The sequence below is a fragment of the Natrix helvetica genome, assembly GCF_964273705.1.
Source record: "Natrix helvetica genome assembly, chromosome: 4".
NCBI classification, from domain to species: domain Eukaryota; kingdom Metazoa; phylum Chordata; class Lepidosauria; order Squamata; family Natricidae; genus Natrix; species Natrix helvetica.
The window spans coordinates 1255416-1397741 of record NC_138550.1 but is presented as its reverse complement, the minus strand read 5'-3'; the positions used below and the strand labels follow the sequence as shown (position 1 = coordinate 1397741).

Here is a 142326-nt window from a genome sequence, read left to right as displayed (position 1 = left end):
TATCCATTTATCACTTCATTTTTAACATAATGCTCTAATTTTATCTATTTAGCTAGTATTTTGTTAATAGTTTTCATGTCTCAACCTGTGTCCAGTAGTAGTACAGTCTTCTTTCTTTTGCCTTATGTGGGATTAATTTTCTGGTTATTTCCTTAATCAATTTTGTGTGGACTTCTTTTTGCACCTTGTTGCTTGTTGCATGTCTTATAAATTCTCGAAACCCTCCATCAGCTTCTTTAATCAGCTTATCTTTGGTTATCAGTAGTGCTTTTGTCAAAGTTCCTCTCCTTAAATCCATCAATTCTTCTCTTTTTTCTCCTTCTATATCTTGAAATCTGGGGTAGGGCTCCTTTCCATCTCTCTTCCCTTTCCATGTTCCATTCTTTCCATTTCCAACCATGCACAGATCACTGTCAATATTCACAGTTACCTTGCCTCTTTGTTCATTCTTCCCTTGGGTTTTTGAGACTCTAACCTCCACTTTTTCTATTAGCTGGCTATCTTCAATTTCATCAAATTTTGCTATATTACCATCTATATTTTCCAATTTTTTTCTCAATTCTCTTTGATGTTTCTAATAATTTTTGAATTTGTTTGAATTATTTGAACATAATCTGTTGTGATGTTATGGTTTCTTCTTGGTATTGTGTCATTGTCCAATTTATAAACACTGCCACTCTAGTTGGAAAACAAAGCTTTCTTTTTCACTTCTCTCTCGCTGCCAAAGAGGCATCCAAAGGGCACCTGCATATTTATTATTTATTTATTTATTTGCACTTCTAGACCGCCCCCTCTCCCAAAAGGGACTCGGGGCGGTAACAATTGGGATCCTGTGAGCTCTTTCCCAGTGCTTCAAGATGGGTGCATGTATTAAAGAAAAGTTGGGTGCTTTTGCATAAACAACCCATCTTATCTCTTTGCAAGCTAAAACCTTTGAAGTGCTAGGTCAAAATGATCAAAGAAAAGAGAGAGAAAAATATTTCCAGAACTCAGCCTCCAACCTCCAAGTGGCAGTGTAACTTCTTTTCCCTCTGATGTTACTGCTCTCTTTATATTCCTTTTATATCCTCTTTATATTCCAAGCTTAAAAGAAACAAGGCTCTAAAATAGAACAAAAGAAAAAGAAAAAAACCCCATCCAAGCCAGTATTGTGAAAATTAAAAAAAAAAAGATTTAATCCATAGGTTAAAAAAAAAGTAGAAGAAAAGCCAATACTTTCACTTTAAAAAGTAGGAAGTGTTTGCAAACTTCCATCCATAGAAGACAATTTTTAAAAAAAGATAACACACTGTCCAAAATAGCTTAAATTCACCACTTATTTTCTTTACAAGTTTGATTTGGCTTTAATCTTTTTTGGGCAGTCTCTTTTGTAAAAATAAAATTTCCTCATCAGATGGACACACTTTCTCTTTCCGCTTTCCTCCGGTTGCAAAGCTGTCCCAACTTCAGTAGCTTGGGGCTGTGCTTCTATCGCCGGCTAGAAGAGATTCTCTTGGATCAATCAGGGACTTTGCGATGTCCCTGAGATCAGCAAGACGTACTCTTCCCTGTCTCCATCTCTTCGGGACAGTTTAGGTCCAGATGGACCACTCAGTGGTAAAAGTATTGGCTGCGATCTCGGAGCTCCGAGATCGCATGTCCGTATTGTCGCAACATCAGCTCCTTTCATGTGTCCTGTTTTTCAATTTCTCAGAACATCTGTGCTGATTCAGCGTTGGTCCACCTTCTGGAGGCTGGGGGCTTTGAGGGAGTCCACTGGTCTGCTAATCCACTCCTGCATGCTGGGAATTGAAGTCCCTGCATCTTTTGCAAAAGGCTCACCTATCTTTTTTTACTCCTTTCCTTCTTTGCTCTTAAAATCTTACACCAGGGATCTCCAAACTTGGCAACTTTAAGACTTGTGGCCTTCAACTCCCAGAATTCTGGCTGGATTTTTCTGGGAGTTGAAGTCCACAAGTCTTAAAGTGGCCAAGTTTGAAGACCTCTGGCTTAGAGACACAAGATTTATCCTCACGCTTAGACCTGTTTGCTTATTTTTCCTTTAATCATATTTCAAATTTTCCCCCTTAGAGCAGAGGTCACTGCTTGCTTGATTCCTCGGTAACAATTGGGATCCTGTGGGCTCTTTCCCAGTGCTTCAAGATGGGTGCATGTATTAAAGAAAAGTTTGGTGCTTTTGTAAAAAAAAATTCATACGGAAGTTCTCTAAGACCTTTTAGCTGGTTAGCCTCTGTCCTGACCCATGGATTTGTCTGGTTTTTCCTTTTTTGTCTTTGGTGATCTTGGTTTAGCATTTTTGCCTCTGTTGGGGTCAATTTGTCTGACATTTCTTCCCATAACAAGCCAGCTCAAGCACAGGACATGTCTTAACGTCTTAGCAGTGAATTCCTCTTAGTCACGCAGAAGAACAAACCTGGCATCTGATCTGTTGGTTGCTAAAACAGGGTGTAAACCCTTCCTCGTCCATGAAACTGAGCGGCGTCAATGCGCAAAACAGAAAGAAGTACAACGATTCGAACATGTGAGGACCTTCATCTCTGGTTGTTTTCTTGCAGATGTTTCATGATCCAACTAGGTAACATCATCGGTGCTAGAAGGCAGGGGGACCAGGGGTGAAATCCAGCAGGTTCTGACACGTTCTGGAGAACCAGTAGCAGAAATTTTGAGTAGTTCAGAGAACCGGCAAATGCCACCTTTGGCTGGCCCCAGGAGTGGGGAGGGAAGGGGGATTTTGCAGGATCCTTCCTCTGCCAAGCCCACCAAACCGTGCCCACCAAGCCACACTCACAATTTTTTTTAAAAAAAATTGAATTTCACCACTGAGTGGGACTTATGGAGAGGAGGAGAGGGGGGAGGACTATGGGCCCCTTAGTGCTCTCTGAGTTTGGTGGCTTCCTTGCAGACATTTCATGACCCAACTAGGGAACAACATCAGTGCTAGAAGGGAGGAGGAGCAGGAGCAGGAGGACTGTGGGCCGCTTAGTGCTCTCCCTGGGTTTGGTGGCTTCCTTGCAGACATTTCATGACCTAAGTGAGGAATATCATCTAGTGCTAGAAGAGAACTGAGATTACTCTGTTTATATATAAATTTGTTGCCCTGAAGTGTTGGTGGAAGTGTAGTTTTCTCCTTGCTAGCTGCTTGATTGGGTATTGTTTTCTGCTAAATTGTCTTGTGTCAATCCCTGCTTATCTGGGTGTTTTGTACGGGTACTGATGATGTTGCCCTAGCTGGATCATGGGTCCTGAAATGTCTAATAGAAAAGAAAAGACAGAGAGCACCAAGGACGCCACTGTCCTCCCCACTATAACATTTCAGACAAACGGCTGTCCAGTCTCTTCTTAAAAACCCCCAGTGATGGATCATCCACAACTTCTGGTGGCAAGCAGTTCCACTGGCTAATTGTCCTGACTGTCAGGAAATTTCTCTTTAGTTCTCGGTTGCTTCTCTCCTTGATGAGTTTCCATCCGTTGTTTCTTGTCCTGCCTTCAGGGGCTTTGGAGAATAGCTTGACTCCCTCTTCTTTGGAGCAGCCCCTCAAATACTGGAAGGCTGCTATCATGTCACCCCTAGTCCTTCTTTTCATTAGACTTACTGGAGATACCCAATTCCAACAACCGTCCTTCGTATGTCCTAGTCTCCAGGCCTTTGATCTACGAAGATTCTCAACCGTCATGGTTGTCTCAAAGATGCTTTTTTCCAAAAGGCAAATAAACTTTCTTGATTTCTACTGATTCTCTCTCGCTCTGTGTCTCTATCTCTGAGAGAGAGAAAGAGAGAGAGAGTTTTTTGCAGTGTTTCCTCTTCCTTTTCTTTGAAGAATTTGGTCGGGGAATTTGCAAGGGGAGGGAAGGCCTGCCTTCGATGATCCCATAGATAGATAGATAGATAGATAGATAGATAGATAGATAGATAGATAGATAGATAGATAGATAGATAGATAGATATATATAGATAGATGATAGATAGATAAATAGATAGATAGATGGATTAATTAATACACACACACACACACACACACACACACATACATGCACCTCCATCTTTCTTTTCAACAAATCTGTCTGTTTGAAGAGATCACGATGTGATGCTCGGATCAGGGGACAAATGACCGTCCGGTTAAGTAAATCAAAACTAATGCGGAGTGCCCTAATCCGAAAGGCTAAACGGCCTCTCAAACAAGGCCCAGCCACTGTGAACCTCCCAAAATAAGTAAAGAGACAGACAAGCAAACAGAAAAAGAAACAAACCAACAAATAGCCCAGCCAAATACAGGCGGTTATTTTGCATCTCTCTAAGGGATTTGGGGGAAATAAATGCCTTATCTGGAAGGAGGCTACATCTGGAGGGAGTCACCAGTTTAAGGCTATTAAAAGAGCCTTAAATGGCCATTTAAATTCCAGGCTGCCTCTGGGAGGGTGTCAGCATTGCGAGAGCGTTGCGGTGTGCAAACCCACAAGTTGCAGAGCGTTGCTCGCCTCCTCCTCCTCCTCCTCCAGAGTTGTGGGGTGTTGCAGCTGTTCAAACCAGCGAGGAAAAGGAAGGTTTTTGGGAACCCATCAAAATAGAAAAAGGGGAGAATACCTGCAGCCGGAGCCTCAGAAAACTCCCTGTTCATTATTGTCCCTAGGTGAAATGAAAATAAAAATATAAAATATGATGATTTGGGGGGGGGGGAAACCCGCAACATCTGCCACATCTCTTCTCATTGCTCCTGTCGAGAGGGAAGCTGTGATATCCCCCCCTCCCCGTTTGTCAAATGATGAAGTTGGCACTGGGACATTTTTGCATGTTTTTTTTCCTCCCCCTGGCACGGGGCAAACCAATCTCCTAGCAGATGGTTGGCATTTAAATAGCCACATTTTGCAGGGTGATCTTTGATATCTAAACTGCAGAAGACGTCTCAGGCGGCAGCCTGGATTTTTATTCCATTTCACCAGGTGTTTTAATTTTGCTGAATTGTTAGATGGAAGTCCCGTCTTTTATTCGGGAGCTCTGCGGATGGGTGGTCCTCGGTTTATGACCAGGATTTCTGTGGCTATGTTGTTAAGTGGATCGGGCCTGATTTTAGGACTTGGTTTGCCATGGTTGTTAAGTGAATCACTTGTAGTTGTTAAGCGAACCGTCGTTGAGCAAATCTGGCTCCCCTCATTAACTTTGCTTGTCAGAAATTGTGATCACATGATCCCAGGATACTACAATAGTTGTAAATGCAGGTAGTCCTTGACTTATGGCAGTTCATTTAGTGACTGTTCGAAGTTCCAAAACACTGTAAAAAAAGCAAAATTTCCATTTTTCACATTTACGACTATTGTAGCGTCCTCAGGGTCATATGATCAAAATTCATATGTTTGGCAACTGACTCATAGTTACGACGGTCGCACATCCCGGGGGTCACGTGATCCCATTTTGCAAACTTCTGGCAAGCAAAGTCAACGGGGAAGGGCAGATTCACTTAACAACCATTTTACTATCCTAACACTCTCAGTGATTCACTTAACAACTGTGGCAAGAAAAGTGGTAAAATTGGGCAAAGCTCACTTAACAAAGGTTTCGCTTAGCAACATCAATTCTGGGCTCAGTTGTGGTCATATACATTGGGGACTAGCCATAGCTTGCCCTGCCGCCTATACATAGATAAGCAGGGATTAACACCAGACAAAAAACAAAGCAGAAAACTAAGGAAGGAATGACTAAAGGGGAAATTAAGGAACGCCAACGTCCTTCTCTTCTAGCACTGATGTTCTCACCTAGTTGGGTAATGAAATGTCTGCAAGAAAACCACCAAGCTCAGAGAGCACTGAGGACCCACAATCTTTCTCCTCCTCCAACTCCACTCCCTTCTAGCACTGATGATGTTACCTAGTTGGGTAGTTAAACGTCTGCAAGAAAACAATGACGGTGATCAGATGATCTTGAGGTACAGCAACAGTCATAAATACGAGTCAGTTGCCAAGCATCTGAATTTTGATGTAAGGACTAAGGACCCATAGTCGTTGTCGTCCTCCTCCTCCAACTTCACTCCCTTCTAGCATTGATGATGTTCCCCAGCTGGGCTTCGAAACGTCTCCAGGAAAACAACCGCCCCTCTCGGGGAGCACCAAGGACCCATCAATGCAGGAAATCCAGGCTGCAGAATGTCACTTTTTCCAATGCTGCTGTCATTTCGGATGGTCACTAAATGTTGCCACTCAAGGGAGAGCGGGACGTGGGATTTTGTTGCTGTAACTGCAAGCGGCAGCCCTTCAGATGTTTCCCAGCCTCTGCCTCCCTTCCCCTTTTGCGCTTAATTAACACTTCAGGGACTTTTCTGGGAGATGAGAAGGGATGTCGGTTTGCCAACCCTCTTGGGGAGTCTCTAACGATGCAACAATCCCCAAGGCATTTGGAGAAGAAGCCAGAATAGAAATGTAAGCTGGGATGGCAACTAAACATGGTTGATGGGGCTGAAGGGTGGGAAGGCTACACCCCACGTGAGTCCCCTCCCACCGTCCGGGGAGTAGCTCTCTTAGCCTTGGAGTGGCCCATTGTTGCTCTAGACCAGCATCTTCCCACCTTTGGCAACTGGAAGGTGCGTGGACTTCAACTCCCAGAATTTCCCAGCTGGCTGGGGAATTCTGGGAGTTGAAGTCCACGCACCTTCCAGATGCCAAATGTGGGGAAATGCTGGTTTAGGCTGTGAATGGAGCTGCTGGACATGTGTTGACCACTCTTCCCAGAAGCTAAGGAATCAGGAGAAGAGGACCACCAAGAGGCCCAACTTGGTGGAGACAACGATGACCATGCCAGGAATCTGGTGTGATTTTTTTTTCTTCGTCTTCCTGTTTTCCCCTTCTTCCATCTTCAGCTTCTCCATGGTCCAGGATGTCTTCCATGGGACAAATAACCTTAGGCTAAGGCTGGTTCCTTTCTGAGCTATACCATCTCAAGATCTTTGCCTTAAGGATGGTGTCCATGCCAGAGAGGTGTGATGTGAGTTTATTTTTGCTGTTTTCCTCTTCTTTCTTCCTCAACTGCTCTATGGCACAAGATGTGATCCATAAAATGGGTCAAATAATCCTTGGGGAAGGTTGGATCCTAGCTTTTAGAGGTAGACCATCTGAAGAAGATTCTTCAGGCATGCCACCAGAACTGAAGAAGTTTCTTGGATGAGAAGCTAAACATCTTCAAACAAAACAAGAAAATCCAGTTGCTTTGTGAAAGAAAGCACCTTTGGGACAACCATCTCAAGATCTTTGCCTTAAGGATGGTGTCCATGCCAGAGAGGTCTGATGTGAGTTTATTCTTGGTGTTTTCCCCTCCTTCCATCCTCAGCTGCTCCAAGGCACAAGGTGTGATCCTTAAGAGTTATGGGGAATCATTGGGGAAGGTTGGATCCATTCTTTTGGAGGGGCACCATCTCAAGAACTTTGGGTTGAAGATGGGGGCCATAATACAGAGGTCTGGTGTGAATTTATTCTTCCTTCCTTCCTCAGAAGTTCCATAACCCAGGATGTGATCCATAAAATGGGCCAAATCATGACTGGGGAAGGTTGAATCCAACCTTTTGGAGATCCACCATCTCAAGATCTTCAAAGGGACAAAGCACGGAGACCTCATAGCAACAGAAACATGCCCAATGGTCCCCTCCACCTCTCTCTTTTCTGTGTCATCACATTTAAGCGCCGAATTTTTCTCAGCGACTGTTCCCAGGTGTCTCCACAATCCCTTTTTTTCCATGTGGGAGAAAAACGCAACGGAGAGGCAGGTTTGAATAGCTTGTGTGGAATTACCTTGGAGACAGATTGGGACCTTTGTCCTTTCCATGCACAATCAGCCATTATCTGGCGTTCTGAAAGGCGGTTTGAACCCCAACTCCTACGAGTAGCAGATATACGCAAACTACAATCTGCCGTTTGCGATGCTCGTTGGGAAAGCAAAATTCACCGCCAGGACGATGCCCCTTCGAGCTTTTTCTCCCTGTCACAGGCAGTCCTCCACTTACGACCGCAACGGGGAACAGAATTTCTGTGGCTAAGCGAGATGGTTGTTAAGTGAGCCGTTGCCAAATTTCACCACATGAATCACTGCAGTTGTTAAGCAAATTGCATGGTTGTGTCTCAAGGTCATGTGATTGTCATTGTTTTCTTGCAGATGTTTCATGACCCAACTAGGTAATATCATCAGTGCTAGAAGGGAGGGTGGATTGCATAAAGGCAGAGGAGGAGGATTGTGGGGTCCCTGGTGCTCTCCGAGCCTGGTTGTTTTCTTCCAGATGTTTAATTACCCAACTAGGGAACATCATCAGTGGTAGAAGGGAGTGGGGTTGGAGGAGGACGAGGAGGAGAGCCTGCTGGTTTTCTTGCAGATGTTTCATTACCCAAACTAGGCAACACCATTAGCACTGATGATGTTACCTAGTTTGGTAATGAAACATCTGCAAGAAAACAGGCAAACTCAGGGAGCACCAAGGACCCCTCATTTCAACCCCAAGCTTCAAATATTCTCCTTTATTGGAATCTGACAACAGAACAAAGAGTGCCCTCCTCCCCACTTTTGCTGGAAAACGGAGGCTGAAGAGATACCTGTCAGTCAAGCTTTGATTTGACACCCTGTTGCAGTAACGGGTTGGGCTAGATGGCCTCAAGTAGTCGTTCTCACTCCAGAGCTCCTGCATTCTACTGATCGCTTTCGTGCCATTTCAGCATGTGTGTGTGCGTGTGCTTTTTTCCCCTCCTTTCAAGTTGTGAACAGTGTGGGCGGCAGCTTGTCAATGGTTACACAATTGTGTGTGAATGGGGGGAGAAGAGGCAGGGGGGAGACGGGAAGGGAGGAAGTAGGGACAGGGCTGGGATAGCATCCTTGGAAAGAAGAAAACGGAGGTTTAGTCCATCTTTATTCCAGAAAATGGGACACACCGAATCCTAAAGGGAAGCTGCAGGATGAATGAAAAAGCAGACGGGTGTGTCATTAAGGAGGGAGGGAGGGAGGGAGGGGTCTCTCAGCCCTGCAAGGGGGGAGGGGTGGAGATATGGAAAGCAAAGCCTACTTTTATCCTACTGCCGAAAAAGAGTCTTGCATGTCCGAAGGTGCGTTTCCCCCTCCTTCTCTTTACCTTTGCATGAATTTGACACTCAGAAATGTTTTCCTTGGGTTCAAGGCCAGGGCTCATACGCCTTCCTTCTATTTCCCCTATAACAACAACCCAGCGAGGTGGGTTGGACTGAGAGGCCCTAGGTCACTAAACTAGCTTTCAGGCCTAAGGCGGGACTAGAAATCCCCGTCTCCTGATGACTGGTCCAAAGTCACCCAATTGTCTCTCATGCCTAAGGCAGAACTAGAACTCACCATCCTTGGGATTGGCGCAAAGTCACCCAGTGAGCTTTCATGCCTAAAATGGGACTAGAACTCACTGTCTCCTGGTTTCTACACCAGCACTTTAACCAGTACATCGAACTGTCTCTTCAGTTTGTTAGCAAACGTCCATCCTCCTCCTCTCCCTCCCACCCAGGTCTCCAACCGCCAATTGGGCTTGTGAATGCAGACAGGGGAAAGCTTCCTGCCCCAAGCCTTCGGTTTTATTATTTATTTAACCTTAATTTTTATTATTTATTGCGCGCTGCATCGGGCGGGACTATCGATTCTCCCAGAAGATGGATAGTCCTGTCAGAAAATAATCCATATATCCGAGCTGAGCAATACCTTGTGCCAAACATTAGCCTGCGTGACTGGAAGAGCTTGTCTATATATTTATTTATTTGTTTGTGATTTTGTTTTTCAGGTAACACCGATTTTCGATCCCTGCCATTTGTGGTCTCGCCAAACGACTGACTTTTTTAGGGGTCTTGTAGAATAATCCAGACATAAAATATCCCATAAAACCCAGCCTTCCCTTGCTAAGTTCAGCATTCTTCGAGCATTAAACGCTGATCTGATAATACAAGCTGACGAAACAGCTTTGCCTTCAGAAGTTGTGGGAGCTTCATCCCTGGAGGCTTTCAAGAAGAGACTGGACTGCCCTCGGTCAGGAATGGTGTACGATCTCCTGCTGGGGGGGGTTGGACTAGATGACCTACAAGGTTCCCTTCCAACTTTGTTAATCTGGTAACAAGGAGAGATTCAACTTAGAAAGAAGGAGGCATTTTCTGACAGTGAGAACGATCAACCAAAGGAACAGAAGTTGCCTTCAGAAATTGTGGGAGCTTCATCATTGGAGACTTTCAAGAAGAGACTGGACTGCCCTCGGTCAGGAATGGTGTAGGGTCTCTTGCTTGTCCGGGGGGTTAGCCTAGATGACCTACAAGGTCCCTTCCAACTCTATACTGATTGATTGATTCAACCAAGAAATAAGGATGCATTTTCTGACAGTGAGAACAATCAACCAATGGAACAGAAGTTGCCTTCAGAAGTTGTGGGAGCTTCATCCCTGGAAGCTTTCAAGAAGAGACTGGACGGCCATCTATCAGAAATATTGTAGGGTCTCCAGCTTGGCCGGGGGTTGGACTAGATGACCTGAAAGATCCCTTCCAACTTTGCTCATCTGTAATCTGTAAAAAAATGATAAAGACCCATTTGATTCTTGTCTAAAAAAATAAGGAGGGATTTCCTGACAGTGAGAACAACCCATGGAACAGAAGTTGCCTTCAGAAGTTGCCTTCAGAAGTTGTGGGAGCTTCATCACTGGAGGTTTTCAAGAAGAGACTGGACAGCCGTCTGTCAGAAATGGTGTAGGGTCTTCTGTTTGAGCAGGGGGTTGGACTAGAAGACCTCCAAGTCCCTTCCATCTCTGCTATTCTGTTCTCACAGGTGGTGTTAGTGAGATTTGTATTTCTGGGGTTTTACTTCTGTGAGCCGCGTTGAGTCACTGTGAGTTTGGCAGCCGTATAAATGTTCTTAGTAAGTAAAAATTTCTCTAATCCCTGTTGAAAGGCATCTGAGATATCAGCCGTCTCCACTGCCACATCATGAGAAGGTAAGGACCAGATTTCACCATCCATTTCTTCCCTATTCTGGTGCTAATTTAGGGTTCCAGAGTTGAAATCCAGGAAATTTGGAGGACATCAAGAAAAATATCTTGGAATCTTGTACCTGTGCATTTTCATGAAAAGAAGGACTATGGGGACATGACAGTGGTCTTCCAATACTTGAGGGGCTACCCAAAGAAGAAGAAGAAGGGGTCAAATTATTTTCCAAAGCACCAGAAGGCAGGACAAGAAGCAACGGATGGAAAATGATCAAGGAGAGAAGCAACCTGGGATAAATTTCCTGACTGTGAGGACAATTAACCAGTGGAACAGATCGCCACTGCTACATCACTGGAGGTTTTCAAGAAGAGACTGAACAGCCGTCTGTCAGAAATGGTGTAGGTAGGGTCTTCTGCTTGAGCAGGGGGCTGGACTAGAAGACCTCCAAGGTCCCTTCCATCCCTCTTGTGCTATTTCCTAAGACCCCCATTAATTGTTAATTGCTCGGCCAGGAAGGAAGCAACGACCGAGCCATCCTTCTTGGTCAACCTGGCCCGTGTGTTAAGACTGGACCCCAAAATAAAGCCCTGGTAGAGACCGACACCCACCAAGGCCATCATCCCACTAAGGCCTTGTGTTTATCACGGGCTGGATCCGGTCCTTGAACCTTCACCAGCTGCCCATCAGGAAGGAATCCCCCTCTTCCCCTTCATTTCTTCATTTCAATGGCTTGGAGGTCTTTAATTTTCTCAAACGTTTTATTGCCTTTGATCTCCTTTCATGCCCCAATTTCTTTGGAAAGTTCCAGCCGAGATGGCGGCAGCACCCGCCCCCCCCCCCCCCACACACACACCCCCCACACACACCCCACCACCCCCGGCCAAACGCAAGGCTGTGATTTTATTTTTCTCCCTATCCAAGGGGAAATCTTGCGAGCAATTAGTGTTGAAAGTTACACTGGGGCGAATTGATTGGTCTGAGGATCAATGCAGGCAGAGTCTGGCGCAGGGCAAGGCACTTATTTAATTTGGCAATTAGAGGCAGGAGAAAATGAGAGGGGCGGCATTTGCATTAGGGGCTTTCTCTGGAGAATCCGAGCTCGTCTCTGCAGCCTGACTGGGCCCGGGAAAATGTACTTAACCACGTTATGGAATTAACCTTTTTTTTGGGGGGGGATGCACGCATGGAGTCATCAATTCATCAAAGCCACAAGTGGCCTTTGTCCCAACCCACAATCACAAAACACATTTTTATTTTATTTGATTACATTTTTATTGTATCTCCCCAATACAAGGTGACTCTAACACATGACAATCTGCAAAAAAAAACCAAAAGCCAGTCATATGATGATTAAACAACTGGAAGTCAATAGAGTAGAGTAGAGTAGAGTAGAGTAGAGTAGAATAGAATAGAATAGAACAGAACAGAACAAAGTAGAACAGAATAGAATAGAATAGAATAGAATAGAATAGAATAGAATAGAATAGAATAGAATAGAATAGAATAGAATAGAATAGAATAGAATAGCAGAGTTGGAAGGGACCTTGGAGGTCTTCTAGGCCAACCCACTGCCTAGGCAGGAAACCCTACACCACTTCAGACAAATGGTTATCCAACATGTTCTTAAAAACTTCCATTCACAACTTCTGGTGGCAAGTTGTTCCACTGGTTAATTGTCCTCACAGTCAGGAAGTTTCTCCTTATTTCTAGGCTGCTTCTCTCCATGATAAGTTTTCTTACTGACCATTAGCAACTGATTTAGCAACTGTTACAATGGCAGTGATCCTTAATGATGTACAAAAGGACACAGAAAAGTGACGTAAAAAGGATTTCCACATTTAATAACTGCCTTGCTTAGCAGCAGAAATCCCGCTCCCAATTGGGATTGTAAATCAGGAGTCTCCTCAAGGCTGTTGTACTGAGGGAGGGCTGGATCAGGTGGGATTTGGGGCTAATAATGCTGTCCAGATGTTTTGCATTTCCCCAGGTTTGGGAACCAAAAAATCTCCTTTCATCCTGGGCATGTTGCCATTCTGTAGGTTGAATTGAGGTTTTTGCACCTGTTTGGAAGGGTGGATAAATTACGGCCGAGATAATAAAAATTCATTTAGTTTTGCAATGAAATCTACTTGTCAATCAATAGAAAGGTTCTTATTCAAAATTCGTAATTCTCCAGGATTTATGTCATGCAATTCGCAGATTATGGATAGATCTGCAAAAATGTATGACAAATGAACCACAAATTCCTTTTGGGGAAACTTCTTTGCAAACATCATGTTGGGTTAATTGATCGTCTTCCAAAGGGTCCATTCAGAAGTACAAAGTTAGACCAGTGTTTTTTCAACCCTGGGAACTTTAAGAGGTGTGGATTTCAACTCCCAGAATTCCCCAGCCACCTGGCTGGGGAATTCTGGGAGTTGAAGTCCACACCTCTTAAAGTTCCCACGGTTGAGAAATATTGCGTTAGACGAAATCCAAGATTCCCGTGCTTGGAGACGGTCGCATCGGCACGCATGAAAATATTAACTCCTGCTTTATAAATTGTTCTCGGGTTCCAGGAATTGGACAGATTCCCAAAACGAAGGAATTGGAAGAGGCTGGAACTTGGTAACCGTCCGCATCTCTAACGCATGCTGGAAAGTTCTCTGCCAAGAGGGGTCTCTGGGCCACCAGTTAATTGCATCTCCCAGCCATAAATCTCTTGGACCGACCACTTGCCAAGAACGTGACACGGCCAGTCATGCTGGAGAGATCCCACCAGCAAATTCTGTGATGAATTGAAAAGTTCTTTGTCCTGCATCTCAGGTCCCAGTAACCCTGCATAAATATGCTTAACCTCTTCTCTCTCTCCCTCTCCCTCTCTCTCTTTCTCTCTTTCTCCCCTTTTCTTTCTCATTCACTCTCTCTATTTCCCTGTCTCTTTCACACTTTCTCTTTCTTTTTCTCTTCCTCTCTCTTTCTCTTTCTCCTCCTTAGTTCTCTTTCTCATTCACTCCCCTTTCTATTTCTCCCTCTCTCTTTCACTCTCAGTCTCTTTCTCTGTCTTTCTCTCCCTCTTCCTTTCTCTTTCTCTCCTTCTTTGTCACTCACTCCACTTTATGTCTCTCTTTTTCACTCTCTCTCTTTCACCCCTTTTCTCACTCACTCCACTCTCTCTATTTCCCTGCCTCTCTCCTTCACACTCTTTCTCTGTCTTTCTTTTTCTCTTCCTCTTCCTTTCTCTTTCTCCTCATTTTTCTTTCTCACTTACCCCCTATTTCCCCCTCTCTTTCACTCTCACTGTCTCTTTCTCTCTCTTCCTCTTCCACTCTTTCTATTTCTCCCCTTTTCTTTCTCACTCATTCCTGTTCTTTATTTCCCCGTCTCTCTCTCTTTCATTCTCTCTCTCTCTTTCTTCTTCTCTTCTTCTCTCTTGGGTCATGAAACATCTACAAGAAAACAGCCAAGTTCAGAGAGCACCAAGGAGCCACAATCCTTCTCCTCTTTCTCCTCCTCCTCTCCACAACCCCACTTCCTCCTAGCACTGATAATGTTCCCAAGTTGGGTCATGAAATGTCTGCAAAAAAACCAGCCACCTCAGAGAGCCCCAAGGAACTGACAGTTCAACCCTGAGTTCCAGAGATTGTTTTCTACGGAATAAAAAGACTCGCTGGCCCTTTTCTCTGTTTCCTTCTCACCTGCAGTGTGTCAACCCAACTGCTGCATCCAAGCTGAAGGGTGGGAGATGGTTGGGACCCCAAATCTTTTCTTTCTCGCCTCCTTCTGCTCGTGGGCTGGAAAGTCTCAGTCAGGGGTCTCCAAACGTGGCCACTTTAAAACTGGTGGACTTCAGCTCCCAGAATTCCCTGCCCACGGGCAATTCTGGGGGTTGAGGTGGCTGGCTGGGGAATTCTGGGGGTTGAAGTTCACCAATCTTAAAGTGCCCAAGTTCAGAGACCCCTCCTGGTCTAGGTCCAACCCAACTGGATCCACTGAAATGGCTCGGGTGCCAGGCCTGCAGCCGTCTTTCCTTTTGGGATCTGTGTCCTGCCACACTTTCTATTCTTCTACCATGCATTTTCTATGGTGGGAAAATGGGAGGGGGTTAGATGATATGTAGCCATAACAATATTCTTTCTAGAAAGCCAAGGTCATCCTTTGTCTTTGCACCTGACCGGAACTGGATGGGTGGAAGCTGCCAGTGTGGCAGTGGGAGATGGGACCATGGGATGGACTTGTGGGTGAGGTGGGGGCAAGGTCTTGAAATTTCAACTGGGTGGGGAAAACTGGGAAGCTTTCAGATTCGGGTTTCCCCAGCTGTGCCAACATGGCTCTCTTCATAAATTGGAACTTTGAGGAATCCTTTGCCTCGGACTCTGATTTAATTTTGGATGCTATCTGGGACCCTGACATTGCTAGCCAGTCTAAGAATATCCTCACAACATGGATGAGGTTTTTTTGCTTCCTGTCTGTTGGGGAAGCAAGGAGAATTAGATGAACAGGCACGAGCTTTGCCAGTTAATTAGCAGAAGGCACTTTGTGGCTCCGGATTGCAAGTGACCTCTGGAAGCCTTTTGTACTTGTGGCCTAATTACGTGGCAGGGGATGAATCAGCCACGTGGCCAAGCACGGTCTCCTTCTTTCCGAGAAGACGATGATTCCACCACTCCCCCACAAAGAAGCAGGCCAGCCTGGGACCGTGATTCAGGCGAAATTCACATGGCGGTGACACAGCCCCACAAATTAGCACTGAGGAGAAGACGGGGGTGTCTGCTACAGATCAGAAAGTCCTTCGGGAAGGACTCAGATCGTTCCTCCGCCTTGTGGGCCCAAACTGTTTGCCTAAGCAGGCTGGGGGATTTTGGGAGATGTAGTCTTTCCTCTTAAATTGGCCACGCTTCAAAAACACTAGAGAGTATTTTCCCTCGGTCTACACAACTACAACTCCCAGAATTCTCCAGCCAGCATCATTTGGGGATTACAGCTCCCAGAATTCGCCAGCTAGTATTGTTTTGGGGGACTACAGCTCCCATAATTCCCGAAATAGCATGGTTTAGGGACTGCAACTCCCAGAATTCCTGAGACAGCATCATTTTGGGAGTACAACTCCCAGAATCCCCTAACTAGCATTTTGGGGGGGACTACAGCTCCCAGAATTCCCAAGGCAGCATTGTTTTGAGACATTTGTTCCTAGAATTCCTGAGACAGGAATTCTCATTTGTTTGGGGATTACAACTTCCAGAATTTGCTAGCCAGCATCATTTTGGGTTCTTCAGCTCCCAGAATTCCTCAGGTGGCATGATTCGGCCTCATTGCCTTGGCTTGCGTATTGGCTTAAGCTCTTCCTTTCTGGAAGCTATGCAGATAACGGAATCACAGAGTTGGAAGGGACCTTGGAGGTCTTCTAGTCCAACCCCCTGTTCAGGCAGGAGACCCTAGGCCATTTCAGACAACATAATTGTCAAATGTTCTTAAAAACTTCCAGTGTTGGAGCATTCACAACTTCTGGTGGCAAGCTGTTCCACTGGTAAATTGTTCTCACTGTTAGGAAATTTCTCCTTAGTTCTAGGTTGCTTCTCTCCTTGATGAGTTTTAGTCTGTGTCTTCTTGTTTATTCTATTCTCTATTCAACTTTCTATCCTATCCCATCCTATCCTATCTTATTTTCTCCTTCTTCTCTTCTATTTTCTCCTTCTTCTCTCCTTTTCTATTTTCTCCTCCTTCTCTTCTCCTCCATCATCCTTTCTCCTTCGTCCCTAAGAGAATGAAGGTCTCCCAACCTCAGTTAAAAGCTGGGGTGCCTTTTGGGACATGATTCCTTGAAACAGATTGACTCTTTTCCCCATTTAGTGGGTCATAAGCCCACTTATGAAGAGACATTCTGTGTGCAAGAGAGGAAAAAGAACAAGCCCTTTAACGCAAACATTATTGCTTTTATTTTTTAAGAAAAAAAAACTTCATTTGGCACCATTCTGGCCCCAGAGCACTTTTTCTTACATATTTTTAAGGCCCGTTAAGCAAAAGATTTAATTAAAAATCTCTTTTTAGAAAGATGTGTGAATTAGAAAGAGGCTTGGAAAATTAGGCTGATTAGCGCCCTCTAGAGGCTGTCTCTGAAACTGCAGGTCAGAAAATGGCTGAGATGCCAATCACTCGGTTGATTGAAAGATCAGTTTCCCAGAAATCCGTGCCTTTCAGCTTTCCCCCCTCGCGCCTATCAAGATAGGTTGGACTACTGCTCCCATGGTGCCCAGCCAGCTTAGGCCACTGTTCTTCCACCATGATGTGAGCTATAGATATGATGTGAGCGGTTAGTCCTCTACTTATGACCATAATTGGACCAAGAATTTCCATTGCTAAGTAGAAGGGTTGTTGAGGTGCATCTAATTTTATGACCTTTTCTGCCACAGTTGTTAAGCGAAACACTGCGCTGTTAAGTGACTCATCAGGTCGTTAAGCAAATCCTGCTTCCCCCATTGACTTTGCTTGTCCGAAGCCACCGGGGAAGGTCGGAAATGGTGATCACATGACACGGGATGCTGTAACCATTGTACATAGCTGCCAGTTGCCAAGTGCCTAACTTCTGATCATGTAAACTGTGGGGATGCTGGGATGGTCATAAGTATGAGGACTGGTCATAAGTGAAAAAAAATTTGAAGCTTCAAACAGTCACTAAACAAATGGTTGTAAGTTGAAGACTGTCTGTGGTTTGGGGGAGGGGTCTCTAGGCCTGTCAAAAAAAAATCAAGAGATCAGATTTGAGTTGTAACGAAAGTCCTTTTCTCTATGGTTAAACAGGGAATCAAACGGGACCAGAGCTGCCATCCTGACTTTTTTGACCCACGTGGACTCACATCCTCCAAATTCTCACCCCATTCTTTAAGTTGAATGGGAAGAGGTGAAATGGATGCTACAGAACGGCCTGAAATGGCCTCTTTCTAGTTTATTCCTGCAATTGCTCCTTTGTTCCTCTTTTTTTGGGGGAAACCCCTCTTAAGGTTGTCAGTAGAGATTCTCTGTCACTCAGGTGCAGAGTTGTCCCAAAGGTGCTTTTTTTTCCCCAAGAGGCAACTGGATTTTCTTGCTTTTTTCTTTTGAAGATGTTTCGCTTCTCCTCCAAGGAGCATCTTCAGTTCTGAATGATGGGGAAGGGAAGGATTGATTCTCCTTGCAGACAACTGGTCATTTGCATCCTTCTAGAGGGTCCTTGAGGCCACCTGGAGGTTTTATCTGTGTCCTCAGGGTCCCCTGAATGGTGCAAAAGGTTCCTGTAGTCTGCAATTTTTCCTCTGGAAATCCAATTCTACTCCTTCAAAACAAAAAAGTCCAGTTGCCTCCTGAAAAAAGCACCTTTGGGACAACCTGGAGGTTGGAGAATCTCTACAGAATCTCTATAGAATTTGGGGTGAAGACCCTTGGAATGGGGTGGGAGCAGAAATTGATTTCCAGAGGGAAAATTGCAGACTTCAGGAACCATTTGCACCACTCCGGGGACCCTGAGGGCACAGATAAAACCTCCAGGGGGCCTCAACTAAAAGGATGCCAATGACCAGCTGTCTGCAAAAAGCCAAAAGCCAACATGGGTTTGTCAAAAACAGATCATGCCAGACTAATCTTATTGCATTCTTTGACAAAGTGACAAAATTAGTGGACCAGAGGAATGCCGTCGATATAGTTTACTTGGACTTCAGTAAGGCTTTTGATAAGGTAGACCATAACCTACTAGTAGATAAAGTAGAAGAATGTGAGTTAGACAGCATCACCACCAGATGGACACGTAACTGGCTGACCAACCGCACTCAACGTGTAGTTCTCAATGGAACTGCATCTACATGGAGGGAAGTATGCAGTGGAGTACCCCAAGGCTCTGTTTTGGGCCCAGTACTCTTCAACATCTTCATCAATGATTGGGATGAGGGAATAAATGGGGAACTCATCAAATTTGCAGATGACACCAAGCTGGCAGGAATAGCCAACACTCCAGAAGATAGGCTTAAGATACAGAAGGATCTTGACAAACTTGAACATTGGGCACTATCTAATAAAATGAAATTCAATGGTGAAAAGAGTAAGGTTCTACATTTAGGCAACAAAAACGGAATGCACAGGTACAGTATAGGTGGTACCTTGCTCAACAGTAGTAACTGTGAGAGGGATCTTGGAGTCCTAGTGGACAACCATTTAAATAGGAGCCAGCTGTGTGCAGCAGCTGCCAAAAAAGCCAACACAGTCCTAGGCTGCATCAACAGAGGGATAGAATCAAGATCACGTGAAGGGTTAATACCACTTTATAATGCCTTGGTAAGGCCACACTTGGAATACTGCATCCAGTTCTGGTCGCCACAATGTAGAAAAGATGTGGAGACTCTGGAAAGAGTGCAGAGAAGAGCAAGAAAGATGATTAGGGGACTGGAGACTAAAACATATGAAGAACGGTTGCAGGAACTGGGTATGTCTAGCTTAAGAGAAAGAAGGACTAGGGGAGACATGATAGCAGTCTTCCAATATCTCAGGGGTTGCCACAAAGAAGAGGAAGTCAAGCTATTCTCCAAGGCACCTGAGGGTAGAACAAGAAGCAATGGCTGGAAACTAATCAAGGAGAGAAGCAACTCGGAACTGAGGAGAAACTTCCTGACAGTGAGAACAATTAATCAGTGGAACAGAAGTTGCCTGCAGAAGTTGTGAATGCCCCAACACTGGAAGTCTTTAAGAAGATGTTGGATAGTCATTTGTCTGAAACGGTATAGGGCAGCGATGGTGAACCTTTTTTGGCTCGCGTGCCACAAGTGGGGGGAGCGCAGGGGGGTCATGTCCGGGCATGCCGCACCCATAATGCAACATGTGACCCCCCCCGGTGCGCATGCGCACACAACGCACGAACCCCCCACCCCACTTTTACATGCTTTTTTCGCCCTCCCCAGGCTCCAGAGGCTTTATAGGAGCATGGGGAGGGTGAAAAGAGCCCCCTCCGGAGGCTTCAGGGACTGTCCAGAGGCTTCCCTGAAGCCTTCGGAACGCTTAAAACCACCCTCCGAGCAAACCGGAAGTGACTTAAGCATTCCGAAGGCTTCGGGGAAGCCTCCGGACGGTCCCTGAAGCCTCCGGGGCGGGGGCGGGGGGCTCGTTTCGCCCTCCCCAGGCTCTTATAAAGCCTCTGGAGCCTGGGGAGGGCGAAAAATAGCTTTTAAAAAGGTGAACTCAGTTGGCCAGCGCTCGCATGCGCGCTGGCCAGCTTACTGGGCAGCGCCTCGCGTGCTCTGACAAATGGCTCCGCGTGCCACTTGTGGCACGCGTGCCATAGGTTCGCCATCACTGGTATAGGGTTTCCTGCCTAGGCAGGGGGTTGGACTAGAAGACCTCCAAGGTCCCTTCCAACTCTACTATTGTATTGTATTGTATTGCAAGGAGTATCAATCCTTCCGTTCCCCCTCACCCCCCATCCAGTCAGAGCTGAAGAAGCTTCTTGGATGAGAAGCAAAATGTTTTCAAAGGAAAAAACATCCCTTTGGGACCCTCTTAAGGTCATTTTGGTAAATCTGGGAGAAAAACCAGAGAATGCCCTTCAATTGCCACTAAGAAAGAAATCAACTATCCTGGGCTCCACGCTAAATTTAATTTATTTCTAATTCGTCTGGCACAGAAAAGCCATGTTTGCAGAACGGCCTCCAAAATACTCAGGATAGTAAAATGCCATCTAGACCAGTGAGGGCTAATCTTTTTGCCATCCCATGTCAAAAGCAGGGGGGTCATGCACTTGCGTTTCCATGCCCATAATTCTATGCGCCCTCCCCCTGCATGCAAGTGCGACTCCCCCCACACTTCCCCCCCCCCCCCCGCTTTTGGTGTGCGATGGCACGGGGACCCGTTTTTTGCCCTCCCCAGGCTCCAGAGGCTTTCAAGGAGCCTGGGGAGGACAAAAACGGCCTCTCCCACCCCTCCCCCTGCAAACCCTCTGGAGATCAGAAGTTTTCCAACTTTTGCTTTGCATGTTGGGCCGTTTTTCACCCTCCAGGGGCTCCAGGGAAGCCTCCAGAGGGCGAAAAATGCCCCAAAATGAAAGCCAAAATCAGCTGGCAAATGCGTGCATGCGCGCTTGAGCTGACAGGACAACGCTTCGTGTGCCTTAAGAAATGGCTCTACATGCCATAGGTTCACCATCATGGATCTAGACCATAAAAACTCAGGAGAATCCCAAAACAGGAGCCGATTTTTTAAAAAAAGAAAAAAGAGCAAAGTAATTTCTTTTGTGGAAATTTCAGGAGCATCATGGACGCTCCTCCATTTCATTCACTTGTAAGTGAAGATTAGCAAGCTTTAATTCCCAAATTTGCATGCAGAAGCCATTCAGCTGATTGCAGCCGGAACTAAACATAATAAGACAGCTGACTTGACTCGGAGTGGTTTCCATCCTGCAACCAGACCTTTAACACAATTGAATATCCACATCTGCATCTCCCAGGACCTTGGGAAGGACGGGAAGTGTGGATAAAAATGTCAGATCCAGTCTAAACATCTGGCTGACTGAGGGACCAACCATAGTCAATGTAGAAAGTCAGCCCCCCCCCTCCTAGAGAATGAAATATTTGGGGGGATATTAAAAAGGCAGGATAGAATATTTCCCCTAAAGGGGAAATGGGGAAAAGATCTTAAGGGAGGCAGAAACCAGCCCCCGTCTCCCGGCCCCCAAAGCAGAAACTGAGGAGGCCAGCTTTTTTAGAATTGCAAATTTGGTAATCCACTCAGAAAGACTGGGTGAGACAGAAACTCCAGAGAAGCCACACAATTAGGCAAGACAAAGGCTGACAAGATTAGCTCAGACAAACACCTAGGATTTGCATTTTCCCTTTTGCCTCTAGAGCCAGCCCTGACCCCTACGTGACCCCACAGGGATGAAGAAGGTATAAAAACCCACCCACTCTCAACTCCGTTTGGCCAGCTGCCCCAGAACGGCACACGGGGGTTCTATTCACCAATACACTTTCTTTCTAGTCAGCCTCGATTTTGTTTCCAGCGCCTTTCCCCCAGTTTGGGACTGGACCTGGATTTCTCTTCCAAGAACAACATCGGATTGCTTAATTTATCTACCGCCTTTCTCTGCAAATAAAAGCCGTGTGAGCTTTTGCACAACATTGAGCTAAAGAGATCAAAACAGATCTATCCTGAGCTGGAACATAAAGCACAGGACCCACGGACTGGATGGGATCAAGGAGAATCTTTGTAGCTCAGGCTTGAAACCCTTGCAGCTCTCTGAGGTCGATGGTTTTCTTGCAGACATTTCATGACCCAACTAGGTAACAACATCAGTGTTACGAAGGAGGGGAGCTTGTGGAGAGGAGGAGGAGGAGGAGGAGGAGGAGGAGGAGGAGGAGGAGGAGGAGGAGGAGGAGGAGGAGGAGGAGGAGGAGGAGGACGACTGTGGGTACTTGGTGTGCTCTGACCTTAGTGGTTTTCTTGCAGACATTTCATGACCCAACTAGGTAACAACATTAGTGCTAGAAGGGGGGAGAGTTTGTGGACAGGAGGAGGAGGAGGAGGAGGAACAGGAACAGCAGGAGGAGGAGGAGGAGAACTACGAAGTCCTTGGTGCACTGTGAGCTTGGTGGTTTTCTTGCAGGCGTTTCATGAGCCAGCTAGGTAACATCATCAATGCTACAGGACTAACAGTGATGGCGTTCCCTAGTTGGATCATGAAACATCTGCAAAAAGCTCCACCCAACTCAGAGAGCACCAAGGACCGCACAGCCCAACCCTGAGAATAGAATAGAATGGAATAGAATAGAATAGAATAGAATAGAATAGAATAGAATAGAATAGAATAGAATAGAATGGAATGGAATGGAATGGAATGGAATTCTTTATTGGCCAAGCGTGCTTCAACACACAAGGAATTGGTCTTTGGTGCAGATGCTCTTGGTGTACTATAGATATACTCAGAGCTATAAATATCCTCCCTTTCTTGGTACCAACACCCTCGTCCTGCAGGAGGAACAGTAATAATAAGTGTTGATGAGCAGGGGAATAATAATTGGCAAAGTCAACAGGAAGGAGGGAAGTGAGAAAGGGCTGTGAAGGCAGGAGAGGAAGAGGCTGGAAGGCTACCTGGGGAGCCTGCTTGGACAACAGGTGGGACCTCCTGAGCCACCACCACCACCACCCCGCTTCCCTTCCTTCCTGCAACCCTTCCACCCCGAAGCCAACCAAAGGCCCCAGAGGGCGAAGGTGCCGGGCAGCTATTATTATCTGAGTTATGAAACATGTGCTCAGCGCACATGGAGGCCCAGGGCCTCCCCCTCCCCACAGGCGCCCGGTTGCCAAGGTCTCCCAGGTAGCTATGGAAACCTCCCAACAGGATGCGGCATGGATGGTAGCCCCGTGCAAAGGGAGGCTGCCTGGCTGTGACTTTGCTCTCCCTCTCCGATTCTGCCTTGAGAAGCAGGAGGAGGAGGAGAAAGAAGGAGAAGGGGAAGGAGGAGGAGGAGGAGGAGGAGGAGGAGGAGGAGGAGGAGGAGGAGGAGGAGGAGGAGGAGGAGGAGGAAGGAGAAAGAGAAGGAGAGAGAAGTGGAGGGGGAGGGGGAGGAGGGGGAGGAGAAAGAAAAAGAGAAGGAGAGGAGAAGGAGAAAGAAGGAGAGAGAGAAGCAGAAGCAGAAGGAGAATAGAGCTGGAAGGGACCTTGGAGGTCTTCTAGTCCAGCCCCCTGCTCTTGCAGGAGACCCAATACTATTTCAGACAGGTGGCTCTCCAGTCTGAATGTTTGCAGGAATTGGGTAGGTCTAGTAATGAAGAGAAGGGCCAGGGGATACAGGAGGGCATCTTCCAATATTTGAGGGGCTGCCCCAGAGAGGAGGGGGGTCAAGCTCTTCTCCAAAGCCCCTGAAGAAGGCCAGATAAGAAACAACGGATGGAAACTGATCGAGGAGAGATTCAACCTGGAAATAAGGAGGGATTTCCTGACAGAGAGAACCATCAACCAAAGGAACAGAAGTTGCCTTCGGAAGTTGTGGGAGCTTCCTCCCTGGAGGCTTTCAAGAAGAGACTGGACTGCCATCGGTCATAAACGGTGTAGGGTCTCCTGCTTGGGAGGGGGGTGGACTAGATGACCTCCAAGGTCCCTCCCAACTCTGTTAAATCTGTTAAAGTATCTTAGTCCTTTGCTAAGCTAAATCCATAGGACAACAGCACAGTGCTGATGACGTTGCCTAGTTGGGTTATGAAAAGTCTGCAACGCCCGAATGCCAAGAGCACCATCAGAAATAAAGACAAATTCTTTACTTGAAGAGAACTTTATTTTGCCCAGGAACTGTGTGGGAAATTCCTGTCCTTTCTCCCGTTTTGCAAAACTTTTGGCTCTTCTTGAGTCGCTTTGATTTCTCTCTACAAATAGCACCTTGCCATTATCTATGGGTAGAAGCAGAGGGGAGGCTGGAGGGGGGGCTGTGGTTACGCAAATGCCTGTAGACACAAGAGCCACGTGAAGGAGAACGGTGGGGGGGGAGCCACGTTTCCTCTGGCACCTTGAGTGATTCTGCCATTGTTCCCATTCTCTGGATTTCATTCTTCACCTTTAATTTAAGCCTCGTTGGGTTCCCCCTCCCCCCCCAGCCCCCTTTTATGTTGTGGGGGGGTGGAAACAGGCTGCACTTAAGGCGTGGCTCTCCTCTGCAGGCTGCAATTTCCCCTGCAAGGTTTATGCGGGAGGGGAAGAAGGAAGGCTGGGGATGCGCAACTCTATCTGTACTCACTTGGCTTCAGCCCTGACTTCCTCACCTGGCCGCCAGGTGAGCCTCCCCATCAAAGCAGAACAAGATTCTTAAGGTTAAACCTTCCTTTCCTTTCCTTTCTTTCATTCTTCCAATTTTTCCTTCTTTCTTCTTTCCTTCCCTTCATCCCCCTCTCTTCTTTTTTCTGTCCCAATCACCCTTCCTTTCTTCCCTCCCTCCCCCCTCTACACCCTCCCTGCTTCTTTCCTTACTTTTTTTTCTTTTTTCTTTCATTCTTCCTTCCTTCCCATTTTTCCTTATGTCCCCTTCCCTTCCCTTCACCCCTCCCTCCCATCATTTTTCTGCCCCCATCACCTCCTTCCTTCCTTTCCATTTTCTTCCCCCTTTTCTTCATCCCTCCCTTCCTTATTCTGTCCCCCATCATCTCCTTTCTTTCCTTCCTCCCTCCCTCTTTCTTTCATTCTTCCTTCCTTCCCATTCAGTGGGGGGAAACTGCTTGTCTCTCTCCCACCCCCACCCCTTGGAGGCTGCGCTCTTGACCTCCACTGGCCCTCTGAGCCCCAGGGGGGAGATGCCCCCGTCCTTCCCCACTCTGGGGCAGCCACCATCACCTTCTCCACTTCTAACAAGCTCACTGGGGCTTTTTTCTCTGCTCAGAGACGGCTCTCTGCCCTCCGTGTCTCCTCTCCGACCGAGGCCACGTTCTCCACGCTCTCCCCGTCCCCCCCGTCCCCCCGGCAGCTCCCGGCCTCCAACGGCTCCCTTTGAAGGTTGGCAGTTCTGGCAGGAGATGCCAAGCCGTATCAATGCCTCCCGTGGATGGTCCCCTGAGCTTTGGCCCCAGGATTCAAATCTCACATTCGTGCCCTCTATTCTTCGCCTTGATCTCCCCGCTCTCCTCCCCTGGTGCCCAGAGCCCAGCTGGTGCTCCCTGCCCATGTGGGGAGGGGGGGGAACAGGCTGCCACTGTGGCTTTCATGCACCAGCTGCTCTGGACTGCCCGGCTGGTGCCAAAAGGGCCAACCTTCAAAGGGGAAAATATGATCAGCCATGGATGGAAGCTCATCAAGGAGAGAAGCCACCCGGAACTAAGGAGGAATTTCCTAACCACGAGGACAATTAACCAGTGGAACGGCTTGCCACCAGAAGTTACAGGTGCTCCAACACTGGACAACCATTTGGTCTTGGATAATAACAGATTTTACAGAGTTGGGAGGGACCTTGGAGGTCATCTAGTCCAACCCCCTGCCCAAGCAGGAGACCCTACACCATTCCTGACCGATGGCCGTCCAGTCTCTTCTTGAAAGCCTCGAGGGATGAAGCTCCCACAACTTCCGAAGGGAACTTCTCTTCCATGGGTTGATTGTTCTGTCAGAAAACATGATATAGGGTCTGCTGCCTGAGCAAGGGGTTGGACTAGAAGACCTCCAAAGCCCCTTTCAACTCTGGTGTTGTGTTATTCTGGTTCAAAATGGCTGAACCTGCAGGAAATGCTGCCTCTCCTTAGACCAGGAATGCCCCCTGGCAGAGTCCAGGAAGGATGAACAGCAGTGGTGCCCTCAATGCGAACCAGGTGATGACGAGTTCTAGTCCTACCTCAGGCATTCTGGGTGACTTTGGGCCAATCACCAGGAGACGGGGAGTTCTAGCCCTGCCTTAGGCATGAAAGCCAGCTGGGGGGACTTTGGGCCAGCCCCTCTCTGTCTCAGCCCACCCCACCCCACAGGGTTGTTGTTGTGGGGAAATTAGGAGGAGGAGGAAGTACTAGGTATGTTTCCCACCTTGAGTTATTTTACAACTTGCCTCCAGAGGTTATGAATGCTCCAACACTGGACATTTTAAAGAAGATGTGGGATAACCATTTGTCTGGAGTGGTGTAGGGTTTCCTGTCTAGGCAGAGGGTTGGACTAGAAGACCTCTGAGGCCCCCTTCCAACTCTTCTATTCCTATTCCTATTCTATGCTATACTATCCTATTCCATTCTATTATTCCTATTCTATTCCTATCCTATTCCATTCCATTCTATTCATAAAAATAATAAAGGCTGCCTAAATCCCTCGCGTACTTTTGTGCTGTACACAGAAGACAAAATGCGCTGAATCCCAAGCCAGGAGACCAATAACTCCAATTTCCACCCCAACATGGAAAGTTTTCATTCGGTTCCTCCCGTGTCCCCCCACCGCCCACCCACGCAGAGCGTTCTTTCACAACTCCCAACCAGCCAAGGATTTTTCCCCTTTGTGTCTTTTTCGAAGGATTTCTGCACACAATCGTCTCTGACAATGCACACCTGCCCACAGGGTGCATCCTTGGCTCCAGCTTTCATTGATCTCCACCTGTCCGTCAGACCCATTCATGGCTCGTTCCCCACCCCACAGGCCCCTCGGCCCTCCTGCTGGAGACCCAGGCCCCTTTCCAGAATAGAGACCCCCACCGGCCTCTTCTTGTGGTTTTGTGTCTCCACAAACGCACACACAGTCAGCTGGGCCGATCTCTCTCCCCGAGAACCTGAGAAGCAGCTGGCTGGGTAAATATCAGGCTGGCTAGCATTAAAGCCCAGGAATTGCAGTTGCTGAAATGTCAAAGCTTTATGGGCAGAATTTGGGAATTAGGGGGTAGGAAAACAAGAGAGATAATAGACCCTTTGGGGGGGGAATCGGGCAGGGAGGGGGGGAGAGAAGGAAAAAGGGGGCTGGGGTGAAGGCCACAGCAAACAAAGCCAAATTCTCGCTGTGCTTCCCACAGCTGGAGGAAGGAACATTGCACAATGATCAGAAAACAGTAAATCAAATCAGGAAGGGGAAGAAGAGGAGGAAAGGAGAAAGGAGAGAAGGAGAAAAGAAGGTGGCAAGCAGTTCCACTGGCTAATTGTCCTCACTCTTAGGAAGTTTCTCCTTAATTCCAGGTTGAATCTCTCCTAGATCAGTTTTCATCCGTTGCTTCTTGTCCCTGTTACTTTTAACAACTGCAGCGATTCACCCAATGATGGCGAGAAAGGTCGTAAAATGGGGCAGAGCTCGCTTAAAAACTGTCTCGCTTAACAACAGAAACTTTGGGCTCAACTCTGGTTGTAAGTCGAGGACTGCCTGTAATCATTCTCACTGTTAGGAAATGTCTCTCCTCAGTTCCAGATCTGTTCTCTCTTTGCGTTGCTTTCTCCGTTTTCTGAAATGCTTCCCCTCCCTCTGCCGGGTTCCCTGTCTTAATCGGAGTCCTAAATTAAGCCCCCCCCATCCTTTGCCCTCCTGCTAAGAGGGGGGAGGGCAGGGGAACACCCCCCCCCCCAGAGGACAGAAAGCCTCCCTTCCATTAGCAACAGAGGCAACCTTTGCATTAGCTTCTCTGGCTTTTTTCCAAGCCGCCTTGAGATAAAAGCATGTGGTAACAAGGGGCTAATCTACTTAATAATACATATTATCACGGCAGCAAGAACGGCCTTTGCCCAAAACTGGAAGAACAGGGAAATTCCACCAGAAGAGGAAGTGATTAGGAAAATTCTGATTTGAGCTGAAATGGATAAATTGACGTGGGAATCGAAGGACAAAGACGAATCAGAATATTACAAGATCTGGGATAAATTTTATCGATGGTTGGAACAAAAAAAAGGAAAGACCCAAAAATAAGCAACGACTAAGATTTATGGAACATTAAAATTATGAATGAAATCATAAAGAGTGAAAATGTATAAGATGAGAACAAAGCAACATGGAGGGAAATACAATATCCTTATATTTGTAAATACTGAACGGACCAATTGTAAATAAGCAGGGTGGTTATAATATTTAACTTTATATTCTCATATGTACGGCAAAGGCATTGGCAGGACAGTTGCACTGTGTCCAATGTTTTAATGTGTGTTTAATATTTTTTTAAAAAAATTTTTTTTAAAGAGAATATATCTGCTGGGGGGAAAAACTCCGCATTGGTGACAGTAAGGGCATCCGGCCAGTAAACAGTCTGCTAGCTCCATTCAGTTGCCCAGACGCCACCCCACCAGGGATTATGATGATAATCATACTTAAGGTATATTTTAAAAAAAACTTTTTTAAAAAAGAGAGATAAATGCACGTGGGAGAAAGTGGCTTTGGGCGTGGCCAGGCTAGAGAAATGGAAGATTAGGGGGGACAGGATAGCAGGGCTCAAATATTTGAGGGGCTGCTGCCCCAAAGAAGGGTGAGGGAGTCCAGCTATTCCCCAAAGCACCCAAAGGCAGGAGAAGAAGTAAAAAGTAATGGAAATTAATCAAGGAGAGAAGCAGTTTAAAAATGAGGAGACATTTCCTGACAGGGAGAACAATTCACCAGTGGAACAAGTTGCCACCAGAAGTTGCAAGGGCTTCATCAGTGGAGGCCTTGAAGAGGAGACTGGACAGTCTGAAATAGGGAAGGTTCCCCTGCTTGAGTAGGAGGTTGGACTAGAAGACCTCCAAGGTCCCTTCCAACTTTGTGATGCTGTTATCCTTCCTTCCTTCCCTTCTCTTCTCTTTCCTTCCTCCTCCTTTTCTCCTTCCTTCTCATTTTCTTCCTTCTTTCCTCCCTCCCTCTTCTTCTTCCTTCCTTCTCCATCCCTGCTTTGAAGAAGAGACTGGACAGCCATTTGTCTGGAATGGTACAGGGTCTCCTGCCTGAGCAGGGGGCTGGACTAGAAGACCTCCAAGGTCCCTTCCAGCTGTATTCGGATTCTGATGCCGAAGACGGCCCTGGAGGTGCCTTCCAGTCCTAGGACTCTATCTTCAACCGAAGGGAGCCCCCTGCTTCTCTTCTTGGCTGCCTGGACAAATGACAAACTCCTCTTCCTATTCCCTGGAATTTGCCTCTTGCCCCCCTGAGAGAATCACTCACGAAGGGTCCCCAAATATCTTCTGTCATCCGATTGTCAGCCCGGTTTCAACACGGTTGTGGGGAGAAAGGAGGAGGTGGGTCTCTGTTTGCTTCTTCTATTCTTTATGGCGAATATTTGCCGGAAGGCAGGAGTGGAAAAACGGAGGAAGGAGGAAACCACCTTCCAAGCAATAAAAAGAAGATTTCAGCAGGTGATGGGGGGGGAAACAGGCCAGGAGGAAGGTTGCGAACACAACCACGAAAGCGGGCTCTTCAAACAAACAATTGTCCCCGTGAGAAGCGAGGATCAAAGCGGAAGACGAAAGGAAGACGGGAGGGAAAGTACCTGGCTGGCACCGGGCCAAGACTCTGGTAAATAACGGGGGTGGGAGCTGTAGCTCAGGGAGTCCTCGACTTACAACCTTTCGTTTAGTGACCGTTCAAAGTTACAACAGCCCTGAAAAGAGCGACTTGGGACCGTTTCTCACACTTACGACCGTTGCAGCGTTCCACGGTCACATGATCAAAACTCAAGAGGCTGGGCAACTGACTCATATTATGACGGTCGCAGTGTTCTGTGCTCCCCCTTTGCGACCTCACAAATAAATGAGAGAGCAGGGTTCACTTAACAACCCTGATACTAACTTAACAACGGCAGGCTGAAGAAACCTGGGAATTGTAGTCCTCCCTTGCTAACTGAGGGATTTGGGGAATTGTAGTCCTCCCTTTCCAGCTGGGGAATTCTGGGAGTTGAAGTTTCCCCTATTCTGCCTAGGGAATTCTGGGAATTATAGTCCAGACTTGCTAGCTGAGGAATTCTGGGAGTCCCATACACCTTAAAAGTTGTCAACTTTGAAAAACTGGGGTCCAGAGCAACAGAGGAGACCCCCACCCCCATTCCCGGGCAGAAGCCCCCCACCAACCTCTTGCAAGCCCCCGCCACCAACTCCAATTCCTTCTGAGAATTTTATTCTGATTACAAAAAGAAGACAAATAGAAATACATCGACTGAAAACGATGCCGCCCGTCCCTTTTTCACAGTCCCCGTGCAAAGCTTTCTGTCCCTGGCCATCAGAAAGGGGGGGGGGGGCAGAGAGAAAACCCCCCACCCACCCTGCCAGCCACAGTCTTGGTACCCTTTTGTGCCACTGCTGGGCTTGTACCAAGATGCCCCTGCCCATGTTTCCTTCTTCCAGGTGGGCAGTTGCTGGCAAGAGGCCCCAGAGTCTGTAGAAGAGACGGGGGTGCAGAATTGGGGACCCCAAAAGGAGGGGGGAGCAGCCGGTCTTAGCCGCAGGTCACCCTGATGGACGCAGCTCCCCTCTTCTGTTTTCAGGGGTTCGGAAGAAGGGGCGGGAGCTGAAATGTTTGGGGTGGACAGCAGGTCCCTTCCGAGACACCCCAAATGCCCCACTCAGAAGAGGCCCCTCTGTGACTTTCCTCCCCTCCCACCTCGGTCTGCTGGGGGAGCACCGGGGGGGGGGGAATCTCTTTGCACCCCAAAAAATCTTGTTTCCAGAAAGTGTTTTGGCACCTGGTAAAACCCAGGCTACACAATGCAGTTCAGCGTCCGTCCAAGATGGCGAAAAGGCAGGGGGGGCAAAGACCCCCAGGAAGTCCAGGATGCAGCCAAACCGTGGGGGGGGGGGGCAAGGTCTTGCTCCTGGCCCAGAAATGACTCTGTTGGCTTTGGTGACCGGCTTCAGCTCCAGGCTGTCTGCAAAGCCCCCCCACCCCTCACCTCTGGTTAGAGGTGTCGTTCCTGCTGCTTTCGGTCTTCTGGGGACCCCAAAGTGTCTGTCTTGGATATTGGCCCCCCCTCCCTCCCCACCCTGATGGGCCAGCCTCCGGTGGCTGAACTGCCCTTGGCCGTGGTTGTCCCCTGTTGTTCAACCTGCAAGAGAAAGGAAGGAAGGAAGGAAGGAAGGAAGGAAGGAAGGAAGGAAGGAAGGAAGGAAGGAAGGAAGGAAGGAAGACAGAGAGAGAGAGAAAGAGAAAGAGAAAGAGAAAGAGAAAGAGAAAGAGAAGGAGAAGGAGAAGGAGAAGGAGAAAGAAAGAGAGAGAAAGAGAGAGAAAGAGAAAGAAAGAGAAAGAAAGAGAAGGAAAGAAAGAGAGAGAGAGAGAGAGAAGGAAAGAAAGAAAGAAAAGAAAGAGAGAAAGAAAGAGAAAGAGAAAGAAAGAGAAAGAGAAAGAGAAAGAAAGAAAGAGACAGAGAAAGGGAGAGAGAGAGAAAGAAAGAAAAAGAGAGACAGAGAGGGACAGAGAGAGGAAGGAAGAAAGAGAGAAAGAGAGAAAGAAAGAAAGAGAAAGAAAAAGAAAGAGGAAGAGAAAGAGAAAGAGAGAAAGAGAGAGGAAGTGAGAAAGAAAGAAAAAGAAAGAGAGAGAAAGAAGGAAGGAAAGAAAGAGAGAGAGAAAGAGAAAAAGAAAGAAAAAAGAAAGAAGAAAGAAAGAAAGAAAGAAAGAAAGAAAGAAAGAAAGAAAGAAAGAAAGAGTTGGGTAGGGGAAGGATTTGAGTTGGGGGGGGCAGCACACGCAGGATTTGTTGAGATCTGGGCCAGGGGCAAAGGGGAGCAGCCGGACCCTTCAAAAGGCCAGGCCAGCATCTCTGCAGAGCCCGGCATCCCCCGCAGCCCCAGCGGACAAAATGGGGCCCCCAAATGCCCTCCCTCCCCCTCCCCCCCAAGGTGGGGGCCCAACTGACGGCTGCAGGGGGGGGCAGTCAACCTACCTGCTGTGCATCTGCCAGATTCACACATCCCGAAGGAGCTGCAGGGAGAAGGGGGCAAGGTCAGAGGAAAACCCGGGATTCCGGCACAGGCTGGGAGGAAGGGGGGGGCTCAGGACGGACCCCGCTGGGAGCCTGGAAGGGAGCCCACTCCCACCGGGACCTTTGGGGGAAACCACCAGGGACCCCCAACCACCCAGGTCCAGGGGAAGACAATGGAGGAAGAGGGAGGGACGGGAGGGAGGGAGGGAGGGACGAAAGAAAGAAAGAAAGAAAGAAAGAAAGAAAGAAAGAAAGAAAGAAAGAAAGAAAGAAAGAAAGAAAGAAAGAAAGAAAGAAAGAAAGAAAGAAAGAAAGAAAGAAAACCAGGGACCCCCAACCACCCAGGGGAAGGGGAAGGGGAGGAGGGGAAGGGAGGAGGAAGGCGGCGGGAGGAAAGGAATGGATTATAGATGAGAGAAAGATGAGAAAGAGAAAACAGAAAAAGAAGAGAAGGGAGAGCGAGAGACAACAGAGAAAGAAGGAGAAAGAGAGGCAGGGAGGGAGGGGAGGGGAGAGGGAGGGGTCAGGCTCACCGTCAAGGGGTCAGCCACGAAAGCAGCCACGCTGTTCCTCATCTCATTCTCGCTGCCCCGCAGGGGAATGAGGGAGACGTTGCCCAGCCGGGAATCGGGGGGCGCCTGGGGCAGCCGGACCTTGGACGACTCCGAAGGCCAGATGTTGCCTCCGTGCTGGGGTGGGGGAGGACACAGAGACCGAGGGGAGGGCGAGAAAGAGCGAGGTGAAGGCCATTGCATCTAGTGACCCTCCTCTTATCAGGGTCAGCATCCCACCCCGGACCATCCAGCCACGCCAACTTCTGCCCGGAGCCTGCTCTGGGTGGCCAAAACGGAACAAGTTCCTAGTCCTCATGGCCTAAACAGGCCCTATGCTGCTTGCTCAGAGCAGGGCCAACCCTGGGGGAGTGGGTGTCCCTGGGGGGCAGGAGAAGGACCTCAATGCTGGGATGCAGACCTGGAAGAGTAAGGAAGGAGACACCCCCCCCGGAATGCCTTCCCACCCACCACCCACCCCCGCCCGTCCAGGTGGAGGCTGCCCTGCCTTACCTGCATGGAGAGGAAGGTAGCAAACCATGACCGCATTTCCATCTGGGTGTCACAGCAGAGGTACCTGCCAGGGAGGGGAGGGGGCAGAAGAGTGAGAAGGAGAAGCCCCCCCCCTCCCTCCCCAGGGGAGGTGCTGGCCAGGGGCTTTTCTGCAGGCCCCCCCTCCCCCCCGCTCTGAGCCCAAGCGAGACCGTCATTAAGAGAATGCCGCCCATTGAGCAAGTTATCGGCAGTTATGAAGCAAATCACTGCACGTCATTAAGTTAGCAACACGGTCGTTAAGCAAATCCATCTTCCCCATTGACATAGCTTGTCAGACGGTCACAAAGGACGCTTCAACCATCATAAATAGGAGTCGGTGGCCAAGCATCTGAATTTCGATCACGTGACTGCGGGGATGCTGCAAACTAAGGACCCCCCCCTCCCTCCAGCTGCCGCCCTCCTGGCCCCTGGCCCCTGGCCCCCGGCCCCCGGCCCCTTACCACTGCTGCTTCTCCATCTTTTCGTTCTCAAAGAAGACGGTGAAGCCCCAGCTGGAAAAGAGAAACAAGGGGAGGCTGTGAGGTTGTGTGGGGCCCACCCAGCTTCACGCTCCCCCCTTCGTGTGCCTGCAGGGGGCGCCAGAGAGTGTTCAAACCAGGCCACTGGCGTATGGGGTAGACCCCAAAGCAGGGGTGAAATCCAGCAGGTTCTGACCGGTTCTGGAGAACCAGTAGCGGAAATTGTGAGTAGTTTGGAGAACTGGCAAATGCCACTTCTGGCTGGCCACGCTCCCATCTATTCTCTGCCTCCCAGCTGATCAGGAGGGAATGGGGATTTTGCAGTATCCTTCCCCTGCCACGCCCACCAAGCCACGCCCACAGAACCGGTCGTTTAAAAAAATAGAATTTCACCACTGCCCCAAAATGCTTTTTCAAAAGGCAACTGGACTTTGCTCTTTCCTTGGGATTTTTTTTTTCTCCTTTCCTTCTCCAGAACTGATGAAGCTTCTTGGAAGAGAAGCGAAACGTCTTCATTGCGAGAGAAAGAAAAAAAGTCCAGTTGTCTTTTGGAAAAGGACCTTTGGGGAGAACCGTCACCTGGGTGACCGAGAATCTCCATGGACGTTGCAAGGGGGTCTTTCAGGCAACAGGTCGAAGACGCTGGAGAGGGGAGGAGGGGGCTTCCATGCAGGCCCCCAACTGCAGCAGGAAGCCAAAACAAGATGGCCAGGCTATGCAAACGAGCTGAAGGTTTGAATCTTGCACTGACCGGCTTGTCTTCTAGGGACTCCGTGGGGCGAGGGAGGGGTGGGGAAGCTGCTTCCCTGGACTACGGCTGTGGGGTCTGAGGCAGGGAAGCCCACCCTGTGCGCTTTGGGGCCTGGCCCCACATCTCAACCCTGCAAACCCCACCAGGGGGCAGATTTTCTTTTCCCCTGAAGTCAAATTCGCTTCCGGGCCATCTGCGGCCAGAGGAACCCCTTCCCCCCCCCCCCACCTGCCCATCCTGGGCATCTCTAGAAGGCCATTTGACACCTTCGGGGCTCACCTGCCTCACCTGGTGGGCCAGGAGCTGGACAAGGCCTGTGCCATGGAGCAAGGCTGCCCCCTGCTGACCCAGAACAGGAATGGCTTCCTTATCTCTCTCACCATCCAGAGCCTTTGAGGATCTTGGGCTAACAGATTTTAACAGGGTTTTTTTTAATCTCTCCTTGTTACCAGAATAATAGAGTTGGAAGGGACCTTGGAGGTCATCTAGTCCAACCCTCAGACCAAGCAGGAGACCCTACACCATTTTTTACAGAGGACACTCTAGTCTCTTCTTGAAAGCCTCCAGGGATGAAGCTCCCACAACTTCCGAAGGCAACTTCTGTTCCATGGGTTGATGGTTCTCCCTGTCAGGAAATTCCTCCTTATTTCCAGGTTGAATCTCTCCTTGCTCAGTTTCCACCCATTGTTTCTTTTCTGGCCTTTGGGGGCTTTGGACAATAGCTTGACCCCCTAACTCCTCTCTGGGGCAGCCCCTCAAATACTGGAAGACTGCTCTCCCGTCTCCCCTGGTCCTTCTCTTCCCTAGACTAGCCATGCCCAGTTCCTGCAACCGTCCATTGTATGTTTTAGCCTCCAGTCCCCTCATCGTCCTGGTTGCTCTTCTCTGCACTCTTTCTAGAGTCTCACCGTCTTTTTTATAGTGTGGTCACCAAAACTGGATGCAGGACTCCAGGTGTGGCCTTAATAAGGTGTAATAGCAGGGGTGAAATTCAGCTGGTTCTGGAGAACCGGTAGTGGATATTTTGAGTAGTTCAGAGAACCGGCAAATGCCACCTTTGGCTGGCCGCAGAGTGGGGAGGGAAGGGGGATTTTGCAGGATCCTTCCCCTACCACGCCCACCAAGCCACGCCCACAGAACCGGTAGTAAAAAAAGTGAATTTTACCACTGCTTAATGCAAGTGCTTAATCTCTCTGTTAATGCAATTTAGGATTGTGTTGGCTTTTTGGCTGCCCCCCCCCCCGTACACTCTTGCCTCGGTCCACAAACACCTTGCAGGGGAGGTTGAGCCCACCTGCGCTGGGGCAGCCCCCCCCCCTTTGCAGAGACGGGCATCTGCTCCACTTACCAAGTGGGTGGACGGACCTTCTTCTTAATTCCCAGGTAGACCGTCAGGTTCTTCACCAGCCATTCTTTCTCCGGTTTGTGGCTCTGTGCGACAGGAGGAGGGACGGGTGAACGGCAGGAAAGGGGCCCGCCCCCCCCCACGCGGAAGGGCCAGCTGAGGTGCCCACAAGGGGCGCCACATCCCACCTCCAAAAGCAGGGAGGCCACCTTCAAAATCCAGGCCCACCACTAAAGGTGGACATTAAAGGTGGACATTGGGGAGCCGGTTGGATGTAGCACTCCCGACTTCGCCATGGAAGTTAGCTGGGTGACTTTGGGCCAATCACCGGGAGAGCGGGGAGTTCTAGTTCTGCCTTAAGCACAAAAGCCAGCTGGGTGACTTTGGGGCAGGGGGGGCGGGGGGCTTTGAAGGTGACCACCAGCACCTTCAATTGGACCTGGAGGCAAATCGGCAGCCAATGCAGTCCCTGCAAAAAAGCGTCCTGGGTGCAAATCTAGGTTCCCAGAAACCCGCCCTGGCTGCCCCATTTTGACCCAAAGGGAGCTTCCGGATACTCTTCAAGGGCAGCCCCGTGTGGGGCGCCTGGCAGCAGTCGGGCCCAGAGCTGAGTCCGGAGGGGGGAGTGGGACGTACCCGGACCTCCTTGTAGAGGCGGAGGGAGTGGTTGTTGAGGATGAAGTATCGGTCGTGGAATCCGGTGCTCAGCCCCACCCCCAGCAGGTTCTTCTCCTCCCGGAACTTCATCAGGCCGTGTTTGCTGTCGCCCACCTTGCTGGCTGTGGGGGGGGAGGGGGAGGAAGAGGGTCTGGAGGAGGCCATTGGGGGCAGGCAGGGGGGCTGCTTAAAGGGACACGGCTCCTCTACCCCCTGGGGGGCCCACCGGACATGGCTCCACCTCAGCCCCCCTGGGGAAGCCCCCCCCCCCCCCCGGCTGCTCTTGGGGCAAAGCAAGTCCCTGCAAGGGGAGAGTCGCTTTCTTCCTCCCTCCCTCCCTTCCCACTTTCTCCTCCTCCCTCCCTCTCATCCCTATCCCTTCCCCTTACTTCCTTCCTTCCTTTTTCCTCCCTCCTCCCTCCCTCTCATCCCTAGCCCTTCTTCCCTCTTCCCTTCCTCTTTCTTCCCTCCCTCTCCTTCCTCCCTCCCTCCTCTCACCCCCTCCCTCCCTCTCATCCCTCCTCCCCTCCCTCCCGTCCCAGCCTTGAAAGAGCTCCCCAAGCTGCTCCTTTGTCCAGGCGACAGGGCGGATGAAGGATGGTCTCCCAGCCCCTCTGCCCCCCCCACGAAAGGGTCCGCAGGGCATCCCCTCCCACCGCCAGTCCCCCGCCTGCCTGTGGCTGCCCCTCTTACCCAGGTACAGCAGCATGTTCTCCATGGAGAGCTGCTTCTTGACCACCAGGTAGCTGTCCTTCCCCAGGCTGTGGACGATGGGCAGGACCTTCTCGCTGTAGTGCAGGGGCCGCTCTTCAGCGGGAGGAAGAGGAGGAGGAGAGAGAGGGGAGGGACAGAAAGGGAGGCCTAAAACATGGGAAGGGACCCCAGGGGTCTCCCCTCGATTGCCCCAGGGGGTCCGAGAGAGCCTCCACAGCAGGGCCAGGGGGTCTCCGCTTCCTTCTCACGGTCGCTTCCTGCCCAGGACGCTGGTCAACTGGGGGCCCCTAGTCTCTCCAGGGCTCCTCGGGGGTCCTCTGCAGCCCCCCCCCCATGGGAGTTGGGAGAAAGTCTGACCACCTCCTCCCACCTCAGGGTTCCCCCCCCCACTTCCCTTAACCTTACCTCACCTCCCTCCCTCCTCCTTTTTCTTTCTCTCTTTCTTCCTTCTTTCCTCTCTGTCGTTCTTTCTTTTCTTTCTTTCATTTTACTTCCCTTCTCTTTCCTTTCACCTAAACTACCTTTCTTTCCCTCCCTCCCTTTTTCTTTCCTTCCTTTCCTTTTCTTTCTCTTTCCTTTCCTTTCTGTTTCCTTTTCTTCTCTATTTCTTTCCTTCCTTTTTCCTTCCTTCTCTCTTTCTTTTTCTTTCTTTCCCTCCCTCTCTACTTTTTTCCTTTCTTTTTCTTTCCTTTCTTTTTCTTTCCTTTCTTCTTTTAGTTTCCTTTCCTTTCCATTCTTTCCTTTCCATCCTTTCCTCTCCTTCTTTCCATTCTTTCCTTTCCTTCTTTGCTTTCTTTTTTCCTTCTTTCTTTCTCTTCCTACCTTCTTTTCTTTCTTCCCTTTCTTTTTCCTTCCTTCTCTCTTTCTTTTTCTTTCTTTCCCTCCCTCTCTCCCCCTTTTTCTTTTTCTTTCTTCCCTTTCTTTTTCCTTCCTTTTCCTTCCTTCCTTTTCCTTCCTTCCTTTTCTTCTTATCTTTATTTCCTTCCTTCCTTCTTTCAAAACCTTCCCCGCCCTAAGGTCCCCACTGACCAGCTTCCTCTCGCTCGTTGACCTCAAAGCAGCTCCAGAAGTCCTTCTCCTTGGTGGGGATTTTCCTCCGGTCCAAGATGCTGAAGGTCAGCTCCTCCGCCGTCATACTGGCCGGGATCTGAGGGAAGAAGGCGCCCAGGTGAGCGGGAGGCTCACCCGCCTGGCCTTTCAGAGAAGGCGGAACCCAAACGGTAGAGGCGGGGCTTCTAACCACACCTCCCCCACTCCTTGGGGAAACAGATTTACCCCCCCCAAAAAAACATCCGAGAGGCAGGGGGGCTGTAGCTTTCCATTCCTGATGTAAGATGCCAGAACCAGTTTGGCCTGGGAGTTAGGACACCAGGCATGAAACTAGGAGACGGGGAGTTCTAGTCCCGCCTTAGGTACAAAAGCCAGCTGGGTGACTTTGGGCCAATCACCAGGAGACGGGGAATTCTAGTCCCGCCTTAGGCATGAAAGCCGGCTGGGTGACTTTGGGCCAATCACCAGGAGACGGGGAGTTCTAGTCCCGCCTTAGGTACAAAAGCCAGCTGGGTGACTTTGGGCCAATCACCAGGAGACGGGGAGTTCTAGTCCCGCCTTAGGTACAAAATGCAGCTGGGTGACTTTGGGCCAATCACCAGGAGACGGGGAGTTCTAGTCCCGCCTTAGGTACAAAAGCCAGCTGGGTGACTTTGGGCCAATCACCAGGAGACGGGGAGTTCTAGTCCCGCCTTAGGTACAAAAGCCAGCTGGGTGACTTTGGGCCAATCACCAGGAGACGGGGAGTTCTAGTCCCGCCTTAGGTACAAAAGCCAGCTGGGTGACTTTGGGCCAATCACCAGGAGACGGGGAGTTCTAGTCCCGCCTTAGGTACAAAATGCAGCTGGGTGACTTTGGGCCAATCACCAGGAGACAGGGAATTCTAGTCCCGCCTTAGGCATGAAAGCCGGCTGGGTGACTTTGGGCCAATCACCAGGAGACGGGGAATTCTAGTCCCGCCTTAGGTACAAAATGCAGCTGGTTCTTTCTGGGAAGCGTAGTCCCAATGATTGCTTCAACCCCTTCGGTGTCGGCTACGGTGTCTGGGCTTTCTGGGAATTGTAGTCCCAATCCACTGGGTTGCAAGGGGCTGGGGAAGACAAGGTGTAGCCTTCAAGGGCTGGTCCCAAGTGCAAATCTGGATCAATGAGAGGCTCCCAGAGCCCCTTCCCTTGGCCTGGTCTCTCTCCCCCAGCCCCACCCCACGTGCCCCCACCCCAATTATCCTCCCTTACTAATCCTGTGGCTTTCCTTGCCAGCTTCAGCCCCCCCCCCTGCCCCCGCCCTCCCTGGCTTGGCTCCCCCACCTTCACGTGCTGCTCGGCCTCCAGCTTCTTCTCCTCCAGGTAGACGGTGCAGATGAAGTCCCCCGCATGCTGAGAAAGGGGGAGAGAGGAAAGTGTCTCCAAGGAGGAATAAAAGCAGTTTAAACATTACCCCCCCTCTCTCTCTCTCTCTCTCTGGGGGGAGGAGCTCCGAGGGGCATTTGCAGGCTGGGAGGCTGGCATCAGCCACAGCTGGAGGGGGGGCTATTAGAACCAGCCCCACATCTGCCTATCATCCGTCTGTCTGTCTGTCCGTCCGTCCGTCTGTCCATCTTTCAATCTGTCTGTCATCTGTCTATCCATCCTCCCACTCTTTCTTTTTCTCTTCCTTCCTGCCTTCCTTCCTTCCTTTCTATTATCTATCTGTCCGTCCATCCATCCATCCATCCATCTTTCTGTCTCTGTCATCTGCATATCCAGCCTCCCACTCTCTTTTTCTTTGTTCCTTTCTTTTTTTCTCTTCCTTCCATCCTTTCTATTATCTGTCTGTCCATCTGTCAGTCCATTCATCCATCGATCTATCCATCCATCTTTCTCTGTCTGTCATCTGTCTATCATCCTCCCATTCTTTTCTTTTTTCTTTCTTTCTCTTTCTTTTTTCTGTCATCCATCCTCCCACCCTTCCTTCATTTCTCTCTTTCTTTTTCTTTCTTTCTTCCTTTCTATTATCTGTCTGTCCATCTGTCCATCCATCCATCTAACTTTCTTTCTGTCATCTGTCAATCCATCCTCCCACTCTCGTTTCTTTTTCTTTGTTTGTTTCTTTTATCTGTCTATCCATCCTACCACTCTCTTTTCTTTTTCTTTCTTTCTCTTCTTCCTTCCTATTATCCATCTGTCTGTGTCCATCTGTCTATCTGTCTGTCTGTCTCTCTATCCATCCTCCCACTCTCTCCCTCCCTCTCTTCCTTCCTTCTTTTCCTTTCTATTTATCTATCTATCTATCTGTCTCTCTCTCTCTCTCTCTCTCTCTCTATCTATCTATCTATCTATCTATCTATCTATCTATCACTCTGTCTCTCCGTCTGTCTATCCATCCATCCATCCATCTTCTGTAAAGCCCTGTGAAGCAGCCTATGCATCCAAAGGCTTGGGGGGCTGCCCTCCAGCTTCCTGGGCCCTGAATGATGTTGGGCCTTGGCTGACTTGCTATAAAAGCGCTGCTCCCGTCACAACCTCCGCATCCGCCCTCAGCCCACCCAGCCGAAGGGAACTCTCCCCCAAACTTCCTCACAAAAGCTGCATTCACACAGAAGGCGATTCCCCCACTTCAGGACTGACCCGTTTCCTCTGTGTGGAGACATCCAGGCCAACTTGGAAACGGCCCAGACAAATCCGCCCGCTAGATGGCTACCTGTGTTGGTTTCAATGGGTTGTCTGAAGGCAGCCGCAGAGGCGCGACAAGAGGCCAGGCACCACACGGCCACACACACCTCAGAGGATGCAAGCAACCAACCAGAAACTGGGCAACCCCTTGGCTGAAGTAGTATACAGGGGTCTCCTGCCTGAGCAACGGGGTTGGGCTAGAGGACCTCCGAGGTGCCTTCTCAAGGGCTCAACTCACCTGCGTCCCGCTGGAGGTTCCTGCAATGCGCATCTTCAAGATGGCCTGGATTTCCTCCTGCTGCTTCCGCATCTCTTCCTCGTCCACCTGCCAGGCGGAGGAAGGAAGGCCGAGATGGGGGCAAATGGGGCGAAGGCATCGCCCACCACCCCGAGCCCCTCCCTGCCTCCTGCCTCCCGGCTCCGGGGGGGAGGGGAGAACATGGGGACGACCCCCTGTGGGGGAGCGCCTGCGCAGAGAGTCCTCGACTTATGACTTATGGCCACTGTGCAGGTGTGTGAAGTTACAGTGGATCTGCCATAGATGGGCGTGTCCCCTCTGGGATCACGGGACTGAGCTTTTTTACCACTTTCGGGATGAAAACCGGCCTTGATTTCCGGTTTTCGGCAAAACTGTGCCCTTAACCAGCGGGTTTGTTTAGTGACCATGTCAGTAGCTCAATTATGGCAGATTCGCTTAACAACTGCTGCAAAAAAGGTTGTAAGATCAGATCAGTCATGTGACAGGACTATTTTACACTGTCATGATTAATAACTATGACAGACAGGGTCCATTATGCTCATAAGTCAAGGACCTCCTGTCAGGTTTCCGAAAGATGCCCTAATTGATTCATGAGTCGCGAGCCAAGTTTCAAAAGAAAACCAGTCATTTATTAGGAGCACCATTTCGGCAATGCCCCCTTGCAGTCAGATCTAAACCTCATTTGAATTACGGCTGAACTTTACCCCCGTTCCTTCCCTCCTCTCAGTCTGTGTCATAAATCACATTCCCCAATGAGGTGCACCCTTCCCAAGCCTGCTGCAGTAATCTGAGATCCGACTCTAGCCGAAACGATGCGTGGAATGCGTTCCCCTCCCCCCTTTCCTCCCCCTCGCAACTTTAGGAGTTGACACCTGTACAAAGATCCATTTCTTCTGGTTCTGAGTGAGCTCAGATTCTGCGGAGTGGGACGCCAAAGCCCACCCAATCCACTCATGCCCATCAGCCCACACCGTTCTTGGCCAAACTTACACTGAAGATCTCCATGTAGCACCTGATGAGGTCTTCCACCACTTGTCCAGCCTTGAAGTCCTTGCCGTCCGTCTGGAAGAGCGTTGGCCCAAAGACGATGGCCAAGTTGTGGGTAGTCATCTGGTTCTCGTCGGAAAAACACTGGATTCTGTGAAGGAGCCAACACAGAGCTGTGGAACATGGACCCCATCCTTGTGTATCTGCCTAAGGAAGGGCCTACGGCAGAGCTCTCCAACCTTGGTCACTTGAAGACCTGTGGACCTCAGCTGCCCAAGTTCAACTCCACTTTAAGACTTGTGGACTTCAACTCAAGTTCAACTCCACTTTAAGACTTGTGGACTTCAACTCCACAGATTTCACTTCACTTTAGAACTTGTGGACTTCAACTCCAAAAATTCCACTCCGCTTTAAGACTCCCAAATTCCCCAGCCAGCCAAGTGGTCAAGGTTGGACAACCCAGGTCTACAGGGAAGGTGAGGCCAGGAGAACACCCTTCCTTGCATCCCAAACACAGAACCAACGCAAAGGATGCTTCCAAGAGCTGTATAGCCTAAAGAAGAGAAGGTTGAAGGTGTCACATAGCAGTCTTCCAGTTCTTGAAGGACCATCCCAGGGAAGAAGATATGGATTTATTCTCCACAATGCCCAAGGGTTGGGGACCAAGAACCAACGGATGGAAGCTTTAAAAAAAAAAGAGGTCCTCAAACTCAAAATAAGAAGGAATCTCCTAGAGCTACAAAGCAGCGGGAGAAGCTCCCTACTGAAGTTGTGGTGGTCCATCAAGAACTGGACAGGGATGGTCTGAGGGTTCCTTCACTGGACAGGGGTTGGACTAGAAGACTTCTGAGGACTTCCAGCCCTGGGAGTCTAACCTTCTGAATCCAGAAGTAGGAGACAAGCAGTAAAACAAAATATCAAGGATTGTCCTCTCCATCCCGCCCAGGAGAAAGAGACTCTCCAGTTGCCCATCCCAGGTCACCACTAACCGGTAGAGATGGTTGATCAGCACCTTCAGGGTGGCTTTGTTGACAAGCGGGAGGCTGTTGAGAAGCCTACGGTAACGGCTGATCCTTTCGGCGGGGTGCTCCAGAGCTATCAAGAGGAGCACAAGACCGTGAACAAGGCGGGGTCAAGAAAATCATCCTCATCTTCTTTTAATGACTCCATAATCCCTTGCAGGGTGGAGTCTTGGGCAACTGAATGGAGCAGCGGAGTGTTTACTGGCCAGATGCCTTTCCTGTCACCAGAGCGGAGTTTTGTTCAGCAGATAGATTCTCAGTGTACCCAGATATTTGCCTCTACCTAGGATCGAACTCACAGTCTCCTGATTGTGAGGCAAGAACTCCACCTCTAGGCCACCACACCACTCGAGGGGGGAGTCACAAAAATGGCCCAGTAAAGTCCCCCCCATGTCAGAGATCCGTTATGGGAGCCCACCTGACCAAAGTCCACGTGGTCAGAAGAAGCCAGCACTTCCAAGGCCAAGAGACCAAGATGGACTGATCCAGGGGCAGTGATGGATGGGGCCTGGGTGCCCCACCATTATAAGTGGTCTTCATCTTATGACCAAAATGAAGTCATGTCCGTTGCTAAGCGAGACTGTTACATGGATTTTACCCCATTTTTACAACCTTTCTTGCCACAGCCATTAAGGGAATCCCTGCAGTTGTTAAGTGAGTAACACGGTTGTTAAGTGAATCTGGCTGGACCACAAAAGGGGATCAGGTGATCGCAGGACACTGCAACCGTCATAGGTACATACATGCCAGTTGCCAAGCGTCTGAATTTCCATCACGGGACTGTGGAGATGCTGCAACTGTCATAAGGGGTAAGTCACTTTTTTCAGTTGCAACTATTACTTTACTTTACTTTACTTTTATTCATATTTCTAGACCGCCCCCTCTCCCAAAAGGGACTCGGGGCGGTGAACGGCCACTAAATGAACTGTCGTAAATCAAGGGCTTTCTGTATCTCATTTTTTTTCTTGAAAAGGAGGAGGAATTTCCTGACAGTGAGAACAATTAATCAGTGGAACAGAATTTGCCTCCAGAAGTTGTGAATGCCCCAACACTGGAAGTCTTTAAGAAGATGTTGGATAGCTATTTGTCTGAAACGGTATAGGGTTTCCTGCCTAGGCAGGGGGTTGGACTAGAAGACCTCCAAGGTCCCTTCCAACTCTACTATTGTATTGTATTGTAAAAGGCTGCATTTTCCAGCTGGGTGACACTGAACCAGCAGGGGGCGCAAGAGGGACGTTTCAGGTCGTTCTTGACTTACAACTACCAACAACTTCTGTTGCTAAGGAAGGCAGTCGCTAAGGGAGCCTTGCCAGATTTTGTATCACCGTTGTTAAGCGAGTGAATAAGCCATCGTTAAGCGAACCTGGATTCCTCCACTGTTGTTGGGAGCCAGCTGGGAAGGCTGCAAATGGGGATCATGTAACCCGAGGACACAACAGCTGTCCTAAATGCAGGCTGGTTGCCAAGTGTCTGGATTTTGATCACATGAGGCTGGGAATCCTGCGATGGTCGTAAGGGTGCGGACTGGTCATAAGATCGAGGGCTGGTCATAAGGGTGAGGACTGGTTATAAAGGTGAGGACTGGTCATAAGGGTGAGGAGTGGTTATAAAGGTGTGGACTTACCATAAGGGTGAGGACTGGTCATAAAGATGAGGGCTTTGTCATAAGGGTGAGGACTGGTTGTAAGGGTGCGGACTGGTCGTAAGGGTGAGGTCTGGTTATAAAGGTAAGGACTGACAATAAGGATGAGGATTGGTTATAAAGGTGAGGACTGACCATAAGAGTGAGGACTGGTCATAAGGGTGAGGACTGGTCATAAGGGCGAGGACTGGTCATAAGGGTGAGGAGTGGTTATAAAGGTGTGGACTTACCATAAGGGTGAGGACTGGTCATAAAGATGAGGGCTTTGTCATAAGGGTGAGGACTGGTTGTAAGGGTGCGGACTGGTCGTAAGGGTGAGGTCTGGTTATAAAGGTAAGGACTGACAATAAGGATGAAGATTGGTTATAAAGGTGAGGACTGACCATAAGAGTGAGGACTGGTCATAAGGGTGAGGACTGGTCGTAAGGGTGAGGACTGGTCATAAGGGTGAGGACTGGTCATAAGGGCGAGGATTGGTCGTAAGGGCGAGGACTTGTCGTAAGGGCAAGGACTGGTCGTAAGTCCATGTTCTCCAGTGACATTGTAACTTCTGACGTTAGCTAAAGAAAGGGCTGCCAGTCTAGATGCCCGCACCCCTTTTACCGGGCACTTTCAGCCAGGCCTGGGCGGAGTCCTTGGTGAAGAGCCCCTCCTGCAGGTCCCGGAAGAACCTCTTGAGGGTGTTGGCCACATCGTCCACCTGGTGGTCCTCCTCCTTCAGCCGGACCTTGCGGGCGTCTCGGCGGAGGGTCTCCAGCAGGCTGGTGGTCTTGGAGTTCTGACCACTCTTCCGGTAGATGCCCTCCGAGGTCAGTCCTGGTGGGGGGAGAGGGGGAGGAGATGAAGGACCCACAAAGGGTTTTCCACCAACACATCAGAAAATTGGGGTCTGGTCACGGGATGAGCCACTTTGTGACGGACACAACTCACCACTAACTGAAGGGCTACACCTGCATCAAATTCTCCTGATTGGAAATTATTCCTTAGATTTCTGACTGTTTTGATACTTCTACGCTTTATTGTGAGGACAGAGTTTCTTTGGATAGGAAGGAAGGAAGGAAGGAAATAAGAGTAAGAGACAATGAGAGAGAAAGGTTTAGGAAAAGAGGGAAGGGGAAGGAAGGAAGGAAGGAAGGAAGGAAGGAAGGAAGGAAGGAAGGAAGGAAGGAAGGAAGGAAGGAAGGAAGGAAGATAATTGGAGGCATCCCCCCCCCCCAAGGCCACCCACCCCCCACCCCCCGCATACCGCACTGGGTGATGTAATCGATGCATCTGTCCACGATGATGGGCACCTCCATCTCGGTCAGTTGTTGTTCCGACAAAGTGTCCCCAGAGCTGCCAGCTGCTCTCTGGATGGCCCCCACCCAGCCCAAGAAGGCCAGCCGCCTCTCGCCCTGGATGTACAGCGTCCTGGAAGGAGGAGGAGGAGGAGGAGGAGGAGGAGGAGGAGGAGGAGGAGGAGGAGGAGGAGGAGGAGGAGGAAGGTCGGTCATGCCAAGGTGGGTTGGGTGGCATGTGGGAAACCCTTGTTGGCAAGGCAGGAGGAATCATTTTTCCCTGCCACCCCAATCCTGGCAGCCCTCGTCTGGCCCTTCCTTCCTTCCTTCCTTCTTTCTTCCCTTCCTCCCTCCCTTCCTTTTCTTCCTTCCTTTCTTTCCTTCCTTCTCTTTCCTTCCTTCCTTCTTTCTTCCCTCCCTCCTTTCCTTTCTTTCCTTCCTTCCCTCTTTTCTTTCCTTCCTTCCTTCTTTCTTCCCTCTCTCCCTCCCTTCCTTTTCTTCCTTCCTTTCTTTCCTTCCTTCTCTTTTCTTCACCCCCCCTTCCTTCCTTCCTTCCTTATTTTCTCTGTCCCCATCATCTCCCTCCCTCCCGCTTCCTTCCTTCCTTCCTTCCTTCCTTCCTTCCTTCCTTCCTTCCTTCCTTCCTTCCTTCCTTCCTCTCACTGAGCTTGGTTGTTTCCTTACAGACATTTCATTACCCAACTAGGTAACATTATCATTGTCCTTCCTTCCTCTCTAATTTTCCTTCCTTTTCTTCCTTCCTTTCTTCCCTCCCTCCCTCCTTCTTCCTTCCTTCCTTCTCTTTTTTTCCTTCCTTCCTTCTGAATAACATACATTTAAAAAAAACTGAAAAGGCAAAAATAAATCCCTGAATATTTTAATTTTAATTAAATTCAATTTTCATTTCCTTGAAAGGAAAGCCATCTTTACAGATAGTCCTCGACCTACGACCACAACTGGGACTGGAACCTTGGTTGCTAAGTGAGGCAGTCATTCAGGGACCTGCATCCAAGTTTACAGCCTTTTTGCCCTGCTGGGTGATTGACTGCAGTGCCTGGTCGTTAAGTGAATCCAGCTGACTTTGCTGGTGGGAAGACAGCTGGGAGGGTCGCATAGGGGGACCGCTTGACCCCTGGGCTCTGCCACCCTCATAAGGATACGCCGGCTGCCCAGGGCCCAAAGTTTTACCACATGACTGCAGGGATGTTGTAATGGTCACAAGTGCAAGGACCGGTTGTAGGTCATTTTTTCCACAGCAACATTGCAATTTTGAAGCGTCGCTAAATGGACGGTTGTAAGTCGAGGACTGCCTGCCTTCTCCCTGAAAACCTCTTACCTTCTCCTTTCGACCAGCACAAGGACGTCGTTTTCCAGGGCTGCAAAGGTGAAAATTAGCATTAATTGAGGGTTAGATCTGGACTTTAGTCAATTAGCCCCCTTGGTCCTTGGCATTCCAGATCCCACAGGTCAAATCGGGGGTGTGGATCCCGCTGAGTCCAAAGGGGATCCATTCTCAGCTCTGTTTACAGCAGCTCCCCCTCCCCCTCAATTCTGGGTGTCCCAAATCCCCCCTAGGAGGAGCCCCCTGAAATCTGCTTGATGGCTGTGACTGGAGGTCAGGGGTCTCCAAAGTTGGAAGCTTTAAGACTGGTGGACTCCAATTCCCAGAATTCCTCCTTCTCTCTCCCTCCTCCTTCCCTCCTTCCCTCTTTCCTTCTTTTGAAGTTCTATCAATGTGATCACTAATGATCAACAATAACTGTTCCCTTCCCTCCCTCCCTCCCTCCCTCCCTCCCTCCCTCTTGTATCCTTCCTTCCTTCCCTCTTTTTTCTTCCTTCCCTCCTCTTTCTCTCCAGTGTCTTTCCTTCCCTCTCTTCTTTCTTCCTTCCCTCCCTCTCTCCTGTATCCCTCCTTCCCTCTCTTTCTTTCTTTCTTTTTTCCCTCCCTCTTGTATCCTTCCTTCCCTCCCTCCCTCCCTCCTTTCTTCTTTCCCTCCCTTCTTTTAGCCTTCCTTCTTTCCTTCCCTCCCTTCTTTTAGCCTTCCTTCCTTCCTCTCTCCCTCCCTCTCTCCCTCCATCATGTGCCAAGTTTGGAGACCCCAGGAGGAGAGCAATGGGTGGGTCAGGTTAGGAGCACCCAATGAGTTGGACTGCCCCCCCACCCCACCCCCACCCGGCCATCGGTCAGCATGTCCACCCTGGAAGCCAGCCAGCAGTGACCAACGGGCTGTCCTGTGCTGGAGACGATGGCCGGCTCCCCTCTGCCCCGGGAGTTGCAATTCTGGCCTCAAAATTAGGGGTGTTGGTCTTGTCTTTCGCCTGGATGGAGGGGGGCTCCTCTCAGACCCCCCACCCACCTTCGGCAGAAAATGAGGCAGTCCTCCAGTTACGACCACAAGGGAGGCTGCCCATCCATCGAGGTGGTCACTCATGATGGAGGTCAAAAGGCTCCGTCATGTGGCTGATTTTGCACCCTTTTCCCAGCGGTCGTTAAGTGGGTCGCCCTGGCCGCTAGGTGAGCCAAGGGAGAGGATTCCGGGCAGATGTGTGGTGGGGGCCGGGGGCGAGTGTCGCGTGGACTCACAGAGCTCCTGCAGCTTCCGCAGCTGGATGGCCTCTTCCTTGGGGCTGCCGTCCAGGAAGGCGTAGAGGGTGGAGCCCCCCAGGGCGAACCAGCCCTCCTTGGCCCCCTCCAGGCTCAGCCTGCCCTTGTAGCGTAGGCGCCCCAGGCGCTCAAACTCCCCCACCAGGAGCCCCTCGGCCGCCGGAGGGAGGAAGGCCTGCAGGGAGGGAGGGAGGGGGCTTAGGATGGGAGAGAGGCGCCTCCCCACCAGAAGGCCCTGCTTCCCCTGCGCCCCCCCCTCTGTCGCCCTGCATGCTCAAGGGAGACCCCCTTCCCCCTTCCCTCTTTTGGGGCTCTATTGATGTGGTCACTAAGGGTCAACCCCTTCCCTCTCTCCTTCCCTCCCTTCCTTCTCTCCCTCTTTTCCTTCTTTCCTTCCTTCCTTCCAGATTCCCTCCCTCCCCTCTCCTTTCCTTCCTCCATTCTTTTCTTCCTCCCTCCCCCTCCCTCCTTTTCTCCCTCCCCCTCCCTTTCCTTCCTCAATCTTTCTTTCCTCCCTCCCTCTTCCTTCCTTCCTTCCCACTCCCTCCCCTCCCTTCCCCCTTCCCTCCGACCCTCTTCCCTCCCATCCATCCATCCCTCTTTTCCTTCCTTACTTCCACATTCCCTCCCCTCTCCTTCCCTTCCTCCATTCTTTTCTTCCTCCCTCCTCCCCTTCTTTCCCTCCCATCCCTTCCTCAATCTTTCTTCCTTTCTTCCCTCTCCCTCCCTTCCTAATCTTTCCCCATCTCTTTCTAACTGCAGGGGCCCCCAAGGGGGCTGCTGACCTTGGCCAGGCACTTGACCCACTCCCGGATGGCCTTGGGGTTGTCCAGGCCGAAGAGGTAGAGCCGCTCATTCTCTGTGTACAACTCAAAGGTATTTGCGTACCTGAAAGGAGAGACAGAAGAGTAAAGAAGGACCGAAGCGAGGAGGAGAAGGATCCCTTGAGCAGAATGTTGGTCTGGGGTCTCTCTGAGCTTGGTGACTTTCTTGCAGGCATTTCATGACCCAACTAGGTAACGCCATCAGTGCTCCTGGCTGTGGTCTCATTAACCGGTGAGATACAACCTAGTGAAAGATACTAAGGAAACTAGAAGGACCAGAACGCTTCCTCTCCAGCAACCAATCCGCAGATAAGCAGGGATTGGCACCAGACAAACAATCAAGCAGAAAGCCAGAGCCAAGGCCACGCCTCCACTGGCACAGGAAGGCACAGGGCACAGCACATAAAACAGAGAGCAAACCTCTCACTCCCTCACACAATTTCAACAGCAGAAAGAAACTTTAAGTCTGCAAAAGAGAGCCTCAGAAATACAGAAATTATCAAACATATATGAGAGGATAGAGAAGAAGTTGGAAGACTTAGAGCATCTAACAGCAAAATATGATGAAGAAGTTGGAGATGTTTATCAGGTGGAAAAAGTGGAGGTTAAAATCCTAAAAACCGAAGAGGAAAATGACCATAAAGAAATTAAATCTGCTGATATTTATGGTGATTGGTTTGTCTCTGAAAAGGGAAAGAGTGGAATACTGAAAGAGGAATTAAATGGAGGGGAACTCTACCCCAGATGGCAAGATACAGAAGAAGAGAAAACAGAAGAATTTATGGATTTAAAGAGGGAAATGTTATTAGCAACATCATTGATAACACTACCGACAATCAAAGATAAGCTGATTAAGGAAACAGAAGAAGGGCATCGAAATTACATGAGAGATTTTACAAGCAAGGAGTTGCTAAGAGGAGTCCATATAAAGTTGATTAAGGAGATGATTAGAGGACTGACACCACAAATGGCAGAAGATATGAGACTGTTTTGCTACTGGAAAGATACAGGTTGATAGATGGAAGAGTATAATTTAAAACTAGCTAAACTTAGTGAAATTTAGTGATAATAGATATAGATAAATAAATGATAATAATGTATACAATGTGTAGTGTTATGATAAGTAATAACTGGATATGAATATTGAATGGTACCCATGAAAGGAAGATTAGAAACCCTTTTTGATTATATATAAAGGTTAATTAAAAAAAAGAATTAAGTTAGATTCAGTTAAGTCTTGATTATTAGGGGGGGAAATGTTATGATGCAGGATATAGTCAAATAAAGGAGGGATAATGATAACAACGTATACATAGGTATGTGTTCTGACCCCCTCCTCTTGTATCCCAAGACACTCCGACACAAAGTCTCTTCAAAGATGTTTATTGACATACAGGTTCCACCTTGGCAGCAATCCAGCCTGCCAAGGTCAAGATAGCACTCTGGGCAGCAATCCAGCTACAGCGACACCCCTTGGCAGCAATCCAGCTACCAAGCTCCAGATAATCACCTTAGCAGCCAAGGTCCAGGGAACAGATTGACAGTAATCCAGGTAAAACCTTTAGCAGCAATCCAGCCTGCCAAAGTACGACACAGATCTGAGCTTCTCCAACTCCAATGATCAGTTGATTCCTGCAAAGGGTGTGTCCACAAGCAGTCCCTTTATAGTCTGGAGAGGAGTCTAATGATCAGCAGCTGAGAGCCATTACCTCCGGTAATTGCTCAATTGCTCCTTACGCCGGGTAGCACGTCGGTAACGAGCATCTAATAGCTCACTGCTGTCTGACTCACTGTCCTGTGACTCCTCCCCACTGCTCCAAGGCATGACATCAGGAGCCCCCTTCCTTTGGCTTTCACCACTGCTCCATGCCTCAGGCGCCCCCTGGTGGCCAACCAGCCTCTCTGCGCCCTGCTCAGTGTCGGAACCCTGTCCAGGGTCCCCCACCTCCTCTTGAGCCGACTCAGAGGACACCTCGCTGTCGGAGTCTGGTGACAGCGGCACCGGCACCGGCTGGGCCACAACACTATCCCTCACCGCAGGGCCCTTCCCCCGGGCCTGACGCTCGGGATGCGGTCGGGAGGGAAAACGTCCATGATAGGCCCGCACCAAAGCTGGAGCATGCACCTCAGGCGACGACGGCAGGGGCGAAGAGGGACGTCGGAGAGGACAATCCGACCGCTCAGGGATCAGGAGCGAGCGATGGAACACCGGGTGTACTCGCATCGAGCGCGGGAGGGTCAGGCGATAGGCCACCGGATTGATAACGGCCTCCACAGGGAACGGCCCCAGATACCGGTGGTCCAACTTCCTCGAAGGCCGGTGGGACGGAAGATGCCGCGTGGACAACCACACGCGATCACCCACGGCCAATTCCGGCACCGCACGGCGAGACCTGTCCGCCACCCGCTTGTAATCCTCCTTCGCCTGATTCAAGTAGCGGCACACCATCTGGTGAACCGCCTGAAGCTCAGAGAGGAAATCCTGCGCTGCGGGGACCGGAGAGTCCACGGGGGTGAGAGGGAAAAAACGAGGGTGGTACCCGACGTTCGCCATGAAAGGCGTCGTCCGTGTGGAGGAGTGCTGCGAGTTGTTGAACGCAAACTCCGCCACGGCGAGGTACTCCGCCCAATTGTTCTGCTGCTGGTTCACGAAGCAGCGCAGATATTGTTCCAGAATCCCAATCACCTTCTCCGTCCCTCCATCGGTTTCGGGATGGTGCGCCGAGGACAGACAAACTTGAACGTCAAGAGCGGCCATCAGCCCTTTCCAGAACTGGGCCGTGAATTGTGTACCACGATCGGAGACGACCCGGTCAGGTAGGCCGTGCAGCCGGAACACGTGCTGGAGGAACATGCGGGCGGTGGCGCGGGCTGTCGGCAATCTCCGGCAGGGGATGAAATGCGCCATCTTGGTGAGCATGTCCACCACCACTAGGACCGTAGTGAAACCGGACGACGGAGGCAGTTCCGTCAAGAAGTCCATGGACACGGCTCCCCAGGGTCTGTCCGGGGTCGGCAATGGCTGTAGCAAGCCTGGAGGAGCTCCCGTCGCTGATTTGGCCTGTCGACACTGCACACATGACGTGACGTACGTCTGCACGTCGTGTCGCAGGCGAGGCCACCAAAACGTACGGGAAACCAGGTGCAAAGTTTTGAACAGGCCAAAGTGTCCCGCTGCCGGAGTGTCATGACATTGGGAGAGAACCAATCCACGGAGTGGTCCTGCAGGCACGTAGAGCCGATCCCGATACCTCAAAAGGTCCTCGTCAAAGGTCCACGGGGATGTTGGCCCTACCTCTGCCCGCCGTTGTTCTACCCACTCGTCGTTTCGCTGCGCATTCCGTATCAACGACCGTAAATCCACGGGTTCCTGGATTGCAGCGAAGGACTCGACGGGTAGGACCGTCCGGGGGGGCAGTGAGTCAGCAGGGTCTGAGTACTCCGGCTTTCTAGATAGGGCATCCGCCCTCTGGTTCAAGGCACTGGGGATATACGTGACCTTGAAGTGGAACCGGGCAAAAAACAGAGACCACCGGATCTGGCGCTGATTGAGCTTCAGGGCTGTTGTCAAAAACTCCAGATTCCGATGGTCTGTCCGGACTTCGACCTGATGCCTGGCCCCCTCCAGGTGATGTCGCCAGGCTTCGAACGCCGCCTTGATAGCCAGCAACTCCTTCTCCCAGATGGTATAATTGCGCTCGGAAGGATTGAGTTTCCGAGAGTAATAGGCGCAAGGGAAAAGGGTGCCATCAGGGGCGTGAGCCTGCAATAACACCGCCCCCACCGCGATGTCGGACGCATCCGCCTCGACTACAAAGGGGCGATGGGGATCAGGGTGTTTCAAGATCGGCTCCTTTGTAAAAGCGCGCTTCAAGGCCACGAACGCTTGTTGTTCCGTGGACCCCCAGTGAAACGGCACTTTCTTTTGCAGGAGCCGAGTGAGGGGCGCGGTCAAGAAAGCAAAGCCGGGGATGAAGGACCGGTAGTAGTTGGCAAACCCGAGGAGTCTCTGAACGTCTTTCATCCGTCGAGGAGATTGCCAACTTCGTAATGCCTCCACCTTGCCTGGCTCCATCGCAATTCCTTCAGGGGATATACGGTGCCCCAGGAACTCGATGGTGGTCTGCCAGAACTGACACTTCTCCAGCTTGGCAAACAAGCGATGCTTTCGAAGGCGCTGCAAGACCTGACGCAAGTGCTGTTGATGATCCTTCCGAGACGTAGAGTAGATCAAGATGTCGTCCAGGTAGATGACGACAAACTGATCCAAAAGGTCCCGAAAGATATCGTTCATAAAATGTTGGAAGACAGCTGGGGCATTGGTCAACCCGAACGGCATGACCGTATATTCAAAATGTCCGTATCGGGTGCCAAAAGCTGTCTTCCATTCGTCCCCCGCCCTGACTCGAACCAGATTGTAAGCTCCACGTAAGTCCAGTTTTGTAAACACCACGGCCTCCCGGAGCTGCTCCAACAACTCGGGAATCAGAGGCAACGGGTAGCGATTACGGATCGTGATGGCGTTCAAGCGCCGGTAATCGCAACAAAGTCTTAGATCCCCGGTCTTCTTTTTGACGAACAAAACCGGGGCAGACAAGGGCGAAGATGAAGGCCGGATAAAACCCCGGGCCAGGTTCTTGTCAAGGAAGTCCCGCAATGCGTCCAACTCCGGTTCAGACATGGAGTATAGGCGGCCCGTCGGGAGTTTCGCATCAGGTACCAGGTCAATGGGACAGTCGTAAGGCCGGTGCGGTGGCAGTTGATCCGCCTCCTGCTCGCTAAACACGTCCGCGAACTCCGCTAAATCCGGCGGCACTGTCACCTCGGCCGAACTGGGCACCTGAGCTGCGCAAACATGACGGGTATGGTCCACGCATTGCAAGGACGGGAACGAAATGCGGTTCTGCGACCAGTAGATCTGGGGATCGTGCGCCCGCAGCCAAGCCAAGCCCAACACCACGGGGAAATGCAGACCCGAAGCCACGTAAAATTGAATGGCCTCCTCATGCTCCCCGAGGATCAGGCACAAAGGCTGCGTGGCGTTCTTGATGGGTCCAGACAGAAGCACCCGGCCGTCAATGGTCTCCACTCGCATCGGAGGGTCTACCGGGCACAGAGGGACGTGATATTTCGTGACAAACGCTGCATCCATAAAATTCGTGGTAGCCCCGGAATCGACCAAGGCATGGGCTGGAATTCCCTGCAGACTACCCGACAAGAGAATGTGCGCTGCAAGAATCAGATGTCGTGGAGGCCCCTCCGCCTCTGTTCCGGCCTGCGCCCGACCCGAAGTCTCCCTCAGATTGGGCCCCGCCCGTTTCCCGACACGTTGCTGAGGGGAGGCCGCAGTCCACACAGCCCCCCTACCCTTTTTGGGGCAAACCAAAGCCAAGTGTCCAAAATCCCCACAGTAGAAACACAACCCCCCTGCACACCGTTTGTCCATCTCCGTGCGCAACAAGCGGGGTTTGGCGGCACCCAACTCCATGGGCTCCTCCCGTGCAACTGCAGTCTCGTGAGGGACTGGCACCCTACTGGTCTCCTGGGACACTCGGCGAGGCCTCCGCCTCTGCAGCCGGGCATCTATCCGGAGGCACAAATGAACCAACGCGTCGAACGTTGGAGGCCTGTCCACCCTCACAAGCTCGTCCTGCAGGCCATCTGATAGGCCGTCCTGAAAAGTGTCCATAAGGGCTGGCTCATTCCAAGCAGAGTCCTGACTAAGCAGCCGGAATTCGCTGACATAATCCTGCAAAGAACCACGCCCTTGGTGCAACTCTTTCAGGAGTCTGGTGGCTGTTTCCCCCTTAATGGGATCTTCAAACATCAGCCGGAGATGGTTACAAAAACCCTGAAAATCGTCCAGCAGGGGGCTCGGTTGGGAGAGCAATGGAGTGGCCCACCTCGCTGCTGTGCCTGAGAGCAAGCTGATGATAAATCCCACCTTCGTCCGGTCAGTGGGAAAGTCCTCCGCTCTCAAGCTGATAAACAGCTGGCATTGGCCCAGGAACGCTGCAAACATTGCTTGTTTGCCATCAAACTTGTCTGGTGTAGCCACTGGACATTTCCTCCTTGGCTGGAGGGGGTTTGCAAGCCCCTGGAGCTGAGAGACCTGACCAGCCAGCAAAGCAATCAGTTGAGCCAACTGGGCCATCTCAGCTTGTAGTTGCTCCATTGCAACTTAATGGAGTTTTGTTTGGGGCAGGAATCAATCTGTTCTGACCCCCTCCTCTTGTATCCCAAGACACTCCGACACAAAGTCTCTTCAAAGATGTTTATTGACATACAGGTTCCACCTTGGCAGCAATCCAGCCTGCCAAGGTCAAGATAGCACTCTGGGCAGCAATCCAGCTACAGCGACACCCCTTGGCAGCAATCCAGCTACCAAGCTCCAGATAATCACCTTAGCAGCCAAGGTCCAGGGAACAGATTGACAGTAATCCAGGTAAAACCTTTAGCAGCAATCCAGCCTGCCAAAGTACGACACAGATCTGAGCTTCTCCAACTCCAATGATCAGTTGATTCCTGCAAAGGGTGTGTCCACAAGCAGTCCCTTTATAGTCTGGAGAGGAGTCTAATGATCAGCAGCTGAGAGCCATTACCTCCGGTAATTGCTCAATTGCTCCTTACGCCGGGTAGCACGTCGGTAACGAGCATCTAATAGCTCACTGCTGTCTGACTCACTGTCCTGTGACTCCTCCCCACTGCTCCAAGGCATGACATCAGGAGCCCCCTTCCTTTGGCTTTCACCACTGCTCCATGCCTCAGGCGCCCCCTGGTGGCCAACCAGCCTCTCTGCGCCCTGCTCAGTGTCGGAACCCTGTCCAGGGTCCCCCACCTCCTCTTGAGCCGACTCAGAGGACACCTCGCTGTCGGAGTCCGGTGACAGCGGCACCGGCACCGGCTGGGCCACAACAGGTATGGGTATAACATAATGGGATGTAAATTGTAAACAGTGATTTGGGAAGAAGCAGAGATGGAAGAGATGCACGAAAGACTTTTTGTAACCAACTGATACACTTTCTACAGGATGTAAAGAAGGAGGATTTTGTGTTCATTTAGAAATTTTTTTAAAAAAATTATTAAAAAAAAGTCTGCAAAAAAGCACTAAGCTCGGAGAGCCCCATGGACCCCCGCAGTCTTCCTCCTCCTCCTCCCCCTCCTCTTCCTCCTCCTAGCACTGATGGTGTTCCCCAGTTGCAGCCTCCCCATGGTCACGTGATCCAAATTCAGACACTTGGCAGCTAACTCATACTTATGACGGTCACAGCATCCCGGGGTCACGTGATCCCCTTTTGCGACCTTCTTGCAAACAAAGTCAACGGGGAAGCCAGATTCACTTAATGACCATGTGACTCACTGAACGATTGCAGTGATTCACTTAACAATTGCGCCAAGAAAGGTCGTAAAACGGGGCAAAACTCATTTAAGAGAATAGAATAACAGAATCACAGAGTTGGAAAGGGACCTCGGAGGTCTTCTAGTCCAACGCCCAACTTAACAACTGTCTCGCTTAGCGATAGGAATTTTGGGCTCAATCGCGGTCATAAGCTGAGGACCGCCTGTATTACGCAACGCGCAGCCCCTTTTTCTAGGGCAAGGACAGGCCGCTTCCTTCCTTCCCCGGGGGGGGAAGAGCTGCCTCACCCGTGGGTGTCCGGAGGGTGAGTGGCCAGGCAGACAACCTCCTGCATCCGGATCTCTCCGTTGGGGACGGTGTGGGCGTTGGTCTCGTAATAGTTGAAGACCCCCTCCTGCAGCTGGCACCAGCGGCGGCTGAACTCTGCACGGAGAAAATCCACGGGGTGGGGGGTCAGTGAAGGAGAAGGCAGAGGCAAGGCAGCAGGGGGGGGGGCTTGTGGCTCTGACCCCCAAGGGGGGGGGGTGTCTCCCCCTTTCAGCTGAAGCCAAAATAATGTTTTCTGGACTGGGAAGAGTTTCCCCTGGCAGATGTTTTAGGGGAGGGGGCCAAGGAATCGACCCAGAAGATCAGAGACCGAAAGAAAATCTCCCTGCCGAAGAAGGGCCAAGCCCCCCCCACTCACTCCAAATGGGCTTTGCAATAGGACGGTGCTAAGGTCAACTTTGCATTCACCGGGAATGGGGCAGTTAGAAGGAGGGAGGGAGATAAAAGGAAAGATAGAGAATGAGAAGGAAGAGAGGAGGGGAGGAAGGAAGGAAGGGGATAAAAGGAAGGAGAAAGAATGGGAAGGAAGGGAAGGAGAATGAAGGGAGGAAGGGAGGGGGAAGGAAGAATTGAAGAGGAGGGAGAAAGAATGGGAAGGAGAAGGAAGGGAGGGGGGAGGAAGAAGGGAAGAGAAGGAAGGAAGGAGAAAGAATGGGAAGGAAGAGAGAAGGAAGGAAGGAAGGAAGGAAGGAAGGAAGGAAGGAAGGAAGGAAGGAAGGAAGGAAGGAAGGAAGGAAGGAAGGAAGGACAGGCCCTTTCTTTTCCTGGGCCTTATTTTGTGCAAACCCCCCTGGGGAAATCCCGCCTCCAGCCCACCACCCCCGCCTGACCTTCTCGGGACTTGCGTTCGAGAGCCAGCTTGGCCATGGAGGGAGTCTTGTAGAGGAAGCCATTGTGTGCCACGGAGAGCAAGATGACCGAGTAGCACTTGTCGGAGTTGGTGCCAGCGTCCAGCTGGGGGGTCTCTGAGGAGACAAGACACAGCGAAAGGAGGGGAAATCCATGAATATTTGGCAGGAGGAATAATCAGCCACTTGTGGACTTCAGCTCCCAGAATTCCCCAGCCAGATATGAATGATAGAGTTGGAAGAGACAGAAGGGTCATCTAAGTCCAGTATTTCTCAACCTGAGTGACTTTCAGACCTGTGAACTTCAACTCCCAGGATTCCCCAGCCAGCCATGAATGATAGAGTTGGAAGAGGCCCCTACCTCAAACCATCAGATCCAGCTGTCAGATTGCTTCCCAGTCCACTAACTAGGCTGTTCCTGCTTTTAGATCTTGCTAAGGCCGGGCAGCCAAATCCAACACCCCAAGGGCTGGAAGGAGGGAGGGAAGAACAATGCAAACCAGATGTTCCTCTAGCAAAACACCCCTCCAGGTTTCCCTCCTCCCAAAAGCACGTCTGGCTTTCTAGTCTGCCTCCTCTCCCATCAACACCTTCGGTTTGGAAGAGAGACCCCTTCAAATCCGTCCAACCTCTCTGAAAATAAAAGGGGCGAGGGGCTTCCCAAGGGGGCCAAGGGATGGGCTGGTGTTTGAGTGCTTTTTATTGTCTTGAAGCCTTTTGCTGTTTTCTATGATTGACTTTAAGGCTTTAATTGCAATGGGTGCTTTGAATGGGGAGCTGCCCAGCGTCCTTGGCTGAGATGAGCTGACATAGAAATCAAATCAAATCAGTCAAAGTCAATCAATCAATCAACAAGCTGAGGGGCCAGCTAGGAAGGATGGATCATCCAGGGGTTTGACAGCTTCTCCAATGGATCCGGATTCCTGCTTTTGACTCGAAAGGGGGTAGAGAAGCTCACAGTTTGGGGGAGGGGAGTGTTGGTTGCTATTTGGGGATGGGGTCTTCTGCTCCATAAGGCACCCAGCCCAATTCCTTGCCACATTATCATCATCGTTTAACATCATAATTATGATTATCATCATCAATCCCTGGTGGGGTGGAGTCTGGACAACTGAATGAGCTAGCAGAGTGTTTACTGGCCAGCTGCCCTTCCTGTCGCCAATTTTTGATAAAATTTATCCCAGAACTTATAATATTCTGATTCGTCTTTGTCCTTCGATTCCCACGTCAATGTATCCATTTCAGCTCAAATCAGAATTTTCCTAATTACTTCCTCTTCTGGTGGAATTTCCCTGTTTTTCCAGTTTTGGGCAAAGACCGTTCTTGCTGCCGTGATAATATGTATTATTAAGTAGATTAGCCCCTTGTTATGTTTCTCAGATACATTCTCATTGTGCTTGGAGAGAGAAACATCTGACTCTACCTAGGATTGAACTCCCTCTCCCCTTCCTTGCCACATCCCTGCACAAATTTCTTAACTGCCTGATGGGCTTCGTCATGCCAGGAAGCTGAAGGAACCGGCCAGTTGCCTTTGAGTGACTCACAAAACACCCCAACACGATTGATCTTTTCTCTGCTGGGAATTCCTCCCCCGAACGCCAGGAAAGAAGACCTTCACTCCCTGCATTCCTTCCTTTCCACGTTCCTGCGGTCAGTCATCCATGCAGGGAAGGAGAGAAAGTTCTCAGAAAGGAAAGATAAGGATGGTCTCCAGCCCAGCTGGCCAACGGGGAAGAGATTTGCCTCTTTTTTTTTTCCTGAGCAGGTTTTTCAAATTCACGGGCTGCTCTAGAGCCCTAGGATCTTCTGGTGGTCTCCCATCCATCAATGGGAGCCATCAATGAATCAATAAATCAATCAGAATAGAGCTGGAAGGGACCTTGGAGGACTTTTAATCCAACCCCCGCCCAAGCAGGAGACCTGATACCATTCCAAAGAAATGGCTGTCCAGTTTCTTCTTAAAAATCTCCTGTGACGGAGCACCCACAGCTTCTGGTGGCAAGCTGTTCCACTGGTTAATTGTCCTCACAGTCAGGAAATTCCTCCTTGTTTTTAGGTTGCTTCTCTCCCTGATTAAGTTTCCACCCGTTGTTTCTTGTCCTGCCTTCAGGGACTTTGGAGAATAGCTTGACCCCCTCTTCTTTGGGGCAGCCCCTCAAATACTAGAGGACTGCTACCATGTCCCCCCTAATCCTTCTTTTCTCTAGAGCAGCCATGCCCAGTCCCTGCAACCGTCCTTCGTATGTCTCCAGGCCTTTAATCCTCTTTGATTCTTTTTTTTTTTTGCACTTTTTCCAAAGTCTCAACATCTTGTTTCCAATGTGGTGATCAAAACTGGATGCAGGATTCCAGGTGTGGCCTTACTAAGGATTTACAAAGCGGTGCTAACACTATGCGTGGTTTGGATTCTATGCCTCTGTTTATGCAACCCAGGATTGGATTACCGAAAATCACTCAAGCAGCTTTGCTTGGAAAGCACATTTCACACCGTCAAAGAACCACATCTGCCCAGTGGTGAAATTCAATTTTATTTTTACTACCGGTTCTGTGGGCGTGGCGTGGTGGGTGTGGCAGGGGAGGATACTGCAAAATCCCCATTCCCAGTCCACTCTGGGGCCAGCCAGAGGTGGCATTTGCTGGTTCTCCCAACTACTCAAAATCTCCGCTACCAATTCTCCAGAACCTGCTGGATTTCACCCCTGCATCTGCCTCTCCAGGGTCCTTGGGGAAGACTTGATGGGAGAGGGATAAAAATGCCAGCCCGAACATCTGGTGGGGACTGTTCCACCAGCCCAAATAACATGCCAAAGGCTCAAGACTTGCTTCGTTCTTCCCCCTCCTCCTCCTCCTCCTCCTCCTCACCTTCCTATTCTGCTAAGGAGCCCACCCAACAAGCAGCCAATCACTCTTTCAGCCCCAAAAAGCCCACCTTTGACTCTCCCTAATTTTTCAAACCCCCCTTCTGGGGCCCAACAGCCCATCCAGAAATCAGGAGGAAACACCCCCCTCCCCCCCCCGCTCCAACCTCTGGGCTCCAGAGTGCCACGAGGCAAAGACTTTGTCTGCACAGAAGCCCCTCAGGGGGGGGCATTCACCCCCTCCTCCCTCCAGCCCCCTTCCTCTCCATTTGCACACCCCCCCCCATACCTGAGCTCTTGTTTTGCAGCAGGAATTCCATCTGCAACCTCTGGCCAGCTTGCTCCGCCAAGGCCAGCGGGGTGGGGTAATCGGGGTCTCCGGAGTAGCAATTCACTTCAGCCCCGCAGAAGAGCAGGGAGAGGGTCTCCGCCAAGTCGCTGGTGGTCACTGCCGTGCACAGGGCCTGTGGGGAAGGGGGGCAGAGGGAGGAGAGAAGAAGTCACTTCCAGACCAGGAACCTCAGCTCTGGGGGGAGAGAATGCAGAATTACAAGAGTCAGAAGGGACCTTGGAGGTCTTCTAGTCCAGCCCCCTATCCAAGTAGGACCTCGGTGAAGACGGAAGGAGGAGACACAGAGAAGGAGGCAGGCTGACCGGTTCCTGGACAAATGTCCGGTCCCTGCACTGACCAGCGAAGGAGCAGAGGGCGGAGAGAGGCCGAAGGGCGAAGATTCAGCCAAGCCGGTCCCAGTTCTTGGGCTCTGCTGGAGCACAGATGCTGACAACATCTGGAGGAGGCAGCCAAGAGCCGCTCCCACCCCAGAATTGGGCGGCAGTCGGAAAACCCGGAGTCCTAGAGCCAAATTGTCTGGGCTGCAGCCGCCCTCCCCCCCCCCCCCCCCGGGGACCTGAGGAGGCCGTTGGAGAGAGGATTTCTGCACTGGAGGGGGACGCCCAACCGGAGGTCAGCTGACCTTCTGGATCGGGACCCCGGAGGGCGGGGGAGCACACCCACCATAAACAGTCCCCTCCCGGGACTCTGCAGCATCAACCTTCTTCTGCAGGATGGGGCAGATGTGAGTCAAAAACTCCCTATCCCTTTTTGGATCCAGCTTCCTCTTGTTTTGCCCGCCTTCAAGGTTCTAGTCCTCAGTTTTACAGCTGCTTTCTTAGCTGCTGCAGCTTCCTACCTCTCCTATGGGCCGCTAGCGACCCTAGGCGCGCCTTCCTTGCCTCTCTCCCCACCTGCCCCTTCTCAGCTGGGGGGGGGGCTGTCCCAAGGGAGCATTTTGCCACTGATTGGGGGGGGGGGTTGTTCCCGAGCTCTTCAGCTGCCGCTTTGGCCAAATCTGCCCTTCCAGGAGGGGGTAGAAGGGAATGGCAGGAGTTGAATCCGCTGCCTAAGGAGGAACCAGGTTATGGGGGGAGGGGGAGGGCAGAGAGCCCATCGTTCTGGCCGATTGCCTGGGGGGGGGGAGGTTTGGCTCGAGGGGGTTAATTTTGAGGCCGGCCAGTCCTGCTCCGAGTTGTTGTTCTTGGAAGGCGGAAGAAAGTCTCGCCCATCTGGGAACAGCCCACAATCCCAAAAAAATGGGTTTTTCCTTCCATTTTCCTGCAAAACTGGTTGGGTCAACAAAAAAAGGAGGAGAAGGAATTTGAGAAAAGGATGTTTTTTCTCCGCAAGAGTCCCTGAAGGGGGGGGGGATCTTTTTTCCACCCACCCTCTGCAGAAACCGGCCTTGTTTCTTCTTTTGCAAAGAGCAGGATCAGGTCTCCAGCTGGGAATCATAGAATCCTTCCCTCCTTCCTTTTCTCTTTCTTTCTCTCTCTTTCCTTTTCTTCCTTCCTTCTTCTCCCTCCCCCTCCCCTTCTTTCTATCCATCCATCCATCCTTTCCTTTTCTTCCTTCCTTCTTTCCTCCTTACTCTCCCTACCCCTCCATCCACTTCCTTCCTTCATTTTCTCTTTCTCTCTCCTTTTTCTTCCTTCCTTCTTCTCCCTCACCCTTCCCTCTCACCTTCCTTCTATCCATCCATCCATCCATCCATCCATCCATCCATCCTCTTTCTCCATTTCTTCCTCCCTTACTCTCCATACCCCTCCCTCCTCCCCTTCTTTCTTCCTTTCTTCCTCCCTTCTTTCCTTCCTTCCTTTTTGCTTTTCTTTTTTTCTTTCTCTCTTCTTTTTCTTCCTTCCTCTGCCTATCCCTACCAGCTCCCCTTCCTTTCTTCCATCCATTCATTGTATCTCTTTCTCTCTCCTTTTCTTCCTTCATTTTTCCTTTCTTTCTTCCTTCCTTCTTTTCTTCCTTAAGTGAGTCACTGCAGTTGTTAGGTTAGTTGCGAAGCCAACCTGATCCCCCATGGACTTTGCTCGTCAGAGGGAATGCAAAAGGGGATCCCACGACCCCCCCCCCCGGGGCAGGCGTTGCAACCGTCCCAAGTACATGCCAGTTTCCAAGTGCCCGAATTCTGACCCTCCGGCCACCAACCTTGTTGAGTTCATCCTGGTTGCCGAAGAGCGGGTGATACCGCCGGTATTTGCCCTCCCGGTATTTGGCGATCAGGAAATGCCGCCGTTCCTGGCTGTGGCTCTCGGGGCCGATCGTCTCGCTGGGGGGCACGTTGGCGGCCCAGAATTGGTTGGCCACTACGTTGCCAATCTGGAGGAAGAGCTGGGAAGGAGGAGAGGAGGAGGTTGTCCGGGATCTTCGCTCTTTGTGATTCTAACAGGTGAACAGTTAGAAGGGGCCTTGGAGGTCATCTAGTCCATCCCTCCCAGCCAAGCAGGAGACCCTACACCGTTTCTGACAGATGGGAGTCCAGTCTCTTCTTGAAAGCCTCCAGGGATAAAGATTCCCACCCAAAGCCCCAATTTATGCCTCTCCTTTTAGGACTTACAAAGATTCATTTAGTGACTGTTCAAAGTGACAGCGACACTGAAAAACAGGGACTTAGGACCTTAGGTTTCTTTCTCACTTAACGACCGTTGCAGCATCCCTCTGGTCAGGCGATAACAATTTGGGCTCTTAGCAACTGGCATGTATTTAACTGAATAACAGAGTTGGAAGGGACCCTGGAGGTCTTCTAGTCCAACCCTATACGGGGTAGTCCTCAACTTACGACCACCACTGAGCCCCAAATGTATGTGGTTAAGTGAGAAATTAAGCGAGGTTTGCCCCGTTTACGACTTTTCTTGCCACCGTTGTTAAGTGAATCACTGCTGTTGTTAAATTAATGACATGGTTGTTAAGTGAATCTGGCTTCCCCCTTGACTTTGCTTGTCAGAAGGTCGCAAAAGGGGATCCCGTAACTTCAGACGGAACGACCGTCATAAATGCAGTTTACACAGCGGTGGTTTTGTAGGAAGTGCTGCCCCTCCGTGGCTGAACCTGTCCAGTTACAAGAGAGAAACCTCCCTCCTCCTGTTTGCTCCAGAACGACGACCCTGTGAGGTGGGTAGGACAGAGGGAGAAGTACTGGCCCAAAGTCTCCCAGCTAGCTTGCATGGCCAAGGTGGGACTAGAACTCCCCGTCTCCCTGCTTTAACCTGGTGTCTCTAGCCACTAGACCAAGCTGCCTCCCTTGCCTCAGTTTACCAGCCTTCTTGCCCCGAAGCCTTCAGGACAGGTAGAGCCCAGGGGTTGACCCAGCGCCCCCTCCCCACTGCACTCTCTTGCCCCAGGGGAGACCTTCTGTCCAGGCCACCAGGGAGAAGGTCATTGTGCAACCCAACTGATGACCGATACCTCAATCAGCTCCTCCGTCCAGACCTTCTTGTCCATCTTCAGGCTCCGGACCTTGGTCACGCTGGGTCCCAGCCCCCGATGTTCTCCTGGGCGGGGAGGAAGGGGAGGAGCCATCTGGTCACATGCTTAAAGCAGGGGTCCTCAAACCTGGCCCCTTTAAGTCTTGTGGACTTCAACTCCCAGAATTCTCCAGCCAGCAGAGCTCCTTCAGAGCCACCTCCCCCCTCCCTCCCTCCCTTCTAGCACTGATGATGTTCCCTAGCTGGGTCATGAAACGTCTGCAAGAAAACCACCAAGCTCAGGGAACACCAAGGACTCCACAATTCTCCTCCTCCTCTTATCAGTAAACCCTCCTCCCTTCTAGCACTGATGATGTTCCCTAGTTGGGTCATGAAACGTCTGCAAGAAAACCACCAAGCTTCGAGAGAACTAAGGACCTCACAGTCCCATTCCTCTTCACAACCCCCTCTCCCTTCTAGCACTGATGATGTTCCCTAGCTGGGTCATGAAACGTCTGCAAGGAAACCACCAGGCTCAGAGAGCACCAAGGACCCCATAATTCTCCTCCTCTTCTTCCTCCTCCTCCTCCTCCTCCTCCTCCTCTCACTCTCCTCCATTCCACAACCCTCTTCCCTTCCAGCACTGATGATGTTCCCTAGTTGGGTCATGAAACGTCTGCAAGAAAACCACCAGGCTCAGAGAGCACCAAGGACCCCATAATTCTCCTCCTCTTCTTCCTCCTCCTCCTCCTCCTCCTCTCACTCTCCTCCATTCCACAACCCTCTTCCCTTCCAGCACTGATGATGTTCCCTAGCTGGGTCATGAAACGTCTGCAAGGAAACCACCAGGCTCAGAGAGCACCAAGGACCCCATAATTCTCCTCCTCTTCTTCCTCCTCCTCCTCCTCCTCCTCTCACTCTCCTCCATTCCACAACCCTCTTCCCTTCCAGCACTGATGATGTTCCCTAGCTGGGTCATGAAACGTCTGCAAGGAAACCACCAGGCTCAGAGAGCACCAAGGACCCCGACAGTTCGACCCTGAGCTACGGATATTCTCTCCTCTTGGTACCTTTTCAATGGTTCCTGTAATCCTGGAGAAGAAAGACGGGGATCTTACCTTAAGAGGTGGATTATACAGGTTTATCCAATAAATGGACCCTCCTACCGCAACATTCCTCAACCTCAGCAGTTTTAAGATGGGTTAGAGACCTCAACGCCCAGAATTCTGGAAACTGAAGTCCACCCATCCTACAACGGTTGAGGTTGAGAAAACATCGTTCCACCTGATTCATTCGTGTGGAATACCAGAGGAAGGGCACCTCAAGGAAGGCTGGATCAAGCCCAGGCAGATGAGGAGACTCAACGCCTTCGCCTGTCTTGATCAAGGTGGACCTCCCGTCCTTCCCTCCAGCCGGTGGGTTCCTACCTGCGCATCGCTTGCAGATGACCACGCAGAGGTTGATGGAGCCCCAGTCCGGCTTAGGGCCCCCACAGTCGGCACAGAAGCAGTTGTCCTTGGAGGCCCAGATCTTCTCGGCCACCTCAGAGTTGGAGAGGGCCTCGGCCACCGACTGCTGCATGGCCTCCACCCACAGCTCCTTCTCCTGGTCGGACTCAGCCACGAAGCTGGGAGGGAGGGAGGGAGAGACGGTGAAGGGCTAGTCAACCGCTTTATAAGGCCTCGGTCAAGACCACACCTGGAATACGGGTCAGTCCTCGACTTACGACCACAACTGAGCCCAGGACTTATGTTTCCAAGCGAGACAGCTGTTAAGTGAGTTTCGTTCCCATTTAACAACCTTTCTTGCCACGGTTGTTATGTGAATCACTGCAGTTGTTAAGTGAGTCACGTGGTTGTTAAGCGAATCTGGACAGTCGCAAAAGGGATCATGTTAACACACACCCCCACCGCGACACCGCAACCGTCATAAATATGAGTCATTTTGCCTCTGAATTTGGATCGCATGACTGTGGGGAATGCTACAACGGCCATAAGTGTGAAAAATGATCCTAAGTCCCTTTTTTCAGTGCCGTCGTACCTTCAAACGGTCACTAAACAAACTGCTGCAAGGCGAGGATTACCTGCCCCACAGAAAGAGGGGTGAGTGATCCCAAGGGCAAGGAGAGAGGAAGCTGCCCTCTGCCTGGGGGTCTCCACAAACCCTCTGGGATCCGTCCGGGGTCTCTACCTGAACATCCGGTAAGGTGTGGTCAGGTCAAAGCACCTTCGGTCCACGTCTTTCACGTTGCCCACGTTCATCTCGATGTAGGTGATGCCAATCCCCAGCCGGAATTCCTGCGCCGAGACCCACAACCCCAGAGTTACCCACACGGGTAGCAGAGGGGCGGACTTAAAAGAGAGAGGACCCCCCCCTTCCCCCCACTTGGAAGGCAAATGGACTCCGGCTGAGATGTCATTGGGGTTTGCATTGGGGTTTTTATGTGGCAATAGGTCACCGTGAATGAGTTGGGCAGCCACCATAAATATTCTTAATAGATAATCATAAAAAATGCATTCTGCGTGCCCCCAGAAGGGGCCCTGAAGGGCATCCAGTCCAACAGCAGTTTGTAAATGGTGTGAATATGAAATTTTTGCGGGGGAGTTGTTATTTTCGTAAGCCACCAGGAGTCACCGTGAGTGATTTGGATGGCCAGTTTTTTTTAATAAATGATGATGATGATGATAAAAAAATAAGTGATGATGGTATTTGTGACAGATCTTTAAATGTTCACTTGACTGAGTTTCATGTTTAATGAATAAAAGAAATAATAGCACTTAGACTTATATGCTGCTCATAGTGCTTTACAACCCTCTCTAAGTGGTTTATAGAGTCAGCCTCTTGCTCCCACCATCTGGGTAATAACAACAACAACAACAATTGAACGCTGCCTGAACCCAAAAGGGACCTATAGGTCATCCAGACCAACCCCATTTTGCAAATGGTCTGAATCCGTGAATTATTCAGTTTTTAAATTTTATTATTTATTTAATTATTTTTAAATTTATTGAGGTTTGGGGGGGGGGTGTTTGTAATCCACCAGGAGTCACCGTGTGTGAGTTGCGCAGATTGATTTTTTAAAATAAATAATAATAAATGCATTCTGCGTGACCCTAGAAGGATCCTGTAGGTCAGGGGTCTCCCAGACTGGTGGACTTCATCTCCCAGAATTCCTTGTGGCTGGCTGAGGAATTCTGGGAGTTGAAGTCCACAAGCCTTAAAGCTCCCAAACTTGGGAGACCCCCGCTGTAGGTCATCCAATCCAACAGCATTTTCCACCTGGGCTGAATCTGAAATATCTGCTTGTCCCCTGAAGGGGTTCGTTAGGTCATCCAGACCAATCCCAGCCTGGTTGCGCAAGATTTCTTTCTTTCTACCACCATCCACAAACCTCGGCATTCTTGTAGAGGAAGACCTTCTCACCAGCCACGGCCACGTAGAGCTTGCTTTTAAAGCCCCTCAACTCCAAGGCTCCACTTTTGTCCACGGAGTCAAGGCTGCCAGCGGCCGGCTGTAAACGGGGCGTTCTTTGAAGACACCTGGACTTCTTTTCCTCCACCATCTTCTGCACGGCCTTAATCCACTCGTTGCGTTCAGCTGCAAGGGGGAAGGAGGGCAGGTGGGGTTACAGAATAACAGGGTTGGGAGGGACCTCGGAGGTCTACTAGTCCATCTGCCTGCTCAAGCAGGAAACCTTAGATCAGGGGTCTCCAAACTTGGTCACTTTAAGATTTGTGGACTTCAACTCCCAGAATTCCCCAGCCAGCTGGCTGGGGAATTCTGGGAGTTGAAGTCCACAAATCTTAAAGTGACCAAGTTTGGAGACCCTTGCCCTACCATTTCAGACAAAGGGCTGCCCAATCTCTTCTTAAAAACCCCAGTGATGGAGAGTTCCCAGTTTCTAGATCCACGTTGTTCCACTGGTTAATTGTTCTCACAGTCAGGAAATTTCTCCTTAGGTTAGGAGCCCCCCCCTGCCCCCCCCCAGGAAGATTATTTTGGGCAAGACCCCAAAACCAAGACTGAGATGACTTTTGGAGTCTACCAACCCAATCTGCAGAGCAGAACCTTGCAAAATTTCAGGGGGAAGACAACCCAAAACTGTAATGCAGAATAGGAATTCTGGTCTCCGTGATACAAAAAAAGCAGACTCAGGAATTGGGATGTCTAGTCTAGAGAAGAGAAGGACCAGGAGGGGTGACATGATAGCAGCCTTCCAATATCTCAGGGGCTGCCACAAAGAAGGGGGGAGTCAACCTGTTCTCCAAAGCACCCGAAGGCAGGAGAAGAAGCAACGGGTGGAAACTAATCAAGGAGAGAAGCAACCTGGAATTAAGCACAAACTTCCTGACAAAACAATTAACTAATGGAACAGCTTCCCACCATCACTGGAGGGTTTCAGGAAGAGACTGGGCAACATTAGTCCAGAGCCAGAGGTGCTTTTTCAAGAGGCAACTAGATTCTCCGTCTTTCTTTCTTTTTTGTAAAAGTTTTTTATATTTTTATTTTTCCTTTTAAAACAAACATTTCATCATTCATTAATCAGTGTGTTGTCTGAGTACAATTTTTTTAGTATCATAATAGTTATAGCTTACCACCAAATTCTTTATATACATCTATTCTTATTTTAACATTACAACTTTATATATCTCCTTTTATCACATTTCTCTTCCTAAATTATTTAATTTTATACTTTTTTCCCCAAGTAATCATCTTTCATATTAATAATTTTACTTACAACCTCCTTTTAAATGTATACTTATATAGCAATTCCATTATTACACACACACACACAAGTGTATCTTTTTTGGGACAAAGTGTGGAGCTGGTTCAAACATCATTTCACATAATTTAAAATTCATATCCATATTTCCAGCTATCATCCTATTAGTATTACATAGCTAAACATCATTGAACCCCCATAATTTTTTAATCTCTTATTATAACGTCAATGATTAATCCTCATTAAAAGTATTTTCAAGTTCCCCTTCCATTTATACATTTTTCAATCCATTTTCTCATTTTACTCTTATTCTTAACCATAACCAGGTAATCATCTTCTTCATCTGTTAATACATATCAGATAGTATCCTCGTAGTTTACATTTAATTATCTTTTAACTGAATCCTTATTATTCCAAACGTATTACAGTTCAATTTAATTAGTACATAAAATAATAACCTATACCTCACGTATATTCTCATATATTCTCCACATAAAAAATTCTGCTAAATTAATTAACATCCCCTTGTTTCTTTTTTGAAGACGTTTCACTTCTCATCCAAAAAGCTTCTTCTGTTCTGACAGGATGCTGGGAAAGAAGAAGTCAGAGCGGATGAAGCTTCTTGGATGAGAAGAGAAACATCTTCAAAGAAAAAACAAGGAAAATCGAGTCATTTCCTGGAAAAGCACCTTTGGGACAATCGTGACCTGGATGACTGAGAATCTCCATAGACATTTGTCCAGAATGGTGTAATAACTCCTGCTTGGACAAGGGGTTGGACTAGAAGACCTCCAAAGTCCCTCCCAGCTCTAAGATTCTATGCTCTATTACTCTGACGGCGAACCTATGGGACGCGTGCCGGAGGTGGCATGCAGAGCCCTCTCTGTGGGCAGCCGCACAGTTGCCAGCCGCTCTTCTGGATTCCGGCGCATGCATGCACACCGCCCAGCTGGCCTTCAGGTTTCCTGCCCGCACGGACACGGGCATTCCGGTTTGGGCACTCAGTGCCGAAAAGGCTGGCCATCACCGCTCTGTGGTGTTTGGAAGTGAACACCTGCATTTGAGCATTTATTCCACCCAATGCCAGAGCCGCGAGGAGAACATCAACGCACCTTCTGGTTCTCCCACCAGAGGGAAGACCCACAGTCGGCAAACCTGCATATTTACCATCGCTCTCTGCCCGGAAGGCGAACGTCCGATTGTGGGTGATAACTTCAAACTTCTGGTCCCCGATACTGGAGACTTGGGAGATAGAGGCCACCAGGATGAAGCGCTTGGAGTAAACATCCTGCAACCCAGAGGAGAGAGCGGGGAAGGATGGGGGAACCCAGAGGTGCTCAGTCTGTGCCCCCTTTCTCCAAGCTTGACAGGAAGAGGAGAGAACGCCAAATTCCCAGAGCGTCCCATTCAGAATAGAACACCCCGCAACCTTTTCTTCACCACAGAGCCCCCCACCCCAAAGACTTAAGATTTAAATCATAACATTTTTTTAAGCCTGCATGGACTCCTGTGGCGATGTGGCTGCCCCCACCCCAGGGAGGAAGGGAGAAAAAGAAAGGTAGGAGTAGGTTTAGGGTTAGGTTTAGGGTTAAGGTTGGCTGGGGTGGGGTGGGGATTGGGGAGGCGAGGGGAAGTGTAGGAAGAAGGGGGAGGGGAGGGGGAGAGGAAGGAAAAGTGAAAGGAAAAGGGAAGGGGTAAATCAATGAAGAAGGGAAAGGAAGAGGAAGGGAAGGAAAGGAAAGGAAAGGAAGGAGAAAGGAAGGAAAACAAGGAGAAATGAAGGGGAAGGAACGGAAAGGAAGAGAAAGGGAAGGAAGCAAAGAGGAGAAGGAAGGAAGGAGAGAGAGTCACATACAGCCCTCCCCCTCTGCAACTTCCTTCTCCGCTTACCTTTTCACTATCAAAGTAGCGGAGGTAATCACCGTCCAACTTCACCCAACGCTTCTGGTAGATGTAGGACCTGCAGCCAGAAAACGCGGTCAGTTGCCCAGCCCAGAATCTCCCTGCTCCCCAGACCCCCTAAAGTCCAGCCTTCCTCCCCGGGCAGAATGCCACCCCCTGGAAGGAGCCCCCAGAGGTTGAGTTGGGGGTCGCCAAGAAGCCCTGCTTACCCTTGCGGGGGGTTCTTGTCCAGCCAGCCAGCTTTGACCACCACGGGCGAGAGCGGAGAGGGGGGCCCTGCGCTGTGCATGCCGCCACCGTCACCATGGATGCCCGATAACGCGCCGAAGGGCAGAGCGCTGGCAGGGGAGGGGCTCAGCCCGTCATCCCAGTGGCTGCTGCAGTGGGAGGGGAGGGGAGGGGAAGGGAGGGGAGAAACCAGAATAGCTGCTATTAGCTAACGACTTTGAACCCGCGCACCCCAGCCCAGCAGAAGGGGGCAAGATGGGGGTCTTTGCAAGCGACCAGAAGTCTTTCTCAAAGTTGAGTTGAGAGAAATTCAGGCTGAATTTCTGAACAACTCTTTGTCTAAAATCGTACACCGGGTTTCCTGCTTGAGCAGGGGGTTGGACTAGAAGACCTCCAAGGTCCCTTCCGACTCTGTTCTTCTGAAATCTTGTTTTCGGGCAGAGCTTAAACCGCAGGACTCCTAACCGAACTGGCCCTTCCTGTCTCTTTTGTCCATTTTGGGTTTTTAAAAAGTAGACCCGTGTTTTTCAAACTTGGTCACTGTAAGAGGGGTGGGCTGCAACTCCCAGAAATCCCCAGCCAGCCATGTGGGTTTGCTCCCTGTTTACATACACGTGGCTTGTTCTGTAACGTTGGTGGGTATAGTTGTATATAAGCGGAGAGCAAGCCCCCCTGCCTGTCCAGCACTGATGATGTTCCCTAGTTGGGTCAGGAAACGTCTGCAAGAAAACAAGCCAGTTCCAAGGACCCTGCAGTTTTCTCATTTTTTCCTCTCCCCCCCCTCCTCCTCCTACTAGTAGTCTTCTCACAAATCTCACTCCTTTCTAGCACTGATGTTACCTACTTTCGTAATCAAACCTTCCAGAACACCACCAAGCTCAGAAAGCACCAAGGTCCCCACAATCATTTTGCCGCCTCCTCCTCCTCCTCCTCCCCTTTCTCCTCCTCCTCTCTTGCAAACCCCCCTCCCTTCCAGCACTGATGATGTTCCCTAGTTGGCTCATGAAACATCTGCAAGAAAACCACCAGGCTCAGAGAGCACCAAGGACCCCATAATTCTCTTCCTCTTCTTCCTCCTCCTCCTCCTCCTCCTCTCACTCTCCTCCATTCCACAACCCTCTTCCCTTCCAGCACTGATGATGTTCCCTAGTTGGGTCATGAAACGTCTGCAAGAAAACCACCAGGCTCAGAGAGCACCAAGGACCCCATAATTCTCCTCCTCTTCTTCTTCCTCCTCCTCCTCCTCCTCCTCTCACTCTCCTCCATTCCACAACCCTCTTCCCTTCCAGCACTGATGATGTTCCCTAGTTGGGTCATGAAACGTCTGCAAGAAAGCCACCAGGCTCAGAGAGCACCAAGGACCCCACAATTCTCCTCCTCTTCTTCCTCCTCCTCCTCCTCCTCCTCTCACTCTCCTCCATTCCACAACCCTCTTCCCTTCCAGCACTGATGATGTTCCCTAGTTGGGTCATGAAACATCTGCAAGAAAACCACCAGGCTCAGAAAGCACCAAGGACCCCATAATTCTCCTCCCCCCCTCCTCCTCCTCCTTTCCCCAAACCCTCCCTTCCTTCTAGCACTGATGATGTTCCCTAGCTGGGTCATGAAACGTCTGCAAGAAAACCCCCCAGCTCAGAGAGCCCCAAGGACCCCATAATTCTCCCCCTCCTCTTCTGTCACCACCTCCTCCTCCTCCTTGCCAACCTTCCTCTCTCCTAGCACTGATGATGTTCCCTAGTTGGCTCATGAAACGTCTGCAAGAAAACCACCAGGCTCAGAAAGCACCAAGGACCCCATAATTCTCCTCCCCCCCTCCTCCTCCTCCTTTCCCCAAACCCTCCCTTCCTTCTAGCACTGATGATGTTCCCTAGCTGGGTCATGAAACGTCTGCAAGAAACCACCAGGCTCAGAGAGCCCCAAGGACCCCATAATTCTCCCCCTCCCCCTCCTCTTCTGTCACCACCTCCTCCTCCTCCTTGCCAACCTTCCTCTCTCCTAGCACTGATGATGTTCCCTAGTTGGCTCATGAAACGTCTGCAAGAAAACAAGCCAGTTCCAAGGACCCCTCATTTCAACCCCGGGCGACAAAGATTCTCTTCTCTTTGTATCCAGGTGTTCATTCAGATCTGGAGACTTACCCGGCTCCGTCCTTTTCCAAGCCTTTTATTATTCATTTTTTTACACTCCTGACCCTCCTGAAGTCTGTTGGGCTCATCAACCCCCCCCACCCCCCCAGCCCCTCAGCTCCCTTTCCAGACCTGCCTCTCCTGGAGGCCCCTTTAAGGCCAAGGCCCTTTCTGGAAGCCTTGGGGGCAAAGGAGCATTAAATCCAGCACATTCCTCCAAGGCAGCCGAGCATCCAGGGTGGTTTATTTGCACAGCCTCTTTCAAACAAATGGGAAATCCTGGATCAGAGCTCAGGGAGAAGCTACACTCCTCCCCTCTCAAAGCCCAAAATTATCCTTCCTAAGCAAGACAGTTGTTAAGTGAATTGTGCCCCGTTTTACGACCTTCCTTGCCACGGCGGTTAAGTGAGTCACAAGGTCGTTAAGCAAATCTGGCTTCCCCATGGACTTTGCTTGTCGGAAACTCACAAAAGGGGATCCCCTGACCCCGGGATATGACGACCGTCATAAATACGAGTTGGTTGCCGGGCATTTTGATCCAGTGGGGAGGCAAGGCTGGAAACTGTGAAAAACGCCCCTAGGTTACTTTTTTCAGTGCCGTCATAACTTGAAAGGGTCACTAAACGGACTACCTGCCATGCTCTTGATTTCCTGGGAGAAGCAAGAGCCGTTAGCAGCAGCTGCAAACAGACGCCAAGAAGAGGGGGACCCTGCCCGACAACATCCCAGCCTGAAGTCCCCGTCCCCCCCCCCGAACCCCAAAGCAACTAACGGGAGGGCAAGGTTCTCACTTAGTGGCCGATTCCTCTTTGAAATAATCTTCAATCAGCTCGTCTTCGCTGAACAGGCTGTTGAAGCGGTCCGAACGCCCTCTCTCCGGACTGGCCTCCTGCAAATGGAAGAAGAGAATAGTGAGAACAATTAATCAGTGGAACTCCATGCCACCAGAAGTTGTGGGTGCTCCAACACTGGAAGTTTTCAAGAAGAGATTGGACAGCCATTTGCCTGAAGGATCTCCTGCTTGAGCAGGGGGTTGGACTAGATGACCTCCAAGGTCCTTTCCAACTCTGTGATTATGTTATAATTAAAAAGAGAAGATTTTCAATGCCGGAGATCCTCACCCTATGCCGGGAGGAGGATCCGGCACTGCCCAGGTTCTTGCAGTCTTACTAAAGTTTCACAAAGATGGACAAGTATTTAATCAATTTAACAACTTCTGAAGGCAACTTCTGTTCCAAGGGTTGATGGTTCTCTCTGTCACAAAATCCCTCCTCATTTCAAGGTTGAATCTCTCCTTGCTCAGTTTCCATCCATTCTTCCTTGTCTGGCCTTCTTCGGGTGCTCTGGAGAAGAGCTTGACCTCCTCTTCTCTGGGGCAGCCCCTCAAATATTGGAAGACTGCTATCTCTATCAGAGACAGAGACAGAGACAGAGACAGAGAGAGAGATGAAAGATAGATAGATGATAGATAGATAGATAGATAGATAGATAGATAGATAGATAGATAGATAGATAGATGATAGATAGATACAAGATATAATAGCAGAGTTGGAAGGGACCTTGGAGGTCATCTAGTCCAACCCCCTGCCTAGGCAGGAAACCTTATACCGTTTCAGACAAATGGCTCTCCAACATCTTCTTAAAGACTTCCAGTGTTGGGGCATTCACAACTTCTGGAGGCAACTTCTGTTCCATTGATTAATTGTTCTGACTGTCAGGAAGTTTCTCCTCAGTTCTAAGTTGCTTCTCTACTTGGTTAGTTTCCACCCATTGCTTCTTGTTCTAGCCTCAGGTGCCTTGGAGAATAGTTTGACTCCCTCTTCTTTGTGGCAACCCCTGAGATATTGGAAGACTGCTATCATGTCTCCCCTAGTCCTTCTTTCTCTTAAGCTAGACATACCCAGTTCCTGCAACCGTTCTTCATATGTTTTAGTCTCCAGTCCCCTAATCCTCTTTGTTCCTCTTCTCTGCACTCTTTCTAGAGTCTCCACATCTTTTCTACATCGTGGTGACCAGAACTGAATGCAGTATTCCAAGTGTGGCCTTACCAAGGCCTTATAAAGTGGTATTAACCCTTCACGTGATCTTGATTCTGTCCCTCTGTTGATGCAGCCTAGAACTGTGTTGGCTTTTTTGGCAGCTGCTGCACACGGCTGGCTCCTATTTAAATGGTTGTCCACTAGGACTCCAAGATCCCTTTCACAGTTACTACTGTTGAGCCAGGTGCTTTCTATATACTGTACCTGTGCATTCCGTTTTTCTTGCCTAAATGTAGAACCTTACACTGATAGATTGAATGATAGATTGAATGATAGATGATAGATAGATAGATAGATAGATAGATAGATAGATAGATAGATAGTGAGATGAGAGGAAGAGGAGGTCTGGAGAGCTCTGGTGAATATCCACATATGGCTTCTGCCTTTTGCTTTGTGATGACTGCTTTACTCTGTGCCAATTAATCAAAACTGCTCCCTTGGGGGAAATCTTTGATGGCCCATCGTTTGCATTTCAATCAATTACACTAATGACAGCTGCATCAAACGACATGAAAGTAAAACCCGAGTTCTGAAAGAAATGAAATTTTTTACATGATTCTTTTAAACATTAAAAAAAAGGAACAGGGTCATCTGAGAACAGTCTGTGTGTGTGTGTGTGTGTGTGTGTGTGTGTACTGAATTAAGGGCAACGTCTCTCTCTCTGTGTGTGCAGACACTCCCTTAGATTCTTCATTCTAACCCATTAGGTTTTTGAAATGAATCTCAAGATTTCTTTTCTTCAAATTAATGACAGCCAGTCCTCGACTTACAACCATTTGTTAAGCGACCGTTGGGCGTTACAAGCACTGCAGGAAGTGACTTTGGACGTTTCACACACCACCGTTGCCGCATCCCCACCGTCATGGGGTCAGAATTCAAACGCTTGGCAACTGGCATGTACCGTCTTTATGACGGTTTCCAGCCTCCGAGGATTCCACTTTTGCGACCTTCTGATGAGCAAAATCAATGGGGGAGCGGGATTCACTTAATGACCATTTTACTCAATAACTGCAGTGGGTCACTTAGCAGCTGTAGCTAGGAAGGTGGTAAAATGGATCAAAACTCGTTTAAGAACTGCCTGGTTCAGTAATGGAAAAATTGGGCTCAATTGGGGTCGTAAGTCAAGGACTCTCTCTATCTGTCTCAACTACCCTGTAGGGTAACCCAGGGGAAATGCCAAGCAGCAAAAAAGAGAAGAATTTTTCCCTTCCTTCCTTCTTTCCTTCCTCTCTCCATCCCTCCCTCTATTCCTCTCTTCTCCCATCCCTCTTTCCTTCTTTCTGCCCTTCATTCATTCATTTCTCCATCCCCCCTCCTTTCTTCTTCTTCCTTCCTTCATTCCTTCCATCTCCTCTTCCTCCCTCCCTCCCTTCCTGTTTCTTTCTTCCTTCCTCCATCCCTTCCTTCTCTCCTCCCTGTCTGCCTTCTTTCCTTCCTCCCTTATTCCCTTTTATTTTCCTTCCTTCCCTCCCTTTCTTCCTTCCTTCCTTCTCATTTCCTTCCTTCCTCCATCTCTCCTTTCTCCCTCCATACCTTCCCTCCTTTCTTCCCTTTTTCCTTTCTTCCTCAGTCCCTCCCTCCCTTCTCTTTCCTTCCTTCCTTCCTCTGTCCCTCCCTTCTTTATTTATTTATTTATTTATTTATTTATTTATTTATTTATTTATTTATTTATTTATTTATTTATTTATTTATTTATTAATTAATTATTCGTATTTATAGACCGCCCCCTCTCCCAAAAGGGACTCGGGGCGGTGTACAGTCATTAAAATGCGTTATAAAATACATACATAAAACAGTTAAATAATTAAATACGTAGGTGGAGGAGGTTGCAAGACTGTATATAGAATAATAAATATAGTACATTAAAAGCTCTAATAACCCAGGAGTTAAAATATTACCCAAAATTACCCATTAAAATATATCCACCGGGAGGTAAAAACTAAGAATGTGCCAGGCCAGCTAATCGAAACAGGTGAGTCTTTAATTTTTGACGGAAGGAACGGAAGTCAGTGGTAGTTCTAATGTCGGGGGGGAGGTCATTCCAGAGGGTTGGGCCCATCACAGAGAAGGTCCTACCCCTAGGCGTCGCCCGTTGGCACTGCCTAGTGGACGGCACCAGTAGTAGTCCCTCCCTGTGAGAGCGGATTGGTCGTAGGGATGTGTGCGGGAGGATACGATGCCGCAGGTAACTGGGTCCTGTGCCATGGAGCGCTTTAAAGATGGTAATCAATACCTTGAAACGCACCCGAAAAACCACAGGTAGTCAGTGCAGCTCGCGCAGGAGAGGTGTCACGTGGGAGTATCTTGAGCTCCCCATAATCACCCGCGCGGCTGCGTTCTGGACTAGCTGTAGTCTTCGGATGCGTCCCAAGGGAAGCCCCATGTAGAGGGCATTGCAGTAGTCCAGGCGAGACGTCACCAGCGCATGAGTGACCGTGCGTAGGGCATCCCGGTCCAGTAGGGGGCGCAATTGGCGCACCAGGCGAACCTGGTGGAACGCCCCCCTTGCCACGGCTGCCACATGGTCATCCATAGACAGCCGGGCATCTAGGAGGACGCCCAAATTGCGCGCCTGCTCCACAGGGGGGAGTTGTTCACTCCCTATGGCCAGCGATGGAGTTAGCTGGCTGAACCGGGGTGCCGGTAGCCACAGCCACTCAGTCTTGGAGGGGTTGAGTTTGAGTCTGTTGTCCCCCATCCAGACCCCGACGGCTTCCAAACACCGGGACATCACTTCGACAGCCTCGTTGGGGTGGTTTGGGGTTGAAATGTACAGCTGCGTATCATCAGCGTACAGATGGTATTCAACCCCAAAACCACGGATGATCTCCCCCAGCGGCTTCATATATGCGTTGAACAGGAGGGGCGAGAGGACCGACCCCTGCGGCACCCCACAAGAGAGTGGCCTCAGGGTCGACCTCTGCCCCCCTGTCAACACACATTGCGTCCGGTCAGAGAGGTAGGAGCCGAACCACCGTAGAACGGTGCCTCCAACTCCCATCCCCCCCAGCCGGCGCAATAGGATACCATGGTCGATGGTATCAAAAGCCGCTGAGAGGTCTAATAGGACCAGGATAGAGGAACAACCTCTATCTCTGGCCCTCCAGAGATCATCAACCAACGCGACCAAGGCTGTCTCCGTGCTGTGCCCGGGTCGGAAACCGGACTGGCGTGAGTCTAGATATTCGGATTCGTCGAGGTGTCGCGGAAATTGCTGCGCCACCACATTCTCAACAACCTTCGCCAAAAAGGGAAGGTTGGAGACTGGACGGTAATTAGCTAGTTCCGTTGGGTCCAGTGAAGGCTTCTTGAGCAGGGGCCTCACCACCGCCTCTTTCAAGGCGGTTGGCAAGGATCCCTCACCCAACGAAGCGTTCACCAGGCCCAGAAGCCAGCCTCGTGTCGTCTCCCAGGATGCCAGTACCAGCCAGGAGGGACACGGGTCCATTGAACATGTGGTGGGTCGCAGCCGTCCACGTAACCTGTCCAAATCCTCGGGGGCAACAGAGTCAAACTCCTCCCAGAGTGGTCTCACAAGACTCGCTGTTGACGGCTCGTCCGGTCCACTGAAGGGGGCCCATCCGCTCCGGATCTGAGCGACTTTGTCCTGCAGATATTCCCCAAACTCCTCTGCTCTTCCCTGTAAGGGTGCCCCCCGCGTCCTCTGTGATAGGAGGGAGCGGGTCACCCGAAACAGGGCGGCAGGGCGGTTATCGGCGGACGCAATAAGGGCAGCACAATGTCTACGTTTGGCCGCCCTTGATGCCACAAGGTAAGTCCGCAAGTAGGCTCTTACCTGTGCTCGATCAGATTCGGAGCGTGAGGACCTCCACCTGCTCTCTAGACGTCTCCTGTGGCGTTTCATCACCCTCAGCTCCTCGGTAAACCAAGGAGCCCGGGTGGATCGCTGCCGCAGGAGACGTCGCAAAGGCGCAACCCGGTCCAAGGCCCCAGCCGCCGCCCTATTCCAGGCGGCCGCTAGGTCCTCCGACCGGGAGCGGGTCAGGGCTATAGGTATTGGCTCAAGCTCCGTCTGGAATCTATCCGGTTCCATCAGGTGCCTGGGGCGGTACCAGCTTGGAGAGTCTGGTTCCGCCTCCTCGCAGTGGGAGGTCGCGCCAGGGAAGTTCAGCCAGAGAGATGAGTGATCTGACCATGACAGGGGCGTGATGACTAAATCCCCCATTCCCAGATCACTCGTCCACTGCTCAGATACGAAAACAAGGTCCAGTGTGTGACCACCTTCGTGAGTGGGGCCCTGAACTAATTGGGTCAGGTCCATGGCCGTCATGGAAGCCATGAACTCCCGAGCCACCTCAGAAGCCTCTCCCGTTGACGGCAAGTTGAAGTCCCCCATGACCAGAAGTCTGGGAGTCTCAATTGCCGTCGTTGAGATTAGCTCGAGGAGCTCGGGCAGGGCTGCTGATGCATAGCGAGGAGCCAAGTATACAATCAGCAAGCCCCACTGCCTCCCTGGGCCCCAGTTCACACCAAGGGACTCACACCCGGGTATCTGAGGGACAGTGAACTCCCTCGGCTCTAAACATTCCCGAATAACTACCGCCACCCCACCACCCTTACCCAGGGCCCGGGGCTGATGAAATGCCCGGAAACCCGGTGGGCACATTTCCACGAGGGGCAAACCACCCTCGTGGCCCAACCAGGTCTCCGTTATCCCTGCAAGGTCTAGCTCCCCCTCAGAGATCAACTCACTAATGAGGGGGGCCTTGTTAATCACAGACCTTGCATTGCAAAGCAGCAGCCGCAGGCCCTGGCTCTGTAGCTCCTGACCACCCAGACTGCGGGGGTTGGTACAAACGACCGGGCGTAGCCAGCAGCCACGGTCTCCCAACCGACCTTGGGATCTTCTCCTGTCCTTCTCTCCTCCATCCCTCCCTCCTTTTTCTCTTTCCTTCCTCCCGCATTCATTTTCTTTCTTTTCTTCCCTTTTCTTCCTTCTTCCTTTCTTCCTCCATACATCCATTGATCTATCCCTTCTCTCCTTCCTTCCTCCTTCTTCTCTTCTTCCTTCTTTTCTTCCTTCCTTCCTTCCTTCCTCAGTCCCTCCCTCCCTTCTCTCCTCCCTCTCTCCCTCTCCCTCATTCTTTTTTCCTTCCCTTCTTTTTCCTTCCTTCCTTCCATCCTTCCTTCGCAGTGGCAGGGCCTGGGAGTTCCCACTGCCCCATTGTGCAGAAATGCCAATGCAAAGAGACCCTGCTTGGACCCCGGACAGCTTCTGAATCTGAGTGCAAGCAGGAAGTTTCAGAGCCCCAGTCCTTCTATTTATAGCCCAAGGAACCACCGCTGCTGTGGGCTTTCTCAGAAACTTCCCCTCCAGCCACAGGAGCAGCGCGCGCGAGAGAGGCCTGTGCACTGCAGGCATCGCACAGCCTCACGGTAGCCCTGGAGTTACAACACTTCACTTAGTGGCCGTCCGAAGTTACGACAGAACAGAAAAAAGTGACTTGTGGTCACGGGATCGAAATCCAGACGCTTGGCCACTGACTCGTGCCTATGACGGTTGCAGAGGTCACGGGATCACCTTTGCAGCCTTCTCACAAACCAAGTTTGTTAATTTTAATTTTATTTAATTTTTAAAATGTGAGTGTTATATAAATTGGGCTTGTTTTTTGGACTGTTTCTAATTTCCTTTTAACTTTTGTACTATGTGTTTTTTAATGCTGTAGGCCGCCCTGAGTCCTTTGGGAGAAGGGCGGCATATAAATCTAATAAATCCAAATCCAAGTCACTGGGGGAGCCAGTCTCACTTAACAACCATGTCACTAATTGAACCAACTGAATATTATCCTAGACCAGTGTCATCCTAAACCAGGGGTGTCCAAACTTGGGAACTTTAAGACTTGTGGACTTCAACTCCCAGAATTCCCCAGCCAGCCACGCGTGGCTGGCTGGGGAATTCTGGGAATTGAAGTCCACAAGTCTTAAAGTTCCCAAGTTTGGACACCCCTGTCCTAAACCAACATTATCCTAAACCTGAACCAGTGTTATCCTGAACCTGGAAGAAAATCCCACCAGCTTTGGCCCACTGGCTGGTCATGGTGAATCTACAGGGGCCTGGGGGGAGTTTGGGAGAAGGTCCTGGTCGGGGGTCTCTGGACAGCCGATGCTGGAAGCCTTCTGCACGGACCCTGAGACGGGACAGGTGGAGAGAAATGGGCCTCGGTCTTCTCCTCCAAGCAACGAACCGACATCTTGCCGGAGACTTACAGACACACCTTCTCAGTCATCTCTTCCGTAAAAGTTTCCCTCTCCTCCTCAAATGGTGGGTCCTCATAATCAGAATCATCTGCAAGGCAAGAAGGCGAGATCTCCATCATCATCATCATCATCTTTTAACAACCCCACAATCCCTTGCAGGGTGGAGTCTCGGCAACTGAATGGAGCTAGCAAAATGTTTACTGGCCAGATGCCTTTCTTGTTGCCAATGCGGAGTTTTGTTTCTGCAGAGATATTCTCGTTGTGCCAAAAGAGAGAAATATCTTCCTCTATCTAGGATCAAACTCCCGGCCTCCTGATGGTGAGGCGAAAGGCAAGACCTCCATGAATGATAGCAATGGAGTCCCACCAGCTCAGACCTTCTCCGGGTAGCCCACCCACCCCAACTCTATTTCCCAAGTTTCTACAAAGAGGAGGTCATGCATAGTGGCATTCCGCGTCCCTCACTTAAGGACAGGAACTTGGCAACTGGTTCACATTTGCGACTGCTGGTTGCAAGGCCACGCGATTTGCAGACACACACACACACCCATCGGATATGCTAGATTCGCTTAATGGCCGTGTGATTCCCTTAACTTACTTTATGACCCTCGGAAACATCCTTTTAAAAGCAACTCAGGGCACGTAGTGGCTGTTTAATGGCCACAAAGACTTACAATCAAAATCCTGGCTCAATTGTAGTCATATGTTGAGGACTGCCTGTTTAGTGGCTACAATAGGGAGCAGCAACTCGGGGGTTAAGGGAATCAGTCACTGAGTGAAACCGTGACTGTCTTTCTGATGTAACTTCAGCTTTCCTTTGCTTTAAAAAAAGCTACCAAGGGTGTAAAGTTACATTTTCATCGCTGTTGTAACTGCAAATAGTCACCAAACAGGGCAATTGCTAAAACAGGACACAGGTATGACCAGAACAAATATTTATTTCATATGCAGATTTTCCAGTTTCAAATGTTCCTCCTCCTCCCCCAATCCTTGCATACGAAGGAATTTTATGCAGACTTTCATATTCCAGATGCATAAAACCGGGAAGAGGGAAATATTAAGAAACCTTCGGGAATTTTCCCCTCAAGTATAACTCGAGGGTTGGAGGAGGTGGAGACTTACCAAAGTTTGGTTGCAAAAAGAGGGGGGGCTTCGGAGGGATCTCGGGGCCACTGTTCTGCTCTGGGAACTTGACACGCGGGACGAGGTTGCGGGGTGGGGGGGGCAGCAGCTCCTCAGACCCCGGGGGTCTCTCTTTTGCGGGAGAACTGGAAGGAGAAAGCAGAGCTGTCATCCAGGAGGAAGAGGAGGAGGAGGAGGATTGTGGGGCTCCTTGGTGGTCTCTGAGCTTGGTGGGTTTCTTGCAGACATTTCATGACCCAGCTAGGTACCATTATCTGTGCTAGAAGTGGATAGGGTTTGCGGTGGTGGAGGAGGAGGATGAGAAAGAGGAGGAGGAGGACGACAACTATGGAGTCTTTGGTGCTCTCTGAGCTGGGTGGTTTTCTTGCAGATGTTTCTTGACCCAACTAGGGAACATCATCAAGGCTACAAGGTAGGGAGGAGGGGGAGGGGGAGGAGGGGGAGGAGGAGGAGGAGGAGGAGGAGGAGGAGGAGGAGGAGGAGGAAGAAGGAGAAGAAGAAAAAGAAGAAGAAGAAGGAAGAAGAAGGAGGAAGGAGGAGGAGGAGGAGGAGGAGGAGGAGAAGGAGAAGGAGAAGAAAAAAATAATAATAAAAGCCTTAAAAATAGATAAAATAAATTAATAAATATACCAAATAAAGGACGAATGTATCCAGAAGGGATGGGGGAAATTCATCAAGAGAGATAAAGCCACAGGACACCAAGTCCAGGGTCTGAAAGAGAGGTTCCTTCCTAGATCAAATGCACACACACACACACACACATATGCTTTCCACCCTGGCAAAGAACCTCCCTACCAGCATGGTCCTTGACTTACAACCAAAACGGGGATCAATGTTTCCATTGCCAAGCAAAGTGGCTGTTGAGTGAATTGTGCCTTATTTTAAGTTCTTTTTTGCTATGGTTGTTAAATGAATCACCCCCATCGTTAAGCAAATCACATGCTTGTTAAAGCAAATCCATTTTCCCTCCCTTAACTTTGCCAGCTTTGAAAGTCACAAACGGAGATCAAATAACCCCGGGGTGATACGTCATAAGGACAGGCAGTCCTCAACTTACGACCATTTGAAATGATGATGGACCCACTCCCCAAAAGGTAATTACAATCGGTTCCAAACAGCTGCCCGCCCACCCTCCCACATTCCCAACAAGCTCCACTGTGGTCGTAAGTCGAGGACCACCCCGTACGCGCCAGTTGCCATGCGCCCAGATGTTGTTCACGTGACCGGAGGACACTGCCACAGTCGTAAGTGCGAGGACCAAATCATAAATCCCTTTTCCCACTGCTTTGGTTAACTTGAAGCAGTCACTAAATGAATAAGTTATAAGCCGGGGACTATTGCGGTTCTTTCTTCCTCGTCTCTCAGTTTATGCCCAGCCAGATAATCAGAAAAAAATGGCTATTTTTGTACCCCCACTCAGACATTTCTTCACTTTCACTTCTTCCAATTTTAGGCAATTTGCTAAATTTCCTAATTTCCCTACAGTATCTGGGGCAGCAGGAAGCAAAGGGGTTTTCCCCCATTGACTATAAAATTGCCGGTCAGAAAATGTGGCAAGAAAACGAGAGAAGAGAGAAAGTCCAGCTTCATCTTTGACTGACCCCCCCATTTCACACACACCCTATTTCCCTCTGCAACCCACCTCCCCATGTTGATGGACAGGTGGCCAAAGCAGGGCGAGATTCGAGTCTTTGGGCAGGTTAGTCTTTAGAAGTTTCACGCTTGCAAAAATCAAGCAACTGGACGTGCTTAAAAAGTCATGAATGAGGAAGTAAGTCTGTTCTTTAAAATTCATGGTTTACCGGATGTGACACCAAAGAATTGGAAACCGTGTGACTTTCGTTTTGGGCAGCACAAAATAAACGCCGTCAGCTGAATTTCAGAATCCTTTTCCTCTTCAGCTGTTCACTGCAGCCAAATTGGCTTTTTCCCTGATAGGGACTTTAACCCCCAAAACTGCTCAGGCAGATATTTATATGCAAAGTTGGGTTATTTCTGTAGCTTCCAGGAAGGTCTGTCATTTTGGCTGCTCACTGTCAAAAAAGGTGGTTTTTATTCTTCTTCTTTTTTTTTACAGGAACTTTAGTAAGTTTCCAGAAAAGTAAAAGTGCCAAGGTTAGAGGGCATCAAAGGGCAGAGGAGTTAAAAGGTAATAGAAGGAAGGGAGGGAGGGAGGGGGGGAGGGAGGGAGGGAAGGAAGGAAGGAAGGAAGGAAGGAAGGAAGGAAGGAAGGAAAATAGCACTTAGCCTTATATGCTGCTTTACGGTTGTTTACAACCCTCTCTAAGCAGTTTACAGAATCAGCCTCTTGCCCACAACAAACTGGGTCCTCGCTTGACTGACCTTGGAAGGACAGAAGGCTCAGTTAACTCTGAGCTGGTTAAGATCGAACTGTTGGCAGTAGGCAGAGTTAGCCTGCAATTTAACCACTGGAAAGGGAGGGAGGAAAAGAAACAAAATAAAGAAAGAAAAGTGTGAGTGAGAGAGGGAGGGAGGGAAAGAAAGAAAAAGAGAAAAGTGGGAGGGAAAGAGATAGGGACAAAGACAGAGAGAGAGAGAGAGAAGGAAGACAGAAAGGAAGGAAGGAGGAAGGAAGGAAGGAAGGAAGGAAGGAAGGAAGGAAGGAAAAGAAAGAAAGAAAGAAAGAAAGAAAGAAAGAAAGAAAGAAAGAAAGAAAGAAAGAAAGAACTTTATTCAGCAGAGGTCCAAATATATAATAATAACCTCTTATTCTAAACTAAAGCAAAAACATCTTTAAGGCAATGTACAAACTAAACAAGCCAAAAAAAAACCTTTAAAACTATATAACAAAATAAGCACTTATTCTAAATTTAAGGACGAACCTTGAGAATATGGAAGTCTCACCTGCGGCATGGACGGAAACAAAATCAACCTTTTAAAAGAGCAAAGGAGCATCCAACTTGGAAAGTGATTGTCCCCCCCCCCAATGCAGGTAGTCCTCAGCTTACGACCACCATTGGGATCAGAAGTCTGTTGCTAAGTACGAGTGTGTTAAGTGAGTTGCCCCTGATTTTATGACCTTTTTTGTTAAGCAAATCATTGCAGTCATTAAGTGAATCAGGCAGTCGTTAAGTGAATCTAGCTTCCTCTGCTTGTTAAAAAGCCACAAATAATGATCAACAGAAACACATACACACACAATGTAAGTAACGTACATCCCATGTGCCAAGTGCCCACATTTTGATCACCCCCTGATTACGGGAATGCTGTGACCGTCATAATTGCGAGGAGTCCCTTTTTCCAGTGCTTATAACACTGAACAGTCACTAAACGAATGGTTGTAAGTCAAGGACTACCTACACCACCTTCTCAATCATTGAGCAGCTCCCTACAGATGCCTGGCCTTCTAACTCCCATCATCCACAGCCACCAAAGAAGGATATATTTAGAAACGTATTGCAAAACATTTGCCACTCCAGACCTCAATTCCTGAGACAAGCAGGGACTTCAGACACAGAAACACCCACCCCCCTTATGGGGAAGGGGGTCTCCCTAGGCTCCAAAGCGCCTGAAGGCAGGACAGGAATGGATGGAAACGGATCAAGGAGAGATCCAACCTAGAACTATTAACCAGTGGAAAGGCTGGCCACTAGAAGTTGTGGCTGCTCCACCCCGGGCCGTTTTCAAGGAGAGATTGGAGAGCCATTTGTCTCTAAGGGCCGTGATGGCGGACTTATGGCCAGCTGATCTTCGGGTCTCTGCTGCACATGTGTGAATGTCCATGCACGCACACTCAGGCATTTGTGCATGTCTGCGCATGGACACATTTGCACACATTTGCGCATGGACCTTTCAGTTTGGACATGCACGTGTGCAGTTGGGGCACTCGGTGTCTAAAAGGTTTGCCATTACTGTTCCAGGGGCTCCTGCTAGAGCAGGGGGTTGGGCTAGATGACCTCCAAAGTCCCTTCCAACGCTGGCATTCCGTCTTCTGATTAAAGGACTGGAGGCCAAAACATACAAAGAACGGTTGCAAGTATTGGATACGTCTAATTTAATGAAAAGAAGGACTAGGGGAGACATGATACCAGCATTCCAGTATTTGAGGGGCTGCCCCAGAGAAGAAGAGGGGGTCAAGCTATTCTCCAAAGCCCCTGAAGGCAGGAGAAGAAGCAACGGATGGAAACTAATCAAGGAGAGAAGCAACCTGGAACTAAGGAGAAACTTCCTGATAGTGAGAATGATTAACCTTGCCTCCAGAAGTTGTGAATGCCCCAACACTGGAGGTTTTCAAGAAGAAACCCCAGTCACTCGTCTGAAATGGCCGAGGGTCTCCTGCTTGAGCAAGGGGTTGGACTAGAAGACCTCCAAGGTCCCTTCCGACTCTGTCATTCTGTCATCTGGGCCCCGTGAGCCCCTCCCTCTGCAGGGGAAGAGAGGAGGGGGCTCCTGGCCCAGAGCCAACCCTGGGCTGCCTTCCAAACTGCAAGCTTTTGTCTTCCTATCAGGGGGTGGGGAGGGGTCTGCCTGCACTGGGCCCTTCCTGGCAATCCAATCCGGTCATCTGGAGGTGCGTGGGAGCCACGGGGGGGGGGGGGGGCAGGAGGGGGGGTGAGCCCACGTGGTCAGAGCCCGGATCCACTCTGGGTCAGGATGACCGGAAAGCAGAACTTCGGCCACGCCTCTAGAAAAACCGGCTCTCTCCAACCTTTATATATATTTTAAAAAATCTAGGTGAAATGTTAATACAGCTAGTCCTCCACTTACAACACTTTATTTAGTGACCGTTCCAGGTTACAATGGCACGATGGAAAACATGACTTATGGCCATGTTTCACACTTATGACCATTGCACCCTCCCCTTGGCCACGTGATCCAGATTCAGGCACCTGGCAATCGACTCATATTTATGACGGTTTGCTGCATCCTGGGGCCAGGTGATTCCTTTTTGTGCCCTCTGGACCACCTTATTACTCACTTGACCACTGGAGTGATTCGCTTAACAGCAGAGGCGAGAAAGGTCGTAAAACGGAGCAAAATTCCCTTCGCCAATGTTTGGCCACAGAAATTTTGGGCTCAGTGGAGGTCGTAAGTCGAGGACTAAGTGGATGGCAACACCGTGTATGATGTGCCATGCACTAAATAAGTAATTTGATTTCCAGCTTCCCCCCCCACACACACACACGGGGCCACGGAGCCCAGAATCCTGGGGAAGTTTGGGGTGGGATGCCCCAGAGATCTGACCCCAGTTGTGCTCCTTGTTGGATGGGCTCTCCGGCCCTTTCACAACAGCTGGCTGGCTCTGGGTGGTGCATCACACACTGTCAGAACTGGGGAAGCTTCTCGGATGAGAAGAGAAACGTCTTCAAGGGAAAAAACCCCAAGAAAATCCCGTTGCCTTTTGGGGGGAAAAACGTCTGTTGGAAGCCCAAAGGGGGCAGCCTCTTTTTCAGTGCCAATGACCAGAGAACAAGGAGCCCCTTGTTCTGCCCAGAAGGACCATCAGCTGGGGGGCTTCTCTCTTCCGCCCCCCCCCCCCCCGCAGCAAAACCGAGAGCTTGAGCTCCCCCAGACCCCTTAAGTAGAGGGGGGCAAAAGCTGAGCCCTTTTTGCTGCTCCTTTTCTCTGCACTGAGATGGCCAAGAAGGTTGCAAGCAGGGGGATCTTTCGAGTTTGGCATTTGTGGGGCAGGACATGTAAACAGGCTTTGCCTTTTGCCGCCCCCTCCTCCCAAATTCTCTGGACAAGGGGGGCTTCCAAGGTGGAGGAGATTTATGGAGAGGAGGACAATCCTGCTCAATAGTAGGGGATGGGGTGGGAGGGAGCTTAGCAACAGCACATCTGCTTTAGATTTTAAAAACAATTCAGGCATATCACGGCATCTGGAGATGAGTAGTCCTCGACGTACGAAGGGTCGCTTAGCGACGTTTGAAGTTACAACAGACCTTCCCAGAGGTACTTATGGGCCATGCCAGCATCCTTCGGGCACGAATCAAAATTTGGGCACTTAGCAATCAGCATGTCGTTATGATGTCACACAATTTCCTTTCGCGATTTTCTCAGCGGGTCTCCAAGAAACAAAGTTGGAAAGGGACCTTGGAGGTCTTCTAGTCCAACCTCCCCCCCCTGCCCCCCTGAAGTCACGTGATCACGTTTGGGGGGCTTTGGGGAACAGTTATGGCGGTTTGCAGCATCCTAAAATCACATGACCATGAATATATGGAAATTTTGGTAAGAAACTGGTATTGGCTTTGAATTTCCATCAAAAAAACCTTCCACCCCTTGGCTAAAGGGGATTCGATTAACAACTGCTTTATTTGTTTTATGACTGTGGCGCTCACTTAATGACCACAGCGTTCACTTAATGATTGATTGCTTCAAAACAGTAAAATTTGGGCAAAGTTAATGTTTAACGACTGGCACAACTTGTGACTGTCATTCCAGGCTCAGTTCTGGTCATAAGTTGAGAACTATCTGTGTATAGTGAAAAGAAGGACTAGGGGAGACATGATAGCATCTTCCAATATTTGAGGGGCTGCCCCAAAGAAGAGGGGTCAAATTATTCTCCAAAGCACCTGAGGGCAGAACAAGAAGCAATGGGTGGAAACTGATCAAGGAGAGAAGCAACCTAGAACTAAGGAGGAATTTCCTGACAGTGAGGACAATTAGCCAGTGGAACGGTTTGCCACCAGAAGTTGTGGTTGCTCCACCACTGGAGGTTTTTCGGAAGAGATGGGACAATTGTTTGTCTGGAATGATATAGGGCTTCCTGCTTGAGCAGGGGGTTGGACTAGAAGACCTCCAAGGACCCTTTCCAACTTTGTTTATTGGAGACCGGCTGAGAAAATCGCGAAAGGAAATTGTGTGACATGTAACCATCATAATGACAGGCTGATTGCTAAGTGCCCAAATTTTGATCCGTGCCCGAAGGATGCTGGCATGGCACATAAGTTCAAGGACCGGCCATAAATCACTTTGTGCCCTACCATTGTAACTTTGAACCATCGCTAAATGAATTCTCATAAATCGAGGACTACCCGTATATAGGAACTGGGATTGGTAAGCTTTGCTTGCATCAGAGAAGAGAGGAAAACCTCCTAGACGGACAAAGTGGAATCGGTTTCCTTTTCATTTATTTGCTTAAAAACCTTTATATAGACGCTTATCTTTTAACCAGATCTGGGTGGCTCCCTAATCCAAAATTTATGCAGTATATAAAATTACTGTGAAACTATAAAACTATAAAACTCAACACAGTAAAATGTTAAAAATAACAAAGGCCCCAAGTCAGCCTCCTAAGCTGCGATTAGAGTTATCGTGTGGCGAGACAGAGGGCGCTAATAAATTTTACAAATTTTACAAATAAACAAAAATAAATAATATTATCTGATTTTCTCCCAGTTTTTCAAGGCTAAAGGCTGAAGGCTGAAAGGGGAGAGGGTCCCCAGAATGGTCCCTGGGGAAGGGGTTGCCACGGAAAAGACATGCTTCTTTCGAGCATCCATATTTAGGGGAAGGGTCTAGGAGTTGGCCCACCTTTGAGGAAACGACAGAACATACAACTGTTCATTTAGTGACTGACGGCACCGAAAAAAGTGACTTATGACCGTTTTTCACACTTATGACCATTGCAGCATTCTCGTGATCAGAATTCAGATGCTTGGCAATCGACTCAGATTTATGACCATGGCTGCGTCCCAGGGTTACGTGATCCCCTTTTGCGACCTTCTGACCATCCAAGTCAATGGGGAAGCCAGATTCATTTAAGAACCAAGCTACTTGCTGAACCGTCACAGGTCGTAGGTCGGTTTTTTTCAGTGCCGTTACAACTTTGAATAGTCACTAAGCAAAACGTTGTAAGTCAAGGAATGAAAATGCACTGTGGAACCTTAGAAGAACTAGGAAGGGTCTGAAAATTTAAACCCAAGTTGAAATAAATCTGCCAGGCAGACAGCTGCAAGTGGGCGCAGGGAGAAGCTGGAGTATTCGCTCCTCTCTCAGCCGCCTCCAGAATCTTCCTTAAGAGATTTACAGGGTCGGGAAGGACCTTGGAGGTCATCTAGTCCAACCCCCCGCCCAAGCAGGAGACCCTACACCATTGCTGACGGATGGCAGTCCAGCCTCTTCTTGAAAGCCTCCAGGGATGAAGCTCCCACAACCTCCGAAGATAACTTCTGTTCCTTTGGTTGATGGTTCTCCCTGTCAGGAAATTCCTCCTTATTTCCAGGTTGAATCTCTCCTTGGTCAGTTTCCATCCGTTGTTTCTTGCCTTCAGGGGCTTTGGAGAGTAGCTTGACCCCCCCTCCTTTCTGTGGCAGCCCCCCCAAATATTGGAAGATGCTCTCCTGTCTCCCCTGGTCCTTCTCTTCACTACACCAGCCAGGCCTGGTTCCTGCCACCGTCCATCTTATGTTTGAGCCTCCAGTCCCCTCATCACACAGAGTTCCTCTTCTCTGCTTGTCTCTTCCCAGAAAAAGACCCACTTGAACAATCGGCGCCACTGTGCAGAGACGGGGCAATTGACCTCTCGCAGACGCCAGCCTGGTGCCCACTGATAATGGCCGGCCATAAAAAACCCAAGACAGCCATTTCCTGCTCTGCCCGTTTGAATTGCCCATTCATTGGACTCCTTCGTTTGCCAGCGGGAGTTTTTAGCAAAACAAGAGCGCTTGTGATGCTTCCGGGGTTTTGGGGTGCAAAGCTGGCAGCGTCATCCCAGCAGGGGCGGGGCCTCAATCCTCCGCCCACTTTTTTCAAACTTTAAGCTCTTTTTGCAACGCAAAAGGTCACAAAAGGGATCACGTGACTCCAAAACACACTCTCTTTTTTTGAAAAATAGTCCGAGAGCTTCATGAAAAAGCCTGGAATTTAACCTTTGCCTGGTTAATTTTATTTTTTTTAACCTTTCTGTTTAAAATACAGATAGTCCTTAACTGAGGAGCATTCGTTTAGCGGCCATTTGAAGTTGCAACAGCACATCCAAATTCCTCAAGGCGTACAAGCTGAAATGTGATACGGGGAGTCCTCCACTTACGACCGCAATAGAGCCCAGAATGTTGCTAAGTGAGAAAATTGTTAAGTGAGTTTTGCCCCATTTTACAACCTTTCTTGCCACAGTTGTTAAGTGAATCACTGCAATTGTTAAGAGTGATGTGGTTGTTAAATGAATCTGGTTTCACTTAATCCCACAATCTGCAGAATGTTTCTTTTGTTTCCCTCTCCTCCTTCTTCCTTCCTTTCCTTTCCTTTCTCCTTCTTTTATCTTCTGTTCCTTTTCTCTTTCCCTCCCCTTCCTTTACCTACTTTCCTTCTTCTTCCCTCCCTCCTTCCCTCCCCTCTTTTGTTCCTCCCTTTCTCCCTCCCTACCCTTTTTCCTTCCTTCCCTTCTCTTGGCTTCTTTATTTACCTCTTTTCCTTTCTTCCTTTCTTCCTTCCTTCCTTTCTTTCTTTCTTTTCTTCCTCCCTCATTTCTCCTCCCTCTCCTTCCTTTTCCTTTCTTCATCCCTCCTTCTTCCTTCCCTCTCCTTCTCTTCATTCATCGTTTCCTTCTTCCTCTTCTTCCTTTCATTTCCCCTCCCCTCCCCGCTCCTCCCTTCTCTTCTCCTCTCTCGTCTCTCTCTCGCGCGCCTTTCTTCTCCTCTCCTCTCTCTTCTCTCCTCTTCCCTCCTCTCTTTCTTCTCCTCTCTCTTCTTTCTCCTCTCTCCTCTCCCCTCCTTTCCTTTTCTCTCCCCATCCTTCTCTCCCCTCCCTCCTTGCCCCCTCTAGCAACCAAGTCCATTCTGGGAGGACCCCAGAAATATCTCCAAAACTTTCCACTCCCGGACAGAAGCCAGAAGCCAAGACAGCATCAAAGTTACTCAAAATCACGAATCACTCAGTCCCAACCAAAGGCCCCGCCCGCCCGCCACCCTCCGTCCCCTGCTTTCTCCATCCTCCTTTCTCCCGCAGCTTCTCCCGCAAACCCACCCGGGTCCCTGATTCTCTTCCTTTCTTTACCTGGGGAAAATGTGGGCAAACCCAGCAGCCCCTTTCGCCTGGCAGGCTGGCCATGCCAGGGCCAAGAGACGAGCCCCTCTGCCCCCGGCAGACCCCTCGCAGTTGGCTCCGGTGGGCGTCTTGCAGGCAAGGAGCCGAAAGCCCCAACTTCTGAGGAGGGGTCCAACTTCTGCAGGCTCAGCAGGGCTGGGGGGGAGGAAGGCACATGCGCACGCACAGCCCTGGCTCCGGCGGGGGCATTTCCTGGTGACAGGAGGCTTCCTGCAAAGGCTGCACTTTGAAAAGGGGCAGAAAGAGAAAGGGAGGGGAGGACACGGAAGCAGCTTCACTTTCCCCCCCCCCGCCCGCCCTGGAGGCTTGGCTTATGGGGGGGATGGGGGGGGTCTTGCAAAGCCCCCCCCCCCCCCAAGGGAGGAAGCAGCAGGAAGAGGCGTGGGAAAATCGCAGCCGTTCAGCTCTGAATGGAAGGTTTTATGGCACTGGCACAATCGATGGCTTGGAAGCTGAATTCCTCCGGCTGGACTGGCAAAGACAAAGGGGGGGGGGGGGAACCAATACAGGTCGTCCTGGACTTACAACGGTTCATTTAGCAACCGTTTGAGGTGACGGCAGCACATTCGGACTCTGCAAAGCACAGGGGTTTGAAACGTGACAGGATCGTCCTTGACTTACAACAGTTCCTTTAGACTGATTGAAGTTGCAACCGCACTGAAAAAAGGGACTTAGGAAGGGTTTTTCACACTTACAACCCACTGCAGCCTTCCCCGTGATCAAATTCGGCTGCTTGGCAACAGACTCACATTTATGCCGGTGTCCCACGGGTCACGTGACCCCCTTTTGAGACCTTCCGACAAGCAAAGTCAACAGGGAAGCTAGATTCACTTAACAACCGAGCTATACACTTAACAGCTGCAATGATTCACTTAACAACAGTAACGAGGAAAGTCGTAAAATGAGGCAAAACTCACTTAACCAATGTTTCACTTAGAATTCTACACTCAATTGCGGTTGTAACTCCGAGGACTATCTGTACAGGGGTCCTTGAAGTACAACCATTCATTTAGTGTCCATTGGAAGTTACAACAGCACTGAAAAAAGTGATTTAAGATTGGTCTTCACACTTATGACCATCACAGAATCCACACCGTTACAAGATCAAAATTCAGACGCTTGGCAACTGATTCTTATTTATGACGGTCACAGTGTCTGGGGGTCATGTGATCCCCTCTGGCGACCTTCTGACTTAACAACCATGTTACTCACTTAATGACTGCAGTGATTCACTTAACAACAGTAAGAGGAAAGGTGGTAAAATCAGGTGTAGGTTGTCCTTGAGTTACACCATTCATTTAGTAACTGTTCAAAATTACAGTGGCCCTGAAAAATGTGACATACAACCGGTCCTCACACTTACGACCATCAAAACATCCTGATGGTCCCGTGATCACATTTGGAGCCCTTGGCAGCTGACATGAATTTATGATGGTTTATGATCAACCATTTCTGTCCTTCCCAGCTGACATCCCACAAGGAAAACCAATGGCGGAAGCCAGATTCATTTAACAACCATGTGATTTGCTTAATGCACTGGTTCGCTTAACAGCCGTGTCAAAAAGGTTGAAAAATCAGGCTCCACTCCTTGCTTAGCAATGAGAATCCACAGGCCCAGGTCATCTGGGGTGACATGATAGCAATATTCCAATATCGGAGAGCTGCCCCAAAGAAGAGGAGGGGGTCAACCTCTTCTCCAAAGCCCCTGAAGGCAGGAGAAGCAGCAATGGATGAAAACTAATCAAGGAGAGAAGCAACCTGGAATTAAGGAGGAATTTCCTGACAGTGAGGACAATTCACCAGTGGAACTGCTTGCCACAAGAAAATGATGGATGTTCCATCCCTGGAAGTTTTCAAGAAGAGACTGGACAGCCACTTGTCTGGAATGGTAAAGGGTCTCCTGCCTGAGCAGAGGGCTGGACTAGAAGACCTCCAAGGTCCCTTCCAAGTCTGTAATTCTGTCATTCACGGAGAGGTACGATTTGTTGAGTTGGAAGGGACCACAAAGGCCATCTAGACTAACCATTTAAAAAATAAACTCGGTGGGAGGACTGGTGATCCCTCTGCTCAGACACAACCCAACTCAAGAGCTCAGGGAGAGGGAACGTGGCTGGGCTGGAGGTCAGGGCATTCAGTGGGTGCAAAGGATTAGGGTTTGTAAGCATTGTTTGCTGAACAGCAGAAGACAAAAGAGGTGGAAGGGACCTGGGAAGGTCATCTAGTCCCACCCCCTAGAGCAGGGGAACCCTTGGACCCATTATGGAGAAAAGGCCTGTCCAATCTCTTCTTAAAAAGTGGAAAACCATCAAAATGTGGGGCTTTTTCAACTATCCCAGTTAAGCAAAACAGGATTCCGTGCAAGGTTTGAATTGGACGCAAAGCAGGGCTGCAAAAAAGCCTCATTTCTGCCATGCAAAAGAAGGAGAGACTAAGCCAAGAACCCTCTGTGTGTGTGTGTGTGTGTGTGTGTGTGTGTGTGTGTGTGTGTGTGTGTGTTGTGTTGCTGGGTGCAATTCTCCTCCCCCCCCTCCCTTCGCCCTGCCAAAGGCGCCTCCACCAGCTCAGCATTTCTGAAGACACAACAAGGGTGGTTTTCACACCAGTGTTTATCTTTGCAGTTTCTCTCCCACTTTCTAAGTTCACTGTTCCCGGGTCTGAAAAAAATAATAAAAAGGGAAATAAAAGGAAGTAAAAGTAAAAGTAGAGTACAGATTAACAAGTGCGGGAAGGGGCCTTGGAGGTCTTCTAGTCCAACCCCCTGCTCAAGCAGGAGACCCTATCCCAGTGAGGGCGAACCTTTTAGGCACCGGGTGGCCCAAAGGGAGGGAGCGCATGCGTGCTCAGGCATCAGGGCCACATGTGCATGCCGGGAAATGAAGTCCTGGTTTCCGGCACGAGCATATGCGCCAGCCAGCTAGTCTTGAGTCACTGGCAGGCATGGGCAAGCAACAATCAGCTGGCTGGCACGCAGGCGCACACCAGGAAATGGAAGGCCAGACCAGGCACGGATTATTGTTGTGCGCACATGCACACCAGAAACCCCAAAGAGGAATGAGCGATGCCGTCCATGTGCCACGCATGCCATAGGTTTGCCATCACGGCCCTGGGGTTAGTGGTACTAGTGGTAAACATACTTTAATTCCATAATAGACCGAAAGGGGCTTAAAAAGACCCCTCCCCCTTATTCTCAGAATCATAAGAAAAAGGAGATTCACAACAATCTGTTATGAAAGCCAATGTGAATAAAAACAGCTCCGAATAAAATGTGAATAAAACTGCCTTCCCCTTCAGTTGAGCTCTTGGCTCGGTCCTTTTAGTGGGACTCACGCTACTAATTCACCGGCACCCATCAGGGGAGACCCATCATCCCCAGCCTGATATCCTCTCGGCTTGCTGAATCCCCCTTCCACGCTCTCTACACCGGCTAGTAAGTTGCTTCCCTTGTTTCTCTCCTTACATTTGCACGATAATCTCAGTAGATTTGCTGCCAGGCATGCGCGGAAAACCCTTTTTAATTTCATTTTTGAACCAACTCATAAACGCAGCCTGGTTTTGGGTGTCCTGTTAAGATGGGCCAGCAGGTGGCAGCACCTTCCCGATTCTACCTGAAGCTAAGCAGGGACAGGGCAGGTTAACCCCTGGATGGGAGACTCCCAAAATACCAATTTACGGGAGGCCCTCGGTTGAGAACCATTCTTTACTGACCACTCAAAGTTACAACAGAGCTACGAAAAGTGACTTATAGGCGATCCTCACACTTACGACCAGTGTAGCATTCCTCACGATCACATGATCAAAATTTGGGTACTTGGGCAATTGGTTTGTATTTAGCATCTGGGGGGGGAGGGTCACGTGATCACCACCTGAGGCCTTCCCAGGGGGCCCCCAACAAGCAAAGCCAATGGGGGGGGGTGCCGGATTCATTTCATTACTGCAGCATTCGCTTAACAACCAAAGTTGAGGACTGTGCAGTGGAGCTGGGAAAATATCACAGGATAAACCCACATTCCACGCACCAAAATCTTCTGCATTTATCCAGCTGTGAGAGTCAGCTCTGTGACATCCCTAGAAAATAGACTATTAGAGTTGGAAGGTCTCAAGCAGGAGACCCTCCACCATTCCAGGCAAAAGACTCTCCAGTCTCTTCTCAAAAACTTCAGTGATGGAGCACCCTCAACTTCTGGTGGGAAGCAGTTCCACTGGTTAATTGTCCTCCCTGTTAGGAAGCATCTCCTTAATTCTAGGTTGTTTCTCTCCTCGATTAGTTTCCCTCCGTTGCTTCTTGTCCTGCCTGCAGGTACTTTGGAGAATAGGTTGACCCTACTTGACTCTATTAGATAATCTATTCTTGATGTGTAAAAAAGTGTTTCTTTGATGATGTTCTCCTTAATTAGTTTCCACCCATTGCTTCTTGTTCTACCCTCAGGTGCCTTGGAGAATAGTTTGACTCCCTCTTCTTTGTGGCAACCCCTGAGATATTGGAAGACTGCTATCCTGTCTCCCCTAGTCCTTCTTTTCATTGCACTAGACACACCCAGTTCCCTTAACTGTTCATTGCGTGATTTAGTCTCCGGTCCCCCTTAATCACCTTAGTTGCTCTTCTCTGCACTCTTCGACCTAGAATTAAGGAGAAATTTCCTGACAGTAAGAACAATTAACCAGCCAGCCACCTGGAATTGTGGCTACTCCGACATGGGAGGTTTTCAAGAAGACACTGGACAGCCACTGGTCCAAAATTGAATAGACTAGAGCAGAGGTCACCAACCTTTCAGACCTCAGGGACCACTAAATCATAAGGTTCAATCTCGTGGACCGCTAATATGAGTTAGGGACGGGATGGGGTCCTTCCGGCACTTAGCTTGGCTGCCTGTTAGCGGAGAGAAGGTTTGCTGTCCATCGCAGCTAGGAATCTCAAATACGGCCAAGAATGAATGTTTGTGTCACGTCTGCAAGCCACCTTTTCGTTTTGGACTTCAGGCCTGCCACACTTTTCTATGGTGGGGAAATGGGATTGTATGGAGTTGGGTGATATGTAGTCATAACAGCATTCTTTCTAGAAAGCCAAGGTCATCCTTTGTCTCTGCACTGACCGGAACTGGATGGGTGGAAGCTGCCAGCGTGGCGGTGGGAGATTGGACCATGGGATGGGCTGGTGGGTGGGGGAGGAAAGAACTTGAACTTTCAACTGGGTGGGGGATACTGGGAAGATTTCAGATTCGGGTTTCCCCAGATGTGCCAACATGGCTCTCTTCATAAATGGGAACTTAAGAGGAAATAAAAGCCTCTGAGTTTTATCTCGTTGGGGGTGTTTTTTCTGATTCTCTGCCGGTCCTGAGTGGTTTCTACAGAGCTTCCCTTTCTTTGCACTTGGTGATTCCTTTGGACCTTGTTCCTTTGAGGGCTTCCAGGGAAGGCTGGCCAGGAAACCACCTCTTCTCCTTTGCAACGTCCGAAGGAGGCCACGTGACGCCTGTCCTCTGCTTGTGCTCTGCGGATCCTTTTCCAGGGAAAAAGGAACGCTCTGCATCTATTTTTCTGAGCTCGAATGACAAAACAACCACAACTGAGCCACAAATGTAGGCTCCCTTAAAGGGTCACAGAGGAAGAATGAAATGAGACCTCATCTCCCCTTTTGAACAGCTGCCCTGGGTCGAACAAAGCTTTTTTTTCCCCCTGGGGTAAGTTCCTCGGCTTACGACCACAATCGAGCCCAGAATTTCCATTGCTAAGTGAGTTTTGCTCCATTTTACGACCTTTCTTGCCTCAGTTGTTAAGCGCATCGCTGCCGTTCTTAAGCTAATTGCACGGTCCTTAAGTGAATCTGGCTCCCTCATTGACTGTGCTTCGTTGAAGGTCGTAAAAGGGGATCACATCACCCCGGGACGTTGCGGCCGTCATAAATGTGAGTCAGTTGCTGGGCATCTGAATGTAAAGCACGTAATCATGGGGAGGCTGCCTTGGTCGTAAGGGTGAAACATGGTCATAAGGCCCTTTTTTCAGTGCCATTGTAACTTTGAATGGTCACTAAGCAGAAAGGTTGTAACACAAGAACTACCTGCATACCGTTAAATGTAAAAGGTTGCCCAACTTAAGAGATTAGCAGCATTGGAAAGGACCAAAAAGCGTTTTTTTCCTTTGTGGCTTTGAAGGCCACTAAACTCCCACCAGAGAAAGAGAGAAACCAGCAGAGACCACAAACCCCATCATCCCCCACCCCATACGCTTCTCCTCTGGCAGCGAAAAGGACTCAGCGATGGGAGGGTGTCAGGAGAAAGGAGGGAAGCCCACGCTCCCCCAAACACCCTCTAGACCTCTAGAAAGGATGTAGGGGTTAAGGCACCAGGCTAGAAACCAGGAGACGGTGAGTTCTAGTTCCACCTTTGGCATGGAAACTGGCTGGGTGACTTTGGACCAATCGCCAGGCGATGGCGAGTTCTAGTCCTGCCTTAAGCACAAAAGACAGCTGGGAGACTTTGGGCCAATCCCCAGGGGGCAGGGAGTTCTAGTCCTGCCTTAGGCAAGAAAGCCAGCTGGGTGACTTTGGGCGAGCCACCAGGCGATGGAGAGTTCTAGTCCTGCCTTAGGCAAGAAAGCCAACTGGGAGACCTTGGGCCAGTCTCCCTCTCTCATCCCCACCCACCTCAGAGGGTTGTTGTGGGGAAAACAGCAGGAGGAAGGAGTATTTGGCACGTTCGCCATCCTGAGTTATTTATAAAAACAATAAAGGCAGAAATAAAAGCCTTCTGCATCCTCCGGAGCCCCTTCTGGGCGCCCAGGCACCTGCCCCCCCCCCCCCCCGTGCCCGGCCCTTTTCCCTTGCAACGGTTGGGCAAGCGCCTCTGCTTCACGGTGTGATTGCAACATGAGGTGGTAGCCCTTTCCTTCCAGAGAAGAGTCATTTACTTCTGCAAAGGTTTCTGAGAGAAAAGTGGGTTGGGGATAGTTAAGGGTGGATCTAAGGTCAGGCGGAGGAGGATTAAGGAGCCAGAAAAACTGGTTAAGAGCCCGGATGGCAAGTAACCACCTTTCGTTGGAAGAAGTCCAATAAAAGGCCACGAAAGGAAAGGGAAGCAGAGAAATTGGCTAGAGATCCCAGAATAACAGGGCTGGAAGGGACCTTAGAGGTCTTCTAGTCCAACCCCCTGCCTAGGCAGGAAACCCTATACCGTTTCAGACAAATGGCTCTCCAACATCTTCTTAAAGACTTCCAGTGTTGGGGCATTCACAACTTCTGGAGGCAACTTCTGTTCCACTGATTGATTGTTCTAACTGTCAGGAAATTTCTCCTCAGTTCTAAGTTGCTTCTCTCCTTCATTAGTTTCCACCCATTGCTTCTTGTTCTGTCCTCAGGTGCCTTGGAGAATAGTTTGACTCCCTCTTCTTTGTGGCAACCCCTGAGATATTGGAAGATGCTATCCTGTCTCCCCTAGTCCTTCTTTCTATTAAACTAGACATACCCAGTTCCTGCAACCGTTCTTCATATGTTTTAGCCTCCAGTCCCCTAATCATCTTTGTTGCTCTTCTCTGCACTCTTTCTAGAGTCTCTACCTCTTTTCTACATCGTGGTGACCAGAACTGAATGCAGTATTCCAAGTGTGGCCTTACCAAGGCCTTATAAAGTGGTATTAACCCTTCACGTGATCTTGATTCTCTCCCTCTGTTGATGCAGCCTAAAACCGTGTTGGCTTTTTTGGCAGCTGCTGCACACGGCTGGCTCCTGTTTCAATGGTTGTCCACTAGGACTCCAAGATCCTTCTCACAGTTACTACTGTTGAGCAAGGTACCATCTATCCTGTACCAGTGCATTTCGTTTTTGTTGCCTAAATGTAGAACCTTACTCTTTTCACCACTGAATCTCTCCTAGGTTATTGCCATACAGGTGATCCTCGAATTATGGCCACAACTGAGCCTGACATTTCCGTTGCCAAGCACGGCAGTTGTTAAGTGAGTCATGGCCCATTTTGCAAACTTTTTTGGTAAATAAACAAATGGTTGCAGTCATTCAGGGAGTCACACCGTTGTTAAGTGAATATGGCTTCCCACACTGACTTGGCTTATCCGAAGGCCTGCCAAAGAGGATCACGTGACCCCGGGACACTGGAACCGTCATAAGTACATGCCAGTTGCCAAGTGTTTGAATTTTGATCACGTGAGCACAGGGAGGCTGCCAATTTAACAAGGGCAGTGGTTCGCTTAATAACTGCAGCAAGAAAGTTTGTAAAATGTGGCAAAACTCACTGAATAGCTATCTCACATAACAACAGAAATCCTGGGCTCAATTGTGGTCATATGTCGAGGACTAAATGCATTGTGCCTAATGTGCTATGATACACCAGACCAAAATAATCCTGTGTTACCTTCCTTTTTCTCACCTTCCGAACCAAAAGCAAAGCCTATTTTAAGTGAACTCTCGTTGCTTGGAGACGCATGGAAGTGTCTCTCATCACATACACACTAACACACGCTTACACACTCTCCTCCATGTGTTGCACATGTGCGTGAGCTTACCTTGGCTTGGCTTTCTGGGGCACCACCACCATCCGGGGAGGCAGCGTGGGGGGGCGCACGGGGACGGGTGGCTTGCTGTCCAACTGGTGGCGTTTGGCGGGCAGAGGGGGCAGGGCCCCCTCCTCCAGAAAGGGGGGGCTGAGCCTCTCGCCAGCTGGCTGCGGGGGAGGCTCCCATCCAGGCTCCAAGCAAACATCCGCAGGGAGTTCCGGGAACGGAGCGGAGAACTTCACCGGAGGGTGGCAACTGGTCCTCGGAGGGATAGGGGGAGGAATAAGGGGGAGGCCGGCGGGGGCTTCTGACCCCCTGCTACATGGTCCTGTTGAGTCCCGCCTGGCCTCCGGTTCCGGCTGGGAGGGCGCCGCACCTGAGCAAGTCCGGAAGATGTGGCGCTTCATGGGGATGGGCCTCCTTGGGGGCAGCTGGGGACCTCCGGAGCCGGACGGCGACTCGGCGAAGACCTTGGCCAACCCGGAGAGGATGCGCTTGCGGTGGCCGGGCAGCAGGACGCCCAGGCGGAGGAGGCCCTCGTCGGTCAGGTGCTGGCAGTCCTGGAGGCACCTCAGCTGCTTCTGCTCAAAGGCCGGGGTGTAGTGGTCCAGGCGGAGGCTTTGGAGCCACTCGGACAGGGCCAGCCATGGCCCCTCCGCCATGGCTCTGCGGGCGCTCAGCGGCTTCCTGGACAGCAGCTCAGATCATGCCTCTCCCAGGCGCAGCTTCTCAGGATCCCCCAGGACGGCGACCCCTGTGGGAGGAAGGAGAGCAGCCTCATCAGCGGCCAAGCCGTGCACCCCCAACCCTGAAGGGCAGGGTCTCCCTCAAGAGGTGCACATCTGCAAAAACATGTGGCCTTTCATGGAGATCGGTCTTCTCCTTCCTTCCTCCCTCCCTCCCTCCCTTCCTTCCTTCCTTCCTTCCTTCTTTTCCCTCTCTCCACAAGACTTTTAAATCTAACTCTTTTTTGGAACTGAGTCCCCAGAATGCCAAAAATGTTGAAATACAAGAAGCCGAACAGGTCTTCCTACAAGGGGGAGGGAAGGGTTGAGCTGAGCCGGTTGGGCAGAGGGAGGGCAGCGCAGTGGCATCTGGGAGTTGGAGTCCAGCAGGCTTAAAGTTGCCAAGTTTGGAGACCATGAAACATTATAAAACCCCTCGACTCACGCTCTCTGACCCTTGGCCTGGTCTAAAAATGAGACCCCCTTGGAATACAAAGACCCTCATTATCCCATTATCACATGTTTTTTCCTTCTATCCTACCACCCCCCTTTTCCCCAAGGACCCCCTGACCCATTTCTGCTTTTGCAAGAGACCCTGGCCAGATTTTGCTGAGACCAAGATCTTCTCCAAAAGTCATTTCCTGTGGCTATAAATAGGAAGCCACCCCCATCCACCCCCCACCCCCCCACCCCCAGTTCTCCTTCTCCCATCCAGTCACACTTCTCTGACTCACTGACACTTCTTTGCACGTTTGCACACATCCAAACACAATCCCGACCCCGTATCTCCGACCCTCAAGCCTGCAACAGCTGCCCCTTTGGCGTGCCAGTAGTCCTCACCTTACGGCCAGAACTGAGCCCCAAAGTTTTGTTGCTAAGCGAGACATTTGTTAAGTCAGTTTTTTCTCTCTTTTTTGCCACAGTCATTAAATGAATCACTGCAGTAACACGGGTGTTAAGCGAGCCTGACTTCCTCCATTGACTTTGCTTGTCAGAAGGTCGCCAAAGGGGATCACGTAAATACGACCGTCATAAATACAAGTCAGGTGCCCATCGTTAAATTTTGATCACGTGACCATTGGGCTGCTGCCACGGTTGTAAGTGTGAAAAACGGTCATAAGTCACTTTTTTCACTGCTATGTAACTTCAATTAATCACTATATGAACTGGTTTTTTTTTCCCCAAACAATATTTAGTTCATTCCAGAAAAGTTTAAAAAACAAAACACTCAATGAATTCTTAAGTCAAGGAGCCCTGTAAAAGCACGGGGGGGGGGGGGTGGCTTCCGAATGCAATCCTCTCTTAAGCGGGGGGCATGAGAGATCTGGTGCCTTCCCCCCTTGCAGGGATGCCAATACCCATGATCCCCAGCACCATAGGTTTTGGTTTTTTTTACAAGCTGTATTGCAATTTTTTTCCCTAACATTTAATGGACAGATTGTTCATCAGGTCTCATTTTCTACATCACATTTATAATCATAGTTTTATTGTGTTCTAATCTTCCCACTTTTATCAATATTCATTTCTTTTATACAATCCTTTCTCTTTTTCCATCAATTCAGTTACTTACATTTCATTGCTAAATACCTTTTTTTTTTGTCTTCAACTAATTACTGTTCATTCATCTTAACAAATCAATCCTTTATCACAATATCTTTGCTATTCCCACTTCAACCATATTATTCTCTTTTCTTAATTCTTTATCATTTCTTATTCCATTTTTACACATCGTTAACGTCCCTGTGTACGCCCTGTATCTCTTCTTCTTTTTCTAACAGTTTTTCCAATTGTTTACCCTGTTTCTTCTTCCCAGAAAGTATCTCACAAATAACATTTTAAATTCCCAACATTAGATTACATTCAAAATGAATATTATTATTAAACTGTCTACTTTCACATTCCCGTCTACTGATCTACCTTATTATATATATATTTACTAATATTTACCCTATTATTATTATGCCACTCTCCCATTGACTTTTTCCTGATTATCCATCCTCTCACCAGCCCCATGGGTTGACATTCAAGCCATCAAGAGAGAGAATATCGGGAAGGCTCGCAAATTAAGAGTTTTTGGGAGGGGAAGGCGTTGGGTTTTTTTTTTCTCTCGCCAGCCTGACCTTTGGGTGAGAAACCCCTGGATTAGCCGCCAAGCAACTTTCTTCTTTTTTAATTGTGTTGTTTACAAAGAGGAACCCGCGGGAAATGTCACAAAAATGGGAACAAGGGTTGAGAAGGAAGTCGGCACAATTTTACACAGAAACATAGAAAACTGGTGGCCGAACAAAGACGCAGAGATCATCGAGTTTTTCTACACACACACACACACACACACACACACACACCAAGTTCTATTTGGGTTGGGTTCCGTTGCCTTTCTTTTCTTTTTTCATTTTTTCATTTTTTATTTTTAATTATTTGCATATTTGATTGCTGTCATTTACAATTTTTTCGGTCGTCCTTGGCTGACAGCCTTCCCCAAAACGTATGTCGCTCACTGAGATATGGTTAAGTGGGTTTTCCCCCATTTTACGACCTTCCTTGCCGCCGTTGTTAAGTGAATCACTGTGGCGGTGAAGTTATTGACACGGTCATTAAGCGAATCCGGCTTTCCCCATTGACTTTGCTGAGCAGAAGGCCACCCAAGGGGGAAATCACGTGGCCTCGGGAACTCTGCAACCGTCATAGGTACATGCCAGTTTCCAAGCATCTGGATTTTGATCCCGTGACCACGGGGGGCACTGCGACAGTCGTAAGTATGAAAGGGGGCCCAAAGTCACTTTTTCACTGCCATTGTAACTTTAACAAACACAACATCTTACTTCACAGGTAGTCCTCGACTTACGAATACAATCTGTTGCTAAGCAAGACGGTTGCTAAGTGAGTCTTGCAACCTTTCTGACTCCCCCAAGGAGTCAAATTCAGAAAGAAACACCCCCCCTTCTGACCCCCTCTGACCCCGTCTGAATAGGCTGCCTTTTCCTCTGGATATTTTTGCCGAAAGCTGGATAAAAATACCCTGGCTGAACTTATTTTAGTTTCCGGGAACGTTCACAGGCCGAGATGTCATCCTGGCACGTGGTCAGCGGCTCTTTCCCAACCCCGCAGCCTCCTCCGGTGGCCTCCCCCCTGCGTCTCCCCCCCTCCCCAAATCCAGCTACAGGCTCTGCTGCTTGGGCGGTTTAGAGCATTGACTGCTACGTCTTGAGGCTTTCGGTTCCTCTATTCCGTAACTGAACTTTCAAAAGGCCTCTTTTTCTCAGCCAGGCTATTGGGAGGGACCTCGACTTATGACCACAACAGAGGCCAGCATTTCAGATGCTTAAGCTGTGAAACTGGCCCCACTTTATGACCTTCCTCGCCACGGTTGTCCAGGGAATCCCTGCAGTGCTGACATTAGTCGCACGGTTGTTAAGTGAATGTTAACTTCCCCGTGGACCGTCAGAAGGTCGCAAAAGGGGGTCCCTTGACCCTGGGGACGCGGCAGTCGTCATAAATACGAGTTGGCTGGCAAGGGTCCGATTTTGGATCAGGTGACGGTGGGGATGTTGCAGCAGTCATAAGTGTGAACAACGATCCCAAGTCCCCTTTTCTCAGTGCTGTTGTAACTTCAAAAGGTCACTAAATGTTGTAAATTAAGTTGTAAATCAAGGACTGCCTGTTTTCTGTTATTCTGCTTGGATTTTCTATTTTCGGAAAAGCTTCATGAAGAATCATGGCAAAAAACGCACCCAGAACAACCTCTGTATTTCCTTTTTCCCATTCTAGAATCGACCCACAAATCTGGCCACCGGGCTGGTTTTGCAATCTCCACCCCCAGCCTTGGCAGGAAGGAAGCCCCAGTCAGCCAGGAGCCCCTGCCCACCCCTGCCCACGGCTGGCTGGTGGCCTCTGCCCTCACCACTGTCCCCCCTGACCCCTGGCCCCTCCGCGTGACTCATGGCTACAAGACAGCCTCCTGCCTTGATGCCCCTCCGGGGAACTGCCACAATTTAGTTTGCTTTAGTTTATTGTCATTGCATCCTGTGCAACGAAATTAAATGCCCTCTTCAGGGTACCTTATATGTAAAAAACCCAAACCCAAACACACCTCCTTCACATTCTACACAATTGCATTGAAAACCCCTGATACTCCATTAATATTGCACTATACACGATAGAATTCAGTATAGTTCCTGCCCTGGGATAGAAACTGTTTTTCAGCCTATTTCTCCTTGTTTTTATTGTCCTGAACCGGCTGCCAGATGGTAATAGTTCACAAAAAGGGGTGCCCAGAATGAGCTGGATCTTTAAGAACATTTAGAACTTTCTTAAGGCAGTGGGGGCTATAAAGCTCTTCCAAAGAGGGGAGGGGGCAACCCGTGATCCTCTGGGCAATGCCGTTGACCCTCTGGAGCGCTGTCCTCCTCTGCCACTGTGCAATTGGCAAACCAGACACAGGTGCAGTAAGCTAAAATACTCTCTATGGTGCAGCAGTAGAAGGTCGCCAGCAGTTTTCCCATTCAGGTGTTGTTTCCTGAGAAGTCTCAGGTAGTATCATCTCTGCTGGGCCATTTTGGCCAGGGCTGCAATATGAGTTGCCCCAGGTCAGCTCCTCTTTTTATGACAGCACCCAGAGCCAAAGCCACAACCGTCTTGCTAAGGTTGTGCAGTCAGAAAAGTGACCGTCACTTGGACATCTTGTTTCAAATGCCAGCAAAGCGAGGTGGATGTGACTCAAACACAAAGCACAACCCCAAGGGAGGAAGGCAAGGGTGGCTTTGAGTGACACTCACACACACAACAATGTCCCTTGCAGGTCTACTACAAAACAGATCCCTGCAATTTAATGGGATGAGCACAGATGCGATTTTAGCCCTCGGATGGTCCTGGCAAATCAGCTGCTCCCCCCTTTCTTTTAACCTTTGAAAATTCAAAATACAGGGAGTGCTTGACTTACGACCACAATGATAACATGCGTGGACACAGGCGTAACTTTGAATTTATTCATTTTGTCATGTTCATGGAGGGTTAATTAGAGGTGGAGACCCTTTGAGAGCTACACGCAACGAAATTTCATTTTTAAGGTACGCCGATCAGTGGACATTCCAAGGGACAAAACTATTATTCTATCATGATGATGATGATGATGATATTATTCTATTATTCTATTCTACAATGGAGCCCAACATTTCTGTTGCGATGTGAACCATTTGTTAAGTGACTTTTGCCCTGAATGAATTCGGGCTTAGATTTGCTTAACAACCACACAATGGTGTGGTTGTTATGAGAGCCCAATGACTCTTGTAAAAAGGGCCATAAAATTAAGTCGTGCAATGATCCGACGTACAACCTCAATGAGTTACCACCAGAATTCTGGGGGCTCAATGGTTGTCGTAAGTCGAGGACTATGCCAGTGCATTCTGGGGGTTGAAGTCCACCCCTCTTAAAGAGTCTGAGATTGGGAAACCTTCATCTAGGAAATGGAAAGTGATGCAATTAACTGCCAAACAACCTCAGATGCACGAATATAATATATATATATATTACACACGCAATGCATGTGGTTATGGCTTGGTTTTTAGACCTTCCAAAACGTTTTGGCAAGGAGTAAAGCTCGGGAATACTTTTTCAAAAAACTAAGACGCTTAAAAATTCTGCAAAAAAGGGAATTTTTTTGCCAAAGAAAATACCAAACAACCCACCCGCCCTTCAGTGCTTACGCAGCTGCCGTAAACACTAAAAGGGGGCTTGTTCTCCAGACCGCTTGCATGCCAAGGGCAGGGGGGTCAGGGAGAATTTCGGTCTTCCTTCCCTCGGCCTTGAATGGGGGGCTGTGTTGGCGCCCCTCCTCTCATCTCCTCGGCCCCCAAATCTTGCAAAACTGAGCCCTGCCCAAGGTGGCCTAATCCATAAATGTTTGAATGCCACTTAAGGACAGAAGCAGCCCGGAGGCCCAAGGAAGGAGGAGCCCAAAGGCAAGAGAGAATGACGGGCAGAAAATCCACAGGTCAGGTTACAAAGAGGAAGGGACCTCAGAGGTCATCTAGTCCATCTCTCTGCCCAAGACAGGAGAATTTTATATCATCCTGGAGAAATGGTCTGAAAAGCTCCAGAAATGGATGGATGGATGGAGAAAGAGAGAGAGAGAGAGACCACCCTGGACAAATGTTCAAATATCCAAGGAGACATTTTCTGACAACTAGGACAATCAATCAACGGAACAGCTTGCCACTTGGGCTCGTGGGTGCTCCAACACTGGAAGTTTTCAAAAACCAGACTGGACAACCATTTGACTGGGATGATCCATAAGGTCTCCTGCCCTGAGCAGAGGGTTGGACTAGAAGACCCCCGAAGTCCCTTCCAGCCCCAGAGTCGATGTTCTACGTTGCAAGTGTCCACTGCGCTGGGGATTAAAACACAAGACGGCCCAGTGAAATCAGATTAAAGCCAGGGCTGGAGGAAGTGTGTTGCGTCTAACATTGCTCGCTTTTGTGTTGTTTCTTCCTCTCTTAATTAGTGCAAACCTCTTAATGAGATTTCATGTGGTGCTGGGAGCCGATTAAGCTTAACGTGTCCATGTATAAGTAGATCAACCATGCTCTGCTCTCTTCCGGTTGCTATCATTTCATTTGCCAGATGCCCTTCTGGTGTGAGCATAGCTTCCCTTCCCACCCAGGGACAGACGGAGGCCCCCTCCCAGGTGTGCAAAAGATGCCTTCCCAGGCAGCAAGACTGTGGAGAACATGTGGAGTGAAAGCACCTGGAGTTCACTTAATGGCCACGCAATTCACTTAACAACCATGCCAAAATAGATTATAGAATCGAGCATGTCTCAATGAACGGCCACCTGGCTTGGAAATAACGGCTCCAATTCGCGGTCGTAAATCAAGGACTGCCTGCAACAGAGTTGGCACCTTTGCTCTCTGTGGACTTCAACTCCCAGAATTCCCCGGCATTTGCTGGGATGGAAAAACCACTATCCTTATAACAATAAAACACAGGTAGTTCTTACAAGTGTTCATTTAGGGGCCCTTCAGAGTTCCACTGAAAAAAGGAACTGATGGGCTTTTTCACATTCACAACCATTTGCACGGGGGAGCAAATGCAACTAGGACCCGCCGTGGTCATGTGATCCTAATTGAGAGGCTTGGCAACTGGCATGTACTTATAATAATAATAATAATAATAAATATTTATTTCTTAGCCGCACCCTCTCCCGAAGGACTCGGGGCGGCGTACAACAAACATATGAAATAAATATGTAAACAAGACAAACATATAACAGAGACATATACCGAGACATACACAAGGAGGAGGTCGGCTGATGAGTAAAAAACAATTAGAATACAGTGTTTAAAACCCCTAAATAATTAAATATAATTAAAATACCCAGTTAAAAAACCCGTCAGGAGCGATATGGTTAGATCAAAGTTGAGCCAGGCCAGCTGCTTGGAATAGGTGGGTCTTAAGCTTAATACGAACGGAGCGGAGGTCAGAGGTATTCCTAATATCCGGAGGGAGGTCATTCCACAGGGCTGGGCCCGCCACAGAGAAGGCTCTACTCCTAGGCGCCGCCCCCCGACACTGTCTAGTGGACGGCACCTGGAGGAGGCCCTCTCTGTGCGAGCGGATTGGTCGCAGGGATGTATGGGGCAGAATACGATCCCGCAAGTAACTAGGTCCTGAGCCATGGAGCGCTTTAAAGATTGTTATCAAAACCTTGAAACGCACCCGATAGACCACAGGAAGCCAGTGCAGCTCGCGCAGGAACGGTGTCACATGGGAGTACCTAGTACTCCCCATAATTACCCGCGCGGCTGCGTTCTGGACCAACTGTAGCCTCCGGGTGCATTTCAAGGGAAGCCCCATGTAGAGAGCGTTACAGTAGTCCAGGCGAGACGTCACCAGCGCATGAGTGACTGTGCGTAAGGCGTCCCGGTCCAGTAGGGGGCGCAATTGGTGCACCAGGCGAACCTGGTGGAACGCCCCCCTTGCCACGGCTGTCACATGGTCATCCATGGACAGCCGGGCATCCAGGAGGACGCCCAAATTGCGCGCCCGCTCCACGGGGGCAAGTTGAATGCCCCCGATGGCCAATGATGGAATTAATTGGCTGAACCGGGGAGCTGGTACCCACAGCCACTCCGTCTTGGAGGGGTTGAGCTTGAGTCGGTTGTCATCCATCCAGATCCGTACGGCTTCCACACACCGGGACATCACTTCGATGGCCTCGTTGGGGTGGTTCGGGGTGGAAATGTACAGCTGAGTATCATCAGCGTACAGGTGGTATCCCACCCCGAAACCACGGATGATCTCACCCAGCGGCTTCATATATGTGTTGAACAGGAGTGGCGAGAGGACCGATCCCTGTGGTACCCCACAAGTAAGGGGGCGTAGGGTCGACCTCTCTTCTCCTGCCAACACACGCTGCGTCCGGTCAGAAAGGTAGGAGCCGAACCACCGCAAAACGGTGCCCCGGACCCCCAACCCCTCCAGCCGGCGCAGCAGGATACCATGGTCGATGGTATCAAAAGCCGCCGAGAGGTCTAATAGGACCAGGATAGAGGAGCAACCTCTATCTCTGGCCCTCCAGAGATCATCCACCAACGCGACCAAGGCCGTCTCCGTGCTGTGACCGGGGCGGAAGCCGGACTGGCGCGGGTCTAGATAATCATTTTCCTCCAGATGTCGTGGAAACTGGTAGGCCACCACACTCTCTACAACCTTTGCCAAAAAGGGAAGGTTGGAGACAGGACGATAATTGGCCAGCTCCAAAGGGTCCAGGGAAGGCTTCTTGAGCAAGGGTCTCACCACCGCCTCTTTCAAGGTGGCTGGGAGAGACCCCTCGCTCAGCGAGGCATTCACTAGGCCCAGGAGCCAGTCTCGTGTAACCTCCCAGGATGCCAGTACAAGCCAGGAGGGGCACGGGTCCAATAAACATGTGGTGGGTCGCAGTCGTCCACGCATTCTGTCCAAATCCTTGATGGCAACCAAGTCAAACTCCTCCCAGATCGATTCCTCAAGACTCGCCATGGACGTCTCCATTGGATCACTGACAGGGACCCAATCCCTCCGGATTTGAGCGATTTTATCCTGCAGGTATTTACCAAATTCCTCTGCCCTGCCCTGTAAAGGGGCCTCCCGCGGCCTCTGAAATAGAAGGGAGCGGGACACCCGAAACAGGGCGGCAGGGCTGTTCTCTGCGGATGCAATGAGAGCGGCACAATATTGACGTTTGGCCGCTCTCAATGCCACAAGGTACGTCCTTAAATGGGCTCGTGCCTGTGTTCGATCAAATTCGGAGCGAGAGGATCTCCAACGACTCTCTAGACGTCTCTTGCAGCACTTCATCACCCTTAGCTCCTCGGTAAACTAAGGGGCCAGGGTGGATCGTTGCCGCCGGAGAGGCCGCAAAGGCGCCACCCGGTTCAAGGCCCCGGTAGTTGCATTATTCCACGCGACCACCAGGTCCTCTACCCGGGGGCGGGTCAAGGTTACAGGAGGTGGCCCAAGCTCCGTCTGGAACCTATCAGGTTCCATCAGGCGCCTGGGGCGGAACCATCTGGAACTTTCCGGTTCCGCCTCCCCGCAGCGGGAAGTAGCACCAGGGAAGTCAAGACGAAGGAGTGAGTGATCTGACCATGACAGGGGAGTGATGGTTAAGTCCCCTCCTCCCAGATCACTCAGCCACTGGCCAGAGACAAAAACAAGGTCCAAGGTGTGACCTCCCTCATGTGTCAGGCCCTGAATCATTTGAGTCAGGTCCATGGCTGTCATGGAAGCCATGAACTCCCGAACCCCCTCTGATGCTTCTCCCACCGACGGCAGGTTAAAATCCCCCATCACTAGAAGTTTGGGGGTCTCAACCGCCACCGATGCGATCATTATGCGATTATGACAGTTGCACTGTCCCGAGGTCATTGGGATCCCCTCTGGCGACCTTCGACACGCGAAGTTAATGGGGAAACTGGATTCTCTTAACAACCGTGTTCCTCACTTAACAACTGCAGTGATTTACTTAACAACCAAGGCAAGAAAGGTTGCAAAAGGAGGCAAAGCTGACTTCACAACGGTTTTGCTTAGGAACGGAAATGCTGGGCTCAACTACAGTCATATGTGGAGGCTTCCGGAGTCTGTACGTTTCCTGAGCTGGCCTACCTCGAAGGATTAAATTAAACCCCGTTGAGTCTAGTGATGTACCATGCTCCACTCCCTCCCACCTCTGGGGAAAATGCCTCTTGTAAGGGAGGGGGCTCTAAACGTGGCCCCTTTAAGACTCGTGGGCTGGCTGGGGAATTCTGGGAGTTGAAGTCCACACATCTTAAAGGGGCCACATTTGGAGTCAAGGAGGTTTTCTCCACAATACAAACCAGAGGGAGGTGGGCTTCACACACACACACCCCAAATACGAAGACCAGTCTTAAGAGGTCCTTGCCCGTCGACCAGTTTCCTGAGCAAAGGACTTGTGCCTCCTACCAGCTGCCCCACAGGCAGAATAGAATAGAATAGAATAGAATAGAATAGAATAGAATAGAATAGAATAGAATAACAGAGTGGAAAGAGATCTTGGAGGTCTTCTAGTCCAACCCCCTGCCTAGGCAGGAAACCCTACACCACTTCAGGCAAATGGCTATCCAACATCTTCTTAAAAACGTCCAGTGTTGGGACATTCACAACTTCTGGAGGCCACTTCTGTCCCAATGATTAATTGTTCTAACTTTCTCCTGAGTTCTAAGTTGCTTCCCTCCTGGATTAGTTTCCACCCATTGCTTCTTGTTCTAGCCTCAGGTGCCTTGGAGAATAGCTTGACTCCCTCTTCTTTGTGGCAACCCCTGAGATATTGGAAGACTGCTATCATGTCTCCCCTAGTCCTTCTTTCTCTTAAGTTAGACATCCCCAGTTCCTGCAACCGTTCTTCCTATGTTTTAGCCTCCAGTCCCCTAATCCTCTTTGTTGCTCTTCTCTGCACTCTTTCCAGAGTCTCCACATCTTTTCTACATCATGGCGACCAAAACAGACATTCAACAGGGTCGCCTCTCTGGGGAATTTCGGCTGGTCAACCATGTTGCCATTTAGCAGAAGTAAACCTACAAAATGCCAGCAGCTGATTTGCATACCTTCACTTCCTGGTGTATAAATACACAAACACACTCATTCAAAACCCAGCACAACTGCGTAAACAACACAAACCCATTTTTATAAGTGGCACGGCGTATTTTAGCTTCCTGACCAGAGGTTAGGAATCCTAGTTTGGCCCAGGGGTTTCTCAGGGGAAATTTGCCTCTTAGTGTCCTCTTCCTCACCTGGGAGTTCTGGAGATCAATGAAGACCCACCCCCCTCAAGAAGAAGATCAATGCACTATCAGGGTAATTAATACCCCAACAATGGGCTTAAGATACCAGGGTAGGAGTAAAGATTGCTGGAACAGCCTTGGAAACCAGGATCCAGCCCTCCTTAGCCCCAGAGAGTTGTTGGTTTTGGAGGGGGGGGGGTGGAGAGAATACAACTAGTCCTCACTTAGTGACCAGAACTGGAAATGACAACAGACATTAATCAAAGTGGTTGTTAAGTGAAACTATGATTGTGCTTACTATCTGGCAACCTGCAAATGTCAGCAATGCAAGGACATTTTTATCACTATTGTAACTGTAAACGGTCGCTAAATGGGGTGGTTGCTTAATGGGAATTCCCTGTATTAAGCATATGGTCCCAAAATCCTGGCAAGATAGAAATCTAACCCACATAGACTTCTGGGAGTGGAAGTCCTCCCATCTTAATCCATGCCACCTGGGGAATTCTGGGAGTGGAAGTCCACCCATCTTAATCCATGCCACCTGGGGAATTCTGGGAGTGGAAGTCCTCCCATCTTAATCCATGCCACCTGGGGAATTCTGGGAGTGGAAGTCCTCCCATCTTAAAGCATGCCGGCTGGGGAGTTCTGGGAGTCGTAGTCAGTGGTGAAATTCAAAACTTTTTACTACTAGTTCTGTGGGCGTGGCTTGGTGGGCGTGGCAGGAGAAGGTTCCTGCAAAATCCCCATTCCTTCCCGATCAGCTGGGACTCGGGAGGCAGAGAATAGATGGGGGGTGGGGCCAGCCGGAGGTGGCATCTGCCAGTTCTCCGAACTACTCACAATTTCCGCTACCGGTTCTCCAGAACCTGTCAGAACCTGCTGGGTTTCACCCCTGGTCCTAGTCCACCCACCTTAAAGCTGCCACGATGGAGAAGCGAATTAAGAGGTTTCCCAACTTGATGACCACAATCCATCATTCAAGAGAAAACCCAAGTGTGACGTCTGACACAGAGTCCCATCAAAGGCCTCCCATGACTTCCCAGGATGTGATTCACACACCCGTTACAGGAGGCCCAACTGAGTGACCCTGAAGAAGAGACCGCTGGCACAGAGGCCAAAAACGAAGGAAGGTGGGGATTTCCCAGCATGTTGTCACTTCTGCATCCTCTAAAAATGTGAGGAATCAGCAAAGATGCAGAGCCCCACCCTGGGATGGGCACCCACGGGGGGCTTACACACAGTGGCAAAATTCAAATTTTTTTACTACCAGCTCTGTGGGCGTGGCGTGGTTTGGTGGGCGTGGCAGGAGAAGGATCCTGCAAAATCCCCATTCCCACACCATTCTGGGGCCAGCCAGAGGTGGCATTTGCCAGGACTCCGAACTACTCAAAATTTCCGCTGCCGGTTCTCCAGGACCTGTCAGAACGGGCAAGATTTCACCCCTGGTTACCCACCACGAGAAGTATCCTGCAGGCAATTCCCCGGGCTGGAAATCTGCAGTTGAGAAACAACCCATTTTCAGAAAACTCCAGCCCTGCATTCTCTTTATCTTCCGGGCTCTTTTGCTTTCACCTTTCTATTTCTTTCATTCTGGTTCATTTTAATGCTTTTCTAATTATGCTTTTGTGCTATTGCAAGCTGGCTAGAATCGCTTGGGACATTGAGGGGGGGTATTCAAAAACTGTAGTGAATTCCTGAAAGTCTGGCACTCAACAGCCATCAACGAGCACATAGAGATAAGGAACATCTACACACCATTCAAAAGAGACGAGCAAACAGCTAAAAACAGGCCCCAGTACCCCCATATCAACACCTCTATCAAGGAACTGAATCAAGAAAAACAATCAAAGAGTAAACAACAATCTAATCAAAGAACCACTGAGAATTGATGGGAAAGGGAGGCACCTTATATAAGAAGAGGGCAACCATCCACCCCATCCACCCTTCTAGCACTGATGATGTTCCCTAGTTGGGTCATGAAACGTCTGCAAGAAAAGCACTAAACTCAGAGAGCACGAAGGACCCCACAGTCCTCCTCCTCCTCCTCCTCCTCCTCCTTTTTTCTGCAAACCCAACACCCTTCTAGCATTGATGATATTGCCTAATTGGGTCATGAAATGTCTGCAAGAAAACCATCCAGCTCAGAGAGGACCAAGGACCCCACAGTCCTCCTTCTCCTCCTCCTCCTCCTCCTCTCCATAAACTTCAATCCCTTCTAACGCTGATGATGCTACCTAGTTGGGTCATGAAATGTTTGCAAGAAACGCCCCAGCATAGAGACCACCTAGGACCCCATAAATAATATATACTGATAGGTCCCTTTAAAAGTTTAGCATCAGCCCTTTCCCAAACTGGGAATGCCATTTCACCTCCAGAATTCACGGGCTCAGATTTGCTCTCTCTTTCTGCAACTCGCCAAAGGAAACTCTTTAAAGTCTGGGGAGAGGCAGAGAGTTTTTTTTTAAATTATGATTTTTTTTTCCTTTCCAAGAGGAGAAACTGAGGCTTGCAGATGGGGAGGGGTCTGGCCATCCCATCAAGGAGAAATCCACAAATAATCAAAGATACCAAATAGAAGAGAAGGTCTGCAGCTCAAAATTGAATTGGGAGGGCCTTGGCGCTCTCTGAGCCGGGTGGTTTTCTTGCAGACGTCTCTTGACCAACTAGGCCAGGGAATATCATCAGTGCTAGAAGGGAAGAAGGTTTGCAAGAGAGGAAAATGAGGAGGAGGATGGTGGAGTCCTTGTTTCTCTCTGAGCTGGGTGGTTTTCTGGCAGACGTTTCATTAGCTGAGCAGGTAACATCATCAGTGCTAGAAGGGAGGGGGCTTACGGGGAGGAGGAGGAGGAGGAGGAGGGCTCCTTCAGATTGATGGTTTTCTGGCAGGCATTTCCGTCAAAGGATCCTCCCAAATTCCTCGTGTTTTCTGGACACATCAACCTGCCTTCTCCTAACCACCTAAGCCAGCAACTAATTCCTTTTTCCTATCAGCAGCTTCCTTTCTCCCCGTAAAGTTTCACTCTCAGATTGAAACATCACTCAGAAAAAGCCTGGAAACGGATCAATCAAGACTAGTAACTTTTTTTCTTTCCCCTTTATTTCTTAAAGGAAGAAATAAACCCCAAGCTTTCTGCTAAAGAGTTTGCAGGCGCAAAGATTAGCCTCCGGGGTCATGGAAAAAGTATTTACAAACTGCTGGCCAGTTTTAACACAAGCTGGATTTTTTGGTGTTTTTTTTTTTGCATAAACCAGTTTCAGGCGGTGGAGGGAAGTGAAAGGTGTGAACAGATGCCAGACAAGAAATCTAAAGCAAAACAAAACATCTCCATCATGGGAACCGAGGAGAAAAACTCACCAAACTTCAAAAGCATCCAAAATCACCAAGGGGGGAGAGGGTGAGCCAAACTGAAAAGCTGCTGTGGATTTTATCCACAGGTGAGATACAACAGGACTAGGTGATAGAAGAATTGTATCTTTCAGAGATCCTGGAACACCGGGGAACTACCAGAGGACTGGAAAAGAGCTGATGTGGTTCCCATCTTCAAAAAAGGGAAAAAATTAGATCCAGGAAACTACAGACCTATCAGCCTGACCTCAATACCAGGAAAGATTCTGGAAAAAATAATCAAGCAACGAATTTGCGAACACCTAGAAGCAAACAAAGTAATAGCCAAAAGCCAACATGGATTTGTCAAAAACAGATCATGCCAGACTAATCTTATTGCATTCTTTGATAATGTGACAAAATTAGTGGACCAGAGGAATGCCGTTGATATAGTTTACTTGGACTTCAGTAAGGCTTTTGATAAGGTAGACCATAACCTACTACTAGATAAAGTAGAAGAATGTGGGTTAGACAGCATCACCACCAGATGGATTCGTAACTGGCTGACCAACCGCACTCAACATGTAGTTCTCAATGGAACTGCATCTACATGGAGGGAAGTATGCAGTGGAGTACCCCAAGGCTCTGTTTTAGGCCCAGTACTTCTTCATCAATGATTTGGATGAGGGAATAAATGGGGAACTCATCAAATTTGCAGATGACACCAAGCTGGCAGGAATAGCCAACACTCCAGAAGATAAAGACTCAAGATACAGAAGGATCTTGACAAACTTGAACATTGGGCACTATCTAATAAAATGAAATTCAATGGTGAAAAGAGTAAAAGGTTCTACATTTAGGCAAGAAAAACGGAATGCACAGGTACAGTATAGGTGGTACCTTGCTCAGTAGTAGTAACTGTGAAAGGGATCTTGGAGTCCGAGTGGAGAACCATTTAAATAGGAGCCAGCCGTGTGCAGCAGCTGCCAAAAAAGCCAACACAGTTCTAGGCTGCATCAACAGAGGGATAGAATCAAGATCACGTGAAGTGTTAATACCACTTTACAAGGCCTTGGTAAGGCCACACTCGGAATATGGCATTCAGTTTCGGTCGCCACGATGTAGAAAAGATGTGGAGACTCTAGAAAGAGTGCAGAGAAGAGCAACAAAGAGGATTAGGGGACTGGAGACTAAAACACATGAAGAACGGTTGCAGGAACTGGGTATGTCTAGCTTAAGAGAAAGAAGGACTAGGGGAGACATGATAGCAGTGTTCCAATATCTTAGGGGTTGCCACAAAGAAGAGGGAGTCAAACTATTCTCCAAGGCACCTGAGGGTAGAACAAGAAGCAATGGGTGGAAACTAATGAAGGAGAGAAGCAACTCAGAACAGAAGAGAAACTTCCTGACAGTTAGAACAATTAATCAGTGGAACAGAATTTGCCTCCAGAAGTTGTGAATGCCCCAACCTTGGAAGTCTTTAAGAAGATGTTGGATAGCCATTTGTCTGAAACGGTATAGGGCAGTGATGGCGAACCTATGGCACGCGTGCCACAGGTGGCACGCGGAGCCATTTGTCAGGGCACGCGAGGCGCTGCCCTGTTAGCTGGCCAGCGTGCATGCGCGCGCTGGCCAGCTGAGTTCACTTTTAAAAGGCATTTTTCGCTTCCGGTTTGCTCGGAGGGTCGTTTTAAGCGCTCCGAAGGCTTCAGGGAAGCCTCCGGATGGTCCCTCAAGCTTCCAGAGGGCCTCTGGCGGGGCAGGGGAGGCTCTTTTCACCCTCCCCAGGCTCCTATAAAGCCTCTGGAGCCTGAGGAGGGCGAAAAAAGCATGTAAAAATGGGGGGGATCACGTTGTGCTCGCATGCGCACTGGGGGGGTCGCGCATTGCATTATGGGTGCGGCACACCTGCACACGACCCCCCTGCACTGCCCCCCCTCGTGGCACACGAGCCAAAAAAGGTTCGCCATCGCTGGTATAGGGTTTCCTGCCTAGGCAGGGGGTTGGACTAGAAGACCTCCAAGGTCCCTTCCAATTCTACTATTGTATTGTATTGTATAAGAGAAGATCTGTAGCTCGGGGGCGAGTGGTGGGTCCTCCTTGGTGCTCTCTGAGCTGGGTGGTTTCTTGCAGAAATTTCATGGCCCAACTAGGGAACATCATCAGTGCTAGGAGGGAGGGGAGTTTCCAGAGAGAAGGAGGAGGAGAGGGGGAATGGGAGGAGGAGGAGGAGGTCTGTGGGGTCCTTGGTGCTCTCTGAGCTTGGTTGTTTACTTGACCCAACTAGGGAACATCATCAGTGCTAGGAGGAAGGGAGTTAAACATAGAGCAAACCTCACTATCTTCTAATGATATGACTTAGTCAGATAATGAAATATCTGCAAGGAAACAACCAAGCTCAGAAATAATAATAATAATAATAATAATATATTTATTTCTTAGCCGCACCCTCTCCCGAAGGACTCGGGGCGGCGTACAACAAAACATACGAAATAAATATGTAAACAAAACAAACATATAATAAAGACATACACTGTAACATACACAAGGAGGAGGACGATTGATAAAAACAATTAAAATACAGTATATAAAACCCCTAGAAATTAAATATAATTAAAATACCCAGTAAAAGCCCGTCAGGAGCGATATGGTTAGATCAAAGTTGAGCCAGGCCAGCTGCTTGGAATAGGTGGGTCTTAAGCTTAATACGAAAGGAGCGGAGGTCAGAGGTATTCCTAATATCCGGAGGGAGGTCATTCCACAGGGCTGGGCCCGCCACAGAGAAGGCTCTACTCCTAGGCGCCGCCCCACGACATTGTCTAGCGGACGGCACCTGGAGGAGCCCCTCTCTGTGCGAGCGAATTGGTCGCAGGGATGTATGGGGCAGAATACGATCCCGCAAGTAACTAGGTCCTAAGCCATGGAGCGCTTTAAAGATAGTTATCAAGACCTTGAAACGCACCCGATAGACCACAGGAAGCCAGTGCAGCTCGCGCAGAAACGGTGTCACATGGGAGTACCTAGTACTCCCCATAATTACCCGCGCGGCTGCGTTCTGGACCAACTGCAGCCTCCGGGTGCATTTCAAGGGAAGCCCCATGTAGAGAGCGTTACAGTAGTCCAAGCGAGACGTCACCAGCGCATGAGTGACTGTGCGCAAGGCATCCCGGTCCAGTAGGGGGCGCAATTGGCGCACCAGGCGAACCTGGTGGAACGCCCCCCTTGCCACGGCTGTCACATGGTCATCCATGGACAGCCGGGCATCCAGGAGGACGCCCAAATTGCGCACCCGCTCCACGGGGGCAAGATGAATGCCCCCAATGTCCAATGATGGAATTAATTGGCTGAACCGGGGGGCTGGTACCCACAGCCACTCCGTCTTGGAGGGGTTGAGCTTGAGTCGGTTGTCATCCATCCAGATCCGTACGGCTTCCACACACCGGGACATCACTTCGATGGCCTCGTTGGGGTGGTTCGGGGTGGAAATGTACAGCTGAGTATCATCAGCGTACAGGTGGTATCCCACCCCGAAACCACGGATGATCTCACCCAGCGGCTTCATATATGTGTTGAACAGGAGTGGCGAGAGGACCGACCCCTGTGGTACCCCACAAGTAAGAGGGCGTAGGGTCGACCTCTCTTCTCCTGTCAACACACGCTGCGTCCGGTCAGAAAGGAAGGAGCCGAACCACCTCAAAACGGTGCCCCGGACCCCCAACCCCTCCAGCCGGCGCAGCAGGATACCATGGTCGATGGTATCAAAAGCCGCCGAAAGCTGCAAGGACTTCACAATTCCCTCTCAAGGCCTTCTAGGACTGATGATGTTACCTAGTTTGGTCACAAAAAGTCTGCAAGAAAACAACCAGACTCGGAGAGCAACAAGGATCCACGCTCTTGCTCCTGCTGCTACTCTCCCTCCTCTTCCTCTCCTCCTCCTCCTCCTCTCTTCTTCTTCTCTTCCACTCTGAAAACCCCCCTCCCTTCTAGCACGGAGGATGTTCCCTAGTTGGGTCCTGAAATGTCTGCCAGAAAACAGAGAGCACCAAGGATCTCACAGTCGTCCTCCTCCTCCTCCTCCTCCTCCTCCTCCTCCTCCTCCTCCTCCTCCTCCTCCTCCTCCTCCTCCTCCTCCTCCTCCTCCTTCTCCTCTTCCCCCTGCAAACCCCCCTCCCTTCTAGCACTGATGAGGTTCCCTAGTTGGGCCACGGAATCCTCCTCCAAGAAAACAACCAAGTTCAGAGGACACCAAGAATCCTACGGTCCTCCTCCACCTCTTTCTTCTTCCCTTTCTCCATCTATTTCTCCTCCTCCTCCTCCTCCTCCTCTCCGCAATCCCCACTCCTTTCTAGCACTGATGAGGTTACCTAGTTGGGTCATGAAACGTCTGCAAGAAAACCACCCTGCTCAGAGACCACCAAGGTTGGGGAATTCTGGGAGTTGAAGTCCTCCACCCCACCCCCGGTGTTAAAGTGGCCACGATTGACAGGCACTGCACCACTAAATCTATTCCAAACTAAAAGGGGGGGGGGAATGGAAAATCCGAGCCACCAAACCTCTCCATTTCGCCTGCTCAAGTCCCCGGTTCTCAAGACTTTGGCTGTACGTCCTGCTTTCTCAAGACTTCTGAATAATCGCGCAAGCCCTTGGCAAGCAGGGCGTCTGTCTTTGGAGACCTCCGATCGCGAAAAACCACAGAGAAGGAACTGAGAAAGCCAGAAAACACCCAGAAATCCCTTGCAAAAAAAAAGCCTCTTGCTTCGTGGGGCGTTGCAATCGCCCCCACCAGCCCCTTCAATCACAGGAAGCCTCGGCCCAATCAGAGCGAAAGGAATAAAAAGGCTGGCCCAGAATGAAAGAGATTAATTCATTTTTTCTCCTTAGAATGTTATTAAAATTGAGTGTTTCTTTCCTTTCTTGCATGTATTCCTCCGATTTGAAAACCGGCAGTCTCCCTCTCCAAGGGAGTAGAAAATGCAGGGGGTCCTCATCTTACAACAGTTCATTTAGTGACCGTCCCAAGCTACCAGGGCACTGAATAAATTGGCTTAGGATCATATTTACAGATTGCAGATTTAACAGAGTTGGAAGGTACCTTGGAGGTCATCTAGTCCAACCCCTCTGGCCAAGCAGGAGACCCTACACCATTTCTGACAAATGGCAGTCCAGTCTCTTCTTGAAATGTTTCACGGTTACGACCGTGGTAGCATCCCCAGGGTCGCCTGATCAAAATTCAGCCGCCTGGCCGCTGACTTGTCTTTACAACGGCTGCAGTCACCACGGCAAGAAAAGTCATAAAATGAGGCAAAACTCACTTTGCAAATGTTTCATTTAGCCACGGAAATGTTAGGCTCAATTGTGGTCATAACTCAAGGACTATCTGTACAGGGGGGGGCTTGAAGTACAAGCATTCGTTTAGTGTCCACTTGAAGTCACAACAGTCCTGGAAAAGTTATTTAAGACCGGTCCTCACACTTACAACCACCACAGCACACACACCCGGGTCACGTGATCAAAATCCAGCCGCTTGGCCACTGGCTCATATTTATGACGGTTGCAGTAATCCTGGGGTCACAGGATCCTGTTTTTGCAACAAGCAAAGTCAATAGGGAAAGCCAGATTCGCTTAACGACCGTGTGACTAACTTAACAACTTCAGTGATTCACTTAATATCTTTGACAAGAAAGGTTGTAAAATAGGTCAAAACTCCCTGAACCACTGTCTCGCTTAATAATGGAAATTTCGGGCGAAACTGCGGTCGTAAATCGAGGTTTACCTATCCAATGAAAATAAAGGTTTTACTTGAAAAAGGAACTGGTGCAGGATGAACAGAAGAGGGGGGAAGGGGAGGGAGAAACAAGCATTGACTTCTGACTCTTTCCAGTATGATAAAGTAACTAATTAAAGATTACAGTTAATTACATTTTGCATTGACGTGTAGTGACTACAGGGGTCCTCGACTTACGACCTTTGGTTTAACCAGTGTTTGAAGTTGCAACGGCACTGAAAAAAGTGACTTATAACTGGTCCTCACACTTACAACTGTCACAGTATCACAGCCAGGGGATCCAAATTGGGCCCCCTGGGAACTGGCAAAGATTCACAAAGCTTGCAGCCTCTGGGCCAAGGAATCTGACTTTTGCAATTCTCCAAACCAGCTTCTAATAAGCAGACTGAATGGGGGAAGCCGTATTCGCTTAACGACGTGTGATTTCCTTAACAACTCTCTTAACAACCATGGCAAAAAGCCGTAAAGTTGGACTCGTTTAACAACCGCCTTGCTTAGCATTGGAAGATCTGGTTCCCACTATAGGTCGTAAATCAAGGACTTTATGAACGAACTATTTCTCTAACAATGAAGTTATCCCATTTTTTAAAAAAACTGAAGTCATTAAGTTTCATTTTTCTTTTGGGCATAAAATCCAGCAGCGATTCCCCAATGGAAGCCGAACTGAATAGGACTGTTAAAACAGTTGCCTTAACCATCTCAACAAAATCCACTTTTTCCATCAATTTCTCCATTGGGAAAATTAATAAATCTTTTCTCTTTACACTTATTGGATTTTCTACATCCTCAAACATCCATCATGACAAAGATTTACATTAACTTTCATGCTCTTTGTCCAAATGCTCTAAAGGGAAAACTTCTCAGTTTCAATTTTATATTTGCTTCAAGAATATTCATGCCCATAATATGGCAATACTCACAAAGGCAGGAATTCCCGTTAAACCAGGTTAAGGATCTCAGCTTGATCCCGAGGGGAATTCTAGAATGGGAGGGAAGACAGACCTTTGCCCAACTCCTCTTCACCTAAGTGGGGCAGTGTTGGTGTCTTCCCAGCTGAACGTCCACTCTTAAGCAAATCTTTTCTCCTCCTAGCACTGATGATGTTCCCTAGTTGGGTAATGAAATGTCTGCAAGAAAATAGCCAAGTTCAGAGAGCACAAAGAATCCTACAGTCCCCCCTCTTCTTCCTCTTCTTCCTCCTCCTCCTCCTCTTATTTTAAATTGCCAGTTGCCAGGAGGGGCCGATAAGAAGAAATTCCAGCAAATCCTTTCTCCTTCTAGCACTGATTATGTTACTTAGTCAGATAATGAAATGCTGCAAGGACTTCACAATTCCCTCTCAAGGCCTTCTAGGACTGATGATGTTACCTAGTTTGGTCACAAAAAGTCTGCAAGAAAACAACCAGACTCAGAGAGTAACAAGGATCCACACTCTTCCTCCTCCTCCTCCTCCTCCTCCTCCTCCCTTCTTCTTCTCTTCCACTCTGAAAACCCCTCTCCCTTCTAGCACGGAGGATGTTCCCTAGTTGGGTCCTGAAATGTCTGCCAGAAAACAGAGAGCACCAAGGATCTCACAGTCCTCCTCCTCCTCCTCCTCCTCCTCCTCCTCCTCCTCCTCCTCCTCCTCCTCCTTCTCCTCTTCTTCCCCCTGCAAACCCCCCTCCCTTCTAGCACGGAGGATGTTCCCTAGTTGGACCACGGAATCCTCCTCCAAGAAAACAACCAAGTTCAGAGGACACCAAGAATCCTACAGTCCTCCTCCACCTCTTTCTTCTTCCCTTTCTCGGTCTATTTCTCCTCCTCCTCCTCCTCTCCGCAATCCCCACTCCTTTCTAGCACTGATGAGGTTACCTAGTTGGGTCATGAAACGTCTGCAAGAAAACCGCCAAGCTCAAAGAGCACAAAGAATCCCTCAGTCCAACTGCCTCTTCGCACCTTCACTAAGGATGATGGCAAGGGGAATCTAAACATCTGGACGGGCACCTCATTGAAGAATGCTATTATGGGGCTTTGACAGCTGCCTGCCCCCCCTCCCCTTGGGAAATAACACAATCACAAAACTACAGGAAACGGTGCTTAGCTCACATGACGTTTCTGAGACTGCACGCAGCCGAATCTCACAATATCGGCTTTTTAATTTCAATTATATAGCATGTGAAGGATGTGTGTTTGTATTTTTATTTTTATAGTTATTATGCACCCTGAAGATAGCATTTTAATTTCGTTGCAGGAGGTGCTAAACTAAATTAAACAAGTCAACTCACAGCCAAAATGTTTACAATCTCCTTTTTCCCCCCTTTCTAATGGAGACTTCAAGGAAGCCGCAAAGATCCAGAGTAAAGCAGAACAATCTGAAAAGGAAATTTTAAAAAATATCTTTTCCATTCTTGAAAACCCTTTTTCAAGTGTTACTTACAAGCCAAAACAGATGCCTCTTACTCTTGTCATCTTGAGCTGATTGTCTTCAACCTGCTGCTCTGAGATATCTTTTGACTACAACCCCCATCATACCCAGCCAATGCATCCATTTTCCTACCCAACTGCTCAGGTTAAGAGCCGCAGCCAATCCATCTGGCGGACCTCTGGTTAAGAAAGGCCATACAGAGAGTCCTCAACCTTCGATCACAATTTGAGCCCAAAATCCATGTCGCTAAGCGAGATGTTTAGGTGAGTTTTGCCCCATTTTACGACCTGTTGTTAAGTGCATCATTGCAGTTGTTAAAATTCATAACACGTTAAGTGTTCAGTTTGCCCCATTGTACGACCTTCCTTGCCACAGTTAAGTGAATCATTGCGGTTGTTAAGTGAGTCACATGGCCGTTAAGTTAATCCGGCTTCCCCCGTTGACTTTGCTTGTCGGAAGGTCGCAAAAGGGGATGACATGACCCCCCCGACACACTGCAGCCGTCATAAATATGAGTCAGTTGCCAAGCTTCAGAATTTCATCACGAGACCCTGGAGATGCCACAGCAGTCGTAAGTGTGAAAAATGGCCATACGTCTCTTTTTTAAGCACCGTGGTAACCTTGAATAGTCACTAAGTGAATTGTTGAAGTCAAACGATTCATAGGTCAAAGGACTCCCCGTCCTGAAAAGTTGTTCTGCTCGCTTCAGGCCTTTTGCAAACTTTATCCAAGGCCCTTTTCCCAAATATAATTACTAAACAAACAATGTTGTAGAATTTAAGACAGGCCAGCCCCTAACCTTAATCTCAGCTTGTTTTAACGCCCTTCGACGAAGGGAAGTTGCAAAAAAAAAAAAAGAATGCACCAGATTAAGTGCAAGGACATCATAACACAGTTGTGTTGGTTTTCACTATCCGATTTACACAAACATCCCTTATTCTGTATCTCGGCTTTTAAGAGCTTATCCCGTATATGAAGACACAACTATTCTCTTTGCGGGTGGCAACGTTTTCTTCCACTATGGGCAAATTGTGCATTTCTTTAGCATTTGAAATGTGGAATTGCAGGCAGCAAACTCAAGAATGAGATATAGAGAAAAAAAATAGCTGGGACATGATAATGAAGAAAAGGGAAAAGGAAAGAATAAGCGTAAAATTATAACAGGGTTTGCAGGATTACCATCCCGAAAATACACCAGTTCAGAGTTGAACAGAGATAACCACAAATACAAAAAAGGAAAGCAAGAGAGGGGGAGAAGAGAGGAAAGGGGAGGGAAGGAAGAAAGAGGAAAGGAGAGGAAGGAGGGAAGGGATAGAAAGAGAAGGAGAGAGGGCAGGAGGTGTTCACTTCAGGAAGTGTTCAGAAGAGAGGAGGAGAGGAGAAGAGAGGAAAGGGGAGAGGAAGAAGGGAAAGGAGAGGAAGGAGGGAAGGGATAGAAAGAGAAGGAGAGAGGGGAAGAGAGGAGTGGGGGAGAGGCAAAGGAAGAAGGAAAAGGAAGGGAGAGGAGGAAGGAAAGAAGTAGAGAAGGGAGGCCATTAAAAAGCAAAAGATAGAATATTTTGGGCATGGGAGGCGACACCTGGAAAAACACGGCGTCCTTCGCTTAATCCTCCCGGGAGAAGAGGGAAGGCAAAAGGGGGTCCAGGCAGAAGAAGACCCTCGTGGCTTCAACACCGAAGGGACAAGATTGGACAAAAGTCAGCAGGGCTTTTTCGTGTGGCTGCTGATAGAAACGGCACGGCCGACATGACCGCCGGCATCTCATGATGGAGACGGCACAAGGAGGAGAAGAGATTTGCACGTTATTGCAAGGCTTGACAACCTCACACAAAGGGAATGCTGCAATAGGTTGTAAGCGGAAAGGGCCAGGTGTAAATCGCTTTGGTTTTTTTCAGTCCGGTTGTAACTTTGAACGGTCACAAAACGGCCCGTCTCTATTTATATTCTTTGCGCACCAAACGTGGTCAACACACCCGAAAGTCTCTTCCCAGGGGCAGAGGGGCAACACACACACACACGCACACACACACCACACCTGTTTGTTGGTTGTTATTGTACTTCTGCAAATTGCCGTGCGCACAGAACCTCCCTTGGGGCAGCAGGCGGCCCAGCTGTGACTGCCTCAAGGTTGTGGCTGGAAGACTGAATGGCGCATTGGCCACGGAGAGCCACGAATGCGCCTTCCGGCTCCTTCCGGGTGTTTTCTGTCCCTCCTGATGTTCTCCACCCCTGTCCTCTTTTGAGGGGGGGCCCGGGGCAGAAACGCCCCCCCCAAACTCAGCCAGACTGGCCTCTCAATCAAGGGGGCAAATTCGTTTATACAGGCCGTCCTCCACTTACGACCATTTCTTTACTGACCGTTCAAAGTTACAAAGGCACTGAAAAAAGTGACTTAGTGACTCACACTTATGACCGTCGCAGCATCCCTGTGGTCCCATGATCCAAATTCGGATGCTTGCCAACTTGACTCTTATTTATGACGGTCGCAGAGTCCCTGGGGTCATGTGATTTCCCCTTTGGCAACCTTCCAACGAGCAAAGTTAAACAAAGAAGCCAGATTCACTTAATAACCGTGTCACTAACTGAACGGCTGCAGGGATTCACTTAGCAACTCTGGCAAGGAAGGCTGTAAAATGGGGCAAAATTCTCTCAACCAATGTCTCGCTTAGCGACAGAAATGTGTGGCCGTAACCTGTATTCACTTCCCTTTGCTTGTTTCCAAGGGGTAACCAATGGGGGAGGGTCCTCCCTACAGATAACTGGAAGCCCCTTGTCTCAAATGGTCTAGGGTCTCCTGCCCAAGCAGGGGGTTGGGCTATAAGACCTCTAGGTTCCCTTCTAGCTCCTGTAATTCTGTTATACCCACTACCCCATTTGGATACAGCCTTGTGCAGATTTTGTCACACTTTGCACAGCCGTCTCCTCCCAATTCTCACCCCTCAACCCAGTTCCCGTTCCCGTTCTGCCCCCACCCCCCACCCCCAAGCCCCTCTAGCCGCATAAGATACAGGCGGCATCGTGTCCGCTAAGAAATTCCGCTTCTCCGTCTGCCCCATTTAATTCTTGGCATTCGGCCTCCTGGAGAATTCCCACAGTCAATTGCCACCAAAAAGAGGTTCACCCTTTGGCAGGGGGAGTCGCCCATCCTAAAGCGGGACCCCAGCCCCACTGGCTTCCTCCGGCCTCCCCCCCCCACTCCTGAGGAGCTACCCTTCTAGCTACGGGGAGAGCTTTTCAACCATGCAACCTTCTCTCCTTCCCAAAAGCTTCAGGCAAAGCAGCTCTGCGAACACGCCCAGTCCTTGACTTACAACCGCAGTTGGGGCTAGGATTTCTGTTGCTAAGCAATGCAGTTGTTCAGCAAGTTGCACCTAATGACCTTTTTCGCCATGGTTATTAAGCGAATCACTGCACTCAGGTGAATCACAGGGAGTTGTTCAGTGAGGTGTGCCCAATTTTATGACGTTTTTGCCATGGTTGTTAAGTGGGCTGTGGGTTCCTTGGTGCCCTCTGAGCTGGGTTGTTTTCTTGCAGACGTCTCATGACCCAACTAGGTAACGTTATCAGTGCTAAAAGAGAGTGGGGGGCTTGCTCTCTGTTTATATACAGTAACTTCTCCTGCTGGCATGGGTGGGAATGAGGTCTTCCCCTTGGCAGCTCCTCAATTCGGCCGGGCCAGATCACATCCTGTCCAGCATCCAACCCCCAGATAAGCAGGGATTAGCCCCAGACAAACAATGGACCAGAAAGCAATATTGAACCAATGCTGTGGGGTGGGAGAAGACGGGGCAGCCCAGGGAAGGGCCGCAGGTATGCCAGCTCAGCTCAAGATTGCTGCTAAGGCCACCTTCACCCTCCTGGCCCACCCTTGTCGGATGGGACTACCCCTTCCATCATCCTCAGCCTTGCCGCCCCCCACGCCAGCGGGGGAAAAGTGACGGGAAGCGTGATCCGGAAGCCGACCGTTCCTGAACCAGCCTGCCCAGCGATGCCACTTGGGCTATTCAGCCGGGCAGGCTGGCATTCCCGCAGCCAGGAGAGGTCAGCCACGGAGCAACGCGGGAGGAGAAAGAGCCTCTATTCTCCGGCCCTCCTTCCCTGGCAGGAGGAACAGGACTCCCATTCTCCCAGCGCCATAAAAGAAAGCGCCAGTAGCCCCCCCGCCCACCCCCCTTAAGGGGAAAAGAAGAAAACCCCAAACTCGGCCGGAGGGGAAAGTGCTCTCCCGGGGGCCTCGGGTGAAAAAGCCCCTTCCACAATCAGACCCATCCGCCACAGCCTGCCAGGGCCCAGAGGTGACCTCCCCCAGGGACCCACAAGGAGGGAGGGGGGAATCCCAGCCTGACCTGCCTTCCAGTTGTCTCACCTGGCCGGAAGTGAGGAGGAGGAGGAGGAGGAGGAGGGGGGGGAGGGGGTCCTCCAAAAGAAATCTATCTGAGCCTCCGCATTTAGCACAAGGCCTTCTCAACTTTGGCGACCGGCGCACAGGGGCCGGAGAGAGCTTGGCGGGGCCGCGCTTGACCGCCAAGGGGCTGGGGGCCCCATTCTTCTCCAGCACAAAGAGCCATTCTTCCCCTGGGGGCTGCAGTGGGGGGGGCCCTCTTCCCCCTCCTCTCTCCAAAAGTTATTTCCCAACAGAAAAGCCAAACTCTTCGGCTGCTTTTAGAAGCCGCCCAGATCTGACGGGGGCATCGGGTCTTCCAAAACCACAAACAACCTCCGAGGGGGTTTCCAGGGGTGGGGGGGGAGACACGGTCCCCCCCCAGTATTCCAGACCCTCAGCACAATGGAACACCCCCCCCCCCCTGCGCAAGGCAGCCTTTGGCCAAGATTTCTCTTACCAGCTTTGAAACATTTTGATTTCTGACCAGATACAGGCAGTCCTCGACTTACGGCCACGGTTGAGCCCAGAATTTATGTTGCTGAGAAACTCATTCAGTTTTGCCCCCTTTTCCGAACTTTCTTGCAACCGTTGCTAAGTGAATCGCTGCAGTTGGTAAGTTGGTAAGATAGTTGTTAAGTGAATCTGGCTTCGTCCATTCACTTTGCTGGTCAGAAGGTCGTCAAAGGGGACCACGTGACCCTGGGACACTGCGACCGTCGCAAATACGACTCAGTGGCCAAGCAGCTGAACTTCGGTCATGTGACCACGAGGATTCTGTGACGGTCGTAAGTGTGAAAAATGGTCCTAAGTCACTTTAAACAGTGTCGTAGTAACTTCTAACGGTCACTTAATGAGGTGTTGTAAGTCGAGGACTAGCTGCACTCGGAAGGCAAACTCAGAAGGGAGATTTGGCAAATGAATCCAGGGCTGATCTCGATGGGAAGTCCTTGACATACAGCCGTTCGTTTAGCAACTGTTCAGAGAGACATTGGCACTAAGGAGAACAACCTTTGATTTAGTCTCCGTTTGTCCGGAGTGGCCCAGGGTCCCCTGCTTGAGCAGGGGGTTGGACTAGAAGACCTCCAAGGCCCCTTCCGACTCTGTTATTCTGACCACTCGAAGTTACAATGAGACTGCAAAACAGTCACAGGTAGTCCTCGACTTACAACCATCCCTTTAGTGACCATTTGACTTTCCAATCGCACTGCAAAACGTAACTTACGGCCAGTCCTCACACTTACAGCCGTCGCAGCATCCTGATGGTCACATGACCAAAATTCAGCGCTTGGGGGCCAGGATGTACTTACAACCGCAGCATCCGGAGGTCGCCTGATCACTATTTGAGACCTTCCCGTCCGTCTCCCGACAAGCCAAGTCAAAGGGGGATCCGGCATTCGCTTAACGACACTAGGATTCACTTAACAACCGTGGCAAAAAACAAACAAATGTAGTCACTCAACAACCCCCTGGCGTGGAGCCATGAAAAACCTGTTTGCCACCGAGGACCTTCCCTGGCCCAAGTGGCGATCCTCAATCGTGGGCTCGTTGCAGAGGTCCTGCCAGGGCAGCCCAGTTTGATCGAAGCGGAAGTGGCGGCAGCAGGAGGCTCCACCCACCCACCCAGACATCCTCACCGACACTCTGCACATGCCCAGAAGACTCTGTGGGTGTGCAGAAGCCGCCATACGCAAGTGTGCACTCCCAGTAGCGAAGGTAAGAGAAAACCATTACTGGTTTAGTGCCAGGCTGTGACCTGCTCTGCCAGGGGGCCACAAATAAAATAAAGTAAAGTATAAAATAAAGTAATAAAATTAATAAAAGTAATAAAATAAAGTAATAAAATTAATAATAAAATAAATAAAATAAAATAATAAAATAAAATAAAATAATAAAATAATAATAAAATAAAATAAAATAATAATAAAATAAAATAAAATAAAATAAAATAAAATAAAATAAAATAAAATAAAATAAAATAAAATAAAATAAAATAAAATAAAATAAAATAAAATAAAATAAAATAATAAAATAATAAAATAATAATAAAATAAAATAAAATAAAATTAAAATAAAATAAAATAATAATAAAATAAAATAAAATAAAATAAAATAATAAAGTAAAATAAAATAAAATAATAAAATAAAATAAAATAAAATAAAATAAAATAAAATAAAATAAAATAAAATAAAATAATAAAATAAAATAAAATAAAATAAAATAAAATAAAATAAAATAAAATAAAATAAAATAAAATAAAATAAAAATAAAATAGACACAACATGGATCCCAAGATCCGCAGCAAGAGCTCCAGGGCTCCTCTCCAGCACCCTGGGCAACCTTGGCACCTTGGCACCCCACCAGGGCCAAGATGTTGCTAAACATAGACCCATACACGCACCCACACAGGCCCACCCACACCCACGGCTTTCTTAGGTGGGGGCCAGCCTAGCCCCTATGCAGGGAGCCCCCCCCCCACGCCCCAACCCGCTGCGTAATTCTGCTCTGGGTTCAGCCAAGCGCCCCCCCCTCCCCCCCCAGAAACGCCAAAGAGAATCCAGAAAACTTAAGAGGAAAACCTTGACTTTGGATGGCTCCACGTCAAGAGGAGGGGGGGGGCTGGGGGCAGGTAGAGAGGAAGACGACAACCGAACTGAGGCCTGGTGTGAGAATTGTTGGTTAGTTGTGTTTCTGCACCAGAGAGGCTCCTGGCAGCTTCTCAAACGATTGGAAACACCGATGGAACCAGGAAGATTTGCTTCTTGCCACCAAAGGGCAGAGCTGAATCTTCCAGGTCTACAGGCCGTTTCCGGTCCAGAAGGGGCACCCTGAGAGCCTCCATCTTGCTGCCCCCTCCCCCCTTTTAGAAAGACCGTACAACAGTTGCCATCCTTTCCGATTGCACAAATCTCTCCAAAGGGCAGGATTTGCACCAGTTTCACACACACCCCGCTGCATTCTAGATTTGCACAGAGGGAATGCGTGGAATTGGGGACCAGGAAATGGTGGGCTGGGGACAGTAGAGGAGGTGCAAAACTATCACCAAAGGTTACCAAATCTCTCCAAAATTGCTGTCCGAGTATTGTCCCGGCCAGCTCAGGGCACCAATCATAATTTTTTTTTCTAATAGAAGAGAATACAGGTAGTCCTCCACTTATGACTACAATTGAGCCAAAAATTAGGCCGCTAAGTGAGACATTTGTTGAGTCAGTTTTGCCCCATTTTAAGACCTTTCACGCGATTGTTAAATGAATCTGGCTTTCCCCATTGATTTTGCTTGTCAGACGGTCGCAAAAGCAGATCACGTGACCCCGGAACACTACGACCGTCATAAGTATGAACCAGTTGTCAAGCATCTCAATTTTGATACGCCGCCATATGGAGGCTGCAACCTTCATGAAGTGTGAGAAAAGGTTTTTTAGTGCCTTTGTAACTTTGGGCGGTCACTAAACGAACTGTTGTAAATCAAGCACTGCCTCGGGATTAAACAAAGCCCACTGATGTTGTTACTTAGTTGGGTCATGAAATGTCTGCAAGAAAACAACCAAGCTCAGAAAACAGCAAGGACTCTACTGCCATCATTGTCTTCCTCCTCCTTGCAAACCCCACTCCCTCCTAGCACTGATGATGTTCCCTAGTTGGGTCATGAAACGTCTGCAAGAAAACCACCAAGCTCAGAAAACACCAAGGACCCCACAGTCCTCCTCCTCCTCCTCCCTTCTAGCACTGATAATGTTCCCTAGTTGGGTCATGAAAGGTCTGCAACAAAACCATCAAGTTCAGAGAACACCAAGGACTCCACAATCTTCCTCCTCCTCCTCTTCCTCCTCCACCTCCTTTTCCTGAAAACCCCACTCCCTCCTAGCACTGATGATGTTCCCTAGTTGGGTCATGAAACGTCTGCAAGGAAACTACCCAGCTCAGAGAGCACCAAGGGCCCCACAGTCCTCCCGCTCCTCCTCCCATTCCCCCTCTCCTCCTCCTTCTCTCTGGAAATTCCCCTCCCTTCTGGAACTGATGATGTTCCCTAGCTGGGTCATGAAATGTCTGCAAGAAAACCACCAAGCTCAGGGACCCCACAGATATTTCCTTGCTCAGAGCAGAAGGGAGATCCAGTAGCCTTCTTAATTCTTCAAGGAATCCTTTTGGAGAGCACATCGCTCCAGCCCCCATGGCCCCAAAGATCAGTGGCACAAACTCCTGCCCACATTGCCCCTTCCCAAGCCCCTCTTTTCTCCCTGCCCAGGCCTCCTTCCTGGGCAGGCCGGACTACATTTCCCATCGCTGCCCTGGCGTGGGGAAGTTGCAGCCGGAGCCTTAAGAGAGGAAGAGGTTTGGGGAAGCTGAGAGGTCACGCTGAAGGCTCTGGAGGTGCCAAAAAGCCAGCTGTGCAAGTGAGAGGAAGAGCAGGGGAGAAGGAAGGGGGGGAGGGCTAACCTCCCCACCCAGGCAACCCTGGGGACCTGTAGGAGCACAAACACAGCTTCCTTGAAGCTGGAGGGGTGGCAGAGCTGTGAAGCTGGCAGGCAGCACAATGCCTTCCACGGGGAAGGGGTTTGCGTGGCTGGGTGGGTGGGAGAGTGCCAGGCGTGAGAAACGGGCTGGGGGCTTCGGACTCAGCTGTGCAGCCTCGGACAGGTGCCGTTGTGCTGGGAGCTGCCTGCCCAGGTCAAAAGCGGGGTTCAGGGAGAGACGAGGGGGACGATCCTTGCTGCCCTGCTTTTGTTGCACTCTGAGCGCCCCCCTCCCTGAGAGCCCCCACCTCTAGAGGCCCCACCAGGGCTCTGATGCCCACCTGAGTTGGCCCTTCACTGGGAAGCCTCCTCCTCTTCTTTTCCCCCTTCCTTCTCTTCCCTCTCCCCTTCCCCTTCTCCCTGTCTTCCTCCTCTTCTTTCCCCCCCCTCCAATCCTCTCCCCCCGCTTCCAGGGGAGCCCCTCTGCAGGCGGAGACCCAACAGGTGAAGTTTCCCGGAGCCGGGAGAAGCGGGGGAGCGTCCGGCTGCGCCTCCCTGGGCTGCCCCTTGCCCTTCCCCCGCCCGGCCACTTACTTCCCTCCGGGGGCTTCGGGGGGTCCCAGCCCAGCGCCCCACTCGGGGCCTCGGCGCGTCTTGGGGCTGCGCGGCGCTCGGGGCGTCTGCTGGGCGGGCGGAGGAAGGGAGGAGCGGGTCGCGCCGCCTTCGCGGGCAGCCCCGGCCAGCCCGCCCCGAGGACGGACCCGCCGAGCTCCGCCTCCGCCCTCCGAGTCAAGGGAGGCTCCGCGGGGCTGCCGGCTCCCGTCCTTGCCTGCGGTGGAGGATGGGCCGGGGCGTCCCTGCCCTTGCTCCGCTCTGGCCCGGCGCGGAGGGGACGCGGAGCCGCTTCCCACGGCTGGGGAAGGACGCGCGTTGGGCTGCTGGCCCCGGAATACGCCCGCCAAATCCGTGGGTCTCAATCGCAGCACCTTGGGGGGGGGACTACAACTCCCAGAATCCCCCAGCCAGCATCATTGAGCAGGAGGGGCCTCGATTTCCAACCCCCCCCAGCCCACGTGCTTTGAAACAGATGGACTACAACGCCCAGGAGTCCCAGCCGCGTGCTGGACTTCTCCAGTAGATGCCGGTGTTTTCCCTACCTCGTCGCCCTGAAAGCTCAAAGGGGGGGCGGAGATCCGGCCCCGGACTCGCTTCCTTCAGCTTTGCTCCTCCGGGCTTATTAAATCATCCCGTGGGAATCCCTCTCTTAAAGGTAACCCCCAAACCCCTGCCGCCTTTCAAGGAGCACAAGGACGGAGAAAGGGGCGGCCCTGCAATCCCAGGTCCACGGGTGTCGAACTGATTTTCTGCACCCCTTTAAAATAAGCCCCCCTCCCCCCCTTCCACGAATCTGGTCAATGAACAATTTAGAAAGAGTGCAGAGAAGAGCAACGGCTCCCATTAGGTGGCTGGAGGCGAAATCACTCGGAGAACCAGTTGCAGGAATTGGAGGTGTCTTGTCTAACGAAAAGAAGGACCAGGGGAGACATGATGGCAGCGTTCCAATATCTCGGGGGCTCCAACCAAGAAGAGGGGGTCCACCTATTCTCCAAAGCCCCCGAAGGCAGGAGAAGAAGGAGGAATTTTCTAACAGTGAGGACAATTAACCAGTGGAACTGCTTGCCACCAGAAGTTATGGATGGTTCATCACTGGAGGCTTTCAAGAAGAGACGGGACAGCCATTAGTATGGAATGGTCTAAGGTCTAAATGACCTAAATGGTCTAAAGACCTCCAAGGGCCCCTTCCAGCTCTGTTATTCTGAAATCTCCAGTCAACTTCTCTGCAACTATTTTCCCTTCCAACTCTGCTATCCTGTTAAATTAAAACTGTAGCAGTCAAACAATTAAAGAGAAATTGTGTTGCCGTTTGTTTATACCTGAGGGTTTGTTTTTATATATGACTACAGCAGCAAGTTCGTTTATGTGCCCAAAGAATACGCAAGGAACCCTCAACTTATCACCACAATTGAGCCTAAATTTTCCACTGCTAAGTAAGGCAGTTAGAAATTAATGGAAGCAGAAATTAATGGCATTGCTCAGACAATAATTTGATTAAATGCCAGGCAATGTGGTGGCCTTTGATAGATTTCTTAGAGCATGAAGAGAAGAATCAACTTTTGACCTGGGTTTTGAAGATTACGTTAGGGCTGAGTAAAGAAACATTGTGGATTTTAAAGGTTATCAGATGCAAATAATCTTATATTTAAAATATACAGTCTTTTAGATGACATGAAAACGTACATTTCATGAATACTGATTTTTAGTAAGTTGACAGTATTTTAAAAGGTTGTACAGATTGGTGTTATTTCTTTAAATGTAGCTATATTTGTATTGTAATATCTCTACTAAAAGTCACACAAGTACCTTTGTTATATTTGTCTGGTGTATTTCTGTGGCCACTTTTAATGTGTTTTGTGATTCCTTCCTTTTTCCTTTGTATGTTAGTTTGTATTTCAATGTAGGATGTCGAAACCTAACGAAGATATTATTTTTAAAAAATATCGTTCATTTATATTTATTAACTTTTTCCTGCCTTTCCTATTTTTATAAATAACTCAAATAAAACAATAGACCTCATACGGCCTCCTCCTGTTTTCCCCACGACAACAATCCTGTGCGGTAGGTGAGAGGGGGGACTGGCTTTCATGCCTAAGGGCAGGACTAGAACTCCCTGTCTCCTGGCGATTGGCTCAGAGCCACCCAGCCAGCATTCATAGCTAAGGTGGGACTAGAACTCGGAATCTCCTGGTGATTTTCCCAGTCGCCCAGCTGGCTTTCATGGCTAAGGTGGGACTAGAACTCCCCATTTCCTGGTTTCTAAGCCAGCACCTTTAACCACTGGACCAAACCGCTTTCGGCAGAACTCTTTCTAGAGTTTCAACATCTTTTTTTTTTATTGTGGCGGCCAAAACTGGGTGTAATATTCCAAGTGCGATCTTACCAAGGCTTTATAAAGCAAGATAACTTGAACAATCCTGTAACGTTTTGCATCAGGGTGGAGTTGGGGCAACTGAATGGAGGGCCAGCATTTACTGGCCGGATGATGCCCTTCCTGACACCTATACGAAGTCCACAGCAGATAATTACTCATTGAGCCCAGAGACCGAAATATCTGCCGCTACCTGGGATCGAACTCCCAGCCTCCCGATTGTGAGGTGAGAGCTCCACCTCTAGGCCACTGTTCTCCCATGATCTTGATTCTGTCCCTCTCTTAATACAGCCCAGGGCCGTGTTGGCTTTTTGGGCTACTGCCTTAAACGGCTGGCTCCTATTTAAGTGGTTGTCTACTCGGACTCCGAGATCCCTCTCACTGTTAGTGCTACTGAGCCAGGTAGCAGCTGTACTACAGGTAGTCCTTGACTTATGACCGCAATTGAAGCCAACATTTTTTTTATTTTTTTTATTTTTAAACATAAAAGACAACATAAAAAATTCTCATCCATTGCATACAGCATGTCATTTGGTTACAAGCGTTTGTGCATCCATATTTTCAATTACGTATACAATCACAAAATTTCCATCTAATATAACTAAATACCTCACTTTCATTGTACATCATGTATTCAATTATGGTTAATATTTCTTTCCTTTCAGCGAACCTAATTCCCTTGCATTCTTGACTGTTTATTTAATAACAATATACCTTTATGTAATCACTTATCTCATTCTGAATATTTTTACAGTGTAAAAGAATTTACCACTGTTTATGTTTATACATCACTACTTTCAATTATGCATAATCCCGCCAATCCTCCATCAAGTATGCTTATGTTCATTGTTGTCCTTGTACATCATACATTCAAACAAAAATGTTATTCATTTTTAAACAAAGTATTCTAAATACTCACTTCATAGATATACCAATCTTTCATTACTTCCTTATTAAACTATTTATCAACAAGATATCTTTATAATATACATCACTACTTAGAGTTATGCATAATATCACCAATCATCTATCAAATGTACATAGATTCATTATTATCCTTATCCTTCATTTTAAAACAAAATATTCTAAATTATTCAATTCATGTATATGTCAGTCTTTCATTGTATTGTTATTAATCTATTTAACAACATGATTTATTATCACTTATCTCCTTCAATTAAAACATAAATAAACCATTTTTCATTTCCAGGATTTTTGTCAAGCCATTGATAAAACAAATCCCATATCTTATAAAATTGCTCATCTTCTTGTTCTCTAATTTCAAATGTCAATTTACCCATTTCAGCACACTCCATTATCTTTCAAATAACTTCCTCCTGTTTTGGTATTGTTTCATTTTTCCAGTGTTTTGCAAATACGATTCTAGCTGCTGTTAAAACATTTACAATCAGATATTTCAAGTCTTTATTGTAAGTTTCTGGTATGATTCCCAATAAAAAAATATCTGGTTTAAGGTCTATGTGTTTGTGTATCATTTTCTCCAACCACATGTGAATTTTAGTCCAGTATCTTTTAGCTTCAATACAAGTCCACCACATGTGGTAGTATGAACCCGGTATCTGATGACATTTCCAGCACTTTTCTGATTTATTCTTGAACATTCTTGCAATTCTCGTTGGGGGTAGATGCCACCTGTAAAATATCTTATACAAATTTTCTTTATATGCAGTTGACATTGACATTTTATAATTTTGAGACCACAATTTCTGCCATTTCTCTAATTCAATCCCATGTCCAAAATTTTTCCCCCAAGCTATCATAGTTTCTTTAACTTGTTCCTCTTGTAGTTTGACCCCTAATAAATATCCATATAGTTTTTTAATTACTTTTTCATCAATACCTGTTAAAATTTTGTCTAGCTCAGTCATTTTGTTATAAAGACCTTTTGATTTTCTGTCTTCATTCTATTTAGAGTGTATCTGCACATATGAATACCAATTCATTTCTAGTCTTTCTTGTTTCAACTCTTGGATAGATTTGAGTTCACCCTCTGCATTCAGTATTTCAACATATCTAACTGTTTGTTCCTTTTTATATATTATTGGATATGAAAATGCTTCAATGGTTGATATCCAGACTGGAGTTTTTAGGTAATGTAATCTTTTAACCTTTTCCCAATTTAATAGCAAAGCCTCCCTTATATAATGTCTTCTAAAATAACCATGTGCTTTAGTTCCCTTATACCATAAAAAAGCATGCCATCTCAACAATAAATCATGACCCTCTACATTCAATAATCTAGAGTTTTTTAGTGTTATCCACTCCTTAATCCAATCAGGTTTGTTGCTTGATAATATAACTCCCAGTCAGGTAAGCCCAATTCTCCTCTTGTTCTAGCATCTTGTAGCAATTTGAATTTTATTCTTGCTTTTTTCCCTTGCCAGATAAACTTCAAAACTATTTTGTTTAGATCTTCAAAAAAGTCCTTGCCCAATCTGATTGGGATTGTCTGGAACAGGTATAAGATTCTGGGTAAGATGTTCATTTTAATTGTAGAGATTCTTCCTAGCCCAACATTTCTGTTGCTAAGTGAGACATGGCAAAAAAGAGCTTGTAAAAAAGATCATAAATCTATTTCTTTACCCTTGAAGTTTTAAAAAAAGGGCCTTCACTATTAGCATATGTTTTCTTGCCATGGGTTTTTGTGTTTGGAATTTCTTCATCACACCAAGGAGGGAGTCCTTCAGACCAGGGGTGAAATTCAGCAGGTTCTAACAGGTTCTGGAGAACCAGCGGCGTAAATGTCGAGTAGTTCGGAGAACCGGCAAACACCACCTCTGCCTGGCCCCAGAGTAAAGAGGGAATGGGGATTTTGCAGTATCCTTCCCCTGCCACGCCCACCAAGCCACGCCCACAGAACCGGTAGTAAAAAAAATTAAATTTCACCCTTGCTTCAGACCTCATGAAAAGCCCTGCAGACCCATTTTTATTCATGTTCTTATTATGCCTCATTATCCAGAATATCCGGTTCTTTGAAAGTCATCGGATCAATTTCAGGGATTTCAGGTGCAAACAAAATTTGCTAAGGGAGGGAGGGAGGTGTATCTTTCTGACGGACGATTGCACCTGTTTGTCCAGGAATTCAAACGGGGGGTTTGCAAAATGGGGGTGTTCCGTCCAGGAACTGATTGCAAATTCTTGGGGATGGAAAGCACAGATGGCTGCGAGATGAAAGAGATATTGAAAGAAAGTGGGGAAACAATGACACCGAGTCCTCAACTTATGATGATTCCTTTTAGGACTGTTCGAAGTTGCAGCAGCATTTTAAAAAGTGACTTACAACCAGTCCTCGCACATATGACCATCACAGCTTCCTCATGGACACACAATCAAAACTTGGGCACTTTTAATTACAACAGTGGCAGCATCCTGGCACTTCCGACAAGCAATGTCAATGGTGGAAGTTGGATTCACTTACTGACCATGTGATTCACTTAACAACCGTGATTTGCTTAACAACCCACAGCAAAAAACCATAAAATTGGGTGTGACTCACTTAACGACTGTCTCACTTAGCAACAGACTATACCCTCACCAAAATGGCAGGGCAAGCCACTTGTTATAAAAAGAGAGCAAACCCCACTCCCTCTTAGCACTGAGGATGTTAACTAGTTGGGTGATGAAACGTCTGCAAGAAAACCACCCAGCTCAGAGAGCACCAATCCTCCTCCTCCTCCTCCTCTTGCAAACCCTCCTCCCTTCTGGCACTGATGATGTTCTCTAGTTGGGTGATGAAACGTCTGCAAGAAAACCACCCAGCTCAGGGAGCTTCAGGGACCCCTCGTTTCAACCCTGAGCTACCCATATTCTCTTCCATTGGGAAATGGGAACGTTGTTGTGGTTTTCTATCGTTTCAGCGTTCAGTCTTTTGTTTTGCTTTTAATTCTTTGCAGAATCCCCACAGGGAAGAGTGTCTCTTGCAACATCCAGTAGTGTGTGTTGCAAAAGCCTTTCCATTCCAGCCCCTCCCCACGGGGGAGTCTTAACCAAGACAACAGAAGGGTGACTCAGTGGCAGCTGCCCCCACCCCCCCAGCGCTGAGTCAGTGGGAGGCATGCCTTCCCCCCCTCCTCTCTCTGCCTCTCTCTGTTCTCTTCTTCTTTTTCTATCTCATTCTCTCTCTCTCTCTCATTCTTTCTTGTTCTCTTTCTCTCTCATTCTCATTGTCTTGTTCTTTCATTCTCATTCTCTCTCTCATTCTCTCTTTCATTCTTTTTGTTGTTTCTCTCTCATTCTCTTATTCTCTTCTTTCATTAGCATTCTCTCTCATTCTCTAATTCTTTTTCTCATTCTCTGTCATTCTCTCTTGTTCTCTACTTCTTTCTCATTCTCTCTCATTCTCTCTCTCTTTCTCTCATTCTCATTGTCTTGTTCTTTCATTCTCATCCTCTCTCTCATTCTCTCTCATTCTTTTTCTCATTCTCTCCCTCACTCTCATACTGTCTTTCTCTCTCTCTCTCCACATAGTCAGCCGTCGCTATGCAAACCTGGATCATTCTGGACACTGAGTCACTGTCCCTCTGCTGAGGCAGGAAGCCATTGGATGTGGGGAGGGGGAGGGAGGGAGGGAGGGAGGGAATGGCACAGATTTACAAACTTACTTGTTATGGTTCAGGAAAGGCGTTGCAAGCACTTTAATTCCCTATAATTTGCTGGCGTGGGGGTTAAAATTGGGAGGCTGGTTTAGGAGATTGGGGGGGGGGAAGGACGTGTCTGTGTGTCTGTTGCATTTCCAGCTCTGTAGCTTTGCACATCTGTTCAGAGGTGAGGGGGGAGGGGCCTTCTGCAAACTGGACTCAGGGGGGCCCTCAAGTTGCCGAAGTTTGACCAATGGGTTTATTAGGGCAAGAAACAGAACAAATTGAGCTTCAAGCCTTCCCCACAGTGGAGCCCCAAAATTTTGGTGAATGAGTTTAGCCCCCTCTTTACGACCTCTTTGCCACGGTTGTTAAGTGAATCACTGTAGATGTTAAATTAGCAACAGGGTTGTTAACAGATTGTGGCTTCCCCACTGACTGCTTGTCAGATGGTCGTAAAAAGGGATGGTGTGACCCTGAGACACGGCGACCGTCATAAATATGAGACAGTTGCCGAGTGTCTGAACTGCAACAGTCGTAAGTGTGAAAAGTGGCCATAAATCACTTTTTTCCAGTGCCGTTGTAACTTTGGTCAGTAAACGAAATGGCTGTAAGTCTCTTCTCTCTCTCTAAGGCAGCGTTTCTCAACCTCGGCTGCTTGAAGATGGGTGGACTTCCAGAATGCCATGCTGGCTGGGGGAATTCTGGGAGTTGAAGTCCACCCGTCTTTTTTTTTTAATAGTATTTATTACATTTTCCAACATTTAAAAACAAAACAAAACACACATCTA

The 142326-nt window shown here is 49.2% G+C and overlaps 1 protein-coding gene across 5 annotated transcripts; it reads right to left on the bottom strand.

Moving 5' to 3' along the window:
• Positions 1-30410: 30410 nt before the first annotated feature.
• ARAP1 (ArfGAP with RhoGAP domain, ankyrin repeat and PH domain 1) lies at positions 30411-134632 on the bottom strand. Of its 5 annotated transcripts, none has more exons than XM_081950668.1 (34): positions 134546-134632; positions 101610-102354; positions 83073-83218; positions 81968-82038; positions 74484-74581; positions 71548-71715; positions 71327-71396; positions 70604-70724; positions 68105-68310; positions 66904-67010; positions 66141-66340; positions 64715-64800; positions 63458-63640; positions 61256-61430; positions 58091-58225; positions 57221-57356; positions 49535-49637; positions 48729-48924; positions 47481-47520; positions 46114-46277; positions 45471-45683; positions 43193-43298; positions 42207-42354; positions 41196-41282; positions 39614-39682; positions 38286-38403; positions 37236-37349; positions 36522-36664; positions 35889-35971; positions 33772-33822; positions 33290-33353; positions 32759-32914; positions 32187-32224; positions 30411-31352 (listed from the first exon to the last, which is right to left on the bottom strand). In XM_081950668.1, the coding sequence occupies exons 2-33, from the start codon at positions 102260-102262 to the stop codon at positions 32207-32209; spliced, it is 4428 nt and encodes a 1475-aa protein (XP_081806794.1). In that variant the 5' UTR covers positions 102263-102354; positions 134546-134632; the 3' UTR covers positions 30411-31352; positions 32187-32206. The 5 variants fall into 5 exon arrangements, with proteins under 5 accessions (XP_081806794.1, XP_081806796.1, XP_081806795.1 ...); XM_081950670.1 differs by having other exon boundaries at positions 71548-71712; XM_081950669.1 differs by lacking the exon at positions 134546-134632 and adding an exon at positions 121480-121498.
• Between the last annotated feature and the right edge of the window lie 7694 nt (positions 134633-142326).

What these genes read in the sequence shown, in the direction of transcription:
- ARAP1 (XM_081950668.1), bottom strand. Translation starts at nt 102,262, where the DNA reads ATGGCGGAGGGGCCATGGCTGGCCCTGTCCGAGTGGCTCCAAAGCCTC. An exon ending in GAACATGCTGCTGTACCTGG is followed by an intron (nt 36,665 to 37,235) that starts GTAAGAGGGGCA and finishes CCCCCCCCACAG; the next exon opens with CCAGCAAGGTGGGCGACAGC. An exon ending in AAGGTCCGTCCACCCACTTG is followed by an intron (nt 33,823 to 35,888) that starts GTAAGTGGAGCA and finishes TCTCTTTTCCAG; the next exon opens with CTGGGGCTTCACCGTCTTCT.